Below are 128,169 nucleotides of genomic sequence, written 5' to 3'. Positions count from 1 at the left end.
AACTCACTTACCAAACATCCCTCAGAAATTTTCACACTTAAACACTGATCTGGTGCATCTGGCCCAACTGATGCTGAAATGCCTAGGCTGGGAGTCAGCAAGGCCTGAGTTCAGGTCTTAACTGGCCACTTACCCACTGTGTAACTTGGGGCATTTTACTTAACCTCTCTGAGCCTCAGTTTTCTCGTCTATAAATTAAGATATCTGCACACAGAGGCTTTGTAAGGAATGTATGGGATCATTAGAATTAAGAGCCCAGAGAGACCGAGTTCTCAGTCAGTCTTTCAAGTCTAAATTAAGCCAACCCATTGCTCCGCCTCCTTTCCTTCTTGACACACGGCCTCCTTTCCTTCTCCCTGACAATTAACCAGGAGACCACCACCCTCCCCCTGCAACTGCTCCCAACCTCATGCTACCTCTACCTTCCTCAGACCTCTTCTCCCCCAAGGGTGCTCACACACGCACCCTGCTCCATATGGCCCAGGGAGCAGGGGACTCAGAGGCATTTCTGCAGCCTGGGAGAGGGCTTCCTAGAAATTGCACTGAGCCCCACAAATGCTCAATGACCATGGGAATCACGTAACAAGCAGAAGAGTCAGACCTTTGCCCTGGCCCCTACTCACAGGTGATGGGGTTAATCAGAAATTCTCAGGGCTGCTGATGAGGGTCCAGCTCCCCCATGACCTGGGGACACATTAGTCAGTGATAAGTGGGGCTTTCCAGCCCCTTTTATCGTGTTTACAATACATTGGCTCTCCTTGGACAAACCTTGCTCCCCCACCTTGCTCCTGGCTGTTATGGCTACATGAGACAATTTGCTGATGGACTCTCCGAGGAGGGCAGCTTCCCAGGAGACCCCTCCCCACCTCCCACAGCACCTGGGGCAACATCCCCTCCACCTGGTGGGTCCTGGTAGGGGCTACAGATGCTTGTTTTTCCCAGCTCATTGTAGCCTCTGAGTTAGGAAATGTCATCTTTTCTGTCTGCTTAGCTTTAATCGAAGGGTTTGGGGAGCAAACTCAGAGGCAGATTATGTTTCTCTGGCTTTGGGGGTTGACTAGGGTTTTGTTGCTGTTCAAAGCAGAAGCCATTAGAGGCACCCTACTTATCTGTGGCAAGGCCCTCTTTGGGTCAAAGAGGCAGGATGATACGGAGCTACCTGGAGGGCAGTGTGTGACTGCAGCCAGGACTTAGTTCCCCTTTCCCACAGTCAGCTTAGGAAAGCAAGTTAATTTCTCTGCAACTTAGCATGCTTGTCTAGAAAACTAGGATCGTGAAGCCTGTCCTTTCTCCTACCAGGTGGTTATGAGCACAGAATGAGAAATGGTCGTAAAAGTGCTTAAAGAGAAGGCATTTTATTCAGCACTCTGCTCTGATTTCAAGTGACAACTCTTTCAGCAAGAATGGCTCTGCCGATCAGTCTATAACTGTCTAAAAGTTAACTTTCAAATAATTCTAGGCTTCTGAAATGGTAGGCAGGTAGAATATTTGGGAGAGTGAGTTGACTAAGTAGAGTCTGTTTCAAGTCAACAGATATTTAACAAGCACCTACGTTGTAACAGTCACTGAGCCAGATGCTGGAGAAATGCAAGAATAAAAAGATACAGGTTAGTGGACAGAGAATTGTGACACCTGTAACAAATGCTGAGAGGGAGCACCAGGTGCCAGAAGAGCATGGGGGACGAATGACAACTCAGCCTGGACAACAGGAGCACACCCCAAGGGAGATGAAACCAGAGCTGAAACTTGAATGAGTGGGAGTTAATCAGGCTTGAGGCAGAGGCGAGGGTGTTTGAACAATAGGGAATAGTATGTGCAAAGGCCAGAGGACACTAAGGCCCTTGTGAGAAGAGCTGCAACTGCTCTAGTTTAGGATGGGGGAAATGGCCAGGGATGTGACCAGTAAGGAGGGCTCTGACTGCCAAGTGTGTTTCTTACTGTGTTCTGTAGGCACCAGGGAGCTATCAAAAGGCTTGACGTATATACGACATCAAATCTCTGTGTTAGACAGATCTTTTGGGCAACACTGAAGAGGATAATTGGAAAGGGAAGGGAGTGGCTGAGGAATGATGAGGGCCTTTCAACAAGCTCTCACAGTTTAGTAGAGGAAGTGAGACATTCACAGCTGGCACCAATTATGTGAGGTGGCGCACGAGCTTTGGCACAGGTGGGATAGACAATAGGGCCAAGGGGTGGGGGACAGGAGGAAACAGGAAAAGAAGGTGCACTGGGAGGGGGCAGAGCCCAGGGCAGACAGAGTACAGGGAGCACTGATGGTTTGGTAGAAGGGATAACAGAATTATACTATTCAATTTGATAGAGTTGGCCAGAGAGACAACAGATTAACATAGTTTCAGAGATAAGAATTGTTTCATCAAATTGGACAGACCAAAAAATGCTTCAGAGGCATATGTTTCAAGTTTATCAGACTATGAAAGGAACAAACAGGCTGACTACAGATTGGTTCGTCAAATCCCAGAACTGTAGAACTGTGGGGGCACCTCTTGAAGTTCAAATAAAAGGTGAGAGCATGAAGTCAACTTAGTGATTTCCCTGAAATATTTTTGATTCCATTACCCAAGGCTCAAAGCCCTCTAGACAGTCTCCAAGGCCACAAGACAGAGGCAAGACTCTGCTTCACCATTCCAGCTTCGTCTTTCTCTACAGCAGAAACCCTCTGCTCTATCCTAGAGAAACCACACAGACTGGCTCCTGAGACTATCTACAGCCTTCCAACTTTACCTCTCTGCTTGCCAGAAATGCCTTGTGCCTGCTTCTCCATATGTCTTAATCCTTCTTGTGTTTTAAGGTCCAACTGAAATCCCATCTCTTCTAGAAAGTTTCCCTTTATCATCCAATTCAAAGGGATTTCTTCCTTTTCTGCATTCTGACAGAACTTAATTATCTTTATTACATATTACATATTTATACATTGTCTTGCACTGTTACCTTTTCATAACCCCTGAACTCTATCTCCCCAACTAGATGATAAACATTTTAAGGTCAGGCAGAGGCTCAGCTGGGCAATTTTTCTCTTCCATATGGAGTCTGTAGAGATCACTTGGTGAGATTTCACAGGTGGATAGACTAGTACAGAAAATACAAGATATCTTCACTTACATTTCCAGTGCCTTGGCTGGAAGACGGCTCATCTGGGAATGTTGACTGGAGCACCTACAGACATGTCCTGTCCAGCATGATGACTTTTGGGTGGTCAAACTTCCTCCAAGGTGAACTCAGGCTACAAGAGGGCGTGCTTCAAGAGGCTGAGTAAAAGCTGCAAAGCTTCTTATGACCTGGCCTTGGAAATCTCATAATTTTACTTTTGCCACATTCTATTGGTCAAGCAAGTCACTAAGACCAGCTCAGATTCAAAGAGAATGGAATTAGACTCTGCCTCTAATGGGAGCAGTAGCAAAGAATAAGACCATCTTTATTTTGCCATACAATATTGTTCTAAGACCTCGGCAAGCAGAGTCTCTGGCCTGGGTCCTGAGCTTCAGGGGCCTCACACTTTGGAGTGCTATTTTTCAACTTTTGCCTAGAGTATGCAGGGAAATTTGAATAATTCACTATTCAGAATTTTGTAGTGCAAATGTATAATAATGTAACTTTCCAACCATGTCTTCTCTTAACTCCTTTAGGCCTGAACACTGAATTTCAGTGTTGATTACACCCTTTCAGTGGTTGGGATTGTTCCAGTCTGTTTCTCCTCTTCAGGGTACTTTCCACCCCATTCATGGGGTTGACTAGATGCCCTGAAAAGCGTCAGGGCTCATGCCTATGGGTTGTCCTGGGCAAGCAAGCAAGCAAATTGCTTCTATTGGCTAGCACAGTATTTCTTTTGTGGCATTGCACAAGTTCAGGCCACCAGAATGGTACTGACTTGCTGATTTGGGGGTGATTTCCCTTCACACTGGATAAAGGATGAGTTCAGGACTCTGAGCTACTGATAGTGTACTACTGACATTTGGAGTTAGGCTACCTCTGTGGGGCCACATCAGGGCTCTTGTCAGCCTGTGTTCTGACTAGAGAGCTGCCTCCACTCTACAGCACACCAGAATAGTAGGGTTGGCAGCATCTTTTGCCCTGTATGGGGCTCCCCACTTCCACCTGGTAAAGATAGTCATTCTGTCCCTCCACAGGCTTTGCACCACGTGTCAGGCAGTCCTCCAGAGGTGGCCAGGCCTCTCTTCTCCACTAGAGATCATTGCTCTGTAATGCAAACTGACTTTTAAAATCAACGTCCTTTCTTTTTTCTGATCAATGTAGTGACCTTATGAGCCACTAGGTCAGTCTTAAACTGGTCCAGGTAAGGGCCAGATATTTCTTGCATGAATGTGACTTCTTTTGCTCCACCTAGCCTATCCACTCCTTCCCTTCCACCAGCTAGTTTCAGGGGTGGAAAGCAGAGGTGTAGTCAATGCTGAAAGAGATCAATTCTAGGAACGTAGTGTTAAGGTCTAAAATATTCAAGAAGACATGGTTGGAAGATATATTATTGTACATTTGCACTACAGAATTCTGAACAGTAAATTATTATTTATATTTCCCTGCACACTCTAGGCAAAACTTGCCATTACCTCTACCCCACACTCACCACATAGTATTCTAATTATCTGTGTAGATCTTTCCCTCACAGTATATTAAATAACTTTCTATGGCAACCTGGTGTCTTACTCATCTTTGTACTCCAGCCCTTGCATTATACTTCATACATAGTATGATTTCAGTGAGTATATGTAAGACGATTCGTGAAAAGAGACCACTGGACTAAGTCCAATGAACTCTGGTAAGCCTAGAAAACAGTTCTAGAAGCAGAAAGGAGAAGTTGGAAGGCAGGTCACCCATAGAAAATGTCAGCAATGTAAATCAATTGTTTGATCGAGTGGTTTAGACATAAGAAAAAATGAGATAGAAGTTAGCAAGATGGGATAGAAGATAGCAGCATGATGGAGAGAGAGAATTTTCTTCTTTTCAGAGGAAGGCTTAAACACACATAAAGGCCTAAGCACTGAGAGGCAGGGAGGAGGTCCTCTGGATTTTAATTTATCTGCTTTACTCGTCTCACAGAAATGCTGTGAGGGTTAAAGAATAAGATATAGGCGTAAACATTCTTTGAGAAAAATTTAAATTTCTATCCAACTTTGGATAGCTTCCAACTACCTATAGAATAAAAATCTATAGACAAAATCTAAGCATAATATTTAAGATCTCCCAAGATCTGGCTCCAATGTTCCTTCTAATTCTATTATTGCCCCAAGCACTCTAAACCCAGCCATAGAAGATCCATGTTCTTTCCTCTATTTTCCTTTGCTCAGGCTATCCTCTCAGCCTTAAATCTCCTCCCCTTCATCTCCACCAGGCCAAAACAATAAACATTTACAGAGTGGTAGTGTGTGCAAGACACTGTTAAAACTCTATTGATTCTTGAAGGCCCTATTATTGTTTTTTAGTCTATGACACTTCTTGCTCTTCTCTAGGGAAATGGTCCTTGGTATCAATCATAGCACTTAATATACCTGATAATATAGCTGGAGAGCATGATTAGCCCTCACAACATACTATAAGAGATGAGAGATTTGAGGGCTATGTCTTTCTTGTATTCCTACCCCTAATATCTGTGCCTTATAATAGGTGTTCATTAATAAATAAATATTAGAATACATGGAAAAATAATGTCAGGGAAAGAATGTATATGGGTGGACAGTCTCTTGGGGCACTGGGTGGGATCCAGGATATAGGAAAATAGTAGCATCAACTTGTCAAAGGAAGAGGAACGTCTCCTCCCTTGGGAGGAACTGCAGATAAGCCTGGGAGAATGGAAATGGGTTAAGCCTATGTGGAGAAGCCAAAGTGTCCAAATTCTTCAAGTCCTAACTCAAATGCCACCTCCTACATTGTCCTCCCTGAATCTCCTACCAAAGCTGACCCCAGCTTGGCTCAGTATCTTTGAACTTACTACCTGTAGACATTAATTTGTATACGTATTTTATTTGCTTTCCTGGACCTCTTTAAAGGCAAGAGGAACCTGATCCCCAGTCCCTACCCCTCCACCTCCCGCCCCCCTAGCATATTTGACACATAGTAATCACTCATTCAACATGGATTTACTGGAGGGATAAACGGGGTGGGTGGGGCAAATGAGCAAATTTTTGATGGAAGCTTGTGCCAGAGACTCCAGTGAAGGGCGAAATCTCCAGACCCACAATTAAACAGTTTAATGCGAAGCCAAGAAGGAACCCTCCTAGCTTTCTTCTAGCATGCACAAGCAAGTATCCACCCATTAGCTTCCAACCCTGCTCTGAGGACCTCACGTCAGTACTCTGCAACTGCCCTTGCGAGTGCCTGATTCAATGCTGAAGACAGACTCTCGCCAAAACCTGTACCTCCTTGTCCTCCATCTGAGGTCGAACCTCTGACTACACTTAACCTTTTTTTCCCGGCCTCTTTTCTTGATTCCCTTCCTTCTCTCGTAACCACCACCAGTCAGGCGTGCGTAGGGGTGGCCCTAGCCAGTAAGGGAGGGCGGGTCCTAAGACCGGAAGCCGGAAGCCGGAAGTCTGAAGGGGATTGTGAGTACGTGGTCTGTGGAAGCCGGACCGGACCTGCGGGGTCGGCGACATGGAGCCGCTGTACCAGCAGACGCACAAGTGAGGGCCGCGTCGGGGAACGGGCGGGGCGAAGCCGGGCCGGGTGAGGCCGGCCTGCCGAGCTGAGGCCTTGGGCACCTGTCTGTGGAGGCCGAGTCTTTCCGCAGGCATTGTCGGGGGCAGCTCGGAAGTGCTCCATCCCCGGCGGGAAGCCCAGGTCAGCGGCGGACAGAGGGTCAGGCCTGGGGCCCAAAACGTTGGGCCATTTGGCTCTTGTGATACTCGAGGCCGTGACTACCTACTGGGTAGACTAGGTGAAGAGAAGTTGCACTTACGGGTTATAATACTTTGCCCCGCACCTGCCAACTCAGTGCTCGGGGTTGGTAGAGTTCGTGGGGAGAAAGAGTCCCAGCACATAGAATTTACTGTTTATTTGAAGAGTCAAGTGACTCATGAAAAAAAGCTAACGTGTGGCAGGATGGGATAGAGGGTAAAATGAGCGATACAAACAGAATCAGCTTAAGCAACTTAGAAGGATCCATCCATCACTGGGCTAATATCATTAGAAAAAGTTTCATTATAGCTCGCAGCTCCTAAATGATATCAATGCCTTCTCTTGACTGACCCTAATCTTGTTGCTGCTACATTATGATTTTTTTCTTTTATGCCGATTTGGTTTATGCTAAAGACCATATTTTTGTGGCACAAAGAAATTGCTGTACAAATAGCATTCAGTATTATTATTTGTTAATCATATCTAGTTATAGGTTACTTTTAAGGAAATTGAGTTTTGATTTAGCTTCTCATAACTTAAATTCTTTGGTAGTGTCCTTTATTCATATTGTCATGCATTTTTGGAACTTGCTTAGGTACATAGTTGAGTTGGGTAAGAGGGACCATGCCTATCCTATTATTTTGGAAAAAACTTTTATGATTTTTTTCATTTATTATGGTAAAATATGTGTAACAAAATTAACCATTTTAACCATTTCTAAGTGTACAGTTCAGTGACATTAAGTACATTCACAGTGTTGTGTAACCATCACCACAGTCGATTTCCAGAACTTTTTCATCAGCCCAAAGAAACTCATGTATCCATTAAGGAGTACCGCTGCATTGCTCCCTCTTTAAGCCCATGGTAACCTCTTTTCTATTCTCTCTGAATTTGCTTATTCCAGTTATCTCATGTAAATGGAATCATACAATATATGTCCTTTTGTGTCTGGCTTATTTCACTTAGCAAGTTTTCAGTGTTCATCTACATTGTAGCATGTATCAGAATACCATCCCTTTTTATGGTTAAATAATCCTGTATGTACACACACATGCACACACACCCCCTGCCCCCACATTTTGTTATCCGTTCATCTGCTGATATACACTTGGGTTGTTTCCACCTTATGACTGTTACAAATAATACTACTATGAACACTGGTGTAAATCTGTTTGATTCTCTGTTTTCAGTCTTTTAGAGTGTATATCTATACCTATCCTATTTTAACAACTTTCAAATTTATGCTGTAGTTTCATCCTGATGAAAATAGAATAAAATAGAGACCCACCTTCCTAATGAATTCACAGCAAAAGAAATACGTCAGAACATTAGGGATAAGAGGATAATGATTCTCTTACTCTTTCATTTTCTAGTTTATGGGTTTCTTTTTACTTTAGTGATGAAGTGTTTGGTTTGGGTGGGTGAAAATATCGAACTTTATAATGATGTTAAAATGACAGGATTTACTCTTACACTGGAGAGCCCTATTCTCATATAAAAATTAAAGAAAGAGACTTAAAAAACAAGACCAATGAGTCAGTTAAAAATGGAATGTAACAGAAAAATTACATCTACCTAAGATCTACCTAAGAATGGGTAGATCTTTTACCATTGTAAGGCACAGGGGGCTGAGTGCCTAAAAGTTAATCTGTACAGTCTCATCTGGTTAGTTGATTAAGTTAAAGGACGTTGTTAAGGAGGCTGTGACCAGTTTATTTTCAAGAATAGTTTTATTTAGAGAGTCTCAGACTATACTTCGTGTCAGTGCAGCAGGTAGCTGATCACAGAGAAATCTAGATAGCTCAATTCTGCATAAACTTAGGGAGAAGAGAAATACTAAATGGTTTCCCAAACAAGATTTGTGGAATATAGATGAAGTACTTAACTCTGCAGGCCTTCAACAAACAACCTGCCCTTGGACTCTATAGCAGAGCTCACCAACTTTTCCTGTTAAGGGCCAGATAGTAAATATTTTAGGCTTTGCGAGCCGTACAATCTCTGTGGGAGCTACTCCTCTCTCCCGATACAGCACAAAAATAGCAACAAACAACATGTAAACAAATGGATGTGAAATTTTATTTACAAAAACAACTGGGCCAAATTCGATCTGTCACTATTAGGCCCTCTACTATGCAGTCACTCATTCAGCGAATGTTTTTTTGAGCTGGTAATTGTCTTTAAAAGGAAACACATGGAGTCCTGTGAGCATCAAATTAACTTCTGCAATTGCTGAAATTAATGATTGTAGCTGAATTGACAAAGCAGTAAGTGAACATATTAATTTTACTGGAACTTTGAACCCAACTTGTTATCTCTTGCCGTGTCTCTGAAAATACATTGCAATTAAATAAACGTTTAAGGTAATGTATCTTAAAAACTCCTGAACTGCTTGAACAATGAATGGAGAAAAAAATGAAAAACAGAATAAACATTAGAATGAACTTTATAGAGAAGCCAATAGCCAGGCTTCTATTTTCGAGATCTCAGTGGAGGTGCCGCATTTGCCCCCTTTGTAGTCATAGAAGTTCTGATTCCGTAGGTATGGAACACAGTTTATTTTTTAATAAACTCCGCAGGTGACTTTGATGAGCATCTGGGTTTAAGAACTATTACCTATGTCAAGACCAGTTTTTGCATTCCTTTTTTTTTTTGTTTTTGGTTTTACCTTCTGATGAAAGGCTAACTCCTGTATAAGAGAGGCAAAGTGAGTGAGGTGAAAATGACACAGCATTTTCATATTGCATTTGGATCTCCTGCCCTTTAAATAATTGTGATTATTAATATCCCTGTTTTATAATTGAGGAAGTCGAGGCGCCGAGGAGTTAAATGACTTGTTCGGTATTCCTCAGCTAATATATAGTCGAACTATAGCTTCAACCCAGATCTTTTAATTCCGAAACCTTGTTTCCTGCTTATGGTTTAAATTTCTTCCTAGATCTTCTACAGACCCTTTTTAAAAAATCAGCAACAGTGACCCTTGCTTACTTGCAGCTAGGTCTGTGCTTGGTAATGATGTCACCCAAGCCCACTATGGGCCCTGTGCTAGACAGGACTAGAACTTCTGATTTCTAGTGTCCACACTCCCAGATTATACTTGGCATATCATCTGTTGCTTACTGGCTTCGAGTATGTTGTTTGAATTCCCAGTTCAGTTTAAAACAGATTGTCCAGTTGGCACGTGGTAGTTTCCACCATGCCATGCATACTTGCTTTGTTGGTTTGCATATATTTCCTCTCAGGCATAAAACATGGAGATTGGAATCACTTTTCTAGTTCATTCGAAGCAAATAGAGATTGGATGGGAAAAGTCAGTAATGTTTTTCAGCAACTTCTTAAAGTTTATCCTTCTTAGCTTAGAAAATAGTAAAAGCCAGCTGAGTGTTTATGGAGTTTTGTGGATGTTGGCCTCATCTCTCCCATTGTTCTCATAGAATTTAAGAATTGGAAGGGACTGGCAAGATGTCCCATTCCAAGTCACTTTGGTCAAGAAGACTCTGTAAAACCCAAAGCAATCCATGTACACTGCTTTTAAACATGCAGGAATCCCACACCTTTTCTTGAAGAGAGAGATCGTAATTGGTTTTGGTTGTTTTGTTTCCTTGTATTAAGCTGAAATCTGTCATCTTGAAATTTGTACCTTTTGGTCCTGGGTCTCCCTTAAGGAGCAGCAACAGAAAGCAAGCCCATTCCACGTCCTGTAGGTCAAGTCTAGACAATCTGAAGAGCACCAGCTGTGCCATTTTACATTTGTTTTTTCACTTCTTTTCCAAGAGGTTTATGACTAATTCTTTTGACCATTCCTCTTCATGACTTCTAAACTTCCCCAGTCATCCTGTTCATCTCGCATTGGGGGAAACCTTTAACAGATGGCTCCTAGAATTGAGTGGTATTCCATAGTGTGCATTTGGATATTTTTTTTAATGTAAAGTCAAAAAACTTTTTATTCTTGACAAATTTCACCTTACTGTTTTAGCCTAAATGGGAAATGTGACTGTTTTGTTGTACACTATCCTAATCCCTCATTTAGCACAGAACCATGTGTAAATTTCATAAACATAAGTTGACTTTTTAAAAATACTGAACAAAACGGAGCCGAAGGCGGTGCTGTATTGGAACACTGAAGATCAATCTGTAGTATCATTGAGCCATATTTATCGTAAGGTATCATGTGAAACTATCAAATGCTTGTTGAAATCAACATAAACTTACTGTGGTCTCCTCAGTGTATTGCTTCTTTCCCACTATGGACACACCTGTGGTTTTATTTTCCTCTTGCCCATGGACCGTTGTGATTGCAAATGAATTGTGTTGAATGAATGAATAAATGACTGAATGAGTAAATAAATGAATGACGATACTTGTTAAATCATTGATTCTTAACATCTGAAAAAACTATTATATTTAGTTATTTTATCTATAAAATATTTCAAACATACAAAAATAGGGAATAACATAACATGAGTCTAAGGACTCATGTTTAATACACATGCTTCAGATCATCGATTTAAAGATGGTAGTAGAATCGAAAGCTCCCACACCCTAAGGACATATTCCTAGAAGTGGAATTCTGGGTCATAGGATATACACATATTCGACTCTATCAGTTACTGTCAGAAAGCTATTAAAAGTGTTTCTAACAGTTTATAATTCTGCCACATATGAGAGTTCTAGTTCCCCACGTCCTTAAAGTTGAAAATGTTTGTCTGATGGGAGAAATGTGGCATCTTATTGGTTTTAATTTGCATTTTCCTGATTACTAATAAAGTTGAGTATCTCTTTATATATTTATTGAATATTTAGGTTTCCTTTTCTGTCAGTTGCCCTTTGCCCATTAAAAAAAATTGCTTTGTTTGACTTTTCCTATTGATTTATAGCAGTTTGTTATATATTCTGGACATTAGTCCTTTGTTATCTGCTGCAGATATCTTCCAGTCTCCATCTGTCTTTTTTTTTTTATGGTTACTTTGGTGTAAAAAAGTTTTTTGTTTTAATTTAGTCAAATGTTTAAGTCTCGTGTGGTATGTGGTGATTTGGGAGGGTAGCTTTGTTTTTTTGTCTCATTTAAGAAATCCTTCTTTAACCTGAAGTCATAATATGTACTCCTGTATTTTTCAAAAAGTTTTAATGCCTTGCTTTTTACTTTTAGATTTTAAACCATCTTGAGTTTATTTTTGTATATTACGTGAGGTATCTTTTTTCCATATGGATGACAAATTGGGCCATCAGCATTTAGTGTAGTCCATTGTTTTCCCACCAATTTATGTTGCTAAGTCCCCAATATGTCGGGCTGTTTCTGGCCTTTATTCTTTCCTCTTGAGTCAGGATTAGGATTTAGAGCTTGTCTATTGTTGTCTCTCCCTGCATGCTATCATATTGTTTTAATTCTTCTTTATAATAGTCTTAATGGCAGATAGGACAAGTCATCCCTTTTATACCTATTCAGAGTGTCTTGGCTGTTATTTGCCCCCACCCCCCTTTTTAATTATGTTCCTATTCCTGCCAATAATGCCACCAGTTTTCAGATTTGCTCTGTTAAGCTACCATTGAAAATTTACCTCACTGCCTATATCCAGGCCTTTAGTAAAGTCCTAATTCTCTTTTCTATCAGCGTTACCATCCATTCGTCTATAGCTGATCCAGATGTTGGCTCCTCAAGCTGCATTCCTACATCTGCCTCCATGTCTCCATGTCTAGAATTTTTGAACTTTTTGTACCGAAGTAGCAGTCTGGCCTCTCAGACTTTAACAATGATTTTTAGTTGCCTCTCAGGGCTACAGGTGTGACCCAGGAGCACTCTGGGAGTCATTTGAGGGGTGGCCTTGCTTCTGGTGCCATGGGTCATGTTTAGAGGCTACAGGGAAACCCTACAAAAGACTAGAGGCAAGTTGAAACCAAATTTGGGCTCCTGGCTTGCGTCGGTACCTTAGGGCCACAGTGTGGTGCTTATGGCAGAAAGTGATTGCAGACCTTTCACTCAAGAGGTGGAGATGATATAAGAACTCAGCCGGCCCCTTCCATGTGGCTCTAACATAGAGAGGCTGTAAGCACCAGGAGGCAGTTGTTGGGGGTAGCATAAGCAGAATTCCAAGGACTAATCCCAGGGGCCACAAGGAATGGTTCTGAGGGTGACCTTGGCCAAGCCCTGAGGCGCCTCCAGGGAATGCTCTAGGGGCCCGATGCCTGGGACCATGCCAGAGGTCCAGGGTACAATGTTACATTTCCATTGAGATGGCAGTTGCCTCATTTCCAAGGAAAGATGTTTACCTGGCAGGAGATTCCTATCTTTGAGGGCCTTCCTCCAGTGGTTTCCTCCAACTAATCGCCCATCCCCTTCTCCCCTTTGACCCTGACTCTCTTTCAGACAGGCCAGCCTGCTTATAATCCTCATGACATGCCTTACATACCTTTTTGCATATCATTTTCTTATCTTCCTTTGCCAAATCATGTCTCCCTTCAAAATGATGCTCAGAACTCCCTTCACCCACAAAACTTCCTCCGGCTTACTGTTCTCAACCCCAGCCCTTTTGTTCACTTGTCTTTCCTTGGCACCACTGTGCTTAGCTCCTCAGCTTTCTGTTTGTTTGCACTTGCTTATATATGTTACTGTTCTCTTAAATCTTCATGGGACTTTTCTTGTCTTTCTGGCCTGTCACTCCTAATTACATTGTTTCTTAAGGACAAGGATTATATCTCTCTTGCCCTTTGACTCCCTGGTACAGACCAGTGTTCAGCATGTTGGGTCAAACAACAGAGAGTGGGATTGGCTGGGTCCAGATCAAGGTTTATCGCTTGCTATGTATCCTTGAACAAGTCACATAACCTTGCTGGACTTCAGTTATAAAATGAGAATGGTAATAGTACTTTCTTCATAGGGTTATTGACTTTGCAGAATGTTTCAGATGTAGTAAGCACTCATTATGTTGCCTGTCAGTATTATTATTATTATTAATGTTAAAATATTATAAACCATGCCAAAACATGTGGCCTAAAGTGCCACATAACACATTTTACAGTTAAGTGATGCTGTCAGTTTAAATCAGTTACATGTTGGCATCAGAAAATTTGTCTTTCCTGACCGAAGCACTGTTGATTACTCCTGTCGCACTAATTTCCTCCCTCTTCCTTTGATAGGCAGGTCCACGAGATCCAGTCTCACATGGGACGCCTGGAGACGGCAGACAAGCAGTCTGTGCACTGTGAGTAATTAACTATGGGGACCAGAGTCCTTTCTCTGATGACATGGTGCTAATGGGCTGGATTTCCTGGCTGCATTTCTGCCTCGGGGGCTTAATGATTCAGTGTGGAATGAGTCGTGTTGTTAAGGTGCAGAAAACCCTATGGCACAGTCACTGATTTCCCTGATTGTGCCTTTTGGAATCCCACCAGTCTCATCCCCCATTACCCCTCCACTCAACCTGACATGGCCCTGTGGGAGTGGAAGTTCTCCCCTCCATCTGTCTTAATCTAATTACTTCGTCCTTAGAGGAATTTGCTCCATAAAAAGTCAGAGATGTTTAACTGGAATTGGTCATTGCTTCTGAGCTGAGAACTGTGGCTTTTTAGGAGGATTATTCAGAAACGAATAGCAATATTAATTAGCTTAGTTCCCACACCACAATTTCTTTTGAGAAGAGTGCTGCGTTGTGTTTTTTTAGTTTCTTCTCTATTATAAGAAAAGGTCCTTTTTCTGAGTCGGTTGTGCACATACAACTGGTTACCCACACACTGCAGGAACTGTCTTCACCTCATTGCTTGGCTCTCACCAAGCCATTTTTTCTGTCTCCTTTCAAAGGCACCTCTTCTCTCGCTTCTGTGCCCCACCTTGCTCTAATCTGTATTTGTTGGCTAATCTAAGAAGGTGACATGGCTGGCTTTTCTTTATGGGGCAAGAAGCAATCTGGATGCCTTCTTTTGTGCACAGTTTAGTTTCTGTCCGTGGACTTTGTTTGCCTTCCCAACACTCGTTGTTACATGATTAGAAATGGAAAAGAGGTCATTTTGACTGTTTATGACAAAAGATAAGGAAAATGACTGTATTTATCATATCTTTACCTCTGCGGATTCTTTCCTGGGCCTTTCCTACTGATATTTGGTCTATTTTTGGCACTGTAACATCAGCCCACCCATTTTATGGAAAGCCTTAAGGGAGCTCTTCTCTGTGTTTCAATTACTAATCTTCCCCTTTGTGCTTTTTTTAAAACCACATTACTGTAGGGAATTGAATAGGCAGTCTTTTTATATTTATAATCCATACCTGAGAAGAATCTCAAAGGAAAAGAGACCTCATTCTGTATCAGAAAATACTTCATTTTGCTTAAAAATTTTATTTGGACACAAATGTTCATTTTATTTTCTAAAGGCAGGAGATCGAATTCTACAGATTTACACTCAGATTTTTAAAAAATTGGCATAGTTGTGGCATTAATAGTTATATATGTATACACATATATACATATTTGAAACAAAATTTACAGTCAATTAGTATAACTTGATTTTCCCCCCATTATTCATTAGTGTATGTATTTTTTTTCATTTTGAAATACATATTTTTGAGTCTATTGGATATGGAAAAAAGGTGTTTGATTTATCATTCTAATTTAAGTTCACTATCTCTTTTCCAGCAATTATTCTTTTTTCTTTTTTGTGCAGTAGTAGAAAATGAAATCCAAGCAAGCATAGACCAGATATTCAGCCATCTAGAACGTCTGGAGATTTTGTCCAGCAAGGAGCCCCCTAACAAAAGACAGAATGCTAAACTGTGAGTGCTCTGACACCCCAGGCCCCAAGACAGGCCTTTCTCCCAGGGAAACTATAAAATAGTCTAAAAATCTATTTATACACTGAAAAACTGAGACTGTGCAAACATAAAGTCCCCATAAAGGGCACACTTTTATTTGAGTAAAACTCTCTCAAAGTAAAGTCTGTGAGGTTAGTGGCTCCGAAGTCTTCTGTCTCCTTACCTCATTGGTGTCATTTTGAAATTCTGCCTCCAGTACTGCTTTTCTGACCAGATCCATGGCCACTTTAAGCCTAAAGCTGCCAGGGGGTTACTCTGCCCCTTGATTCCCACTACATTCTTGGGTTGAAATGAATCTTACTCTTAATCACTTCAATCAGCCTGTTTGTAACGAAATACTGATCTAATGTTTGATACTCCCCCATGAAATTAAAATGAAACCACTCTCACCATCTTCACCCCAGCCCCTGCTCCCAAAAGTTTTATGAAACTTTGTTGATGCTTTATTCCAAAGATGCCCTTGGGCTTCTTCCAGGAGAGCTATAGAATCCATAGAAGGTCAGGAAGAGGTCATCAGACCTGCTTCCTGTCACCTGTTCCCTGTCATGCATCCAAAATCAGAGACCAGCAGGTATTTAAGTAAAGCTGCTGGAATCTCGTGTGCTGCAGCCCTACTTTAACCACAGGCTACTTATTTATTTTCAACATCATTGATCAAAATCAGATTATTGGGGGAGAGGGGGAATAGCATGGAGTGGTATAGGGAGAAGTAAGGAAATGTCTTCTTTCCTGGCCACCTCAAATTGTGCTGTCCTGGGTTTCTGGAATGTAATCTCTCTCTCTCTATCAATTCCAGTCGTGTTGACCAGTTAAAGTATGATGTCCAGCACCTGCAGAGTGCTCTCAGAAACTTTCAGCATCGGAGATACACAAGGGAACATCAGGAGAGACAGCGAGAGGAGCTTCTGTCTCGTCCCTTCACCACTAATGTAAGCCAGGCGCCTGTGGGGGGGTCTGCAGGTACTTGACAGCTCGTTAGAACTGGCTCAGGTCTCTGAGCTTCATCCTTTCAGTGGGTGTCTGAAGCAGACTGAGGAGGAGACTAACTGACGTGGACTTTGTGCATTGCCACAGAGACTGTAGCTAGATGGGAACTCTCTTTTTCTGACACAGAAACCTGAAGAGGAAGCAGTTAACTTGAGGGAAGGGGCAGAGGTGAAAATTACCTGGTTCGACTGGTCAGATGCAGAGAGGTCGCAGTTGACATGTTGGAAAAGTTTTTTCCGATCAGATAGAGACAGATGATTAGAACTTAGACCATTTGTAGTGAGGGCAGCATTTCAAAGCTGCCTTGAGGCGATTGCCATTATGCTGTGTATGTGTGTGGTTCCAGTGTCAGATGCATTAAAATGTTTTTGTCCCTGGTCTGAGCAGTAATTTGAGGGAATTTGTTAACAAGTATTTTGTTTTCGATGGATTGCTTGATTTGAGCCTGTTTGAAAGTGGCCTGTAGGTTTGCATGTTTGGTTTTGTAGAACACCCTTGTCCCTGCCCTTCGGTCTCAATAGGATAATTTTCTACGTACCAGCCTTTTAGGTGTCCTGCATAATATATTCCAGCAAGTAAGGTGGGCTTGGGGTTTTGTTTGCTTTCGTTTTTGTGTTTTGGTTTGTTTTTCTCTTTTATAGAGACATTATTTTCTAAAGACTTAGCTTTCTAAGTCTGCCATCAGAATTCAAATCAGTTTCCACTTTGCAGATATTTAACTCTTTTCTGTGTCCACACTTGCAGCAAATTTCCCCAAGTGTTTCAAAACACGTCCCCATTGTTTCTCTAGAGTAAGCAGTCAGGTAACAATGATTAACAACAATTCAAAAGTGCGATGAAGACGTAGTGGTAGTATAGCGGTAAGCATAGCCAACTTTCAGAAGTATAATGAACTATACGACACACTAAAAGATGTTGTGTGGGCTTTTGATTTTTATGGCATTGGTTATTCAGGCCTTTTTTAGGCTAGAGATGATAGCTCAGAATTATTTTGTGTCTTAAACAGCCTGGTGTGATACTTTGCATACAGTGGGCCCTTAATAAAAATTGACTTGCCGAATGAACTTCATCATTATTCTGTGATCTGGAGCTATCATACATTTTTCTGAGAAATAATGGCCCATCATCTGTATCCTTTCAGGTGGAAAGGTAAGAAAGATTTGTATATAAAAGGCATTCAATAAGTGCTTGCCAGATAAACAAAGAGAAATCTGACTGGCTCATTTAAACGCCAAAGTCTTTTGACTCAGTGAGCATTAGCTGTATGCAGAACAGTATTTAAGGTGCTGAGAATAAAGCATGTGAAAAATTCGGAAGGTTATGATTTTTTCCTGTGAGAAACTCCTGTATTATCAAGGGGGATTGAAGATGTATGCATGAAAAATGAGTTTCAACTTGAGCAGCAAAGTAAAGGAGGTTTAACCTCTTTGTGATGATGAAAAGCGGTAAAAATGGCCTTGGTCGGCAGAAGAATTTGTGATCATCAGGAGGCGGGAAAGAGAACAGTATCACGGCTGGTCATGACTTGTTTCTGTGTACAGTCCACTTTCAGTGTAAAGTTAGAGCGTAGGATTGATTGGTCTTGGTGTTTCTCCTGACATGATGGGTAAGAGAGCAGGCTCTGTGCTCAGTACTGGGGTTCATGCCCTACCGGACTTCTTACCAACTCTGTGAGATCTTGAACTACTTATTCCACCTGTTTGGGCTTCGGTTTCTTCATCTCTAAAATGGGGATAATATAGTCATTGCCTCGTAAGATTAGAGTGAGGATTAAATGAGTTTAGGGTAATCAGCATGCAAAGTGGAAAGTACTCGATCAGTATTAGTTTTTGTCTCCAGTCTTTTGTGTACATTTTTCTTGCCTGCTTAGGAGAATAGTCCATCTGAACACCATGAGGCCTTCAACAGAAAGCACAGTTTCTTCCTATCCTTAGTCTCAGTCTAATTGGAGGGATAAGTTATAGTTTAAAAAGCTAAAGAACAAAAGCAAACGTTTAATATTTTATTAAGGGAAAACGAAGTAAAGGAACATTTGGAACAAGCTAGGTTAGTGAGTATCAGAGAAAGCCTTTTGGAGAAGCCTGGTGAGGTTTTAAAGGAATAGAATTTTTCCTAAGTGTGGGCAATGATACAGAGGCAGGAATTAAAACGTGTAGCGGAACTTGTCTGGAGAGTAATAGTCTGAGGAAAGTGAACAGAGGCCACCCCAGATCTTTGCTTTTCTTCTCTATTAGGTTCCTCCAATTCTTGCACCATTCCCTCTGGCTGTTCTTCTGGCTTGGCCTTGGTCAAAAGGCAGAGCAGTCAGACGCGGTGGGACCTCAGGAGCTGACCAGTGAGCAAAGTTAATCAAGTGCCTGCGTTTCTTTCACAGGACGCTGACACCGCCATATCAATGGATGAATCACTGCAGTTTAACTCTTCCCTCCAGAACATTCACCACGGCATGGATGACCTCATTGGAGGCGGGCACAGTATTCTGCAGGGACTGAGGGCCCAGAGACTGACCTTGAAGGTGGGGGCCCTTCTGGGGGACAGGGAGAAGGCCTCTCGTTTTGGCCTCATCCAACAGTTTGGTACCTGTGTTTACATTTTGATTACATATCCCCAAATAGTGACATTGTGTTGGTGAGACAGAGCCCTTGAGTTTGGGATCCTTCCTGTTGGTGTTGAGTTACTATGAGTCCAAAAGTAACGAGATTTCCTTTGCCACGAGGTATTTCTTGCACCTGCAGTGAATCATAATGTGACATCTTTTGGTATCCAGGTCTTCTTTCCATTCACTGAAGCTTTTCTGAAATTGACTGCTGCTCTGAGAGGAACCAATAATAGATGAAGAAACTCTCATAGAATCCACTGTCATAAGAAGGAAGACGTGGCTGTACTTTGGCACCTCACTCTCAGGTGTTCCCGAAGGGCCCCTGCTGTAAACTGCCTTATAACCTTTCTGTACAGCAGTAACCGAATCCCCAGGGCTGGGCTCCTAGGGCTGCACGGGTTGAGGAGCAGCTGATAGCTTCTAGAGCACATGCTGTTGATCCCCAGAGACTCTTCATTCTTTGAGTCTAGGTATTGCTAGAAGCCCCGCCCCATTGGCTGAGACTCCAACCCCCTGGGAGTGGCTTACAGAAACATTACACAGACTCTGATGTCAGTTGTGATGTTTCAGCCTCAGCCCTTTTCCTGTATCAACCCTGATGGATAATGGGGTGTGGGCTGTGCCTATTATCAGGGTGTGGTTCCCTGTGAACGAAGCACTCCCAGCCACTGAGCTGTGAGAAACAGTCACTCGGAAGCATGAGCTTTATCTTAGTTTTTGTTGGACCACATTGGGCCTGTCAGCTCCGAGAGAGTTCAGTATATTTCTGCCACCTTTACCAGGGAGAAGGTCAGGAGAGCCACGAGTGACACTTACTTCCTCCGAACAGCTACAGTGCTTCAGATGGCCTGAAGTGTGGTCTCCGACTGCTTCACAGGCACCCCCCTTTCAGAACGGCCACCTGCAGTAATCTAAACCGATACATGCTGATTAATCCGCCCTTTCTGTAGAATACTGTTGGCCTCCTTCCCATATCTCAGAAAAACAGAAAAACCGTTTTAGGCCAGGACTCGCCATGTCACACTAATGTCGACCCATGGGGGTTAGAGCTTATTGTTAAAGCAAATGTGAGCTTCCTACTGAAGTCTCGTATCGCTGAGGAGTACAAGTAGCTTCTGCCCCTACACGGTCACCAGAAGTGAAATGCCGGTGAGCCTGGTGAGGCTCTTGGGGGCTGGGCTGTGAGGCTTCTGGTCCCATTTCCTCGTACTCCCCCAACCACTTGTCTGCCGTCACTTAATTCCCTCCACTTGACTCCCATCCCACCTCTGCCAGGAGAGTTTCTACTTTAGCCATTTGAAAGGAATGTGGGAGAGAGCATGAAGGAGCTGGGTCCCGATTTGAGGAAATTCGTGGTTGAAAATGAGAACAGTTTTTGAAATTTATGGCAATTTTAAGGTGATTTTAGAGGCTTGATGCTTGAACTTCAAACGGTGAGGAAATAATCTGTGCTTTTCAAGCTAAGCAGAATCTTTAGCGAGAGTCTAATATTTACCATTACTGTTGTGGAGAAAACACATGTCTGGTCTCTGGCAATGATCAAGTTTGACTTGAGAAATCTCTCTCCGGGAGGCTTTTTAGTCACTGGGCAGAACGTAGGTTCGAATCCCTGTCCATGGTGCCTCATGTCATTCTCGCTTCTCTTGCATCTTCTCAGTTGCTTGTTGATATGTTATTCATTTTAAAAATGGATGTGAGGCATTAAGTTAGGTGCCATCCAAATGCAGTTGGTGATGTGTTTAGATGTAACTTGGAGTCTACCCAGCATTTATTTATATTTGTCATTTCATAAGAAATTAAATGTGCTTAATAATGAATAGTAGGCAGAGAAGAAGGGCAGGCTGGGTGGTTTGGGCTGTTGGTTTAGGAATAAAAAGACCTTTTGTTTTCAGTGGTGGGTGGTGACACATAGGGGTTTTAGGTCGTTGTGTTGGTGTCTGTGTCAGTTGTGTTTCTGTCGTTCCATCTTGGGCCACTTCAAACCCGCTCCTGATCATGGACACTGACCTACACATTGTACTCAGCAGACTCCCTGAGACTTCTCTCTAATCGAAGAGCTAGGGAGCAGAGACAAAGATTTTTGATGTTAACCTTTTTTTAGTATAAAATATTCTAATGTAAAAATTTTTTTTGAGGTATCATGCACTTACAGGGAGGTATGCAGATCTTATAGGTCATGGAACCTTGACAGATGTATACACGTTTGTAACTTACATTGCTATCACGACAGACCATTTTCATCACCCTGAACGATCCCTCATGCGTTTTCCCACCCAGTCAGCCTGCCTCTCCCCCCAGGCAACCAGTGTACTGATTTATGTCACCGTAAGTTAGTTTTGTCTGTTATTGAATTTTATATAAATGTATTCATACTATTTTATGTGTGGCTTTCTCCCCTTGGAAATGTTTTGCAGGCTCATTCCTACTGTTATGTGTTGGTAATTCTTTTTATCGCCAAGCAGCACTCCCTTTGTCAGATATATCATGAAGTATTCATCCTCTGGTGATATACACCTGGATTGTTTCTAGTTTTTGGATATTCTGTGTTTTCTACTAGAAGCTTCATCGTAGTTTCAGCTTTTATGTCTTATCCATCTCAACTTTATTTTTGTGTATAATATAAATCAAGGATCCTTTTTTTACACACGTATGTATATATATCTGCACAAGACGTGTGTGTGTGATAACATGTAGGTGATATTTATTATATAGCGAATTATTCTAGCACATTTGTGGAAAAGACTTTTCTTTCCCCCTTGTGATGCTCTAGTACCTTGATCAAAAGTTATCTACCCATATGAGAGTGATGTATTTCTGGTTGACACTGCTTTTTATATGCTTTAAGCATGACCAAGAAACTTGTCTGTTGGTAAAGCCCCATCTCATAATGACATTCACCGTGGCAGAATGAGTCGATCTATGTTTTCCTTTCTCCTCTTGTCTGCCCCAGGGGACTCAGAAGAAGATCCTTGACATCGCCAACATGCTGGGCTTGTCCAACACGGTGATGCGGCTCATCGAGAAGCGGGCTTTCCAGGACAAGTACTTAATGATTGGTGGGATGCTCCTCACCTGTGTGGTCATGTTCCTCGTGGTACAGTACCTGACGTGAGCCAGCCAAGCCCAGCAGCTGATCAGCGATGTTCCCACAGCATGAGAGTGTGTGTGAGTGTGTGTGCGTGCAAGATGGGGCCCAGAGGCCACCTTTTGAAATGTGTGTCCTTAACTGTGAAGACCACTGGGAAGTAATTGTGATTCATAACCTAGTGGGAGTTTCATACCTGCTCTGTTTCTTATGACATCTCAGATGTGAAACTAGTGCTACCAAGATTCACGGTGCTTAGGAAATGAAAGAAGTACCTGTTCTCTCTCTCACTCTCACTGGAGGAGGATGTGATAGAACAGTAAGGGATTATGAAGGAAGGGAAACAATGGCTTTGGTGGTCTTGTCCATATAACTGATGCATGCCCCAACAAGGCGTTCACGGTGAGCCTTGCAGACAGGACTGTCTACACATTGTCCTCATTCGGCCTTTCTGGCTCCTAACAGGGAGGCTGGAACAGAAGCAGTGGAGGGGTGGGGAAGAGGTCTTCTTTTCTCGTGCCCCTTATAGTAGATCAAGTCACATGCTTTTGCTACTAGCCACCTCCCCCACTCCCAAAATGACATACAGATGACTGACTGCTAATTCTTGTCACCCTTCCCTGGAAGCAGCTACCTAGAGGAAAAAGAGACATTGACGCTGTTGCTGACACGATTTTCCATATTATACTGGTCTGGCATTTCTCCTTTCTAAAGTGAGACCACCGTTATTCTCTGGGCATGTTCAGTCTGAAGACTGAAGACCCTCGTCACTGATTCTTTTGGGTAGTTAATGGAATGGTTCACTTTTAAGGTTTCTAGATTGTAGCCTGGCACCCATGCCCAGACTTTGGTGGGCCTTTGCCCCTTAGACAGTTGCTGTGAGCATAGGTTAGTGGTTTGTCAAGTATAGTCTCATGTCTAGTTTTAGCATCTCTCTCTAGCTGTCTTCCTTTCCTTAAAATATTTTGACAACTGTCAGCCAAGTCCTGGCAGATGCTACCCTGAAACCATCCCTGGTGTCCTTGTGAGACTCTCTTTTCAGGGACCAGGACCTTTTCCTTCTCCGACGAACCCTGCATTAAGGCCGTACCACTACCTGGTGTATTGTGGAATTTATTGTAAAGCCAGCCTGCCTATTGTGATTAATTGCCAAAAGTACCAGAAAGACCTGGTTAGCATGATTTTTCATCTATCATAGGCCCAGCCAGTCCTAGGCTCAGTAGCCTTATGTCAAGACATAAAATAGCACTCAAAATTTCCCAGAAAAAAAATGGAAACCGGGTCAGTATTAACCCCACCTTTTGGCCCACCTACTTCCCGTCTTTGTTTCTTGTTACTTGGACTATCTTCTGTCTTCTTGCCCTTTGCTCTGTGTTTTCTATTCCACCTTCCTTATTAACCTCCCACCTGTTTCATTCGCAGTATTGGTCTTTTCAGCCACATCTGTGGCTTTGATCCCCTTTTGGCGAACATTTCTCAATCACAGATTTTTAACATGAGTTTCCTGGGTACTGATTTCACACTTTTGGTTGGCTCTCCATGGCTCCTACCCTTCTGGGCTTAATTAACAGGGCCCTGGGTGTCCAAGGAAGAGGGAATCTATGACCCTTTCATAAAAAGATTGAGGGCCCTGCCAGAATGAAAGGGTGGAGAGAAGGGTTGAGGCATCTTCAGACCTACATCTAACTTTGGAGGAGGCACAGTTTGAAATTTCCCTCACACCCAGCACCCCTGCCCTCCTAGGGACACAGCATATAAAATGTTTTTTGTTGTTTTTTTTTTTAACTGCAGTCTATAAAATGGTTTTTTTAACTACATAGACCTGGCTATTCTATTTCCTGAACACCTGAATATCCTGCTGGACAGTGTACTTTGGAGGAAGGTGTATAAGGAGCAGCTAAGCAATTTGGACTTGAACTCCAGAAGGCCAAAACTCCTCCCACCCCCTGCCCTCCGTGGGTTGATGTGACATCTATTTGTAGTGTACACTAGTGTGTTTCCACACTTGCCTTTATAGTGATTGTTGGCCTTAATGAACCAGAAGGCCTTCCTTCATACTGCACCTTTAGAGCCATTCTCCCTACTTTGTAAATTGTGGGTAGTTTGTGGGTGTTTATCATTCTGGGCTAGGGAACAGTTTGTAGGTGTTTATCATCCTGGGCTAGGGACCAATGTGTCTGTGAGAAACATTCACTGGCCTGACAGTGTGCTTCTGTCTCCCTAGTCCCCAGCGTCTAGGGAAGGGTCCCAGGCCAGGGAATGAGCACCCCCTAGTGGAGCCAGGGTGGATTCTTAGGTTGAGCTGATGCAAGAATCTCCAGTAGACAGCCACTGCAAACTTGTACAGCCCTTTGGTACAGGTTTACCTATTGTGGTTTAAGACAGGTTTTCAAGGAACTTGGGAATATCCTCATTCTGTGGAATTTACTCCAGGGGTAACCACCTTAAGAAAAGCCAAACTCAAAGACCAAGTAAGTAGGAGAGTCTTGATTTTATAGAAGACTTCATTGCAGGATTTTTTCTAAGTCCTTTGCCCTGATGAATTTCAACGGGTTTGATTCGCATATTTAGACTTACCACCCATTGTTTTTGAAACATCAGTTGAATAAAGTTGAGATTTATTTTATTTAGAAAATCATATTTTGTAAAGGAATTTGGCATTCATTGTTGTAACTAATGACCCCCTTTTCTTATGTTCCAGGCCAGACATTCTCAAACACTGCTCTGTGGCCCGGGGCTGGGCAGGCTGCCTCAGAAGCAGCTGGGAAACATTTTTTAAATTATAGATTCCTGGGGCCTATCCAGGCTTTCTGAATTAGAATATTCGTAAGTCTCTAAAGTAATTTTGATACGTGTATTTTAAAACCACTGTCTTTTAGACAGAAGGCTTTTGTCTTAAAGATGACAGCATTTGAAAATATATGCTGAGCTAGCTCAGCATATATGTGTAAAGGACAAAACTTATTAAGTCCACAATAAAGTCTTATTTACTTATATCCTATCTTATTTCAGAAAAGATTTGAAGAGACTTATAGGAACTAACTGAAATATAAAGAAGTGAAGACCAAGAACAGATCAAGAGTAAAATTTCAATACCAAGAAAAACGCAAATTCAGTCATGAAGCCCTACTGAAGTACACTGGGGAATCCCTAATTTGACTTTGAGCCCCAGCAGCCAAGGGAAAAAGAGAAGCGTGACCTGTTACTGTCTGAATGGGGGGTAGGGATGTCATATTTGCTCAGAGGAAAACCCAGACTTAATTCCGCTAGCTTGCCTCTGGCCCTTAACTGGAAGTCAGGCATGGTTATTTTCCTGGGTCACCCCTTTAATCTTCACAAACCCTCTGAGTTAGGTCCTATATTGTCCCCATTGTGCAGATGAGGAGGCTGGGCTTCAGTGACTCCCAAGGCCCTACGGGGAGTCCTGGAAGGGGCTGGCCCGTCTGTGTGGCTCATAACCCAAGCTCATAACCTGTGCTCCAACCTGCCTCCCATGCTCAGTGTGAGATGCAGGAGACCAAGGGAGCCTGCTGGGATCGGGTATAGGGCCATAAAGTATTTGTTGCACCTTAAGTGGCAAGTTCTCTGTCCTAAAATATTTTCCTAATTGTAAAGGGAGAGAGCTTGCGGGGCGGGGAGCTTCTGGGAATAGGAACTGTACTCAGGTCTTGCCACCAGGGGGCAAGATAACCCGATCTGCAGTTGATCTGCCCAGAACTCTGCTGTGTCTTAGGCCTGGTGGTGGAAGAGGAGGAAACAACCGCACATTTGGTTTGGTTCTTTTTAGGTCCAAAATTCTCTGCTCAGTAGCAGCTCTGAGTTGTGTTTGGAGCTCTCAGGGTATGGCCAAGATAGCCTCTCAAATTCCAGTTCGTTCTAACTTGCAGGACTCCCTTTCAGTACTTCCCTCAGCATAGGGGCGGATAGGCATGTTGCAGGTAAGCATGGAAAACATTTCTTAAAGTGTTCATTCCTTCTCCCCATTTTGTGTCCTTTCATTTTATATGGCACATGGGAGAGGAGGGAAATGACTGCCTCAGAAGCATCTGGATGGGGAGGTCTGGCAGGTCCTTAGCCCTGTGAGGTACAGTTGGTAACACTCCCCCCCCCCCCGCACACACACACGATAGGACCTCTGTGAGCAGGCCCTCACTTCATCCCTATGCCTCTCTAGCACTGGGTTCTCAACCTTGGCTCCACCTGGGCCCGGCAGGGAAGCCCTGCATCTCCCCGGTCCTTCAGTCCCCAGCTACCAGAGCTCTTGGCACTTGCCTGACACCATGTTAGCTGTTTCAGGACAGACGAGTTGGAAGCAGCCTCTGCCCTCTGCACCTGGCAGTGATCAGAAAGGCAGCAGCAAGAGCCCTGGGTCCGGGAAGCAGACACTTGGCTTCAAACCCCAGCCCAGCCTCATCTTTGCCCCCTTAAAATGGGGTTAACACCTGTCCCACATCCTTCCCCAGGGTGAGCAGGGGGTCCAAGACTGAGTATAGCAGACTCCAGAGGTCTAAAGCAAGGCGTCTCGGCCTTGGCCACATTGCAGTCACCTGAGGAACTTAAACAGTCCCCTGTTTGGGGTGGTTTTTTTTTTAAATTCCCAAGACATTGTCCTGTGCTGCCCAGGTTGTGAACCGCTGCCCTGTGTCCTCCAGGCGTGCTGGGTTATTATTCCTGTTTAACTGGAAAGGCAAGAACTATTCATGTGTGACAACCAGAGGACAAAGTAACAAGCAGAATCTCCAAGATGGGGGCATCTTTTAGAGTGGTTGTGGCGGTGATGGTGCAGGATGATCGAAGGAAAGGAAGAGTTGGGGAAGAAGTTGAGGGGGGAATGGGGAGCAGGGGGAGGTTAGTAAGGTCTAATCAGACTTTAACTGCCAAGGGCAATGAAGGAGAGCTGCTGGGAGGGCCGTTGCCCCGTCACCTGCTTGGCTCACAGCTTCCTTGCACCAGCTCAGCCCATCCAAGAAATGGTTGCTGTTCAGAGACCCAAGAAGCCTGAAATGGAGCTGAATCCTTGGTGGGCGATAACTCAACAGAGGTGAACAGGATGGCGGTTTCACTCCTTCCCCTTTCCAGCCCAGGCAGTGGGCTCCACATCCTTTCACCCAAGACAGCTTGGGCAGAGCCCACCTCTTGGCCCCACTCATTTCCTGGCGGCTGTCAGCATGCTCTGCGGAGTTTCTCATGGCCAGGGCCTGTGCAGGGACAGAGTCAAGGAGTCAGAAATATGGGACTTCTGTAGGAGGGGGAAATAATCACATTTGTCCCACAGACCTCTTCACTTTCTGAATGTGAAAAGAGAAAACCCTGAGTGCTCCTGGATGCTGTCCAAGTTCTTGTTGCTGTATGCATGGGGCAGCCGTAAATTCGGTGTCCATGGTGATTTCCAGGAAACCATTTTCTCCCCTCCTTTTCCCTTGTGGCAGAGGGCAGCCTCTCTTACCACAGGTCAGGGTCCCTGGGAGACCCTCGGAAGACAGCCCCTAGAACAGAATTCTAGGACGGCTGCCTCCTTGGATGAGAAAACACCTTGGAATAAATTTTCTGAAGTCACCCATTTTGAGAGAACAGCACTTGATTAAAGATACAGAAACGTGGATATTCACTTAAGGAAAAAAATGGCTCAATGCCAGTAGTGTATTTTTTTAACATAAGTCAATTTAATAATTAGACAAGATGTCGTGGGACAATGATAGGTGCCAGGCCAGTGGCTAGATACCAGAGACCGCGTGGCAGCAGCAGAGAGCTTATCCAGTCGGGACAGGAGCGGTGATGGAGTGCTTCCTGGAAGAGGAAGGACCCAAGTCAGGTAGCGGATGGATTAGTGGGCCTGGAGGGTGGTACCGACATGTTCCCGAGGAAATTGGGGAGGGGCAGTGGTTTGAAGGGGAGGAGTGTAAGGTCAGTTCTAGGCAGGGTTTGGGAGTGGCCTGTGGAGAGAGTGGGAAGCTGGAGCGGGGTGATGGAGGAAGCCAGAAGGCCCTGGCGTGAGTGCAGGTGTTGGGATTGGGATCCCTGCTCGTGCCCCAGACTCTGGAGTTGTGATGTCCTGCTCAGGAAGGGGAAGTGGGGGCGTTCCTCAGCCAGAGTCTGGTTTGCAACCTCCCCCTTGGTATACGTTTGCAGGAGAGAGGGTGTGCAGGGGCTCTGGGTAGCCAGTCTCAGGAGCACCCAGCAGCCTAGACTCTGGTGAAACCACCAGATAGGCATGGCTGCAGGGGCTGGCATGGCCACGTGCTCTGAGATCCCCCACTGCTTATTTCTTGCTGTTGACATGCTGATGAGACCTAGTGGAAAAGCTCAGCTCTCCTGAGAGCACCCAACCCCCAAGGACCTTGGACATGATCTCCTGAGATGCAACAAAGCATGATGGGGGCGATGGGGTGATATTTGGGATGGGGATGGCTGACGTGGCTTAGAATTCTAACTACCATTCTTAGCAGGGTAACCGTGTACTCAGTCGCTTGTCTGCATATAGGAATAGTAATAGCTACCTCATGATGGTGGCACATACGCATGTACCTGAGATCTCACCAGTCAACAGAAGTGACTAAGGAGGCAAAAGAGTTTAAGTGATAGAAATCAAGCAGGCCTGTTGTGCAGCTCAGCTCTGCCCCTTATTAGTTGCGTGACCTTGAGCAAGTCACATCACCTCTCCAAGCCTCTGCTCTGTTACCTTCTAGAGGTAAATAATGCCCATCTCACAGGTGGCTGGGAGCCAGTGAATGCTGCAATGTATATAAAGTGCTTACCGCACAGCCTGGGACATAAAAAGATGGCAGCTGAAGTTTTGTCGTCGTTAATTAGCATTGCATCAGACCTGGGCCTCATCCTTCTTACTCAGCCGATGTGGTTGTTAGTCAAGGGCTTGATATCCCAAAAGAAAGTACTCCCAGTCTTCACTAGTTAAACTTTATTTACAGACAGGTATAATGTCATATAAATAATATTGAGTTTGGCATCCAAAGACCTGAATTCACATCCCCACCTTATTCCTTACTAGCCCTCGCTCCCTGTGTCTTCCTCACAGCCTTAGTGTCCTCGTATGAGAAATGGGGATTGTAATAATGACCTACTTTATAGAACTGTAGTGAGGACAAAACGATCAAGCATGTGGATCAGTGAGGGTGCTCTGGGCTGCAAGTACCACCAACCCCATCTCCAAGTAGCTGAGACAGTAGGAACTCGAGGAGCTGGGGCAGGCTGCAGGCTTGGGACTGCCTAGGTTCCGAGAGCAGTGGAGCTCTGGGGAAGGGATGCAGGAGAGGTGAGAGTGACGGTTAAAAGGTCAGACTGGAATCATCACCCACTAACATTCATTCATTCATTCATTCATTCAATAAATAGTAATTGAACACCCACTGTGTGCCAGTCATGGGGCTGGGCCTTGGAGTATAAACCTGATTCGGCAAGGCCCCCTCATGGTTTCTGATGATCTGGAATTAGGACAGGGCATGGCTGGCATGGTTCATCTCTGCTCCATGATGTCTGGGGCCTCAGCTGGAAGATTCCAGCGCTGGAAAGGAGAATCATCTGAAGGTTCACTCACATGTCTGGTGCCTGATGTTGGCTGAGCTCCTGGGCTGGGGCTGTCCACTGGAACACCTGCACAAGGCTCCATGTAGCCAGGGCTTCCTCACAGCATGGTGGCTGTGTTCCCAGAGTACACAGCCCAAGGGAGAAAGCCAGATGGGGTTGTATTCTTTTTATGACCAAGCCTCAGAAATCATATGGCCTCAGTTTTGCCATACTCCTTGGGCTGTGGCAGTCACGAGCCGCCCACCGAGCCCGGCAGGAGTGTGGGTCACGGTGTTAAGAGCATGTGGGGTGGGATAGATCCATGAGCATGGCCATCTTTTGAAAGCACAGTCGGCCACACTGCTCTTGACTGAAGCGCACATCTAGCTCACGATGAAATGCACAAACTCCATCACCATAGATATCAGGTAGCATCTACTCACCTGAGACATTGGGGGAGGCTTTTGAGCTGAATCTCAGCTGAGTCAGAGTTGACCAGGTGCTGCTTTGGAGGAAAGTCTCAGCAGAGGAAATAGTGTGAGCAAAGGGGTGTGTGCTGGGAGAGGCCAAGGGATTCCTGTGCCTGGAGCTCAGGCTTTGGGGCAGATGTGGCGTGTCTGAGAGCAGGCTCATTACTCTCTTCCCCTCCTCTATTCCCCGCCCTCTGTACACAGTAGGCACTTAATACTGATTGAAGTTGGTGTGAACAGTGTGTGTCAAAGAGAGGAAATTATATCCCAGAGTGATGCAGTGGGGCTTCCTGGAGGTGGCGTGGGTTGAAGACAGGCAAGAAGTCGCTTTCTTACTGTAGAAACTTGAGGTCCTTTTTCTTAGTTGCTAGCTTTCCAGTATTTTTCAGTGTCTCTGAAAAAGTCCACAAGAGCTGGTAGCAGTACCTGAATCACTTCTCTTTCCTATTCCTCAAGCAGGATTCTTGGGTCCTCTTCCTTTCCTTCTGGACCCCAACCCACACTCTGCTTCCCCACATAAGTATGGGAGGAGGGAGCTGGCTGAGGAGACAGCGATGGGGAGTTGAAAGGGCCAGGTGGGAGGGGATGGAGAGGAGAGGGAAAAAAGAGAGAAGGAAGGGAGAAAAAAAATGAATTCGTGTGTGCTCAGTGCCAGAGCCAAAATCCTACACTGCAAATTGCTTTTTCCTTCATACTTTTCCCAGGGAAAGGCCCAATTAAAATAGCATCTATTGAAAATAGAAGAGTAATTCCAACAGGCAGCTTTAATATTGAGTGTCTCCTGGAGCATGCCAGGGCAGCCCTGAGCTTCAGGAACATCCCTCTGTGTGCTCAGACACCCCTGAGCTCAGGGGCAGGATGGTGGCCACCCTGGCATCTTGCCTTAAATCCTGCACAGCACCCTAAGAGCCTGGACTGGTCTCTAAGGGGTCACTCTGTGCCATGGCGGGAGAGTAAGTGGGCTGAGATGTGGGGCTGATGAGATCAAAACTGTCAGATTCCAAATCCCAGAACACAGGAAAAGCGGAGCTGGAAAGGGTCTTAGGGACAACCAAGCCTGACCTGGGGGAAAGTGACTTGTCAAGGGTCACTCAGCCAATTGGTAATAACATCTGGAATCGGAGTGGAGGTCACCTACTCCCAATCCAGTGCGCCCGCCATTTCACCACGCTGCCTGTGGGCATTTTCACTGCCAGCTTGTCTAGCCCCAGTCCGTGGCCCTTGCCCCAGCTACAGTCCCATGCCCTGGCACGGTACCATATTCCTGCCAGACACAGCTAATTCAGGGTGGCAGGAGCCATAACAAAGGCTTTTCTGGTTGGGGGCATCTCTTCAGTCCCCTCAGATGTCGACATGAACTGGCATGCACATTGCCAAATGGCGATGTCCCTAAGAGGATGCAGACAGAGCCCATGAGCACAGCTGGAATGGTGGGTTCCAGAGGTGCCCGCCAGCCGTCCACTGTGAAGCCTGGTGGTGGGTGGCATTCTCCCCGCAGGTTAGTAATTGGACCATGTCTTATCCAACCAAAGTCAGTTTCCATGGCAACAGCAAGTTCCTTACCCATCATTTTTATCCTTAAAGATTCCCACCCCAGCTGTCTGAGCCTGGGCTCCTTGCCCAGCTGCCACACCAGCCCACGGATTCGGATCCCAGGTTTAATAGTAAATTGTTGAGCTGCCAGCTAAAGCCTCCCGGAAGGTGCCTGGTAACTGGCATAGCCCTTGAAAATGACCATATGATCACATCTTAATTGGGTTAGGAACTTGCTCCCAGTGGCTCCCTTTGACTCCCATGTTGGAGCCACCTCCCATTTCTCCTGCGGAAGCTTCGCATTGGAGATCTTCCCATCTCCCCTGCCCAACTTCTCAGGCCAAGGTAATGCTCATCACACCTGCTCCAGAGCCAGCTGCTAACCCAGGGGGGAAGAGAAGCCTCTAGTTTTCTGGGGCCCAGCCTCCATGGCAGCAGGGCAGGAGAACACTCAGAGCTGGCTGTCCCCCCACCTTCCCTCACTCTGCTAGGCAGCTCTGTTCCTGGCCTCTGCGAGGTGCTTTTCCTTCTGGGCTTTTGCTCCACGCTCCTCCTCTCCAGCCATCACCTCTTTCACAGCCCAGCACCAAGTTCACTCCCACCAGGAAGTCTTCCCTTTAAGCCATTTTTTTTCCTGCATCCACTCAGCATGGCTATATTTGGTTCCTGCAGCATAACTTTGTATATATTGCATCAGGGAGAGGGGGAGATTCCTGAAGCTATTTTTTTTCTGAAGCTATTTTTTGTATATTTTCTTTCTATACTGAAAAATTATTGTAATGGGTGTATGTGGTTTATCTGTCCAGCATCCCTTCTCTGAACTGCAAGCCCTTATCCACTTCTGGTAACGCAATCTGTCCTTCCTGGGGAAAACCTGTTTCATGGGATTCGATTCAGTCAGGGCTGCCTCCTCCAGCAGGGGGAAGCACCTGAAGCAGGCCTGGCCAATCGGAGGCCATTCAGTGGGCCATAGTGGTTGGTTCCACTTTGACCACCTGACCATGCGGAGCCATTCAGAACCCCCTGTTATTCCTATAGGTAGATATTGCTGTTTCCCTAACCAATGTGTATTCTTTCCTTGATTCTCACTAAGAAAACCCTAATTTTGCTGGTCTAGCAGGAAGCCCAGTTGAAAATACTTGCCTCTTCAGACTTTTTTTTTCACCTAGGGGTGGTCATGTCACCTGGTTCTGGTCTGTAAGATGTGGGAAGAATTTTCCGGGAGGAGCTTCTGGGAAAGGGTTTCAAAAGGAACAGACAGCTTGCATGGCCCCCTTAGCACAAATCCTAACTAATCACTGTCTTTGTAAGATGAAGACATCTGAACCTGGAGGCTTTTCTTCCGACTGTGGGGAGAGGTTGCTCAAGAGCAGAGCCCTCGAAAGGGAGAGGGGAAGGGCAGGAGAAAGGGGGAGAGAGAGAGGTATGACGGCGTCAGTTACACCCCTGGATGGAACCATGCCTGTACCTCAGAACTTCCCAATTTGGGGAGCCAATAAATCCCTTTCCTCCTTAAGCAGGTTTACACTGGGTTTCGTCTCTTTCAGTGAAAGAGCCCCAAAGGAAATCCTCCACAAGAGGGGAGAAGAGTGAGTGGTTAGCAGGAGGGTCCTTCTTAAACTTCAGGGAAGAACTGATTAACAGTCCATAAGAATCAGAATCTGTTATTCAACAACTCTTGCAATATTCTAACGCAGATCCTGTTTCCTCCTGTGTAGCAATATAAACAGAGATTTTCTCCCTCCCCACACAAGGCCGGAATTCTGCTTTACAAGCTTTCGTATTTCCCTTGTTTCTTGACTGTTGTGTAATAATGAATCCTTTATTGGGAAGCTTGTCAAATCCAAGTAGACACCGAGGGGGTGGCTATGTGTTTACTGTCTCGTGGCTCCTGTTGGATGGCAGCCCCGGAGTAGCCTGTGTAGCTGACAGTGTTGGCAGGACAAGACACCACCATCCTCCTCAATTCAACATGCTACTCTCTTTGCATTGTCCCACCCCCATCCTAAAACAAATGCCTTTTAAACAACAGCTGCACAATGAATAGTTGTTGAGGAAGGATGCCAATGTAAGGTCTTGAAGAAGGTGATGGATTCCCAAAAGAGTCAGAGAAAGCCATTCAGGAAGAACAGATAGCCTGAGTAATGGCAGTGTGAGTGAGGTGACAGCTGACTTGGAACTACAGACGGCAGAGAGCGCAGGTGAGGAGGGGCGAGGCAGAGAGGACATGAAGGCTGGTTGGTTTGATGGGAGAGGAGGGCACTGATGGAAGCCCTTGAAAGCAAGTCGAGTCTGTATTTGGTAGAAAAAGCAGTGGAGATGAGGCCAGGTTTTGGATAGGAGAGAGACGTGATAAAAATAGTGCTAATGATCCCGTCATCGGCATGTGGGAGGATGGGCACTCGGGAAATGGAGGCGAGGCGCTAAGCCAGGATTCTGCAGTGGGGATCAGCATGCACAGCGATGGTTATGGAAGTGGGGTGGAGTTGGGGATCTAAGGGAACAGCTCCTCAACTTTCAGGCTTTGTCTCTGGGAGGTTAGTGCTAGGAGCTGTGGCTCAGTTCCCCCATCAAAGGGCTGATGTCCAGGAGTCTGGGCTGCTGCTTTGGGGATCGGTTGCTGTCAAATGTCATTGGATCCGGGCCACCCCATTCAGCCCATGGGAAGCATATCAGCTTGTCCTCAGATGTCCAGAACTTTCTTTCCATTGGCAGTGACTGGCCAGGGAGCCTCAGAGGAGACAGGAAGGGGGAACAGGCTGCCAAGAAGCTTTGGCCCAGGTAAACCAACTTGGAGGACAAGAGAGAGAGGTGAAGAGCCTTCAACCTCACCATTTTACAGGCATCCATATCACACACCAAATAAGGAGAAAGATGGGATGCATTTGCACAATAACTCAAGATGGTCTCCATGGCAACGATTACCTAAAACTCCAGACAGTCGCAACAGCAGGAGCTAGCAAAGAAGACTGGGGGTGGAAGACATGTGTGAGGACTCAGAGGATGGCTTCCTTTTATTCTTAAACTGAAGAAAGTGCTGACAACGGGAACCAAGGCATTTCAGAGCCTGATTAAGCTTAGGGCCATTGGAAGCAGAGCTGGAAGGAGCCTCAAAGATGAGCTACTCCGATGCCTGGCTGCAGAACACTCCAGGAAGATGTGGCTGGCTCAGGGGTGAGCGCTGAGCCACCAAGGCGTCACCCCTTCCACCACCCACCTCTGGTGGACAAGAGTTCTCCCTGCCTCCAGAGGTTTGTGGAGGGGTCTGAGGGATGGATCCAGCTTCCTGAGAAGTCAGAGGCTCTGGAGAGTTTGAGTCTGCCTGAAGACTGAGTCCAATCCATAAAAATCTCACATATGACATGGATTGGGAAAATCAAACTGTAGCCCACTCTGCCCCCAGACTTGCCATATGATCCCTCAGTTTCCCCAGCAGTGAAATGTGCAAACTACTTTGAACCGTTGCAAGGCTGAATGAGTAGCATGAGATAGGAAATGCTTTTACCAATGTAAAATCCAGTATGAAGACAAGCAGTGCAACCTGACAAAATTAGCTGTGCCAAAGACTCTCCTCCAGTTTCCTTGGACGAGTGAATCAGTCTCAGGAATGCAAGGGGAGGCTAGAATGTGAGGTACCAGGGAGTAGTGGAAAGGTGCGGGTAGAGGGTGGCTTAGCAACAGAAGCATCACCTGCTTCCTACCAGCAGATAGATGGACAGACTGACTGATAGAGTGAGGCAGCAAAGTGTGTGACCTACAATTTTTAATTTTTTAGAGAAGAGGTTTGGCTCAAAAGGAAAAGTATTCTGCTTTCTCTTTGGAAAAACCTAAATCCACCCTCACCCCAACGCCCTTCTAAGTTTTTTTCTCTTTGGTAGTGATCAAGAGCCATTGACTTTTTCAGATCTTGTAGCTCAGGCTGCGTTAAAAACTCTGGAGAAAGGAGATATTTTTCATCTTTCTTTTGGGAACTAAGAAAAGAGGCAATTTGACTCTGTCGCCAAAGCAAGGAAAGAAGCTCTGCTGGTTCTCACCAGCATTTGGAAGTAAATCTTTCCTACCCGCCGCCCCCATGTATAGCAATCCCCTTACACTGAATTATGATGAAAAGGGATTAAGTGAGGGCATTTCTTGAGCACTTTTCCCACTTTTCCTATTCCAGCCATTCTCCTTTCCCATCCCACTCTCCACCCCAAACTTTTCCCTTCCCTTTTTGACTCCCTAACCATGGAAAGTCCTCCCATCCCTGGAGGTCCTCAGGAGCCATTCTTCCCACCCCTGGAGCTGACTTCCCTCCTTCTTCTGGATTGAGCAGTAAAGAGATGCTAGAGAGAGGCCATCTAAGGAAGGTTTGCTGGGCCCTCAGGCAGGACCTCACTGGGTAAACTTTGGAGTGACCACCGTGATCCAAGCTTCAGTTGGGTCCAGAATCCCAGCTGATCCAAGACACTCCAAAGTGGCCAGTCTCTCAGGACTGACCAAACTCAACAACAGACAACTAGAATGTGGGAGGGATGGAGGCTGCCTTTTCAGTCACTGGACTACTAATGCTCGCTATTCTGGAGACTCCTTTCTTGGAGTCTGGAGACGAGGGAAGGCAAAATAGAGGTCAGAAGGCCACTGGAGAACAGAGAACCAGAGCAAGGAGGCAGTAGTCCTGAGGGATGCAATACGCAGACCAGAGTGAGTCACCTCCTCAGTGACCAGAAGGCTCCCCCTTTCACTCATTACTTCACTAACTCAACAGGCATTTGTGGTGCACCTACTGTGCAGGCACTAGCTCAGTACTGGGGACACAGTCACAGGGGAAAAAGGCAATGGATAGGGGAGGTGTGGAACACTGTGAGAGACACTGTTGAGAGAATGAAAAAACGAGCTACAGATTGGGAGAAAGTATTCTCAAGTGACATATCTGCCAAAGGACTTACACCCAAAATACGTAAGGAACTCTCAAAGCTCAACAATAAGAAAACAAACAACTCAACTTAGAAAATGAGCAAAAGACACATCACCAAAAAGGTACACAGATGGCAAATAAGCATGTGAAAATAGCCTCAGCATCATCATTCATTCGAAAATACAAATTTAACCCACAATGAGATACCACAACACACACACTAGAAAGGCACATATACACACAAAATACTAAAATACTGACAATAACAATTGCTGGTGAGGATGTGGAGCATAGAACACTGACCAATACATTGCTGATGGGAATGTAAAATGTAACAGCCACTGTGGAAAATAGTTTGGCAGTTTCTTTTTTTAAATTTTATCATTAATTTCAAGTACACAATACATTGATTAAACATTTACATAATTTATGAAATGATCCCCCCAATTACTCTATGACTCATCTGGCTCTACACATAGCCATTACATTACTGCTGACTACATTTCCTATGCCATGCGCCCCATCCCTGTGACTATTTCTCAACTACTAATTTGTACTTTTTTAACCCTTCACCCCTTTCTCCCAGCCCCCCAATCTCCCTCCCCTCTGGCAGTCACCAGATTGTCCTCTGTATTTGTGAGTCTGTTTTTGATTAGTTTGTTCTTTTTGTTCCTTAGATTCTGCATGCATATAAGTGAAATCATATGGTATTTATCTTTCTCTGTCCTACTTATTTCACTCAGCATAATAACCTCGAGGTCCATCCATGTCATTGCAAATTGTAAGATTTCATTTTTTATGGCTGAGTAATATTCCATTATATATATATGAACCATAACTTCTTTATCCAACCATCTGTCGTTGGGCATTCAGGTTGCTTTATATCTTGGTTATTGTGAACAGTGCTGCTGTGGACATAGGTTTTCTTTGGATACATACCCAGAAGTGCAATTGCTGGATCAAAAGGTATATCCATTTTTAATTTTATGAGGAACCTCCAAACTGGTTTCCATAGTGGCTGTACCAGACTGCCCTCCCACCAACGGTGCACGAGGGTTCCCTTTTCTCTGCATCCTCACCAGCACTTGTTTTTTGATTTACTGATGATAGCCATTCTGATAGGTGTGAGGTGATATCTCATTGTGTTTTAATTTGCATTTCTCTGATGATTAGTGATCTTGAGTATCTCTTCCTATGTCTATTGGCCACCTGTATTTCCTCTTTGGAGAAATATTTATTCAGGTCTTCCGCCCATTTTTTAATTGGAATGTTTGGTTTTTTGTTGTTGTGTTATATGAGTTCTTTATATATTTTGGATATTAACTCCTTATCAGATGTTCAGAGGCAAATGTCTTCTCCCATGCAGTAGATTATCTTTTCATTTTGTTGAGGTTTTCTTTGCTGTGCAAAAACTTTTTAGTTTGATGTAGTCTCATTTGTTTATTTTTTCTTTTATTTCCCTTTTCCGAGGAGCTGTATGCGAACAGAAAGTACTGGTAGCAATATGAGAGAGTTTACTGCCTCTGTTTTCTTCTAGAAATTTTACGGTTTAGGGTCTTACAGTTAAGTCTTTAATCCGTTTTGAGTCTAGTCTTCTATATGGTGTAAGAAGGTGGTCCAGTTTCATTTTTTTGCATGTATCTGTCCAGTTTTCCCAACACCAATTATTGAAGAGACTGTCTTTACCCCATTGTATATTCTTGCCTCCTTTATCATATGTTAAGTGAGCATAGAGACGTGGATTTATTTCTGGGTACTCTATTCTGTCCCATGGATCCATGTATCTGCTTTTATGCCAGTACCATGCCATTTTGATTACTTTAGTCTTGTAGTATAGTTTGATATCAGGTAGCGTGATACCTCCAACTTTGTTCTTCTTTCTCAAGATTGCTGTGGCTATTCAGAATCTTTTATTATTCTATATACATTTTTGGATTATTTTTTCTAGATCTCTGAAAAATGTCATTGGTATTTTGATAGAGATTGCATTGAATCTATAGATTGCTTTGGGTAATAGGACCACTTTAATGATGTTGATTCTTCCTACCCATGAGTACGGTATATGCTTCCATTTATTTGTTTCTTCTTCAGTTTCAGTTTGACAGTTTCTTGTAGAGTTCTGTCTACATTTTCTTTACGACCCAATAGTCCCATTCCTGAGTATTTATCCAAGAGAAATGAAAATGTGTTCACACATACACATGAAAACTCTACATGAATGTTTATGTTGGCTTTATTCATAACCACCAAACACTGATATAACCCCAATGTCCTTCAACTGGAGATAGATAAAAGTAAAAATTTAATTTTAAAAAACCTGTGATACAATCATGCAACGGGATACTACTCAGCAATAAAGAGGAATGAACTATTTATACATGCAGCAATATGGATGCATTAAACTAAGTTAAGAAGCCAGACTGAAAAGGCAACATATCATATGATTTCATTTATTTGACATTCTGGAAAAGAAAAACCATAGGGACAGAGAACAAACCAGTGGTTGTCAGGGGTTAAGGGAAGGAAGGAGAGTTTGACTAAAGAGTGGCAGTGTGAGGAAGTTTGTTTGTTAGAACTGTTCTGTGTGGTGATTGTGTTGATGATTATATATTCTAAGCATTTGTGAAAATTCATAGCACTGCACACCAAAAAAGTGAATTTTACTATATGTAAATTTAAAAATTAAAATTAAAAAAATATATATTTATAATGACTACTTTGGGGAGAGTCTTTAAAAAAAAAAACAAGGTAGAAATAAACTGCTAGACCAAAAATAAAAATAACTTGGTAGGTAGAAGAGATAATCAGGGTTTTGAAGTTCTTGTTTTCAGACTGTTTCATCAAGAATGCTGTTAAAAATTGAAGAGTAACCAACTGCAGAACAGAAAAATAAAATGCCTATCCTCTAAAGCAGCAGAAGGCCTGAAAGAAGGAAAAAAGGAGCAAATAAAAAGAGTGGTAAAAACAACACTAAATAAGTCCAAATATATTACTGATCACAATAAATGAACACAGGCAAAATGTGCCAGTAAAAGATTACATTTAAAAAATCCAGCCATATTTTATGTACCTCAACTTTAATGACACTAAAAACTTGCAAGGAAAAGGTTGAAGAAAAGGTAAAGAAAATATTAACCAAAATAAAGCTGGTATAGAAATATTAATACCCAAGAAAATGTGCAGGCTTTATTTAATACCTACTGTATGCAAAGCCCTGTCTTAGGCCTGATAGGTGATGTGGAAGAAAACAGAAACATGACACCCATCCTAAGGGACTACAGTTAGAGTGGTGACCACATGACTCTAAATTACTCTAGAGAGTCAACAAATACTTGTTCAATAACTGTGCAAACCTAACGAAAGATGACATTTCTAGAAGTGGATCAAGAGAGTGGAACATACTTGGAATTCCAATAATAAAAACAATGTATTGACCAATGTAGTAATTGGTTTCCAAAGATAGTCCCCAGTGAACCATGCCTCCCAGTATTCATACCCTTTTAGTTTCTTCTCCCGCGATGAATCTGGACTGGACCTATAACTCATTTTAATAAATAGGGCATGGCAAAAGAGAAAAATATGCCAATTCTGAGCTTAAGCTTTATAAAGGCCTGGAAACGCCTGCTTTTGCACTTTTGGGAGGAAACCTGCCATGTAATAAGTACAGTTATCCTGCTATAGAGAGCATGTGGTGAAGCCACATGGAGGAGTTGCCGTGAGACTGTCAGGAGAAGAGAGAGGTCCAGCCATCCCAGCCGAGTCCAGCCTTCCAGCCCTCTCTGCCAAGTGCCAGGCTTGGACACTCTAGTCAGTCAATCCCTAGATGGCTGCAGTTCCTGCCAACATCACATACAGCAGAAGAACTGCCCAGTTGATCGATAGCTGCCCAATTGACCCACAGAATCATGAGAGACAATAAAATGGTTATTTAAATTATAAAGTGTTGTGGGTAGTTTGTTATACAGCTGTAGATAACCAAAACTTTAAATGTGTTCCAGACACTGTGCTTGCTAATCATTTTCATAAATGATGATGTTTAATCCTTTCAACAATACTTAGAGGTATGTGTCATTAACCTCCATTTTACAAATGAAGAAACCAAGACTTGGAAAGAATGTCTTACAGCTAATAAGGAGCAGAAGTAGGGCTTAAATCAAGAACCCTTCATCATAGACTCCACACTCCCAGCCATCATATTATGTGGCCAAGTGGTGGAGCTGAAGAGAGAAAACATGAGATATTGCAGAGCAAATCACGATATCTGTGTCCCTTCTGGTGTGAGCTCCTTTTGAGCTTTCCCTTCTTTGTCTTTTTCATCCTGTGCTACTGAGAAGTGAAGCGGATTCTGGGAAGGTGATCCGATAAGTAGGCAGATGATATAAGTTGAGGATTTTATTATAGTATGACACAATTCAAAACAAGCACTAATCATCCTCAGTGTTCAGTTGTCATTTGAGAAAATGTAAATGCTACATCTGCTCACTGCCTGTTTTTTTTCCAGACGAAAGAACACATGTTTCTCACAAGGAAGTGTGCTTTGTTCTCCACCATTTGTCACCACTAGTGAAGCCTGAGCTTTGGGACAAGTCGGGAATGGCTGAATCTTTATGGGCTCTCCTCTCCCTCATAACTCAGTCAAGCTCCCAAGACCCTTCTTGGACCATCAGGTGTTAGGAATCATCTTAGTCCCTACCTCAGTTTTGTAGATGAGAAAGCAAACATCCACAGAGGAGATGTGTCTTCATCAAAAACCCAGTGAGAGCAAGTGTCAGAGGCAGACCAGGGCCACATCTCCAGATTTCTCTTCCAGTGCTCTCTGAATTCCAAGGCTCTCTGAAGTCTCCTCTCTAGCTGCAAAAAGGTCCCTAGACTCGATGGAGGTGACAAGTCGAGCAATCTCCAGGAGTGCTGAGAACAGCCAGGATCTATTGAGAACAGGGCATGGCCCAAGAGTGCCAAAGCTGGTGTTCAGCACCACGGACAGCTCAGCTGGCCCATTACTGGGGAGGCTGGTTGCCCAGCAAGACAAAGAAAAAGTCATAGGAGAGGAAAGTACTGGAATGATCTTAGAGACCATCTAGTCCAGCCCCTCACTTTGCACAGGAGGGGACCCAGGAAGAGATAAATGACTTGTTCAATGTCACATGGCAAGTCAGTAAAGATTGGGGATAGGGGGTGGTAGCCCATTTCCTCTACATTTTCAGGGCCTTCAGATAGATACCTGGTTCTCATGACTTCTCGGTGGCGCAGCCAGAGCCTGAATAAAGGTCTCCAAAATATACATTTCTTGCCTTTTGGGATGGCAAGAAAAGAAAAGAAAAAGAAGTAAAAAGAAGCTGAAAGAGCATCCAGCCCTGATGGAAAGGTCTGTGACTTGGCCTCTAACTGCAAGTCCTTGACAGGAGCTTCCTACTTTCCCAAGATAAGGGAAAATAGGAAGCTCCTGTGGCCTTTTAGGAACAGTTTAGTTACTACGGCAACCTCATTTCAGGCAATTCATTGGAGTTTTCCACCCTTCCGGTAAGTACAAATGTGACTCCTCATATGTACATTGTAGAAAAATTAATATGAAATCACATTTTTAGAAGTAGAGTATCTCATTAGCCAAGCCCACAATCAGGAACACAACAAGGCAGGTTCCAGGTGAACAGGGGCTGTGGCACTGGCATTAAGGACCCAAAGCATCTTTGGGAGCAGCTCTGCCATCTCACTGCCATTACAAACCTCTCCTAATCTTCACAGCTCAATGTGCCTTTAGCTCACAATGGTCATAAATAATTTCTCCTGTATTCTCCCTAGCACCCTGCCACCATCTTGACCCAACCTTCGCCTCTTTCTACTTTTAGTGTTTATAATAACTTACTTGTCAACTTAGAGTCTGTCTAATGATGGTGGTGGGTCATTTCTTTCATCATCTTCATCTTCATCATCAATAATCGTATTATTTCATGATTGAGGAGTCTCCATTACATTCCGCAGCAAAGAAAAGTGAGAAGTGCTCACAAAAATATTCCTCGACCATCCCAAACAATGAAATAAAACTCAAGGCATGGTTTTATTTGAAAATTTCAATTAAAAGTATGAAATGTACCAGCTATTCACTTTCCAAATACCTTCTGAACTCAGATAGACTTTAATTTGAACTCCGGTTCCATCGGTTATTAGCTGTGGTTTTAGATGAGTGACCTAAGCAATTTGAGTCATGTTTTCCTAAGCTGAGGTGACAGTATCTGCCTTGCAGGAGTTATTAGATATGGGTTATGAAAAAAATCAGAAAAGATAACGAGATAAAATATGAAAAATGTTTCACACCATTCCTGACATGTGGAAGATCTTCTCTAAAAAGCAAGTATGCTAATTAGTACCTAAAAGGAAAATTATTCTCATGGAATTTTATTTGCATTTGACTGGAGAGGATGCTCACCCTCCTTCTGTTTTGTTTATTAGATTACATGTCTTTGATCCCTATGATTCATGACATCCCTTGAAAGCAGGGGCTTTGTCTTCAATTCCACAAAGGTTTGTGGTGTTCTTAAGCTGAAGAAAGCATCATGCTGGATGCTGTCAAAAATACACACACAGAGAAGACACTTCTGGTCCCCAAGGGTAATATATTGAAGGAGACAGACATGGACACCAGTAATCATGACACAATGCAGAGCAAGACACATGCTGTGCATGGAAGCAGTGTAGCCTGGTGTTAAGAGTATGAGCCCAGAAACCAGTCTGACTGGGTCCGGATGCCAACTCCACTTATTGACTATTCAACCTCAGACACATCTCTCAATCTTACTGGGCCTCAGTTTCCTCAAATGTAAAATAAGGATGGTAGTAGAAGCCACCTCTTAACAGTTAATACATGAAAAGAGCCTACCACATAGAAAGGTTCAATAAACATTAACTGTTGTTATATAGATGTAAAAAGATTGTGTTGAGATATGTGATAGAGGTCATTATAATTCAGTTTGTGCCCATGGGAGCAAAGGCATGGAGTGTGAACTCTACAGCATTTTCAGGGTAAGATTTAGGGGCTGGATCACAGGGGCATAGAGATAAATGCTGGAAAGTGGGGTGGCATAGTTTCAAACATCCCCTAGAAGGTCTTGAACACCAGCTCAAACATTTGGACCATTCTGCAGGCAATACCCCTCATTACAGGTTACCGAGGAGGGGAGTGACATGATGCCATCTGTGTTTTAGACAGATCACTTTGGTGGCAGTAAAGGGGGATCAGGGAAGGGGAAGTGGGTTGGCCCAGAGACCATTAGGGGGCTCTAGCACAGCCCAAGCAATAATCACAAGAGCTTAAACCAGAACAGTAGACAGAAAGGGAGAGTCAGACATGATTTCTGCTAGGTGACTGGGAAGATGGATATTGCTGTGGCCTTACAGAACCAGAGCCACAGGAAGAGGCCTGTCTTGGGTGTGACGGGCATTCTTTAGCTCGGGGTAAGTGGCATGGCCCAGTGGTGGACTCTTCTGTGTTTCTCTCTGCTGTTCCTCTCCAGTCCTCACAAAGTCTCACAGAGCACCCTGCATATGTCAGGTGCTGGGCGAATACCTATGAATAAGGAATTGGGGGAAGGAGACCTCCAAAGACGTCCCCCCATCTTCCTCCACTCCAGATCCAAGCTTTTCCTCATCATTCTTGAACAAAACAGAACTATGGGATGATGCATGCTGCCACCGTGGACACATCTAAACATCCCATCCTGTTGGGAAATCATTAGGAAAAAATAACCCAACCCTGTCTCTCAGTACCGCCTCCCTCCCCTCCAGCATCCCAACAGACATGGGACTCATTCTAAAGCCCTGCCCGGACAGCACACATACCTGGTGTGATTTTGATTGATAAGAGGATTATGAGCTGCACTCAAGAGATGCTACTCAGAAATCCCACTCAGGTCCTTTGTATAAAATGTGTGTGTGTGTGTGTGTGTGTATGCATTCAAACAAGTGGGAAAGTAAGTGGATATTGTGGTGTAAGCCCTCCTTACTCTCCCCCATTCCAGGGCACATCTTGCTAATGTGGACATCTGACCCCAGAAATTCCTTCTCTGACTCAGAGGAAGGTAAGTGAAGGTTTCAACCCAGTCCTTGAGACCCATGGAACCAGCTCTCCCCACCCCAGGACAAGTGGCCCTGAGGTGCAACGGAAGCACATGGGGCTTCAGGGGCCGCAGGCCTGGCGAGCCTCTAGCTCTGCCATCCGCTTGTTCACCCCAGATTTGCAATAGATACAAGTGAAATGAATGAACTTGGCAAGTCCATTAAACTGAACATTAGTTTCCTCTGCTATAAACATGCAAATGAGAGAATCTCTGCTCTTCCCCACATAGCTGTTGTGGAGAGCAAACGAGATCATGTAGAGTGAAAACAAGTCACACAAGCAGGGTCGATTCCTACTCTGCCTCATCCTAACTGTGCAACCTCTTTGCCCCTCAGTTTCCTCATCCACAAAATGGGAGTAGTAATGAAACCTTCCTCCCAGGGGTGGGAGCTCAGCACTTGGCACATTAGTGATGCAATACATTATTTTTGTTCTGCTTATAAAAGTGCTTTGAAAACTACAAAATGCTTTGCAAATATGAATTACTATTTTTCCGTCCAGGAATCCCATTTCAAAGAAAAATGTGTTTTCCTGAGAAAGTATTCATACAACAAACAACAATAACAATAATCATAATAATTATCTTTATCGAGTGTCTATTATATGCCAGGCACTGTGTTGACAACTATACACATATCATCTCGTGAGAGCTATGGGTTTCATTGCTTTCATTTTATAGAAGAGGAAACAGAGGCACAGAGAGGTTAAATTACTTCCCCCAGAGTCATAGAACTAGGAAGCAGAGCAGCTAGGATTTTAAAGACCAAGGTCCAAGACTTCTCTTCTGAATGCAATACCTTCAGAGATTTGGCCTTTGCATCCTGAGCAGGCCTTGTTGGAAGAGCTCTCCCAGCCCAAGTTGGGGGGCGGAGTGCTTTGTAGAACCAAGCCCCCACTCCTTCCTCCACACTAGGCCTCAGGTTCAAGATTCTGATCCAGTCTGGCCTCCCCTGGAGCACTATGTCTCATCAGCTCTTATGTAACTCCTGTAACTCGGTGTTCCCACCCCCACCGTACAGTTTATATAAGACAGCTCAGTAAACATACTGTGGGCCATCAGGGCTTGGGGAGAACTGAGATGGGCTACATCTCACCCTCCACCTCTTCCGGGGACCCCATTCACACTTCCTGTCTCCCTCCTTGAGACTTGAGCCCATCTTTGTGTGCGCCTGCATGGACAGACACTCATGCCCGAGTGCCCCTGAGTGTGCCAGGGTGTGTGTACATGTATACGTGGTTGTACTAGCCATGGGATGGAGGGCACAAACATGCATGTTAGTATACAGACTTGTCTTCATTGTCCTTTTTCTTTTTTACACTGAGAAAATTTGGCAAAGCTTCCCACTAAGGCTTTCTTTTTTCAGCAAATTCAGGAAACTTAACTCTTGAATCTCCTCCTCTCAGTCCAGTCACAATTAGCAGCTGATCCATTTTATTAGAAGTTCTCATAGTGTTTCCTACAACCTGGTCAGCCAGAAAAATGTCTAACTCCCTGCTCCTCCTGATATTTTCCAGGGATTTGGGGTTTTACCTGAACACCTACAACCGTCTGAGCTGCATTCTCCAGGCCACTGGATCAGCCCAGGCTCCAGATACCCGTGCTACACGAAGCCAGATACCCAGGTTGCCCAAATCATTAAAGGCTTCTCTCTCCATATCAGGCTGAGCCACACGCAAGTCACATCAAACCATCAATAATAGAGCCTTCTTCACATTGAGAGTTTTGCCCCATAGACACTTTATAAGTAGTCTCTGGCCCTTGGCCTTTACTGGCCTGATCTGTCTAACTGATGGAACTCTCCCCGGTCTGAGACTGAGGTGGGATTCTAACTACACAGGTGGGCTCAAGAGCTAGGAAGATTCTAGATCCTTCATAGTCAGTGACCATTTACGCTTTTGTTGAGATACTCTTCTCTTTCCTCATATGTAACTATTGCTGAAGACATGAGATGCTGTTCCCTTTGCTTCTCTTCCCATAACCAAGTGAGGCTCAGCCATCTTCCTTCTCGTTAACCTTCACTCTCAAGAGAGGAGAGGGAAAAATCCATTAGAGCTCTCCCCTCAAAATCTTCCAGGCACCCAGATGCCAGAGTGGGACTGGCACTAGGGCCAAGAGGATATTTGTAGGCAGACTACAAAGCCCAGCTTTCTCTCTCCCACGTCCCAGTTTCAGCTCTCCCCCTGGCCAGACACTTGCAGACAGCAGAGCCAGCCACTCCCCCTTGGCCAGTAAGCACCAAGGTTCTTACTACTCATCACTGCTTTAAGGAAATTTGGCACGTCCAAGAGATGCCAGGATTTGAGCAGCAGGAGACATCTTACAATGGGAGGTTCCAAATCCTGAACACAGGCAGCATTGGAGGTTATTTTCTCCATTTTAAAGGTACTGGATCCTGGCACCACAAAGTCCTCTCCCAAGCTTACCTAGTCCCTCCCTTCAGCCAAGGGCACTTTAGAATCTACTCACCTTCCTTCTACAAGGGTGGGGTCAAAACAAGCCCTGAGATGGGGCTTTGGGCTGTATAATTTAATTTTTAACTAGATCTAGTTCTCCCCAATTTAAATTTTATCTGTTCACCCCCCTGACGTATTAATTTTGCTGTTTTCCCTTTTTGGACTTAATGTTTTTTGTGGTGTTGTTGTTGTTTGGGTTTTGTTTTTTGTTTTTATCTCACTGAATAGGTTAAAATTTCCGGGATTTAATTAATCTCACCAGCTGGCCGGCCACCCTGCAGGACTCGTGGCTCCGCGACAGGCTGCCAGTGGAGGAAACGGTTCCTTTTCTCCTCTTCCGAGTGGGGCTTCAGGAGCCCCGAACCTGCCCCGACGGCCACCAGTCCCGCGGCCAGGCGTCCGGTGACAGGCTTAAAGTGCTTGCCGCTAGGGTACACACCGCCCACCCTCCCCGCTCCCCTGCCAACACACACTCCAGTACACACCCCACAGAGGCTTGGATGGGAAGGGGCCAGAAGCCCGACGGCTGCAGTTTTATTACAAGATTCCTTTACAAATGCAAAATCAGGCCAAAAAGCCCGGCTACTCTGACTCGTCAACAATGTCCCCCCACTGCTCGTAACGCCCCCTCCTACATCACACAAATCTCCCACGCGAGTGACCACAGCGCCCAGTTGCATCTCACAGCCTCTCCCATATTGCCCCACGCTTATTTTTTTTAAAAACGATTAAGAACTCATCCTCCTCCCGCCCGCCCCTCCCCCAAAGCTGAAGCGCACACAGGACGCAACCGGGTGTGGCAGTCCCTTGCCGCACCGCCGCCTGGAGTCCCACAGTGTCCCGGACCCGGCGCCCGCGGCGCGCCGCTGCTTCTCGCGCAGAGCCCGGGGAAGGGCCGAGGGTCCTGGCCTCCCTTCTGTGTCCTTCCAGAGACGCCGGCGAGGGCGGCCGAGGCGGCGGCGCTCAGTAGAGCCCCAGGATGGCGGCGCCCACGTCCTTGGAGGGCCGGCGCTCTTGCACCAGAAAGTTGATCATGCTCTCCGACTTGATGAGCAGGTTGCAGCCCAGGAAGAAAACGCCGAAGACCACGGTGAGCGACAGCACGCAGAGCACAGCGATCTGCGCCACGCGCGACACCCACAGACTACGCTCGTCGGGCTCCAGCCCCGCCGGAGCCCCGTCACTGGCGGCCAGCGGCGCGCCCCCGGGGCAGCAGCCCAGCCACGTGGCCAGCCCGTGGCTGCGGTTCCCTAGGGCGGCCGCGCCGCTGCCGCCCAAACCGCCCGCCGCCTCCAGGCCGCTGTGGTTCAGGAAGGTCACGTTCATAGCCGCTCGCCGCCGGGGGTCTCGGCGCGCAGCCCGGGGCGCACAGCGAGGCTCGCCGGCGTCCGCGCCCTGGGAGACGCTCGGGTCCACCTGTGCGCCGGGATAGGAGGAAGACGGAGGCTGCCCGAGCGCTGGCACCTTCTCGCGTCGCCTGTCCCTGGGCACTGGGCGGGAAGCGGCAGCCAGGAGGAGCGAGCAACAGGCGGCGCGGAAGACGGAGCGGGAGAGCGAAGCGCGTGTCGCCGTCGCCTGCTGCAGGGCTCCCGGGCCCCGTCGCCCCTCCCCTAGCAACGGCCCCGCCCCTTCTCTCTGGTTTTCCCCTCCCCCTGCCCCCGGATCTGCCGCGGCTCTGGGGAGCGAGCGCAGCACCCGCAAAGTCCCAAGGCTGGAAGGGATCTGGAGACCCCCGCAGCTCTGCCCTCGGGCGGCGAAGGTCGTGCCCCTCGGGGCAGCCGCGGACTGTTCTGAGCTGGAAAAATCTCCCCAAGGCTTCCATTCCGAGATTTCCTGAAGCCTACCCACATCTCTTCTCTCTCTAAGTCCTAGCAAGTCATCCTAGACATCAGAGGAGTAGCTGTTATCCCTTTCCCCTTTCTCTTCTTTGGGGCCGTGGCCCTGGGTCGCCCGAACCTGTCCGGTGCCGCCTTTCCCTGGTCCTCCGCGTTTCACCCGAACTAAAGGCAGTCGAGCCGAGGAGAGCTGTCTGCTTCCTTCCCACCCCACCCTCATCCTGCCCCATTTGATTTTTTTTTTAATTTAAAAATAAATTATTGGGGTTTTTCTTTCTCCCTTCATTTTTTTGTAAACTAGCTAGAAACTATGGGTTAGCAAAATGAAAAGTTTAAAACCTCATTATCCTGCTCTCCAGTGGGTGCCGATGTTACCACCTTAGTACAAAGTCTGGGCCTTTTTCTGTGTCTCTCTATACACATATACTCAAAATAGAGATGCCATATTCATACATGGCGTTTTGTAACCTTTCGTCATTTAACAGTACATCTTTTCATTGTAATATTCATCTACAATAGTGCTTCTGAACTGCAGGAGGATTTGTTAAAACCCAGATTGCTGGGCCCAGCCCAGAGCTTCTGAATCAGTAAGTCTGGTGTGGGTCTCCAGAATGTGCATTTCTAGCAAATTGCCAGGGGATGCTCATGCTGCTCTTGCTGACCACACTTTGAGAACTACTGTAACATCGTTTTTAGTGAAGGAATGGTGTTCCAAGTTGTAGACATCTACATGTTCAACCGAGGTCTCTATTTCAGGATATTAGAGTTGTTCACGCCCCCGCCCCCACTTTTGCATCAGAAATATTACTACGAAGAGCTTTGTAACAAAGTCTTTGTGCAGAAACTGTAATGTTTTACTTATATTACATTTTGGAAAAATGGACCCGTAGAATCAAAAAATTATATCCTACCAAATTGTTCTCCAGAAATGGACCAGTTTACACTCCAGTCCTGTGGGAAAGAGGACATTGCCTCCAATCCTGGTTATTGTCATTATTTTAAAAATCTATGCCGGAGTTTATGGGATAGGGGATGGTTTCTCACCTTTGTGTCAATTTGCATTCTTTGATTTTTGTGGAAGGAAAGCATTTAGGGAGCTTTGCAATAATCCAGACAAAAGATGCTGGCTGTAGACTTGGATTCCAGTGGTAGCGGTGGAGAGAGAGAGAAGTGGATGGAAAGGGTTTGGCAAATTAGAGTGAGGGGATTCAGGATGCCCCCAGCATTCGATCATCTCAAAGCCACCACCCCGCGCACCCACCATTAGCAGAACACCAATTCATGCGTGTGCATGTGTGTCCTGGGAAGCTATCAGATTTCTCATTTTAAAGATGACGAAACTGATGCACATGCATAGACACACACACACACACACACACACACACACACGCGCGATTGGCTTATCCTCCTCAGTCCTAGGAAAGCAGCCTGGCACAAGAGCACTCAGAGTTTTCTGAGCAGCAGTCTCCTCTGACCACCTCTTAGAACCAGGACAGACAGGATGACGACAGGTACCTGGCCCAGACATTTGTCCTCTGCTTTTGACCAGTTGGATTCCTTTAGAGAAATGCTCCTTTGTTATGTCCTTTGTCCATCCTTCTCCTGAGACCATCCTCTGACTTTGTTATGTCCTTTGTCCATTCTTCTCCTGAGACCATCCTCTGACTTGGAGTCCATGCCCTTGACTCTGTCCAGCTGAGGTCAGGTTGTCTACTGCACAGAAAAAGGTAGCGTGAGTAAAAGTAGGGTACAGGGACCTGCCTACCCCTGCAAGAGGCTATGAAGAGGCTGATGGTCTTTCCTTTATTAAGCATCTATTATATACTCAATGAATCAAATATACTACTTTGCGGAATTCTTACACCAGCCCTTGAGTTCCACTGGATTGTCTCCTTGACATGAGGAAACAGAAGTTAGAGTGGTTGATTGACTTACTCAAGACCACACAGCTAGTTAAACATCAGAACCAAAATCTGAGTCCTGATCTGTCCTGTTCCAAAGCTACACTCTCAATTATTCCTGTCCCCGCTCTCTTCCATCATCTGGATACCTAGGGAGAGAGGAAGATACTGTCTATTCCCTGGGAGCAGGAAGGTAGAGAGAGAATTTGGGCTTGTGGAAATAAAAACTATCCAAATGAAAACATGCAAAGCTATTTATTCAGAACTCGCTACAGCAAGGGAGTCGGCCACCATCACTTGAGTTTGGTAGATGCTCAAAAGCAGGCAGAGAAGTGGGAAAGCTTTATGGCAGAAAAAAAGGGAAAGATTCAGATGTGCTCTGATTAGAGGCTGTTGGCAGGGGGACAGTGGAAGTGGGCTAACTTGAAGCAGGGCATCTGATGTGATTGGTTAGGGGAGCATTTTTGACTTTCTCTCTATATTAGAAGTATGAGAAAAATTAGGGAAGCTGTCAGTTGTTGATCAAAGCCTGGCCATTTTGGCTGATTGCTATAGCAGCTGTGATTGGTTTCTTGGCTGTTTCTGCAGGTAGCGGATCACAGTTCTATTTTTATATATGGTCTGGACATTATCTGTTTGTATTCAGTCTTTCATACTCCCCCTCCCGACTCCCAGAGTGAAAGAGTGGGGTGCCTGCCTGGCCTGGAACCAGCCAGGTGTTCTCTATCCAGTGCTCCCTCCTTCTGCTTCTCCCTCCTACCTTTGCTGGCAAGTCTGGTTGCTATTTGATGTGCACTAACTCTTAATTCTTATCGTAACTCTGGAAGGTACGTGTATTAGTCATTCATTGCTGCACCCAGCTAAGCTGCTTCCTGATTCCTGGCCCTTAGAAGCTGTATGAAATAATAATATTTGCTAAATTTACTAAAGAGTTCTATCGTTAAACACTGTGTACTGCATCCTCCCCTGGGAAAGTCACATGAGGTTGTCCAAGATGTTGGCCAGGACCACAGTCATCTGAAGCTTGACTGGGGGTTAACAGATGTGCTTCCAATATGAACCCCCGATATGACTGTTGTCTCAAGGCCTCAGTTCCTGGCCATTTAGACCTTCTCACTGGCTTGCCTCCGAGTTACTCTTGAAAAATGTGTTGGAAACTGAGCGACTGTTGCATGGGAGGGACACAGAAGAGTGAGGTTGCAGAGTGAAACGTGTTAGCTGTCATTTCGTCTTCGCAGCAAGTCTTATAGAGAGAAATCATTAGCCACATTTGACAAATGAGAAAAGGGAGGCTCAGAAAAGAGAAAAATCTTGCCTGAGGTCACAGAGCTGGTAATTGGCCCAGCCAGGATTTAAGCCCTTAGCTGCCTTCTACCCCAGCCCCAGCTCTTTCCAGCACTTGGTGTTTGTGTGCAGGAGGTGCTTCATTATTAGGGAAAGACCCACCCTCCCCAACCGGGAGAGGCCTGAAGAGCCTAAGAAGGTGCCTGTCAACTGGGTTGCCTCCCCGCTCTAGAGATAAGGAAGCCAGTGCCTCTGGGCCCAGCTGCCACCCACACAGGACTATTTTTACCCTCCACCTCAGTCACAAGTCTGCTGTTCCCAGCTCTGGAAAGGCCATCTGGGCAGTCTGGCTGCCCCAGGAAGAGCCTTCACCCAGAGGCCACCGTTTATGCCCTATTGTCCCTACAGTTTGTTTCTAGATGAACCTTTAGCTCTCTGGCTTGCCTTGGTCAGTAAGACACCTCCCTCCCCTATATTCAGAGATTAATAAAATCTTCCTGGTTACTACCACTTGCTGGATGGTCCTATCTGAACTAATATGTTTAAATCTGTAGATATTTTAAATTGTTCACATTTCAAACAAGGTTAATAAAGTACTCTATGCATTAGCCATTTTAATGATGAGATAAGAATAATTTCACTTGTTAATTCGACCGTACACACACTCACACACACACGCACATGAGAAAAATGTAAATAGGTGACTAAAATATGACAGCATACTTTGGGGAGGCCCAAGAGCCCTTGAACATAATTTATTTTCTGAAGTGGTCTCAAACAACTCCCTTAGTCTCCTGTTTAGGCTATTCATTTGGCAAACTCTTCCTGGAACAGGCAAAGGTTACCTTCTGCCAGGTTCCTGTCCAAATGATCTCACATTTCACATTGGCAGAGGTGAAGTTAATAACTTTTTCCTGCATCGGGTACAGAACTTAAATAAACACGGATTGTCCTGTTTGGCCCTCTAGGAGACACAGGTGGAGAGCAGAGGAGGTCCCCAGGAAGTTCAGGCCAGGGGGACTTTACCCAAAGCAGCAGGTGAAATGCCTTGAACATGTATCACAGGTATCATGGAACTTTATACCCTACCTCCCGCCAACTGTCTGATTTGTGTTTTGGAGAATCCTGGATTTTAAAGAGCTGGGATCTATTTCTGCCTCTGCCCCTAATTGGCCGTTGACCTTGGACAAGTCAGCCATCCTCGCCGGGCCTTAGCTGGCTCATATGTAAAGCAGGCAGCTAGATCAGATAATTTTCAATAAAACTTTATTTACAAAAACAGATAGTGGGCTAAGTGGGCCGTAGTTTGCCTTCCTCTGCTGTATGTTTTCTGTGGGGTACAGAGGGCACGGGGCTCAAGATCTGTGCCTGGTCTGCACCTGAAGCACTGCCTGGACCTCCCTTACTCCCTCCATAAAATGCGAAGCATGAGTAATATCTACATTCCCCAAACTTTGCTTTTGTGATCAATAGTTTGGTGAGACCTGCAACAGAAGTGACGCTGACTGTTTTAAACAGATACCTTTACTACAGGACTCCCTAGGGCATTTAGTATGTTGGCGTGCATTGTGAATTTCCCTGGGGCGTGGGCGGGGGGATGCAGGATGCAGCGTTTAACAATGAAACTCTTTTTTCCCTAACATCAATATTTTTTTGCCACCATGTACCACTCAGCACAATTTGGGAAATGCCCCGTAACCTTCCTTCACCCTCAGTTTCCTTCCCTGCAGAACAGGGATGGTGATGGTGTCTGCCTCCTGGAATTATTGAGAAGGTTAAATGAGGTAATGCCTAGAAATGTGCCTGGCACTGTGCCTGGCACAAAGTAAGTGTTCACTAAATGCTGGTAGCTGTTATTTATAACAAGGTTCTTCCTTTTCGGCTCCGACATTCTGTGCTTCCAACTGCAGCATGTAATTAAACTCTGAAGCATCTGGCTTCCTGAGTTGAAAGAACAAGCCTGAAGGAAGGAAAAGGAAGAGGAAGATCCTTCTGGGTTAGCCATTTGTGCATCAGCCTTGCTGCCAGTCATCACAACAGAAGAATGTAGCAAGATGCCAACCCCTAATCACAAGGCTTGGGGTAGTCGGTGGTTCCCTATTTAGCTCAGACACTATGGGGAATATTTGAGACTGCAGAGAGGTGAGGGTTAGGATCAGGGCTGCTTCCGGGTCAAGCAGAAGAACCCAACGGCATCCTGCGTGGGTCAGCGTCCCTCTCCCCTTGTCCTGGGCACAGTGATCCCAGCCACTTTCAGGTGTGTGTGATGTGCTGGAGAAACAGCGGCGGGGAGAAACTGAGGAGAATTCAGGCAAGAAGGGCAGGAAGAGCGATCTGGAGAGGAAAACGCATCTGCTATAGCTCAGAGGCCTGGAGGAGCACGTGGCTGTCGTCACAGAGACCCAGGGGTGGGAGGCAGTGAGGAGGAGTGTCAGCGGAGAAGGCTAAAGAGTAGGTAGGCACCAGGACACAACGGACTTTCAATGGGGACATATTTACATTCCCCTGGATTAAAAAAAAAAAATCTCTTTGGTATTTCCTAAATTTCGACAATGATCATGTATAGCTTTTATAGGAAGTAAAATAATATTTTTTTGGGGGGAAAAAAAAAGGAAAACGATCACTCTTGCGACCATGGGGAAGCCAGGCCGGAAGCTACTGCGACTGACCAGGCAAAAGGTAATGATGAGACTTTATGTCTCATTAAGGCTAAAATATATATTATCTGGCCTTTTACAGAAAAAAAAAAAAAATGTGCTAACTCCTGGTTTATCCTGGTGAAAAAGTGGGGCCAAGAAAAGGAGATTTGATCGAATGACAGTGTGTCCCTTCAGCAAATAGAAAGCAAGGCCACTGCTGAAAAATGAAGCTGCAGCCCGGGGCTCGCACACTTGGCTGCACGTTGGAACCACCTGGGGAGCCTAAAAGTCCCACAGCACAAGCCCAACCCAGACCAATTAAACTCAAGTAAGGGCGGAACCCTCACGTCTATATTTAGGCTCCCCACCCCACCCCCACCCGGGGCGAGGGGGCCGGGGTTCCAATGCAGAGCCACTGTTGTAGAATAATCAGTGGCATAGAATTATGGCCACTATATAAGGTTAAGTGAAGCAAAGCACATTATCTAACAGAGTGTTCTATATGAATAACTCCTTGTTGGTAAATTTCTACATGCATGCACACACATGCACAGATATGAACAACAGATGCCAAACATTAACAGTGCTCATCTCTGTAGGATGGGGCCATGAGAGATTTCTTTTTCTTTTTAATTATCAGTAGTTTCTCTATGTTCTATAGTGAACATTATAATCTCGTACTAAGTACAAAAAAAGGTAAGTAATCATCTTTAAAAGTAATACTTTCATTTGGGGGAAAAGTACAGAAATGATTGAGCATCTAGTCACACGAGGGGTCACCTGGTCTTTCATGTACATAGCACACCCTGAGGGCTGCTGGCCCTGTAGCCCAACACGGAGGCAGGACCCAGCCTCATGGGGACACCAGGGCTCTGTGGGTTAGGCAGGGCCTGCTGCCTCTAAGCCTCAGAGTGTTAAATGGGGTGAGTGTAGCCCACCTCACAGGATCAAAAACATGAATGAATGCTCAGCGTCTGGCACAAAGTAGGTGCTCAACAAAGATCAAGTCTTTCTCCATCAGTAGCTCTCAGAGTCAGCCTACAGCCAGGCAGCTTCTTGCTGTTCTTGCTTAAGGAGAGAGATTGGCGTGGCCAAAGCTGGGCCTGCCCAAGTTCACCCGCAGCTGCTGCCTGGTGCTGTTGCAGCTGTGCGAGCTGGCAGCCGCTGCTCATCAGCTTCAGCTTAGAATCTCTGCTGTCCCTGGAATTTTCTCATGTTCCCTAGAAAGACTGACTTCTCATCAGCACAACCCGTTGACCCTCTTATAAACAGCCTTGTGTCCGTTGTCCCCAGACTGGGTCCCAGCTGCATAAAGAAAGGCTTGCAGTCTTCCTGGGGCTCCTCACCTTTAATAAAAATAACAATAGTAGCTGCCACATATCCACCCTACCTGTGCCTGGGCTCACACACTCTGTCTTGCAGCCTCAACTCTGCAGGGAATGTAACAGTATTTCCATTTCAGAGATGAAGCTCAGAGAGGTGAAGGAACTCAATCGAGGTCATAGGGCTGGTAAGTGGCCGGCCTTTCTGGCTCTCAAGTTGCTCCTCTATACCATATTGCCTCTTAGCTGGCTCAGTTCCCTCTTCTATCTCAAAAGGCAGAGATTCTTCAGCTGATTTAACATGCAATCAAGTTTGATAACCATTGTTATAAGAGCAGTGATTCTCCACCTTCATTATGGAATCCCCTGGAAAGACTTTTTAGATGCCGAGGATGAGGGCGATGTTGGAGGCCAGAGAGAGGGAGAAGAGTAGAGTTGGGAGGATAGGGAGGGGTAGTAACTAGAAGGGGACACTTGGAGTCTTCTGGGGTTGTGGTAATGTTCTATTTCTTGATCTGGGTGCTAGCCACTTGGGTGTGTTCACTCTTTGTGAAAATCATTGAGCTTTACATTAACGATTTCTGTACTTTTCTACGTGCATGTTATTCTGTAGTTAAAAAACAACTATTTTAAATAGCTTTTTAAAGTAAAGAAAAAAAGGCAGTTGTCATCAGCCACTTCACTGTCCCCCTGGGAAAAGGCAGCCTGACCCTGGACTCATCATCTTGAGGATGCTTTTCACAGCATCAAGCAGTTGTTGGCCTTTGGGTCTGTGCCTGTCCTTAACAGCAAGCACATCTGCTTTCTCACGCCAACGTGTCTTCCTGCGCAGATGCGGTGTTTAGTTACAAAATGCCCACTGTGGCTGCAGCAGCAGGTACTCACCAACAGGCCCCATGGAGAGGCTCTACAGCTCTTCTGACCCCTTCCTGCCCAAGCCCCAGGACCTAGGGCAACAGGGATGTAAATGGCTACAGCTCAGTACCTGGGCCTAAACTGTGAGTCCCCTCATGACCTCTGCCTGATTCACTGCATTTGCTGTTTAGCCTCGTGCCTCACACACTGGGAGGGCTCAATGTGCATTGTCGATCATTTATATTGAGAGGCCTCCATTGTAGTATCCCACAGGTGCTCCACCATCACCTCCCCACCTGCAATTAAATCTTCTCTCCCTCATAAAAATGATTTTTCCAGTGCTTCATTCGTTAGCCTGGTTGTCTAAGTCTGTGATGTTGCAATGTCTGATAATGGAATCTTGCCTTGTTTTATAATAGTGGGATTTCAGGAAAGGTGGAAGGTCAATACAGAGTACTCCCAGCCTGGGACGTCTTCCAAAGGCCATCTCCAACTACTCCACATCAGCCCTGCAGATGACAGCCTGGAGCGATGGCTGCTGCCCCACTGGAGACAGCACACTTTTAATTAAAAGATATGGTAGCACAGGAAGGTCTCCTGGTGTTGAAGGCCAACGAAGTGGAATTGGGAACTAAAGAACCCACACCCCAAATCCCAGCTCTAATACTGTGTAAAATGGAGATATTGACTTACACTCTCCCTCCTCGTTCCCCCCAAACCTTGAGCATAGCGGAAGGAATTCTGTGTGGGTGCCCTACAACTCCCACTTCCTGAGCATGGGCCGCTGCTGGCCTCTAGTGGCCACTGGATAAATTACACAGCGAGATGGCCTGAAGACGGGGTTGTGGAAGAATCTTTCCTCCACTTCTGAATCTACCTGATGTTGGAAGACCCATAACTCCCTTTTATTAAACTGATATCAATTTTATAATTTCATAAACTTGATATTTTAATGTCATTTTTATGGCTTTAGAAAACCGTTAGTCCAGATTTTAATTTGCCTTTGACCCAGTGAGGGGGAAAGTGTGCGTGTGTGTATGTGTGTATGTGTGTGTTTCTTTCATAGTTATAAGAAATTAGGTTTTTATTAATTGTAGCCAGATTATGGAATTTATGTAATTTTTCCTTTGGGGGATATTGAGGTATTATTTGTAGCCTCATTCATAATCAATTTGTAAAGTATCTGAGGAGGTATATATGCCGTGGGGGTAAAGTACAAGCCTGATACTAAAGCCAAAAATTCAGTCTTATTTACATATTGTTTGAATATGTCTAAGGTGACTGTCATTTCATGCATTTTTTCTGGGATGTAGAATACTCACAGATCTGCACTCTTACCTTTATCAGTGCTGGTGTCTTTATCCCAGTGTAAGTCTCTAATCTTCATTGTCCATATTCATCCTCTTGTCTCATTGTTTTCCATATGTCTTTCTGCTCTGCATTTGGGGGGAAATTTTCAAAGGTGCAACTACAGCTTTAATTGACTTTTCTGCAATGGGATTCTGCTCTTCTGCCTTCAATGAAGATTTCATTTCCGTCACTGGATTTTAGTTCTTTGTATTCTGTATTTCAGCAGGCTCTATCATTTTGCGGGGATTCTCATGTTTTATTGAAAACTCAAAGCAGACATTTTCTCAAATTTTCCTCTGTTTTCTATAGCAATTTATTTCCAGATGCATTCTTTTCCAGGATTCCCTTTAGAACTGGGAAGAAGAGCGCCTACTTGGTCCCTGTACTTTAGGATTCCCCACATACAAGATAATTAGATTTATTAAGGACCACAGATGGCTCTGTCACTCAGGATCTGGTACTCAGCACTGGCACAGCATGACTTAACCCTAAAACATGTTTGGGCTTCACGGAGATGCTTCATTACATCTTACTCTATGTCCATGGGGCAGAAAGGCAACTGCTTCTGAAGGTATAATGAAAGCTTCAGGGGACCCCAGCCAGGTCCTGTTTTGGCGTGCAGAGAGGCTTTGAGCAAAAAAGTACTTAAGTAAGAGAAAAGACAAATTAATGAATTTGCCAGAGCTTTCCTCTCAGATAGCAGGACAGCAACAGATTTGAACACAATGAAATATCTTCTAGTAGCGCTGAGTGTAAATTTCTTCGGATTATCATATTCCTATTAGTGGTCCAGAGGTACACATGAATTAGTACAGTATTTGCCTCCATTTTAAATGGAAGCTCAGAACATTTTTGAAACATTACTAAATCACATTACACATTACTCTTAAATTTGTCTGTATGTCTAGACTTTAGACATAACATGATACTGATTCTTTACATTGGCAACTAGATGGACATTGAATGCTAGAATTATGAATTTTAACATTTTTATTTAAAAAGTTACTTACATTTTTAATTAAAATTTGTATTAAATTTATAATTTAAATAAAACATTTTAAAATTAAAAGTTACTTAAAATTGAATTAAGCTTTCAAAAATGAAATAAAATGTTAGGATTTATGTAATTTTGATATAAAAATGTGATATGCATTGATCCTAATTTGTATTTTGCCTTTTGATTTATTAAACATTTTTAAGTGCTAACTTTTGGAAGAACATATCAAAAAAATTAATTTAAAAAATTTACATACATTTCTATTTTTATGAAAATATATTTAAATTTTTGTATTGAATATGATTATGTTTTTAATCCTTAAATATATTTTTAAATCTCGATAATAACAAAATTAGTGATTTTTTGCTCAAAAGAGGATAAGAAAAATAAATTTCATGGAATAGTTATAAACATTTATGAGTTATATATATATTTATTACTCATTTCAACATGGTCAGCCCATCAACAGAGCACCCAGACACATGCAATAGAAATTAAATTTGATTGTCTTTGATGTTTTGCTAACTTTCAGTCTTCTACAAACCATAACTTCATACACATTTAAAAATTCTATTCTTTTAAAGAAATATTTGTCAGGATATGAGGAAAGAATATATTTTTTAACAGCTTTTTAGTTTGAATTATAACCTGTAAACGTTTAGACAGATGATCTGTGGCCTCAGTTTGCTTTCTTGCCCCAGGCTGTGACCTTCGGAATTTATGTATGGGCCCCAGATGGGTTTTCCAGTTCCTCGAGTGGGTAGGAAGCCACCCAGGGCTCGTGTCTGTCACATTTGGGGAGGTGGAAGTAGAGGGTCCTTCCAGTCCCCCTTTGAGCACGGACATCATCCCTTTAAGATTTATGCTACGGGAAGACCCTCCCATAGGCAAATTTCCAGCGGTCCTGGGCTAAGGAAGACTCTCCTCTCACCCAGGATTCTAGTTCTGTACAGACAAGTTTATTTGGGTCGTCTGACGCATCTGCAGATTTTTGGCTACAAATTTTCTCTCATAAAGTGGTGCCCTCCTTCTCTACCTCCACCCGAGCTGCGAGCTCAGGCTGGCTTCACATCCCAGGATGCAGTGTGCTGCTGGCCCACTGGAGGCAGTCCACAGGCCGAGGGTACTGAAGGTACCAGGCAGCACTGCCTACTTAGAAAGCGCTTCCTACTTTCTTTCTGTCAGACCCTGCCTTCCTGTTTCAGAGGGTAGAGTGGCCATCAGTATCAAAACTTTCTCTTGCCTCCTTTTTGCTACAATTGGTGGAAATGTCTCCCAGACTTCCTTGGTGACTAATGATACCAAGATATGTGGTCATCATGGAGAGATGACAAGTTGTCAGGTCATCATTCCATAGATGGCTAACCCTACCCTGACTCTACTCAGCACGTCTCTTTTGGTTGCAAGTGACAGAAACCCAACTCAAACTTGCTTACACGAGAAGGGGCATTTATTGAGTTGCAGGATTGCAGTCAGGGCAAGAGCGTGTTTAGATCTCAGAGAAGGTGGACTCTAGGATTGGAAGCCTGCCTGGACTCTGCTTCCTCCTCAAGAAGGCTTATCCTCTCAGATGGGCTATAGCCACATGATTCCAAACTGTTGGCTTCCGGCCTCTCACCAGCAGGCTTCCTGTGAGAAGCTGAACTGTTCCCCTTAGCTCCAATTCAAAATATACTGTCACCTGGAGGCAGAGCCCTGTGAATCGCAGCCTCCCACTAAAACCCCGTGGATGGAGCTCCCCCAAAGGTAGTACTGTTCCCAGAAGCAGGGGGAGGTGGTAAGACAGAACACCCATTGCTCTCTACCCTTTCCCACCCGGTGGTCTTCATCACAGCTGTCACCCATCCTCCTAGACCCATCTGCCATTTCTGCCTGAAGCTGCAATAGCCTCCAGACAGAGTCAATTTGCATGGTTAAGACTGGTATTTTCAAGAGAGTGATGACATCACAGAACTGGGTTCTAGAAGGCCAGGGGGAGGCGGGCAGCACCCCCACCTTGTTTAGAACATGGAGAGCTGTGAGCCAGGTAGGGCTGAGTATAGTTTGTGAGGAAGAGGAGGCTCCTACCCAAACGGCTTTGTTCTACAAATTCTCACATAAATCTCTGGGCCCGCTGGGACCTGGGGTCAGAGAGGGATAGGAGAAAGGTAAGCTTCAGAAGGGAAGGTAGGAATGCACCTGCCAGAACCACTGTCTCCCCCAAGGGGACCCCAAGAGGAGACTTCATGGGCAGAGATGAAGCTCCCTGCTTCCTGAGGCTCAGTGACACCTGTCTCTGAAGGAACCTACTGAGCCAGGGCAGGGGAGGGTTGCCCAAGACATAATTATACTAAAAAAGTATTTGCTGTTTGTCTGAAATTCTATTATAACTGGGCATCCTGTAATTTTATTCGCTAAATCTGGCAACTCTAAGGTGAGAGAGAGAAGCAAAATGGTTGCAAGCTCAGGCTAGTGTGGAGCGTCTTAGATCTATGAGGAAAGAAGTCTATCAGGGTAGCCATCTTGTCCAAGCAGAAGCTGCTTCATGCCTGACTTATGAAGCCAGTGGATGGAGGAACCAAGACCTTTGGGAACACGTGTGTCCACGCGTGCGCGCGCGTGTGCACACACACGCGCACACACACACACACACACACATACACACACCCTTAGTGACAGAAGTAGCCCCATTCTTTGTTTTCATGGCATTGACTGTTTTGAAGGATATAGGCCAGTCGTTTTATAGACGTTTCCTCTGTTCTGCTTTGTCTGATGTTTCCTCAGGATTAAATACAGGTTATGCATCCCTGGCCAGAGTCCTACATAATAAATGAGAAAGAAAGAGACTGGAAACAGCCCGGTGGGGAGCAGTGAGTGAGCAAGGACATTGGCTCTCCCCAGATTCCTCAGAGACTTAGAGAAGACCAGCAGGAAATCCGCGAGACCCTAAAAACTGCAGGCCCTCAGCTGGGCCTTCTCCCCTCCAACGATGATGACAAGGGCACTTCTCATCTCCTTGGTCAGTTGCCTTGTTACCATTAGTAAGGCCAGGCTCATCAACCGCTGTGACTTGGCCAGGGTGCTACACCAGGAGGACTTGGATGGTTTCGAGGGCTACTCCCTGACCGACTGTGAGTGCCATTTCTTTACACCTCCCACCCCTTCCTTTCCTCCTCTCCTGGTCATGCCCGACGTGGCCATCTTCCTTTCTCTCTTTCATCTTTGAAAGCTAAGTTCGAAAAGCAGCCCTCTGCAAGAAACCTTTCCCAACATTCCATATTTATTCAGCTATTATTAACTGAGCACTTATTATGTCCTAGGAACTATTTTAGGTGCTGAGGAGATGAACAAAGCTTCTTCCCTTATAGTGTTCACATTCTGGGGAAGAGATAAGCAGTAAACAAATACAAAAATATACGAAGCACTTCCTGGTGGTGATAAATGCTATGCAGAAGAATAAAGCAGGGGAAGGGGCAGGTGGCACTGTCCTAGAAGAAGAAATCAAGGAAAGTCTCTTGGAGAAGGTGACATTGAGCAGTGCCGAATGAAGTAAAGGACCTGGCCATCCAAAGGTCTAGGGGAAAAGCATTCCAGGCAGAGGAAATAGCCAATGCAAAGGCTTTGTCCTACTCTATGGGAGGGATATCTCTCTTTTGCCCAGAATTTGTGCATACTTGTCTTACAACACTGTCTCTTTTTACTTTGTTTTGTGGACATTTTTAGGTACCTATCTTCATTCTTGTGCTACAGGCAGGCCCTTTGAAGGCAGCATCTGCATTTGACCCAGCTAAATGTCCCTCACTGGGCTTTACACAGTTCCTGGCACACAGTAGGTGATTATTAAGTGCCAGAAGCATGGAGGGACAGAGGGACAGATGAACAGTTACACTGATGGGTTGGTGGATGGACTGAAGAATGAGAGGAGAAGCTAAGGGGTATTCCTAGCCCACTAGCCCCGTCTAGCCTCTTAGGCCTTGTTCTTTTCTTTTGATTCTTCATCTTCCTTTCTCCTCCATCTCCCTTCTTTCTCAGCCTGGCCCCCTCTAAACACCCTCTTCTCCCTGTTCTAAGGGCTATGCCTGGCTTTTGTGGAAAGCAAATTCAACATATCAAAGATAAATGAGAATGCAGATGGCAGCTTTGACTATGGCATCTTCCAGATCAACAGCCACTACTGGTGCAACGACTACCGGAGTCACTCGGAAAACATTTGCCACACAGAGTGTCAAGGTCTGTCCCGGGCCTCAGGGTGGGAGAGGTGAGAGGGATGACCAGGCTCTACTCACAAAATTGCCTGTCCCACTCACAGCCTGGGAATGCCCCCAGAGGGATGGCTCAAGGAATCAGAAAATTACTTGAGTGAGCAGAGGGTTTGACTAGCGGCCCTACTGCCTGTCCAGTTAGGAGGTTCTGCTGTGTCCTCGAGCGGGATCCAGAAAGGCTCTCCACAGACAGTGGCAGTAGAGCAGTCGCAGCAGCCAACATTTATTCAGAGCATAATCTATACTCAATAATATATACATAATATTACATGAATAGCTCATTTTATCCAATTTTCCATGCAGTAGAAACTGTTATGATCCCCACTTTACAGATGAGCAAACTGAAGCTCATAGAATCAGTGCTGAATGCCAGACTGGTGGTCCTGGAGGCTCAGCTCTAACCACTAAGTAGTATTGTCTTTGGATAATGTTCTGACCAAAGGCCAAGTTGCAAACTCCCCACCTCAGGCTCCTCAGGTCCGTGACTCTCTCCTTCACCTCTTCTTTCATGCTCTGATCAATGTCCCCGGCTCTTCACCAGGAGAACCTCCCCCATTATGCAGGACTTCACCTTGGTCTCTGTGCTGCCCATTTTGGCATTTCATTTCCTTACAAACCACCAAACTTTGGGTAAACTACCATCTACTCTGGCTAGGAACTATGGTAGTAAACAGGCCCAAATCTCAGTCCTCCTGACCTTCCTGCCCCCACCCTAGGCCACCCCCGACCTCTAGCAGCCATTGTCGGGATGTCTAAGTGGGCCTCTGGAAGGGGAGCCTTGCCTAATCTGGAAGTACTCAGCCCCCAGGTGGCACACGCCTGGGCAGGGAGAGCTAGTGTCTGCCTCAGTTTGGGGACTGTCCTCGGTGTTCTCACAGGTATTCTCTCTCTCCTTTTCAGAACTGCTGCGCCCCAATCTTCTCTCAATCATCCACTGTGCAAAAAAGATTGTGTCTGGAGCAGGGGGGATGAAGAACTGGTAAGGAAGACACTGTAGGACTAAGTTAGCAGTCAGAGCCCCAAGAAGGATGTGGTGACAGAGAAAGAGACAGTAGGCAAGGACTAGACCCATTCTGCAACTTAGAAAAGTGTGGGATAGTGACGGAGCTTGGAACTCTGACTTAGAAGACCTAGGATCTCATTCTTTCTCTGATATTGTATGAAACAAAACACTTTTGGTTGCAGTAATAAAGCAACCTGAGCTAGCTGAGGGAAAGTTATTCCAAGAGGACACAGTGTCTGGCTGAGCCAACACAAGGGGTACAGCTGGGGGCCTCGAGAAGAGAATAGAAGCAGGGCTGGAAACTGTCAGCAAGCTTTCTCTGGCAGCTTTCGGCTTCTCATGGTGTGTTTGCTTCACACACTCCCTTTGCAGACCAAGTTTCTCTGCTCCACAGTCCACAAGACAGACTACAGCTGCCCAAGTTTACGCTCGAACATCCTAAGTAATCATAGTGACTGACTAAGCTCAGTCTCAGACTGAGTGCCTGGGATAGAGAATCTGATTGGTTCAGCTTTGACTTTGGGTCCTCGCTTTGTTCAATTAGCCGTAGCCATGGGAGCAATTAAAGCAACACAATCATGGCTGCCACAAAGTTCCTCTCTTTATAACGGGCAGCAACATTTTCTATAAAAAGTGTATTGCTCCTCAGTTGGGCAGGCACCCCTAAAACTGTCAACTTACCAACGGTGGATGTTGGGATGGTTACTTAACTTTTCTGAGTTTCAAACTGGATGTATAAATAATATAAATAGCTGCCTCTGCAGGTGACTGTGGGGATGGAAGGAGTTAAGTGCCTTGCATACTCTAAAAACATCATGCAAAAGAAGGGACACGATGACTGTTAGGACTGAGCCTTTCTGGAGGGAGAGTCAACGGTTGCACATGGGAGATAAATATAGACAGACGAGAGAGCTAGGAATGAAAGGGATTCTGGATATTGCTCTGTGTGGAAGACTAAGAGCTGGGTCACATAAGTGGAGAAGCAGCTACTAAGTGGGAAGCAAAACCATTTTTGTTTTTCTCTCTACAGGGTAGCATGGAGGATACACTGTTCAGGCCGGCCACTCTCCTACTGGATGACAGGATGTCGCCTGGGATGAGACAGGGGGCAGGCCTGCTGTGGAGTCATTCCAAAACTTTCCTCCCTTGGGAATATTTTATTTCTTTTTCCTCTTTCCTCCATTTCATGTTATTTTCTTTCCTTCCCATTTACAAAGAAAACTGACCAGAACCCCAGGAATAAATGGTTTTCTAAGGCTTCCTCCTTGTTTTCATCCCGGCCCAGGCCCCTGGTTCCTGACTTATCATTTGCAAACCAAGAGGAGAACCATAATGAAGATATTTCTATATTTTTAGAATTATTAAAACATTCCTTGTGCAAAGAATGTGTTAATTTACTCATTAATTCTACATATATGTACGTACTCAATATAGTAGGAGCGTGCTAGGTACTAGAAGAATTCATAATCTAGGTGAAGAAGCAGAGACATACATGAATCATGAATACAGTGAATGAATAGATACATATAATGAATACAATGGATAATGAAATGGATAGTAAAATCTATAATTATTGGTTTGAAACAGTATCAGGATCCAAGTAATTCCTCCAAAGCTAACTATCTTAGAAGTAAAAGAAAAAGCTCAAAAGTAGGTAATGGGTGGGGCTAAGGATCAGGTATACTGAAGTGGAGAAAGTAGTGGTTGTGTGGGAGCAATGGGGCTAGGTGTCCATGATTTTAGGGTACTTTGGAAGAACGGGTTAGAATCTAGATTTAAAAACTACTTTGGGTGGGATCTGATTTGCTTGGAAGGTGCTGATGTGGAGCAGAACCTGCTTAGGGCAATGCAAAGGCAGAAAAGGGGCATCGGCGGAACATCCTGTATATAACCACCATCAGTCTTGTCTGACTAAAGTGGGGTGTTATTTTGAGCTACTCATGTCCCTACTTCTGAGCCTTAACTGCTTCAGCTATAAAGTGAGAGACTTGAATATTCAATGATCCCTAGACTTTTAGAATTCACAGACCAATAAAATGTCAAAAAAATTAAGACCACGATAAGATTTCCAACTTTTTTATTTTAATATCCGAGTAAGAATATTAATCAAAATAACTATCCTCTATTAGCATCTCTTCATAAAACAATTTTTAGCATCAGAATTGCAGGGAGGTCATACTTGTGGATAATAAAATAGAATAGATTTTGTTTTATGAAAAAAATTTAAAACCTTGATTATAGTGTCTTTTTCTCATTTTGCCGAGGACAGGTGAAAACTTCATCACAGCCCAGCTTGGTTGTTGTTTAGGAACCCCAGGAAACCTGTTTTGTAAGTTTCCTTCTGGCTCTGACCTTCTAGGATTAAAGTAGGGATTTTTAGGACTGACTTTCCCTCTCAGTGAGGTACTCGCAAAATAGCTCAGTATCAGGAAGCCTAGAACATTTCTTCTCAGGCACCGTGAGCTCCAATGTTAGTGCCCTACTAGGGCCAACTATTTGATTTTTCCAAAATTTTCTCTCCACCTCACGCTGCCTCCCAATTTCCACATCATCTGACCTCATGGGCACACATATTCACAATTTACCAGAATCACGTAGGAAAATTAGGGAATTTTTAAAAAGATTTTCATGCTAGATTGTTAATGGCTTAATGAGTTATACCTTGATTTACATATTTAAAACTCATGAAAACGTTTAAGTCAAAGGATTGCATCTTTAGTGGTCATTTCCCACACAGAGGCATCCATCACACAGTCAGGAAATTTGAATTTTTAAGTTCAGTAGGTAATGCTATCTACAACTCTAATCTTCTCTAGGAGTGAAGATGAAGCCAGCTGCTATAAAAATGTCCCTATCCTTCGATCCTTGGGACTCTACCCTTAAAATACACTTGAACAGAGAAACACAAAACTCTACCACATCGGAGTGGTGGGGCTGTAGGAGAGGAACTAGAGGCGGAGACTGGTCTGAGTGGGCGGGGCGAGGGAGACCGGGTGTCGAGCTGGCCCCGCCCCTAGCAAGAGCCACTTTGAAAAAGGCGCGAGCGCCCCTTGCGCAGGCGCAGTGCCACTTGAACCTTAGCCGCGCACGCGCAGTGACGGTAGGATGGTGGAGTTAGTACCTTTTGCGGTTCCTACTGAGAGTGACAAAACTTTGCTGGTTTGGGAGCTGAGCGCCGGACCCACGGCCGAGGACTTGCACGTGAGCCGGTCCAGGGTGGAGGGAAGCGGGGAGAAAGCCGCCTCTCGGTGACTGCGAGTCCGAGAGTCCGGCCTTAACCCTTTACCCGTCTTGTCTCCGCTGAGAGGGATCTTAGTTTTAGAGGGGACCTCAGCAGTCAACTCGCCCCAACAGAAAACTCTCAATAGCTAGCAGATGTTGCTTCTAATACTTCCGAATGTTAAGCTGTCAGAGGAAAACTTGTTCATGAAATGAGAAGTGTTTTGAGTTGCACCCTCTCCACGGTGGCCTTGGGGAATAGGAGGGAATGAGAAGTTTTGTTTTCTGGGCGTGATATTTCATGCACTTACTTGGCGTGGGACCACCCCACAGCATTCTCTGTTCACAGTGTTCTCCCAGTTTGGCCTTCTGTATTCAGTCCGAGTCTTCCCAAACGCTGCAGTGGCCCGTCCTGGTTTCTATGCCATCATCAAGTTTTATTCAGCCAGGGCTGCCCACAGAGCCCAAACAGCGTGCGACCAGAAGCAGCTTTTTCAGAAATCTCCAGTGAAGGTGGGTCCAAGTATAGAATTCCTAGCTCCATCAGAATGAAGTGCTGAATTCAGTAATAATAGGCTAGCACTTGTACAGCACTCTGGTTTATGGAATGCTTTCAGTTGCATTGCTACACCAGTCTCCAAATTTTTTTTAGATGCAGAAACTCGAACTCAGAATGGTTAAGGGACTAACTTAAGGTTCATGACAGTAAATGAAGAAGCTAGAAGTCAAACCTAAACTTACTAATGTTAAACCCCATGCCATATTATGCTGCCCCTTCATTTAAGAAATCTTCATGAGAAGTCTTGCTTATATTTACTTTTGTGTGGACTTAAAATAGGTGAGCTGGACAGGATCTTTCGTCAGTTGTAACATAGCGCAGATGCTTCCTTCTCCTCCTCCTCCTCATCACTTAAAATGCCTATTCAGAACTCTTTTCACTTCCCTCGAAATGGTTAAAACTTCTTTAATGCATTGTAGAAATCTTATTCCATATTAACGTGCCATCCAATTTTACTTTCCCAGAGCCGCAGAATTGTATTTTATTATGTGCCTCAATTCAACCACCATTCCTTTTTCAAGGACCGTTTTAATTCCTATGAATAAGTAAGTGAGGCTTAGATTTCCCAAACTTTTTACTTTATAATTGTTTGTCTTCTCTGATTGGCTTCTTGATCTGGCTTTTTACTGACTTTGCTGCCTATTCTTACCCATATTCCTTTCCTCATTGATTTAACCTTCATCAAATCTGAGAACTCTCCTCAGTGTGACTCCAGGTGTACTACCTTCACTTCTGTATGCCCTGTTATTGAAATAATTACTTGTCAGGCATTCTTTAATTTGCAGACTGTGACCTGCTTCTAGCCATTTCACATAGGCACTCAGATATTACAGGTGGTACTGAAAAAGTTAGGAAACAATTACTTGGTATCAGTGAGTAATGAGTTTTTTCTCTCTCATTGGACATTAATGCCATTTCATAAGCTTTAGGTTTTGAGATTTTCACAGCATAAAGCCCGCCGTTGATAGAGTGGTGAAGGAAATGTTCTACAAGTCAATATATAGTTGAGGGGAGAAGGCATTCATGTTCAATTTCTTTATTTAATGCAGTGCCTTGAGTTACTACCCCCTACTCCCGAAATTGTTATCTAGTTTAATTATGTGTTTTTTATACTTTGGCAGGTACATATGATTCCTGTCTTTTTTGCCTTTTATAAATACAGAAATAGATTAACATCTTAAAATCAAGGAAAGGCCTAAGGCATCTGAGAGGTTTTTTGTTTTTGTTTTTGTTTTTGTTTTCAGTATCATGAAGGAAAATGATTGCCGACAAGAAGTACGGCAAGGTTACCCAAGGTGGCAACTGTCTACTGTCCATGGGTCAGAGAGCTTCTGAAGCTTCCTAGTTGTCCAGAACAGCTCTACTGTGATTTACCGTACAGACTAGCCTCCCCATAGCACTCAGCACTTAAAAATTTATCTTCATTTCTCCTTCCTAGTAGACAGCTTAATTTGGAAGGAGTAATTTTATTTTCTTATTTGCTCATTTTTTCATTCACTCAATCAACAGACCATTTATTCGTGCAGGGCTTTCTAAGTTTGTTTTATCATCACTTTTACCACCAGAGGTCAGGGAAATCTTCCAGTTAATCAAGGGTTCTGGAAATGATGCAGAAAAGTACTGTGACTTAAAAATAATAAATAATAATTAATTTACAGTTTACTATGAACTTATTGCTTAAAATGTTGTACCCTATTTAATCTTTATAACTACTCTATGAAATTGGTATTGATAAATCTCAGGTGTATTCAAAATAAGTCTTTGCGGCAGGTCGTAATATTTTTAGGTCTATCTCATGTCTTTAGGTTCGTCTTGGCACCAGACATAAGGCAGTTAAACATGAAGCCCTTGCCCTCAACAGCTCCCGATGCCAAGAATTGGCAAATTACTACTTTGGTTTCAATGGGTGGTCAAAAAGGATCATCAAGGTAAACTTCGTAGATTTTCTTTGACTAACCAGACTCCTTTCAACATTGAAATCCTAGACTTTAGAGTGAAGAATAGAACTGTGTTGTGGGGAGGAGATGTGAGAGGCCTGTAAGTGGAATTATCTGAATATTGGCCTGCCACCTAGAATTAATAATTTCATGGACTTGGGTGGTAGCATTCATAATTTTCTCAAATGTTTGCATGGCATATAATAAAAAAGTAATTGTCTCTATAGTAATAATAATAATTCATTTGCAAGTCTTACTTAATTTTGAAGCTATAGGACACCTCAACTGATAGCTGGGATTGCTGGAATTTAGCTTTTATTTCTAATCACAAAACATTTTGAAGTCTTCATTGAGATCCTAGGGAGGACCTTTAATTCAGAATCCTTACAGCTTCAGGATCTTTCTGACCTTGAAGAAGGGGAAAATGAAGATATTGTAGCACCACTTCGGAAGCAAAGCCTGAAGTTCTTCTGTGCTTTAGAGGTGATGTTGCCATCCTATGAGTGCAGGAGTCCTGGAGTCGGCATGGCCGAGGAGCCTTTGGATAAGCTGGAGGAAGGTCTGTTTCCAGTGGGTGGGGGAATCTCTCTTTTTTTTTCCTTTCTTTCTAAAACTCATCTTTTCAGATGTATCATCAAAACCTCCTCTTGCTAAACTAAAGCCCCGGGTAGTTTTTCTGCCTTACAATACAGGTTTTTAGGCAATACCTGACAAAACCTTTAGCTTTAAAATTTTAGATCTGACTTCTTGCTGAGCTGCTTAGGAGAGGGGAAATTATGTTTGTCCCACTTTTGGTTAAGAATCTGCTTTGTGCTAAAAATAGCCCTTCAAATACAGATATCACATAGCCTTCAGTTATTCTAGCAAAATAAACTCTAATGTAATGTTCAGTCCTTTGCTTCCTGTATAAGGGCTTGAGGAGAAAAAGAGTCAAATGTAGATACTTAGAAAGTGCCCTTTCCGATGGGTACTGAGTTTTTCCCTACAATCCATAGCACTCAGGCTTAGAATTTTAAGTCAGGGCAAGGCTGTTAGTGGATGGAGTAAATTAGGCTCGGATGAGTGATGCTCAGGGAGAGGCCAGATCACCTGTACTACCCACCAAGCCTTTCTCACTGTGTGATTCCAGCCCCTGATGCACAGGAGAGTAAAGTCTCTAGAAGTATAACATCACCTTGTTCATTTGAAATCTGAGAGTGATGTGAGATTTGTGCCACGTTCTTGGCTTGCATCTTCCTTCCACTACTTCAGGAACTTCTGGAATAGATGGGAGCAGTAAAAAGTACTTTGCCAGGATGTCCTTAAAATAGAGCCATTCACCCATACCCTTGTATTGTGCCTGCCCTTAATATCTAAGACAATAATCTAGAAATCATGGATGCATTTTTAAACATAGCATAAAAATCAATTTTCATTCGGATAGGCATTTTAAATCTATTTGTTTTGATTGGATTTAGGGCCATTATCATTTCTTATGAAAAGGAAGATGACCCAGAAACTTGCTATTCAGAAGGCTATGTCAGATGCATTCCAGAAACTGTTGATTGTGGTTTTAGGTAAGACTTTCTTGATTGTCCAAGTACTTCAGTTTCAATGAGCAAATAAACTCATTTTGAAAAATTAATTGGATGAAAATAATGGTTATCCAAAACACTCCATATTCTTTTATTCACTGCTTTTGCAGCAGTGGTCTCAAATTTGTTCTTAACGGCATTTGTGAGAAAAATGGCAGAAAATTTTATTGTTTCCAGTTTACAGATGTAGAATGACTTGCCTCCTTTCACGCAGTGTTTGGTCCAGTTCTTTCTCACTTGCTTTCCTCAAGTAACATTTTATTCCATAACATTTCATTATAATGTTGATGAGATGCCATGGGAACTTAACTCTTGTTTATACCAGTTAGCCTATCGTAAAATTGGTTTCTTATATATCGTTTTGCCACTGAAGTGAGGAATTGCTATATAGTGATTGTAAGTTCGGGACACCTGTATTTGAGTTCTAACTCTGTCTCTTAGATTGTTTTATATAATCTAATTTTATACAGTTTTAGGTTTTATAGTCACAGATATATGAAGGTATTTACTACTCTAAGCTGCCATTTTATCTGTAAAATAGGGTTAGTAATTCAGCTTATCTCATAGGGGATATTGTAAGAGTAAATGGGACGATGAATGTAAAAAGCTTAGAATTACTCCTGGAACATGGTAAACAGACAAAATATGTTAACTATTCTTATCATTGTTGTTTTCCTTTTGGAGAGTTTATTAGATTATGTTTTTGGAATCAATTCAGTTTCTTTTTTGTTTCTGGCAGCGACATATTGGATGAATGTGATTCTTATATGATAATCAGCTGTTTTTGTGAGCCTTGAAAGTTGTCATGCTATTGAATAGTGTTAAATATGTTCCCTGTTGAGTTCTACAGTAGTGTGAATGCTACAGGTTGTGCCCAGAGAAAACTTTATGATCAGTAGAGAGTCCCCAAACAGAATGGCTTCTCTGCTTCACAGCCTTGCAGGCTTAGAGACTGAGAAACCTAGCTTAAGTTGTTGACACCTTATTTGCTTGTAAGAGTTGACTCAGGGTCAGTTTCAGCCTTTCAGCATAGGCAGCCCTTCTGGTGAAGGTTGACTTCCCTGGTCATCATATAGAATCTTCATCAGCTGTCAACTCTGAGTAACAACCTTTAAGAACCAAATTAAATATCTGGGTTGTTTACCTCTCCCTAATATGTTAAGGTATCTCTTGTACACCTTAGATCAAAAAGCCTTGTGGCTCTAGTTTGCCTTGAAGGAAGTTGTATTGTCTATAAGGTATCTCTCTCTCTTTTCTCTCTCTCTCTCCCCCGTTCCCCTAACTCTCCTGTCTCTCTGCTCTCTCTTCTCTCTCTCTCTCTCTCTCTCTCTCTCTCTACTCTCTCTCTCTATAAAGCTCTGGCTCTCTCTCTTTCTCTTGTACCTAGTAGAATTTTGGTTCCCAGGGAGTAGACATTTACCTTGCTTCTAATATGACTTACCTACTGTCATCCAATAGTCTCTATCCCAGGTTTGAACTCACTTTCCCCGCTACCGAATGCATTACTGTTCAGTCATATTATAATTGAACATTTTTGTTTCCACAGTTTTTACTTCCTATGTCATTATTCCTTAGTTCCTATGTCTAAGGTCATAAAGTTTTTGAACCAAATGAAGTTGATACTTCAGATTTATTTTTTCATGAGTAGGTGCGATAAAAAAAATAAAAAAACTAAAGTGTGAGATGGAACTTTTAGGAAAATGTTTTTTGATTTTAGAAATCAAAAGCATGTATAATTACTGGATGCTACCATTATATACAGGAAATTTTAGAATAAGAAAATTCTGAATTGATCCATGTTAATTTTATTTCAGAAAGTGGTAAAACAGCTGTTGTGTATAAACCCTGTGAAGAGATCACGGATGCCAAGACTGAAGAAGAACTATGGGATATAATTCAAGTATGTGGAGATAAGGCTCAAGGGTTCCATAGCCAATATAGCCATAATTCAAACAACCAGCAGGGTTTGGAAGACTGGCATATACAGTCAGCTCTGTCATCCATAGGGAATGTGAAACTCTGAAACTCTTTTTGAGTGCAAAGAATTTCTAAGGCTTTTCCTGAGGTCCCGGCCCTTGGCATTAACCCCTTATTTTAAACAGAGCAGGCTTGAGGGCCAGAGTACTCTACAGTTGTGGACATAGGAGAGGAGAGAGGCCTTTTAGAACTCCTCCGAAAAAGGATCCCAGGGCTTTGGGCAAAATATAACTATGACTATAAGTGCGATTATGCTACAGCATTTGAAAACTAGTATGCTTTTTAATTAAGGTGTATTACCCAGCTCTCAGCACCTCATATATATTTTGTATGAAATATTTTGCTGAAGAACCTTTCTATAAATCAATTATATGGATACCCTGAATTGGGGATTAAATTGCCAAAGTAATTTCTATAAGAACATATTAATTTACTACATATAGGATGTTTTTAAAAACGGGGAGAGCAAAAAATCTTTCATGTCGTTGAGAACTTAATTTGGGAATATATTTCTGGTTATTTAACTCACCTCAAAGCTGGGAAAAAAAGTAGAGAAGGAAAAGGTGGTTATGTTCTGAAAAAGTATTTGAAGTTTTTCTCTCTGCAAAATAATTATTTTAATTCAATTAAATCAAACCGGTCAAGGAAACTTCAAACTTCTCCAAGTTTGGATTTTAAGAAGTCTAACTTCCTGTGAAATGTGCAAGGGATTCAATATTGATGCTAAAGATTTCAGAAACCTGATTATATGATTATAACAGATCAATTCCTAAATGAGGCCGATTTTGGAATCAGTTCCATTTAAAAACCATTACTATGTGTTAGACACTGGGAATAAGATGCAGCCCCTTCGTCCTTGGAATTCACATGCTAGACGTCATGCCAGACAATAAACAAGGACTAAAATAAAATAGATTATAAAAAAGGCTGTGAAGGAAGTAAATTGGCTGTCAGTTACAGTGTTTCAAGAAAATTATTTAACATGGTGGCTTTAACATCCTAAGTGTCTTTTCCATGTGTGCACACAGGATAGACCTCTGAAAAGTAGAATTGTTACTTTTCTAGATTAATGGCTATGTTGAGCCAAGGTGAGTTGAGGGACATTTTCCCATGCCATTGTGAAAGGCTATTCACTTGGTTTCAGACCCTGTTTCCCAGAATGAATTGCTCACCCTCCCTTCTATAGAAATTTTGGATTCATCTCTGATTCAGTGGTAGTCCCTATCTAATAGAGATGAATTAATAATCACACATGGATACTGAGATTTTAGAGGAAATGGTAACATTTAAAAACTAACTGTCAAATGGTGTCCCCTCCCACCACCCTAACTGGTGTTCATTTTGTAGGTCGGCTACTTTTCTTGGAAGCAGTATGGCCAAGGAGAGGAAGAATGTCTCTCAGATTTCAGCTTAGAGGAGGAAGAGTTCAGATTGCCAGAACTGGACTAACACTTCTGAATTTCCTGGGATACAGGGCCCTGTGGCTTCCTTGAGAAACTCTGCACCACCCCACAAAACCCTCACCTCATTTAACCCCCCACCCGCCTACCCCTAGGCTGCTGGAGTCCAGGGCCACCCAGATGTGCAGCCTAAATCCTGCCTCACTGTGAGGGGGTGGGGGGCCCCAGTGGGAGGTAGTTGTCGCCTCTGAAAAGGGACGCTAGGACCCTGGTGATCTGGGGGAAAGCCTTGCTCTTGCGCGGGCTTTCTCCGCCCGCCCGAACCTAATAAAGATGGCGTAAATAATAGTGTCGTAAATAAAGGGTGAGACGTGAAGCAGGGGGAGGGGCGCGTGGTTGCTAACGGCGCGCGTCACAGGTTGCCATAACGGTTCGGCTCCCGCTCAGGGCGCGGCGCCGGCGCCCCATTGGCCTGGGTCGCTCGCTGCGCCCGGAGCCTCCGCATGTCATGTCCCGGCTGCGCCTCTGGGACCCACGGCTTCTCTTCACTTGGCAACTGCTGTGGCTGCTGGTCCTGGCAGCTCAGCCTCCGGTGTTGGCCCTGGACCCTGTCCAGCTGACCTCCGACCCCCCGTGGCTGCCCGAGCCCTGGTCTTCGCACTCCTCTGATTTCACAACCGAATCACCCCATGCGCTCATACCCCCGGCAGACCCAGGGGGCTTTAATAACCTGGGATCCCCTGCCGCAGACCAGATGTTGGCCCTGCCCCAGGAGTTGACTGAGACTTTGGTTCCTTTCTCGGAAACGGATTCAGATGGAGACCTGCCCTCAGGGTCAGATCAATTTGCTGTTCCACATCAGGATCCGAATGACAAGCTAACCCAGCATCAGAGGCTCCCACAGGAGGTTCCAAAGCTAAACTGGGATCAGAATCAGGCCCTATCTCTGCCTCCTCAGCTTGAAAGTAAGATTCAGTCTGCAGATCTAGGTCAGGCTGTAGATAACCATTCACTTGAAATCCTTGTTCCGCCTCTAAGTAGTGGGAGTTCAAAACCAGCAAAGCTTATTGTTTCACCCCCAAACCTGAAGCAAGGTCTAGCTCAGCTTTCACGGTATGCCAAAGTGGTTGGAACTCTAAGCCAATTGGTAAAAACACCTCAGCGTCAAGAACAGCAGTTGCAGGAAGATTACTTAGATCCCAGTATGGGTATCTTTCATCCTGAGGAGAGCCTACCTATGGATTTCATGCCAGATAAACCTTCCAAGTCACCTGAAGAGGTTGAAATTTCTTCCCTGCGAGAAGCCCAAGCTCATCATCTAGAGCCTCCTGAGGAGTTTGAACCTTCACTCCAGCAAGAGGCCCTCACTCAGCATCCACAGTCCCTTGAGGAGGTTGAATCTTTTTCACCACAGGCAGAGGCCCAGGCTCAGCGTCCAGAGCATATTGAAAATATGGAACTACCTCCACTTCAGCAGGAGGCTCCATCTCAACCTCCAGAGTCTTCTCGGGAATTGGAACTGCCTTCAGAGCGGGAAAAATCCCCACCTGGGCCTTTGGATACCTTTGAAGAGGTTGAACATTCTTCAGTCCAGCAGGAACCCCCAGCTCGGCGTGCAGAGGCCCCTGAGGAAGTGGAAACTTCTCCAGCCTCAGAGGAGGGAAATGTTGCATCTCCAAGTCGGGTTGAAGCGCAGCAGTTACGTTTGCATGGTGTCACTGTTAATCTGCAGCTTACTGTAACTCCAACACGCGCTGAGGAGGTTGAACCTGCTCCAGTCCAGAAGGAACCCCTGGCTCAGCCCCCAGAGAGCCCTGAGGAGGCTGAGCCTTCTCCAGTCCAGAAAGAGCCCCCGGCTCAGCCCCCAGAGCGCCCTGAAGAGGCTGAACCTTCTCCAGGCCAGGAGGAGGCAATGGCTCAGCCTCCAGAGCACCCTGAGGAGGCTGAACTTTCTCCAGTCCAGGAGGAGCCCCTGGCTCAGCCTCTAGAGCACCCTGGGGAGGCTGAACCTTCTCCAGTCCAGGAGGAGCCCCTGGCTCAGCCTCTAGAGCACCCTGAGGAGGCTGAACCTTCTCCAGTCCAGGAGGAGGCAATGGCTCAGCCTCTAGAGCACCCTGAGGAGGTCGAACCTTCTCCAGTCCAGGAGGAGGCTGAGCCATTGCCAGAGCCCCCTGAGGAGGTTGAATCCTTCCCGCTCCAGCAAGAGGCCTCAGATCAGTATGCACAACCCCATGAAGAGGTCACACCTTCAGTCTTTACCATTCCAATGAGTGATGGAATAAGAGGAATTGGAGATCAGTTTCAAGCTTATAAATCAAGCTTGCCCAAAGTTACACTTAAACCCAAGGTTATAGAACTTACTGTAACTTTAGAGCCTACTAAGGATATTGAATCTTCAACCCAGCAGGAGGTCCCGCCTCAGCTTCCAGAGCCTTTTGGTGCTATACCTTCTCAAACCCAAGGAGAATCCTCAGCTCAGCCTCCAGAGCCCCCTAAGGAGGCAGAATCTTCTCTAACCCAGCAGGACACCCCAGCTCAGTCTCCAGAGGAGGCAGAACCTTCTGCAATTCTGCAGGAGCAACCAGCTCCGCCTCCAGAGCCTTCTCCTGGGGAGGTGAAACAATCTCCAAACCAGCAGGAACAACCAACTCAACCTCCAGAACATCATGAGGTGAAAGTTTCAACTCCATGTCACCATCATGCTCAGCATTCAAACCTGCCCAATGTTACTATCAAACCTGCAGATATGCAGCTTACCATAACAGCAGAAACCACTACAGCAGTGGGACCTTCTGTTCAGCATGAGGCTGAAGGTCAGCCTTCAGTGCCCCTTAATGCAACCCAGCAGAGGGCCTCAGGTCAGCTTCCACAGACCTCTGAGGAGGGTGAACCTTCTACAACCCAACAGGAATCTCCAGCTCAGCACCCTCAGGCCCCAGAGGAGGGCGAAACTTCTGCAGCCCCAACTCAGTATCCAGAGCCCTTTGAAGAGACTGAAGATGTTGAACCTTCTCCAACCCAACAGGAGGCCCCAACTCAGTCTCCAGAGCTCTCTAAGGAAGATGTAGTTCACTCTCCAGTGCATCATACAACAGTTTTTTCTTTAGGTCAGACTCAAGCTCAGCTTCCGAAGTTGTCCAATATCACTGTTCAACCTGTGGATGTGGTGGTTACCGTAACTCCACAGGTCACTAATGTGGTTGGAACTTCTCCACCCCGACAAGAATCCTCAACACAGTCTACACTGGCCCCTGAGCAGTTGAAAACTTTGTCCTCCCAGCAAGAGGTTCCAGATCAGCATCCAACCCCTGTTAAAAATGTTAAACCTTGTCCAATCCAGCAAGGAGTCCCAAATCAGCCTGAAAATCTTTCTGAAAAAACTGAGCCTTGTCCAGTCCAGCAGGAGAACTCAACTCAGCCTCCACAATCCTCTACGGATGTTGTGGCTCAACCTTCAGTACATCATGAGGTGACATCTTCACCTCTAGGTTCGAGTAAAACTCAGCATACAGTGTTGCCTAATATCACAGTTAAATCCCTGGATCTGGGGGTTTCCATAACTCCAGAGACCACTAAGGTAGTTGAACATTCTCCAGTACAGCAGGAGACCCCTGCTCAATCTCCAGTTCTCTTTAATCAGGTTGAAGTTTCTCCGACCCAGTCCAAGTCCCTTTTCCAGTCTTCGGAGTTCTCTAAAAAGGTTGGATCTTTTCCAGGTCAACAAGAGGCCATAGCTCGGACTCCAGATCTTCCTAAAGAGATGAAACTTTCTTCATTCCAACAGGAGGCCCTGGCCGAGCCATCAGAGCCCCCTAAGGAGATTGAATCATCTTCAACTGAACAGGTCTCAGCTTATCCTCCAAAGCCCACTGAAGAGATCAAACTTCCAACCCAGGAAGAGGCTCTTCCACAGCCCTCTGAGAAGACAGAATCATCTTCAGTCCTGCAGGAAGCCCCATCTCTGCCTTTAAAATCCCTTAAGGAGATGGAACCTTCTCTAACTCAACAGGTGGTCCAGACTCAGCCATCAGAGCCTCCTGAGAAGATGGAACCATCTCCATCACTGCAGCAGGCCCCACATCAGTCTCCAGAGACCCCTAAGGAGGATGTAGTACAAATTCCAGTCCATAATGAGGTGGAAGTTTCAGCTCCAGGACAGGATCAAGCTCAGCATTCAAACTTTCCCAGTTTCACAGTTCAACCTTTGGACTTGGGACTTAGCATAACTCCGGAACCTGCTGCAGAGATTGAACACTCTACAGCCCTGCAGAAGACTACAGCTCCTCCAAAGCACCCTAAAGTGACACTTCCACATCCAGAGCAGGTTCAAGCTAAGCATTCAAAGCTGACTGAAGTCACAATTCAACCTTTAGACCTGGAGCTTGCCATAACTCCAGGACTGATTACAGAGGTTGAACTTTCTCCAACTGTGCTGAAGACCCCAGCTAAGCCTCCAGAGCCAGCTAAGGAGATCGTAGTTCAGCCTCCAGAGCCAGCTAAGGAGGTCAGTTCAGCCTCCCAGAGCCAGCTAAGGAGAATTAAGTAGTTCGACCTCCAGGAAGGCAGCTACTGGGAAGTGTGGTTAGCCTCCAGAGCCAATGGGGAGTCGTGATTCAGCCTCCAGAGCCAGCTGGGGGAGGTCAGTTCAGCCTCCCAGGCAGCTAGGAGGTGACAGTTCAGCCTCCAGGAAGGAAGGGCAGCTGAGGAGGTGGTAGTTCAGCCTCCCAGAGCCAGCTGGGAGGAGGTGGTAGTTCAGCCTCCAGAGCCCTGGCTAAGGGAGGTGGTAGTTCAGCCTCCAGAGCCAGCTAAGGAGGTAAGTAGTTCAGCCTCCAGAGCCAGCTAAGGAGGTGGAAGTTCCCGGCCTCCAAGAGGCCAGCTAAGGAGGTGAAGTAGTTCACAGCACTCAGAGCCAGCTAAGGGAGGTCAAGCCCAGTTCAGCCTCCAGGAGCCAAGCTAAGGGAGGTGGTAGTTCAGCCTCCAGAGCCACCCTAAGGAGGTCGTAGTTCAGCCTCCAGAGCCGGCTAAGGAGGTCGTAGTTCAGCCTCCAGAGCCGGCTAAGGAGGTCGTAGTTCAGCCTCCAGAGCCACCTAATGAGGTTGTATTTCAACCTCGATTGTATCAGGTGACAGTTCCAGCACCAGGTCAGGATCAAGCTCAGCAACTATCATCACCTAATGTCACAGTTCAACCTTTGGACCTGGAATTTACCGTAACTCCAGAACCTCCTGTGGAGGCTGAATATTCTACAGCCCTGCAGCAGATTACAGCTTTTCCACAGTACCCTGAGGTGATGCTTTCACGGTCAGAGCAGGTTCAGGTTCAGCATCCAACCTTGTCCGAAGTCACAGTTCAACCTTTGGACCTAGAACTTACCATAACTCCAGAATCTAATATTGAGGTTGAATCTTCTCCAACTATGCAGGAGAACCCAACTCAGCCTCCAGAACCACCTAAGGAAGATGTAGTTCAACCTCCACTGCGTCAGGAAGTGACAGTTCCAATACCACCAACTATGCAGGAGAACCCAACTCAGCCCCTCCCAGAACCACTAAGGAAGATGTGGTTCAACCTCCTCGTCAGGAAGTGATGACAGTTCCATACCACCAACTATGCAGGAGGAACCCAACTCAGCCTCCCAGGGAGCCACTAAGGAAGATGTGGTTCAACCTCCCTGCGTCGGAAGTGACAGTTCCAATACCACCAACTATGCAGGAGAACCCAACTCAGCCTCCAGAACCACCTAAGGAAGATGTAGTTCAACCTCCACTGCGTCAGGAAGTGACAGTTCCAATACCACGTCAGTATCTACCATCACCAGATGTCACAGTTGAACCTTTGGAACTGGGCCTTACCTTAACTCCAGAACCTATTACAGAAATTGAACGTTCTACAGTTCCTCCAGAGTACCCTGAGGTGACACTTCCACATCCAGAGCAGGTTCAGAGTCAGCATCCAAACCTAACAGAAGCCACAGTTCAACCTTTGGACATGGGACTTATCATAACTCCAGAATCCAGTATTGAGGCTGAACCTTCTCCAATCATTCAAGAAACCCCAATTCAGCCTCCAGAGCCACCTAATGAGGTTATAGTTCAACCTCAATTGTATCAGGAGTTGACAGTTCCACCTCCAGGTCAGGATCAAGTTCAGCATCCACTGTCACCGAATGTCACAGTCGAACCTTTGGACCTGGGCGTTACCTTCACTCCAGAACCTACTACAGAGGTCAAACATTCTACAGCCTTGCAGCAGACTGCAGCTCCTCCAGAGTACCCTGAGGTGACACTTCCACATCTAGAGCAGGTTCAGAGTCAGCATCCAAGCCTGGCTGAATTCACAGCTCAACCTTTGGACACGGAATTTACCATAACTCCAGAATCCAGTATCGAGGTTGAACCTTCTCCAATCATTCAAGAAACCCCAGTTCAACCTCCAGAGCCACCTAATGAGGTTGTAGTTCAACCTCGATTGTATCAGGAGGTGACAGTTCCAGCTCCAGGTCAGAGTCAAGCTCAGCCTCCAACATCACCCAGAGTCACAGTTTATCCCCTAGACCTGGGGGTTTCCATAACTTCAGAACCTACAGAGGCTAAACATTCTACAACTGTACAGCAGACTACAGCTCCCTCTCCAGAACAGCCTGATGTGACACTTCTACATCCAGAGAATGTTCAGAGTCAGCATCCAAACCTGACTGAATTTACAGTTCAACCTATGGACCTGGATATTACTGTAACTTCAGGATCTAATGTGGAGGCTGAAACTTCTCCAACCATGCTAAAGACCCCAGTTCAGCCTCCAGGGACAACTAGTGGGGGTGCAGTTCAATATCCATTTCCTCAAGAAGTGACTGTTCCAACTTCAAGTAAGGATCAAGGTCAATATCTAAAGTCACCCACTGTTACAGTTCATCACGTGAACCTGGAGCTTACCATAACTCCAGAACCTACCACAGAGGCTAAACATTCTACAGCCCTGACGAATACTACAGCTCCTCCAGAGTACCCTGAGGTGACAGTTCCATATACAAAGCAGGTTCAGAGTCAGCATCCAAACGTGACTGAAGTCGAACTTGCAACTGTGAACCCAAAAGTTACCATAACTCAGCAACCAGAGTCATCTGAGACAGTTCCTCCAACGACTGAACAGAATGCCACCATAAACATCGACGTATGTAAGCTCTGTGCATGCAAAGATGAGACGCTGTCGTGTATTGGTCTAAGCCCAAAGCAGAGGCTCCGCAGAGTGCCTGTGCCAGAGTCCAACATCTACAACGGCACCTTCACCATCTTGTAAGAATTGCTTTCCTTATTTGTTCTCTGCATCCTGCCTGACACGGCAGCCTTTTCTCTCAAGGTCTTCCTGGGCCTTCCTCATCTTCCTAACCCATGTTGACTGACTTTCTATTTTTACCTTTTGTTTGTCAACTATCCCTTACCTTCATTCTTACTATTGTTTCCCCCTTCTCCAGCCTTTTACTAGTAATTGACCTTATTTTTCCTTATCCATTTTTTAGCCCCATCATTTCATTCCTTAATCTCTACTCTCCTTCCACTTTTGCTTCATCCTCTTACAGCAACATATTCTCCTTAGCTCACTGGTGGTGATAACAACAAAGTGGTTAAGCGTAGAGATTCTAGAGCCAGACTGACTGGGTTTGAACCCAGGTACGTCATTTAGTAGCTTTGTGACTCAATTTCCTCATCTGTAAAATTGGGATTTACTATAGTTATCATCTCATAGGATTATCGTGAGATTTAGATAAGTTAATACATGTAAAGCACTTATATCAGTGCCTAACGTATATTTGTGTTAGCTATTATTATTATTCGATCCCTCGGTTACGTCCAGAACCCATCTTTGCAACCTGGCTTTATATATAGTACCCATTATGTGCCCAACTATGGGAGCCACAGAAGTATGACATTGTCTCTAGAACATAACAATGATGGGTGGGAAGAAAAGGAATGTGCATAAAAATGGAGCTGATATATAATTAAATACTAAAAGAGATACAGACCATAGGTGCTGTAATTCACCAGAATTTATAGTCACTGGGGTGTGGACGTCAGGGAAAGCCGCAAAGATTAGCTAGCACTTTAGCTGGTACTTAAAGAGTGGCTGTGACTTGTTAAATAGAGAAAATATAGTGAGAACAGTCTAGGCAAAGGCATGGCTGCAGGACAGATCAGGATTTAATAGACCGGTGTGACTGTAAAGAATTGGGTTAAGGAGCAAAGAAAGATATGATTATGAAAAACCTTGGCTATCAGCTATAGGGGTTTGAAAGTTACACTGTCAAATAAGGATTGCTACTGAAAGTTTTCAAGCAGGAGAGACAAATGATTAAAATAAGGGGATCATTGTAGATTCCATATGTAGAGTGATCTAGAGAAGAAAACTTGATTCGGGGAGAACAAATAGAATGCTCTGGCAAAATCTAGAAGGAAAGTGAAAAAGGACTGAATTAGAGTGGTTGTAATAGGAGTAGAAAGAAGATCCTGAGTACACTATGAAGGAAGCACTGACAGGATTTAGTAACTGACAAGAGTTGGGGGATAGGGTATACAGGAAAGAGAAAAATCAAATGCCACCCTGTAAAGTCTCTGTCCTAGGCGATGAGAATGATGGTGGTAAACCGGTGAAAACACAGCAGTTGGGAAGGAGGGCCAGTTTGAGGGAGGTGAGTTTAGTTTTCGGCATCTTTTATTGGTGAGCATAAACCGGCCAGAAGGCTTCTGGCTGAGTGGAAATGCCCACTAGCCAGAGTGGCAAGACAGGTATCTGGTTGACTTTTTCTGACCTTCCTGAAAAACTGAATGAGTAAGTCATTGCTGAGGGAAGAGGACAAAGCTACTGGTAAAGATGCAGTCATCCACAGAGTTAGTGGTTGAAAGCAAATCTCAGGAATTTAACAGCTTCTTTTAAACACGTATTATTCATGGATACATTCTCCGTGTTTTTTTGGGAAAAAGATCACAGAAGTATTATATTAGGATAAAACGTGAAAATCCCACCTAACTCTTCCTATCACTCCTGTTACCATTTTGGTGTGTGTCTTTCCTTCCAATCTCTCTCCTTGGCATTTTTTCCTATAATGAGGTAGCACTTTACTCCTTGCCTAGTAATTTGTGCTTTTCCCTATGCAATATATCTGTGAGATCTTTCCATATTAGTTCCTGTCATTTTGAATTGCCCTTATCCTTCTGACATCTGGAGAGATTTCAATAGAGGGCACTGAGCCAAAACTTTGGTATTTATATTCTTTATATTTATTTGCTAATAATGATAATTTTTTTTTTTTTGCCATTTTCTGCTGAATTGTTTATCATTTTCTCACTGATGTGTCGAAGGAGTCATTTTAGACACATAAGTGACTTTGGAAAAAAATACATTCAAAGTAATTAACTGGCATTACCTATCCCAGATAGGAAGTTCAGGTTCTGAGGAGATGCCTCATTGTTTGTGCCAGTGGCCCCACAATTCTTTCTTTATTAATTGTGCAAATTGGGAAGCTGATAGCTGTGGAAGTTAGAAAGCTGGTATTTTCTGTATTTGAATATTCCCTGCAAGGTTGCCATGATTCTTTTACTTATGATGTTCATTCTTTTCCTACCTATTCAAGGATATGAACTGTGTTTCTTCACAGAAATTTCCAAGGAAACTCTATTTCTTACATTGATGAAAATATATGGAACTCATACCGTTGGGCTGAGAAACTGTGAGTATATTCTCTCCAAATATGAATTCAAAAAACTAACTGCATTGTAAGATCCTTCTTGGTCCAAGATTTTGAAGTCGGTCGCTCTGAGAAAAGGTCTTTCCCCATCCATATCCTAAATCAGCCTCTATGGATTGCAATTCTATGTTTATTTTAAAAATTAAATTTGGAGGACCTTATTTAAAATATGAGTCAATTTAAACTTATTTTCCATTATAACAAATAATACATGATTATATTCTCAATATATAAAAATGAGGTAACAGGTATAGTGAAAACCCTCCTTGTGCCCTAGTCCTGCTCTCCTGGGGTAACTGCTACTCTGAGTCTAGTATATATCCTTCCTAATCTTTTTTGCATGTATTTGCCTGCATACATATTTACAGATAGCAAAATAGGTTTGTTGTGTGATTTTCATTTCTTTTTTACATAAATGATAACATCCTATAACTTGATTCTTTCAACTATTGATATTTCTTAAATTTCTCTCCTTCCCAGTACATAGACAGTTACCCCAATTTAAACTCCTGTAAATATTCCGTAGTATGGATGTATCACAGTTGAATAATTCCCTTATCCATGGATGTTTAGATTATGTCGTTTTCTTGTTACATGGATTGCCGTAACAAACATTCTTAAGCATGCATCTTTGTGAACACAGGCAGGTATTTCTGTAGGACAGGTGTTTAGAAATGGAATTGTTGGGATGAAGACTATGTAGATATAAAATTTTAATTGCCCTCAAAGAAGTTGTGCCAACTCACACTCCAGTCAGTAGGCCGTGACAGCATTCATTTCCCCATGCCCTGCCATCACTGGATATTCTCCATTTTTTGATTGATCTCATGGGTGAATAAAAGAGATGCCATCTAAATTTGAATTTTTCTGATTACTTGTGAATTTAAATATCTTTATATGTTTATTGAACATTTGTATCTCTTCTCTGAATTTGCCCTATCCTTTGCCCATTTTTCTGTTGTTTATCTTTTTCTATTCATTTGTAGAAAAAGTCAGTTTAGGCATATAGTGATTTGGGGAAAAAAATTTAAAGTAATTAACTGGCACTTTTCATGACAGTTTATATGTCATATCATTAGTTCAACTTCAGTAGTCAAGTCATTGATGACATCTGAATTAATAATAAAGACAATAGTCATAGTAATCTAAAAGTAGGGATTATGACCATCTTAAAATAGATCTCCTCTTTAGTCTGATATCTTATTGGTAATGGAAAAAAAATGCTAGAACCAGGCAATTATTTTTTAATTTATGAATTTTTAAAAAACTATATATAATTTATATTTTCCATGATGCTATCTGCTTGGAGACTTTATTTCCTAAACTTGTAAGAAAAATGATGTTATTTGGCACAAAAATAAATAACAATAGTTTCCTCTGGGGCATAGAGGTGGTGGGACAAGGGTAGGAGAAAAAACTTTGGATTGTATTTTACTTACCTTTGGAATTTTGAGCTGTGTAATATATAGTACATATTTTTTAATTGAAATTTAAACAGTAATTTTTTTAAAGCACGTGTTTGAGAGTGTATACACAGTAACGTGAGTCTGGTAAGGTTTGAAGATTTCTAAGTCAGCTTGAGATTTATACCTTGTAAGGCAGAAGTCCCTGACTTGGAGTCAGTGGTCCCTCTGGGCAGGACTTCTTGAACTTTTTTTCCCCATGTGTCTCTTTGGTGATCTGTGAAGCCTGCATTGTTGGGATTGTGTTTTTAAATGTATAATAAGTTAGAATGTATAAGAAATCAAAGGAAACATATTGAAATACAGTTTTCAAAATATTTTTTAAAAGATTATTGATATAGTAATAAATAAATATGTATCTCTTAACATATTAAGTAACAAGATATAATGGTAAGCCTAATAACTATTATAATTTCAAGTAATGATGAGAATAAATATTTTGAGATATCGGCAACAAATATGTGGTATGAAAATATCTGTGATTTCTATTGGTAACCAAATTAACTACTATACTGCTAATCTATTAAGATTTGTTGCCTCCATTTAGAACAGAAGAAAATGCTAATTTTAGTTAGAAGTTTGTGAAAATAGAGATGCAATTTTATTTCCCATCTAAGTTTGGCCTCCTGAATTCAATCCTATTCACAGACCTCTGCCCTAAAGAGATAATCCACGAATGGAAATTTCATGCACACTTTTGCATGTATTGAAGAAAATGTAGTTTTCTAGGGAAAGGGTCCATAGCTTTTATGAAATTCTCAAAGGGCTCTTGTCTCAAAGAATTAAGAGTCACAATGTGGGGAAGAAGAAAGACATTTATTTTCCTGTAAAGCTGTACTTATTCTCAAGTGATAATAAATGAGTGATTTGTTTTAAATAAAAATAGAATATCTGAAAATTGATACCTGTCACTTTCTGAATTCATTGAACAAATAGTTATGGAGCATCTGCTTTGTGCCGGGAACTGTTTTACATGCAGGGTTACAGGCTCAAGAGCAAAACAAACAAAATGCCCCAGTTCTCAAGGGTTTACAAGTATATAATATAAAAATAAATAGCTAACTATAATAAATAGCTAGCTATAATTTCAAGGATTAGTAAGTGCTGTGAAGAGACAGAAAGCAGGGGAAGGAAAGTGAATCAATTCTAGAATGGCCTATTTTTTGCATTATGTATATATAATTAAGTCCTCCCCCTAAAACAAACAAACAAACAGACAAACAAACCCAGAGCCCTCTCAGTTTTTTAGAAGTTACAGAGGTGGGGAGAAGAATAATTTTCAGTAATATAGAATCAGGAATGAATATAATGAAATTTAGAAGATTGCCTTAGTGAAAGAAGGTCTGGTCAGAAGTTAAATGTGGATATTTCTTAAATGTTCATGCCTGGCTTTGATATTTTTATTGTGTGACAAAATTTTAGATCTGATTCCCTATACTTTCAAAATTTTTGCCTCAGTCAAAATGAATATTTGGAGTTCTACAGATCATTGTATTTTATACCAATTAGTTGCTTATTTGAAGCTCCTTTTTTGGGTAATTTTTTGGTTACTGATTCATTTTTAGTCTAAACTTTCCTTCTAGGTTGAATTTGTTATTGTTATTTAAATTTTTTTTTTACTATCCTGTCATCCAAACGACTTCACAAAAAGAAACCCCACTAATTTAAAATACACACATGCTCATTAGTTACTCCCTGTCTTAATCATGATATTCAAACTCTGACCAAACAGCCTGATGTGGGCATCAGCTAATCAGAGAAGGCACTGTCATAAACAGCTGAGCATCATCCCCCATCTCTTCTCTGTCCTTATTGTCTTTGTCAGTTTTATATATTTTTTAAAACTATAATTAGTATATGCAACTTTCATTTTTGTCTTGAATTTTTTCATATGACATTATTTCCTATGTCCTTGCTGCATATCATCTACACATTATGCACATACATTTTTGTTAGGTGATATGGGGAAGCAGAGTTTTTTCCAACTTTTCGTAGTTATGAAAAGGATTACTATAAAAATCATTGGACATATTGATTTGTTTTTTTCTTTTTGGATCATTTCCATGGAAATATGAAACCATTACCTAACAGAAATGAGAAAACAATCAACCATAGCATCACTGTTGACCATTCTGCCTTCACACATATTCTGACCATCACTGCTGATCTTTTAACATGGTGAATTTCAAATAGAGGTCAGGGTCTTTGAAGCATTCTCAAGATTCCAAGAGTCCTTTGTAGGAATTAAAGTTTTTGTGTTTTTATTTTAATGGTCTTTTAAAAATATATGTAACTATATTCTATATAATATGAACCACTTTATAACTGAAAACTCTCCTTGATTTCAGTTTCAGAGTTTCCAGGCAGTAATATTTTGTCAAAAGCTATGAGTAAAGAATTAAGCTATGAGATGGAATTAATATAAATATGTGGCCAACAGACACTGTGAGGGAAAGGAGAATGCTTTAAATGCAGAACTTGATGGAAATAGTTTCACAAGGCAACATAGCATGTTCTCAGATCCCCAAGGCTCCTGAAGGATGTACAACTTAATATTACCTGCAAGGATGGGGATTCTCACAGCAAGAGACACTTACCTTTGACATCTTATAGAGTTTCTTCTGTACTGGCTCTCAATCACTCCCTCACTCCACTCTTGGAGACACTGGCTTTGTGCCTTCCTGCTCATCAGGTATAAGAAATGGGTGCAAACTCCCCCCACCCCCACCCCTGACCCAAGTGTGTTCCTAGTCTTACTGCAAGACTAGGTAAAGCAAAGGCGTTAACATTCTTTGGGCAGACCCAGGTGTCAGGCTAGTCTGTGGATCATTCTTTCCCTTCCTTTTTCATAATGGAGAAGTCTTGGTTGGATCTCTCAGTTTTCTAATAATTTATTCTTCAACTGTCATTTCTGCTGTTCATCTACTGAGTTCTTTTATTATTATTATTAATGATAACACTTATTTGGATAATCTTGAATTGATTCTTTTCAGTGGATGTACCATCTGCTTACATCTGTCTGAGGATATTAATTGTGCTATTCTGAAGTCCTCTTGTGCTTTTTCCATTAACTCTATTCATTGGCTATAAGCTCTTGTGTTTGTTTTTGTTTTCTGTCCTTAATGGAATTGGCTTTCTCACGTTATTTGGTCATTCCCGAGAGCAGTTTATCTTTGTAACTGAGATCCTACTCCTTCTGTTTTTCAGCTCTAGGGGAGAAGTGAAATGATCTGCTATGGCTTGTTATTCCCAATCGGTTCCCCTGAGAATAAGGAAGAGGTGGAGGTGCCTTCTGGTGGCTAGTCAGGGAGTGCATACCCTGCCCACTTTCTAATACCAGTTGCTCCTATCTGAAGGAAGACACCCTTTGCTGCCTGGTCTCAAGAAGGAAAGATGTGGGGTTGAAGTGCTGCTGGCTGTTCCCACTGCAGTGTGCCTGCTGCTCACCCTATAGGTGGCTCCAGGGCATTTCTAGTAGGGGGAGCATTTGTGGAGCTGTTCCCATGTTTGTTGCTAAGGATGTGATTTTTAAATTATATCTTTTCTATTATTCTTAGGGCTTTTGGTAGAGGTTGGAAAGGTAGAGACCTGGCATGTTTCAATCTGCCAACTTGAAATAGCATAACCTCTTAGGAAAACAATTTTGTACCCCTATTATATCCTAGAGAAACTCAGGCAAATGTATATCAGGATACAAGAATGTTCAAAGCAGCCTTGTTTGTAACAACTAAAAACTAGAAAAAACATTAGTATCCACCAATGGTAGAATGAGTAAAATGTGATATAGTCATATGGTAGAATATTATTCATTAGGAACAATGCGAGCCACATAAGTAATCTTAAATTTTCTGGTAGCCACTTAAAAGTAAAAAGAAACAGTGAAATAAATGTTAATATATTTTATTTAACCCTTATATCCAAAATGTTATTGTTTCAACATATAGTCATTATATACATTATTAAGATATTCTACATTTTTTAATATTGTCTCCAAAATATCTAAAGTATTGTCATTTCTACACGTAATCAGTACAAGATCTGTTAACAAGAGCATTTACATTCTTTTTTTCCCTACTAAGTCTTTGAAATCTCAATTTGGTTGCTAAATTTTTATCAGAAATCCTTGATCTGTATTTAGATTTTATAAAATTTACAGTTGAAAAAGTATTATCACACATCCAAGTTATTGCTAACATATTTAAACATTTTCTAATAATTACATTGAGTACCAGTTTTTAAATTTAAATTTGATGATAATTAAGATTAATTAAGTTAAAAATTTAACTTATTCGCTCCTCAGTTGCACTAGTCTCTTTCAAGTACTCAGTAGCCACATGTAGCTGGACATGCAACACTAGGCATTGAAATGAACCAAACTCAGCTCCATGCAACAATCTAATGAATTTATAAAATAATGTTTAATGAAAGAAGCAACATAGAAAATAACACATATACAATATGATTCCATTTATATAAATTTCAAGAAAAGGCAGAAATAAACTATTGTTTATGGCTATCCTATAACAGGTAAAACTACATTTAAAAGCAAGGGAATTATTATTAAAATCAGAATAGTGATTACCTCTCGGGAGTCAGAGAAAAGCTTATGATTGGAAAGGGACTCAGAGCCCTGGCGGCTTCTGGGACAATGGCAATGTTCTGACATGAATGGTGTCATATGAGTGTCTGCCTAACAATTATTAAACTAAACATTTATGTCGTGTGTGTTTTATGTACATTTTAGTTTTCAAAAACAATTTTTAATGGGGGAAAAAAATTGAATGACTTTACTTGCAGCCCTGATAGAGTTATGTATGGGTCTTCCTAATAAGTTTTGGGAACAGAGAAGAGGAGATGGCAATTCTGCCAGTGTTAGTACCAATCGGAGACTTTGTGATCTAGAGAGGAGGCATTAAATATACGATTTGGTGGGAAGTATGGATAAGAAGGGTATGTGTGTGTGATGAAGAGAAATAGACACAAGGACATGAGAGGAAAGGTTTGAATAAAAACAGCATAGATCACCTTCCCTAAATTAAATAAAAATTAGGATATTTCAGTGGCACCATAGCCCAGGTTTCCCCCACATATAGTTGTGTGGAGTAAATAGTTGTAGTTATTTTGCATTTTGATCCAGAAATAACCTTTTCATTTTTCAGAATTCTCAGTGAAAATCATTTGAGTGAATTACATAAGGATTCATTTGAAGGCCTACTATCCCTCCAGTATTTGTAAGTTAGTTAATTATATTTATTTATGAGTTTTTAGTAATATTATCTATAAAATAAAGAATTCAAATTAGATAACCTCTATAGTTTCTTCCAGCAATAAAATTCTACAATTCTGTAAGTCTATATAGGGCTTCAGCCTATCTCCAGCATTAAATATTTCCTATGCATTTTCAATTTTTTAATTGTATAGACAAGATATAGATAGGAAAAACCCTTCGATCATGGAAGAGAAGTGGTAATGGGGTCTGAATAATTATAGACACTGATATGAACCTTGTTTATAAGTGTTCATATAACATCTGCTTAGATTTAGTTTATGGCCCATGGATCAAATCCAGTCTGGGGTCTGTTTTTATACAGCCACTAAGTTAGGAATGACTTTTACATTATTAAATGTCTGTAAAAGAAAAAAGAAAAGAAACAAACAAAGAACAATATGCGACAATGACTGTATGAGGCCTGCAAAGCCTAAAATATTTACTGTCCAGCCTTTATAGAAAAGGTTTTAAAAAGTAGATTTAGCAAAATGAGAGGAATTCAAGTTAACCTCAAATTGTCACCTACAGGGCAAGAAAATATAGAACACTTACATTAATAAGAATGCTATTAACCCAGAATTTTTTGATAATATGATTTGAATTCGATTAACATTTAAATATTAAATGTTTAAGCAGATGAATTATGTGAACAATGTTATTAAAAACATATTAAGTTACCAAGAGAACAGACTGCTGTTAAGGATTTCAATGCAGAAATTCTTATACCGATATTAAAAACAGTTGTTTAAAATAATGGTTAAGCGGTATAGTTAGAAGTGTTTACACTAAATAAGCATATCGTAAATGTCCCAACTTCACAAATTACAAAACAAAAATCTCTCCGGCCTCATTGTCAAGTTGGAAATGCTTGCATAGCAGTCCTATTTATTTAGCAATAATTATATACAGAAAAAATTTGATCTTATAATCTAGAATTTGATGAGACCATAAAAGGTCATCTGATCAGTTCTACTCTCAGGAAAGATTACCTTCAAAATCTATCAGAATTATATAGTTGTATATTTTATTTATGAAAATCATGAAGGTGAAACTCTTGAGAGAGGTAAGAGGAGATTTAGGGGCTCTGGAAGATTTAAATAACAATTCCTAAGGTTTAGAGTTTAGGCAAAAGCTACATATTCAATAATATCATTCTAACCTCTACTAGTTATTCCTACTAATTAGATATCTAATAACTAATTGAGGTAATATTTTTCTTTCACTTTTCTAGAGATTTATCCTGCAATAAAATACAATCTATTGAAAGACGTACATTTGAACCACTACCTTTTTTGCAGTTTATGTAAGTTATAAATATACCTTCATTATGTTTGGAGTTTTTATAAAAGTTAATTATAAACCTCTTTGTTATTCATTTTGAAATATTTAAATTTTATTAGTAGAAAGCTACTAAAATTATATAGCAAATCCTTTATGTCTCTAGCAAAGATTAGAGTGAGATTTATCTCACAGATCAGAATGAATCATTCTGCAGCAGTTAGTGGTTCTCAATCAGGGTGGTTTTGCACCCAGGTGACATTTGGCAAAATCTGAAAACCTTTTTGGTCGTCAGAACTATAGATATTCTACTGGCGCCTAGAGGGCAGAGGCTGGAGTTGCTGCTCAACATCCTACAATGCACAGGACAATCCCCCATAACAAAGAATTATCCAGCCTATAATGTCAATAGTGCTCAAGTTGTGTAAACCTGTTCTAGAGAAATAAAGATCACTTAATACAAGTATTTACTGAGCACTTAACTGTTTTTTTAAATTTGTTTATTTTAATTAGTTTCAAGTACACAGTACATTGGTTAGACATATAGTTGATAAAATGATCCCCCCAATTGCTCCCTCCCTTCCCTGACCCTCCACCTAGCCAACATATTAATGCTGACTGCATTCCCTATGCTGTGCTCCCCATCCCCGTGACCATCCATCAGCTACTAATTTGTACTTCTTTTAACCCTTCGCCCCATTCTCGTATCTCCCAAACCCCCCTCACCTCTGTCTAACAGCAAATTGTCCACTATATTTGTGAGTCTGTTTTTGATTAGTTTGTTCTTTTTATTCCTTAGATTCTACATATAAGTGAAATCATATAGTGTTTATCTTTCTCTGTCTGACTTAAATACTTTCTAGGTCCATCAAAGCAGTTTCTTTTTCCATCTCTTCCTTTTCATATGTAAGAGTCTTGGTTTCTTATCCTTTTAGCCACTCTATCTTTTGGTTGGAGCGCTTAATTCTTTTCCATTTAAAGTACTTATTGATAGGAATGTAGTTGTTACCATTCTTTATTCCTGTTTTTGGTACATGTTTTTTCTTCTTAAAGAAGTCCCTCCAACATTTTCTGTAATACTGGCTTGTTGGTGATAAATTCCTTTAGCTTATTTTTGTCTGGGAAGCTCTTTATCTGTCCTTCAACTCTAAATGATAGCTTTGCTGAATAAATTATTCTTGGTTGTAGATCCTGAGTCTTCATCCTGTTGAATATTTTTTGCCAAGCCCTTCCCTTCTGTCTTGCATAATTTCTTTTGAGAAATCAGCTGCTGGTCTTATGGATGTTTCCTTATAAGTAATTATTTGTTTTTCTCTTGCTTCTTTTAACATTCTTTCTTTGTATTTAATCTTTGGGATTTTAATTATGATGTATCTTGGTGTGGGCCTCTTTGGATCCCTGATTTCTGGAATTCTCTGAGCTTCCTGGGGTTTTATGTCCATTTCCTTCACTAGGTTAGAGAAGTTTTCCATAATTATTTCTTCAAATAACAGTTCAACATCTTGATTTTCTTCAGTTACACTGATCACACAGATATTTGGACCCTTGATAGTGTCCCATATCCTCCTTAAATTATTTTTATAGTCTTGGCATCTTTTTTCTTGCCATTCTGATTGAGTGTCTTTGGCTTTCCTGTCATTTAGATAATGTATTTGATCCTTTTCTTTATTCACTTTGTTTATTCCTGCGTTTATTCCATTTAATATACTTCTCATCTCAGATAATGTAGTCTCCATTTCAGACTGGTTCCCTTTTATAATTTCCATTTCCATTTTTATGTTTTTTATTTCTTTGTTGGAGTTCTCTACACTTCCCAAAAGATCATTGAGCATCTTTATAACCAGTGTTTTGAACTCTGTATCTGTTAGATTACTTGACTCCATTATTTCTGGATCTCTGTTCTGTTCTCTCATATGGTTTCTGCTTCTTTTTCTTCGCATTTTGGCTGCCTTTTCATATCTGTTTCTATGTACTAAGCAAAGCTCCTAAGTCTCCTGGTCTTATTAGTGTGGCTTTGTGTAGTAGGTATCCAGTGGCACAGTCCTGAGAGGGGTTCAGCTGCAGGCCAAATTTAGCCCAAGCCTCTGCCCCTCCGGGGCCACCCATTAAGATTCAGCAAGCAATCCACAGATGCTGTGCTTATAGTTGTCTCAAAAGGCCACACCAGAAACCGAGGCCAGCTGGCCCCAGTGTGAGTCTAGGCGCTGCTCAGCAAGGCGCCCTTGACTCGCTGGGGATATACCCAGATGTGGCTTGGGTAGAGCCACGAGTTGGGGTAGGCGGGGTTTCATGGAATCCTCTGGGCAGATCGACATCTGTCATCTAGTTTGATGACATCTCGGCTATGACATTGCAGTGTACCCGCACTGGGACTGGAGAGGGCTCAACAGGGAACAATGGATATCGCTGGCACTTCTGTACGGAGCGAGTCTCGCTTCCAGCCCTCACTCCGACAAGGTCTCCCTGTAAGTCCCTGATGCCCCCTGCGCGCAGCCGAATCAGCACTGGTGCTCAGAGTGAGCAGGTCTGTCACCGTGAAAATATGCTTGTGGATGAAAATCCGCTAGCGGACGCGGCCTCTTTAAAAGGCTTCAGCCACTGCCGCAGCCTCCGTCTCACTCAGCCGCTGGAGACTGGGCACCCTCGTGTCCTTGCCCCGTCCTACCTTCCGCCATTGCAGGGTGATTTCTTGAATTTCTCCCTAGTTGTATGGCTTGTTCATCTAGATCCCAGGCAGTTTTTCCTTGCTGCCGCTCCCTGTTTCTGTCACAACTTCGATTTGGTCGCCAGAGGGATGAACAGAGCCTCTATCGTCTATGCCATTTTTTCGAGCACTTAACTGTTTTGTATCTAATATACCACATGTATAAAAGTGAAAGTATAAATCATAAGCAAATATCTTCCACAGTGATATTTCTTAATGTATAGAGGGGGTATTGAAGTTGTTTCATCATATATAAATTAGAATCACTACCAAAGGATAAATATTCTAAAAATATCCTTTTATCTTCTTCTTTTGCTGTGTCTTTTTTTGTAGAAATCTTGGGTGTAATTTACTCACAGAACTGAGCTTTGGAACATTTCAGGCCTGGCATGGAATGCAGTTTTTACACAAGTTGTAAGTGAAATAGAAGATGAATACATGTAAATATATGTGTGTGTCTGTGTGTGAGAACATCATACAGTGATTGGTTAGCTGGGTATAAGCCTAGTATGAACTCTGAAAAATATGTTCTAAGATCCATTCATTTTTTTTCAAATGAGGAAACTAAGGTACAAATTGGCTAAGAGACTTGTCTAACCCATATGGCCTACTCTGCTTCCCCCAGTACTGATCTTTGGCATGGGCAATAAAAGGCACCAAGCAAATAACAGTCAAAGTAGCATTGTCGTGGGAATCCCAATGGTGCTGCTCCAATATGTGAATGGTCCTTGAAATTCCACTTTTGAATTTAACTTCGATTCCTGCTTGTGAGCAGTGTTCCTAACTGCTTAAATGTGAGCCGCAGAGAACTGAAAGAACTCAGTTTAGCACAGAGTTCTCCAGGGAGCAAAAGGTGTGGGTGGTTCCTCAACTTTGAGTCTCTTTTAAGTGGTAAAGCAGAAAGAATTCCTAAAAACCTGCCACAGGGCACTTCTCTCCCCAGTCACCCAGAACATTATTTTTCAAAAAATATATGCCTCTGAAGTGAATTATCTGTGGGCAATGAGAACCTTTGAGTTATGGAAAAAGATGTTTACATTAAACTACAGTATGAAAAAATATTCATAAAGAAATACATTCCTGTTGCCTAATTCCAACTTCTTTCCTGACTCCTACTCAATAAGAAGTGTGGGTTTTATTCTCTTTCTGCTCAAAAATTCTGTGATTTCTCTGTGACTCAAGCAAATAATAGTTGAGTATGTTCAATGGTCTAAAACGAAGTTTAGACTCAAGGTGAAGATCATCCTCTAAACCTGTCTTTGGAAGACTGCCTTACCTGTCTTGTGGTTCAGAAATCCAATTTCACACAGTTCATTTCAGATGAAAGTGTTTAGGGTGTTTAGATTAACACTTCCTGCAGATGCCCATCTGTAGTGGCCTCCCCTCTTCCCTCATTAATTTGCTGATGCCTAACTTGGGGAAAGAATACTGAGGGTTAGTTTTCCTTTGGCCAGCACACTAGAGAGCAGGCTCAGTAGATCCCTCCACCAAGAGGTTTTATTTAGTAGTGTTAAAACAATGTCTTAAACTCACAACCTTTATTAAGCATTTTATAACACTGAAAGTCTCTTATAAGAATCCAAGTTTCACTATAGTTATGAAGGCAACATGGTGGGGGGGGTGGGAATTGTGGAATCACAGTTGAAAAATTAATGAATTCATTCACAAACGTTCATTGAGTGCCATGCCCACTGTGTGCCAGCACTATACTAAGTGCTGGGGGTACAAAGAAGAATAGGACAAGGGCTTTGTCCGCAAGAAACTTTCGTACTGGAAGAATGAAGATGGATGTTGGTGGGAAAACATACAAGAGCAGAGTAACAAGATACAGCAGGGTATCATGATGGCGGGTAACAGTGGGGAATTGGTGGTAGATTAGAAAAGATTCATAATAGAGGAGGTACCAACTTGTTTATCTTGAGTTCTGGGCTCATTTTAAATGACAGGAAAAGGTAATGAAAGAATCAGAGCTAGATGGTATTAGAAATAAATTAATATTCACATCATGTGATTTGAATAGAGCCATGCTCCTAAAACTAATTCACAGTTACTTACAAAAGATTGTCACAATACAGTAAGTATGTGTTGGTAGCTGAGCTCTTTCTTTGTTTTGAGCCAAATATTTTTAACAGACAAAGCTAATTTGCTTCAGGAAACATTTGCCATAGTGAAATATAAACTTTATTGCATCTCTTTCCAAAGGCGAGTTGCCAAGGGGAGATGCCACCCTAGGAGTTAAGTCATTTTATCATCTATATAATATGTTACTGGGGTGTTTATAAGTTAAAATGATGTTTTCCCCTGCATTAAGTTTGCAAGAAGTTTGAGGTGGATTTTTTAAGAACTGAATGAAGCTTAAGCTTCAGGGCTCTTCACTTACATAGGGCTGTTTCAAGACCTTGGAAGGGAACCTAGCATTTTTTATATTCATAATTTTGCATGTTTTTATTAGGGTTTCCAAAAATAGATGAGGTTCAGGCTCCAGAAAACCTTGATTCACCCCTGAGTTTCAGCTAATTATAATTCAGTAAGTTTCTTGAATGATGTCTCTATATTATTGACCAATACCGAGTGAACAAGTTGGCATTGTGGTAAAGAGTCTGTTTTGAGTCTGAAATCCACCTCAAAGACGTGCCAAGAGCTTATTAATAAAGTACCACTTTTTGAATGGTAGTAATAATCATATACCTTTCAGATGAAATTAGGAATGAAATATATTATGGAAAACCAGCAATGGTTGATAATCCTAAATGTTAAGTATACTTTTTTTTCCTGACTTTAAGGTGCTTCTCCTTCATTCACCTACACAGGTCCAGACTGATGGCTTATTTTTAAAAATTCTCCTAGTCACTTCATTGACTCTAACAATACAAGCTCCATGATTTTAGAAACTGAAGGACTCTACAATGTAGAAAGGCTATACCTTATCCAGACAGAGCATATTCACATGCTGGCTTGTCTGTTGGTACATCCATACTGTGCCAAGAACACTAAGAGAAAAATAAGAGGGAAATCCAAGCCTCATCTCTAGTGAATTATTTACCCCACTGTTGAGAATATCACTGAGGTTGGTGTGGCCACACTGCGAAGGCATCTCTGCTTCGGTCACAGAGACACCCTAATGCTCCCTTAGTCAACTAGCATTGATTTCTTTTAAATATCTGTGAACATAACTAAAGTTACACACTTCAGGATATTGTCATCACTTTTTGGTATGTACTGGAATCCTGGCAGCTTCTTCTCAGATTCAGAAAGGCATAAACATGAAAGATAAAAATAACAACTGGGATCTGTCCTTTGGGGTGATTTTATTTGAAATATTTCATAAGTTTTGAGATTGCCACACCCGGCAACTACTGTACTTTTCTTCTCCCAACTACATCTTAGTACTTTCCATCTGTATAATAAGATACCTTCCTTCTCTTGGAAGCATAGTATTTCTTTAATACCTACATTTATTAGGTACTTATCACGTTCCAGGCAGTATACTTAGTTCTTTTACTTATTATACAAGTAAGATAGCATGCCGAAATCTCTTAGAATAGTGCTTGGCTCATTTTAAATGCTCAATACATATTACCTCACATCTCATTTTCATTTTCCCAACAACTCTTGTGATGTAGATATTATTATCCCCATTTGGGGGGATGAGGAAATTGAAACTCAGAGACATTGGACAACTTGCCTAGGTTTACACTGTTAATAAGTGGCAGAACCACTTATGAGCTTTGCAAGTAATTTCCTATGCAACTCTGCATTCTCTTGTAATAGCTGAATAATGACAATTCAGCTTTTGTGCTTTGTATTTTGAAGTTTGTTTCTACCTTGAGTAGGACGTTTAGAGCAGAGAACTCCTTTTCCCTATGAGAAATCCATGCTTCCGAAGCTCCTGGCCATGCCGCTTCTGGGCATCCCCAGGGTTTCTGTTCACTGCCCAGTGCAGATAGGACATCATTACTGCTGAGCACCTACTCTGTGCCCAACCTTATGCTAGCTGCTTTGCACATGCTCCTTCATTTAATCCTGAAACTGCCTTATGAGGTTCATGGTACTAAGGCTCGGAGATGTTCATTACTCAAGTCACTTCACCAGGAAGTGACAGCCAATTCAAACTCAGGTCTGCCTGATTCTAGGGCTCTTGCTTCTTCCCTGTTCTTCATACCAGGGACTCTTCTTTAAGGCTTTTCTCAGAACTTTGATTAAAATATAGGCTCACCATTTCAGATTCTTTAGACTTTGCCCTCTGCAAAGGATTTATGTGATACAGCTAGAGCTCTTGTATTGAGGAGCTTCACATGGGGAGTCACGTTCTCATGGCTCATGGACCTATGTAGGTGAATAAAGGAAAGGGGTTACTCCATCCCCAAGTACTTCAAATGTATTGGAACAGGGTCTAGGTCACTCTGCTTATTTCTTTGACTACCTTCCTCTAAGGAACTAGTTTTGTCAGCCTGCCTTGGGATTCTAGCATAGATAGTTTTGCAGTTTGTCCTATTTTAAATTTATTTTTACTGTCTGTTTTGGACATTTTTTCCAGCTAAAGCTGTTAGGATTTCAGTACATTTAGGACAGTGACGACATGCTTCAGTCCTCAATTCTTCTCTGTCTCCTCAGTTAATAGAAAGGAAACGTAGCCCATCTGTCTGGACCTGTATAGAAGAATTTGGAGAAAAAAAAATAACAGGTAAGAAATGTTCCCTTATTTTCTGAGCTACCTATAATCTGTTTCATTGTTCTACAGCAAAAGGCTTATGGACAAATAGTTGAGTTTTCCTCTTCAAACACGGTATATTTTAAAAAGTCAGAGCCATATTTCTTAAACATTGACTCTGTTTTATTACGGCTAATAAAAACTGCTGCCACATTTTATTTCCATTCAGATAAACCCATGAGTATAAAAAAGGCAATGAACTATGTATGAGTCAGCACATCTTTTATCTATAAAATGAGGGAATTGAACTGAAATGTAAATTATCTCTAGTGCAATGTCCACTGTGAATCTAAAACCATTTGTATTGTGGTTTGTGGAAAAAACAATTGCTATAGAGTCCCCCCAAATTTGAGCTGTTGAATCAGTTCTCATTCATTCTCTCCTTTGCCCAGGTACAACCTTAGTGAAGAAGACTGTACTAAAGACAGGAAGAGGAAATAGGATAATTTAGAGGGGCCCCATATTTCGATTGCACTAGAGATAAACGCAAGGATATGAATCTCAGTTGAAGAAGGGCTGCCCGGTTAAGAGGAAATGCTGAGCTGATGCGGACAAGGCCATGGGCGAGCTATTACCAAAGAGTGTAGGATTGGAGAACTGAGATAATTTTGGAGGAAGGATGACGAACTTTGCTAAATTGTTTCAGCTACATATTGCTTTATAGTCATTCTTAATGACTTGCGGGGAAAGTGGATGGGGGAACATGCAAAGGTGGAGGAGAGCCCACGGGTGATCTTACAGGTTTTAATGCCAAAAAATTTTATTTCGAAGCAAATAATATTCAAAGCCTCAAAGTTTGAGGAACTGTGCTTAATCAGACATGCGACACTCACACTCTTTTTCTTCATCACATTATCCTACTGAAAATTAACTAGTGTTACAAATCAAACAGGTTCATGGTACTAAAATAATCTAGATAAATGGGCTAGAATAGGAAGAATAGGAGAGTTCCGAGTTAAGAACAAACTGCGTGGCTCCCAGCCTCGCCACTGACTTCCTCCAGCCTTGGTCATGGGGGAGTCTGAGTCTTCACTCCTCTTTTCTCCATCCACCAAAATGTTTGATCTTCTGGCAGCTGGTACTCTACATATGACAACATGGTTCTTTTTTTAAAAAAATTGTGATACAATCCACGCACATAACATAAAATGCATTATAAAGTATACGATTCCTTGGTTTTTAGTGTATTCAGTAACCACCACTTTCTAATTCCAGGCTGTTTCCATCACCCCCCGAAAGAAATACGGTCCCTGGTAGCTGTCAGTCTCCATCTCCCCCTCCTCTCCGGCCCTGGAAACTACTAATGTACTTTCTGTCTCTATGAATTTACTTATTCATATAAATGGAACATGCAATATGTGGCCTTCGTGTGTCTGGCTTCTTTCACATAGTATGTTATTTTCAAGGTTCATCCATGTCGTAGCATGTATCAATACTTCATTCCCTTTTAAGGCTGAATAATATGCCATTGTATAGATATACAATGTTTTGTTTATCCATTCATCAGTTAATGGACATTAGGATGGTTTCCACTTTTTGGCTATTTTGAATAATGCTACTATAAACATTCACGTACAAGTGTTTGTATAAACATATGTTTTTAATTCTCTTGGGTGCATACCTAGGAGTGGAAGGGCTTGGTCATATAGTAACTCTGTTTAACTTTTTTGAGGAACTGCCAAATTGTTTTTCCACAGTGGCTATACCATTTTGCACTCCCTTCAACAATGTATGAGGATTCCAATTTCTCCATATCCTTGCCAACATTTGTTATTGTCTGTCTGTTTGATTACAGCCATCTTAGTGAGTGTAAAGTGTTGTGGCGTTGATTTGTATATCCCTAATGACTTAAGACATTGAGCATCTTTTCATGTACTTATTGGTCATTTGTATATCTTCTTTGGAAAAATGTCTCTACAAATCCTTTGCCCATTTTAAAATTTGGTTACTTATTGTTTTATTGAGTTGTAAGAGTTCTGGATATAGGCTTTTATCGAATATATGATATGCAAATATTTTCTCCCATTCTATGAGTTGTCTTTTCACTTTCTTGATAATGTCCTTTGAAGCATGAAAGTTTTTATTTTTGTAATGGGGATGAATTTTCAGATGTCCTTACTTCCCCACTGTAAAGTCCAATTTATCTACTTTTCTTTTGGTGGTTTGTGCTTTTAGTATCATAAATAAGTAACCGTCACCTAATACAAGGTCATAAAAGTTTACCCCTTGTTTTCTTCTAAGGGTTTTATAGTTTTAGCTTTTACCTTACATTTAGATATTTAATTAATTTTGAGTTAATTTTTATATGTGGCATGAAGTGGAGGAGGCCAACTTCGTTATTTTGCATGTGGACATACAGTTGTCTCAGCAGCATTGAAAATACTACTCATTCCACGTGAAATTGTTTTGGCACCCTTGTTGAAAATCAATAGACAGTATATGTGAGGGTTTATTTCTGGACTGTCAATACTGTTCCATTGATTTATGTGTCTGTCCCTCTGCCAGCACCATACTCCGATTGTTATAGCTTTAATTTGGATTTTGAAACTAGGACATGTGAGTCCCCCAATGTTGTTCATCTTTATCAAGATTGTTTTGGCTATTCTGGGTCTCTTGAATTGCCATATGATTTTAGAATTAGCTTATCAGTTTCTGGAAAGAAGTCAGTTGGAATTTTGATAGGGATTGCATTGAAATCATAGATCAATTTGGGGAGTGGGACCATTTTAACAGTATTGTCTTCTGATCCATGAACACAACATGTCTTTCCATTTATTTAGAACTTCTATAATTTCTTTCAACAACGTTTTATAGTTTTCAGTGTAAGAGTTATGTACTTTGGTTAAATTTTCTCCTAAGTATTTTTCTTTTTTTATTTTTTCTTTTTATTTTTTTGATGCTGTTATACATGGAATCGTTTTCTTAATTTCATTTTTTTGCATTGCTAGTGTGTAGAAATACAGCTAATTTTTACATACTACTCTTATGTCCTGCAACCTTGCCAAACTCATTTATTAGTGCTAATTGATTTTTTTTTTTTCTAGATTCCCAGGAGTATATCTCATGGTCTTCCAGTTTCCCAGACTTATGTTGGAGCATTTCAAAGCCTATGGACATCTCAGCTTTTCCTTTTAAGTTTTTTGATTAGGCTGTGTTTTGCTCCAACTGTTAACCCATTGCCTCAGCGCCTGCCCTGCTTAAAACATTTACCTGTATTTGTTTTCAAAAAATGCCCCCTAAGGAGAGGCTTTTAGCACTAGGCAGCTCTCAGATCAAAGGCAAGCCTTTCAAGTAAGATATTCAAGGAACCACTGGACAAGTAAAATGACAATTCTTTGGGAATGAGCTTTTGAAGGAACTCTAGCTCCATTCTGCTTCTGCCAGTACAAGGGATGTGGGCTATTTTTCAAGATTTCTACTGGGGTGGGAAGCCAAAGGTCTAGGATAAGTTAAAGCAACACGGATCACCGTTCTTACAGAAATTAATCGTTTTTCTTGAATAAGTGTTCCCTGGATTGCTGCAAGCCTATTGGTTAAATTCCAGAGTTTAAAAAAGTTGATTCTGACAATTTTTGCCAGTTGTATTTATTTTGTTTTTTGGGGGATGAATTTTCAGATGTTCTTACTTCCTCATTTTTACTGATTTGCCTACAACCTGGTTTTAAATCTCTAAAGTCTCAATGACTGGAGGCTAATTAAATATTTAATCATGAGAGATGATTAAGGGAAAGGAATGAAAAGAAAATGTAATTCTCATAGAGGCTCTCCCAGATGAAATTTGAAAAGGTATTCCTATATTTGGTGGTCTTAAAATTAAGATTAAAGTAATAGTCATTTTAAACCCCTTTTCTTCGATTCAATACAAGCTTTGGAGTCAGAACTGAGTTTAAATTCCAACTCTGCTTCTTACTAGCTTGAGAACCTAGGACAAGTTATGTAACCTCTCTGTGCCTCAGTTTCCTCATTTGTAAAATGGGGTAATAATAATATCTAACACATAAGATTATTATAAGGATTAAATGTGAAATGCTGGTCACAGATGCCTGGCAGCCCAACAGATATTAACTACGATAGTTATCTTTATAATATTTTGCAAAAGTACACTAATGATTCTTGAGTGAAGGCAGATTTTCTTTTCTTTCTTTCTGTTTCTTTTTGGTTTTATTTTGTTTTGCTTGTTTAAAGAATTGAGAAAAAAAATCAATTCCAGCATTTGGAATAAAAATTTGTGTCAGAAAAACAAATTGGTTCATTTGATTGCTATGTAAACAAATGTTATTTATCTATTAAATAAACATTTATTAAATACCTGGTAAATGTATGTCCGGCACTATGTCAGGCACAGGGACAGCAATGACAATGAAGTGTTATCCCTGCCCTTGAGGAGCTGACAGTTTAAGAAACTGAGAAGTAAACAGGTGATTACATACAACGTCACGAAGGCTGTGAAACAGGAATACACATGGGAGTATGTCATGAGAGTATGGCTTTCACCAGTTCCTCTTAGATTTATCGCTTCTGTGGCTCCAAAGGCAAGGAATTGGTCCTATTTTTCTCTTTAATAGGGTGGTTCAAAACTATGAAATTTTTAAATTTTCTAGAGGTGAAAGAAAAGCACCTTAAATTATGGAGGACACTCGAAATATTATTTCCTATAAAGCAGAAGCTTCCTATCAGCTTAGTCATTTTTAGGATTTTCAATCTGAAAAGTTCTTCAGCATATTTTTTTCTTTGCTATCCACTTTTTTTCTATTTTTTTTCTCTTTTTCTTTTCTACTTTATCGTCTAGAGACCTGGGTAGCTCCCAAAGGAAGAGTGCTTTATGGATTCTAAGGGTGATTTATAGGTAAAGACAGAAAATGATTTTTTTTTTACCCTCAAGTTTCGTACCAAAAGAGATGATTATAAACTTTCATAACAGTTATTTAAAATACAGATAACTTTAATTCTATTGCATTTTTCAGAATTCTCAATCGTAATCCTCTGATAACCGTTGAAGATTCATATCTTTTTAAATTGCCAGCATTGAAATATTTGTAAGTATTGCAACAATCTCATGGCTCATGAGATGAATTATGCTCTTTTTCATTTTTGTTAAAGATTAAGTATTTTGCATTTTGGCTAAAAATTCATAATTTAAATTTTAACTGAATTATCGAATAAGAGTTATTGGCACACAAAAAAAAAATGATTAAGAAAGGATGTACATGGGCGAGACAGCCAGCAGAGGAAGGAGGCAGTGTTGAAGAACACATACCGATATGGAACATGTAGATGCATGTAGAAATACCAGTTATTCCAGAAAACAAAGAGGAATAATTGTATGTTATATATTTTTTAAAAAGAGTAATCGAGAAGTGGATGCAGCTGAGAATGAAAAGTAGGTTAATGGTTAAAAAAAAAAACAAACCTGTACTCTTTAGCACCAAGGTCATTAATTTGATGATGCAAATAAACTTTTTCAATAAGAGGTCTCTGAAATTATTATCTATGGCAAGTAATCTCTTGAGCTGGCTTGACAGAGAAGCCAGAATGGAACTAATCACATATTGTTAAGTGTATTTTCAAGTATAGAATTTTTGTCTTTGGGTTTATGTCATGCACGTTTGGGCTTTCTTCTTCAGAGACATGGGAACAACACAAGTGTCACTTTCAACAGTTGAAAGTATCCTCATGTTGACCCTTGAATTGGAAAAACTGTAAGTTGATTTTTTATACATTTATTTTCACTTAGTTGTTTTTTTAGGTTTACTTTATTATTAAGTCAGATTTATTGAGGTATAATTTTCATTTAATAAAATTCACCCTTTTTACGTGTAAAGTTAAGTGAATTTTGAAAAATGTATAGTTATGTAGCTACCACCACATTCAAGATGTAGAATACTTCTGTCACCCCGCAAAAGCCCCTCACATTCCTTTGCAGTCAGTCCCTCCTCCCACCTCCAGCCCTTGGTGACCATCAATATGATTTTTGTCTCTGTAGTTTTGCCTTTTCTATAATATCTTATAAATTAAATGATAGAGAGCGTAGCCTTTTGTGTTTGGCTTCTTTCACTTAGGATGATCCTTTGGGGATTCATCCATGTCGTCGCACCTATCAGTAGTTTATTCTTTTCTATTGCTGAGTAACATTCTGGCTGTGTGACTATACCAGTTTGTTTATGTAGTCATCCATTAAGGGATATTTCAGTTTTTTCTAGTTTTTTGGATATTGTGAATAAAGCTGCTAAAATCACTCACATGTGTGAATATATGTTTTCATTTCTTTGGGGTAAAATACCTAAGGGTGGGATTGCTTCATCATATGCTCACTGCATATGACTTTTTAAGTAACTACTAAACTGTTTTCTAAAGTGGTTTTACCGTCATGCATTCCTACCAACAGTATATGAGAGTTGTAATTGCTCTATATTTTCACCTAATTCCTATAGTTCAGTTTTTAAAAAAAATTGAGTCTTTGTAGTAGGTGTGTGTTTGTATTTCATTGCGGTTTTAATTTGCATTTCTCTAATAGCTGATGATGTTGAGTGTCTATCTGAAAATCTTTTTCAATGAAGTGTCTATTCAAATCCATTTTTAGCATTTTATTTTATTATTAGTTTCAAGTATACAGTACATTGGTTAGACATTTATATAGTTTATGAAACAATTCCCCCCTATTACCCTGTCGCCCCTCTGGCTCTACACAAAGCCATTACCTTACTGCTGACTGCGTTCTCTAAGCCATGCTCGCCATTCCCGTGACCATCTCTCAACTACTAATTTGTACTTCTTTAACCCTCTACCCTCAAATTCATTTTTCAATTGGGCATTTATCTTATTACTTAGTTTTAAGAGTGCTTTATATAAGTCCTTTCAGGTCTATGTTTAGTAAATACCTTCTCTCAGGTTGTATTTAGCAGTTTTTTGTTTCTTATGTGGTTTGTGCTTTTTTTGTCTGTCTTACCTAAGAAATCTTTTATGAGATTTTCTCCTAGGTTTTCTTCCAGAAGTTGTCTAGTTACATTTAGGTCTATAATTCATTTTGGGTTAATTTTTTTATGTGGTATAAAGTAAGGGTCAGGTTTCTTTTTTTTTTTTTTTTTTTTTTGCAGTTAAAAAATATTTTTCTAGAGCCCTATTGTGACAATTTGTTACAGAACTTACTGCATCTTAAATTGTGCCAACTCCCCTCCAATATGGTAGGCTAATGGAAACTTGCTATTATGCTAAGGCTAGGTGAGGGTGTCACGTTACATTAGTATGAGAAAGGGCTCTGCTCCAATTGCTTTTGTCAGGTCAGCCTACTAATGACTGTCTTCACTACATTGTCAAATCTGTTGGTCACTACCCTAGTCTCATCTTCCTCAGCCTCCCACAGCATCTGCCACAGTCAGTCCCTCCCTTGTCAGCTAGACAGTTTCCTCTCTGGATGGATATTCAAAATCATTTCTCTCTATAACTATAATACTATTATTACTGCACTGAAGAAATTAAATTCCTACACAGTAGTATTATATAATAAAGATTTGATATTCAAATTTTCCCAGTTGTCTCAATTATATCATTTGTAACAGCTTTTTGAGGTATAATTGACATATAATAATTTGTGTTGAGATACATATACATATATACGTATATATGTGTGTGTGTGTGTGTGTGTGTGTGTGTGTGTACCATGAAACCATCACCAAAATCAAAATATCTATCACCTCAAAAAGTTTCTTTGTGTCTCTTTGTAATTCTTCCTTCCTATTTCTCCCTGTGCTCCCCCATCCCCATGCAACCATTGATCTGCTTTCTATTGCTATAGATTAGTTTGCATTTTCTAGAATTTTATATAAATGGAATCATACAGTATCTATTCTTTTCTAAATGGCTTCTTTCACCCAGTATGATTATTTCGAGATTCATCTATGTTGTTGTGTATATCAATAATTCATTTATTTTTATTGCTGAATAGTATTCCATTATATGGAAATACCACAATTTATTCACCATTGATAGATATTTGAATTTTTCCAATTTTTAGCTATTACAAAGAAAGCTGCTAGGAATATTTGCGGATAGTCTTTTTATGGATATATACTTTTATTTCTCTTGGGTAAATACCTGGAAGGGGAATGGCTTGATTATATGGTAGGTAAATATTTAAGTTTTTAAAAAACTATTTTCCAAAGTGGTTGTACCATTTTACATCCCCACTAGCAGTGTATGAGAGTTTCGTTTTCTTCACACGTTTCCCAGCACTTGCTATGGTCAGTCTTTAATTTTACATAGTTTAATAGGTGTATAGTTGTATCTCAGTGTAGTTTTAATTGGCATTTCTGAATGATTAATGATATCAAACATCTTATGCTTATTTGCCATCGTACATCTTTGAATCTTTTATCTACATTTTTATTAAGTTTTGGTTCTTTATATACAAATGGAATTTATTCGGGGAACAAGTCTTATATTCAATATTTAATTTGCTAAGTATTTGCTCCCATGTGTGGCTTATCTTTTCATTCTCTCAAGAGTGTCTTTTGTGGGGTAAAATTCTTAATTTCGATAAAGTCCAATTTATCCTTGTTTTTTTTTATAGATTATGCTTTTGATATTGTATCTAAGAAATCTTGCCTAATTCAAGGTCCTAAAGGTTTTCTCCTATGTTTTCTTCTAGAAGTTTTATAGTTTCAGGTTTTACATTTAGATTTTTTAACCAATTCGAGTTTATTTCTATATATGGTTTGCACTAAAGTTCACTTTTTTTTTTTCCTAAGAAAAGTTTTATTAGAAGGGAAAGTATACTTCCAGATGTGGAAGCGGGCCTGAGCAAGAGAAGCGTGGCTCTAAAGGCCTAAAGTTCACTTTTTAACATGTCGCTATCCAATTGTTCCAACACTATTTGTTGAAAAACTACCCTTTCTCCCTGAACTGCCTTTGAATCTGAAAATCAGTTTTCCATATCTCTCTATTCGTGGACTTTCTGCTCTGCTCCTTTGGTTTATTTGTCTGTCTTTATACCAATATCACAATGTCTTGAAAGTGTAGCTTCGAAAGTTTTGAAATCAAGTTGGTGTTAGTCCTCCAACTTTGTGCTTATTTTTTGAAAGTTGTTTTGGTTATTATAGGAGCTTCACATTTCCATATGAATTTTAGAATTAAGTGGTCAATTTCTACAGAAAAGCCTGCTGGGATTTTGATCTATAAATCAGTTTGGGGGGAATTGACATCTTAATAATACTGAATCTTCTGATCCATGAACGCATTATATCTCACTCTTTATTTAGGTCTTTCTTAATTTCTCCCAGCAATAGTTTGCAATGTCCAATGTGCACGTCTTATATATCTTTTGTCAGATTTATTCCTAAGCGTTTTACACTTTTGATGCTATTATAAAGAGTATTTTTAAAATTTCAATTTCTGATTATTCATTGCTAGATATTAGAGATTATTTTTTTGTGTATTGACTTGTATCCTGCAAACTTCATAAACTCATTTATTTTAGTAGCCTTTTTGTACATTCCATCCAGTTTCCTACACAGATAATAGTTATCTGCAAATAAAGATAGTTTTACTTCTTCCTTTTCATTCTGAATACCTTTTATTTCTTTTTCTTGCCCTATTGCACTAACCAGAACATTCAGTACAATGTTGAATAGAAGTAATGAGAGCAGAAATCCTTGCCTTTTTCCTGATCTTGGGGAAAAAGCACTTTGTTGTTCATGATTAAATATGATGTTGGTTTTCTTATAGAAGTCATTTATGAAATTGAGGAAGTCTTCCATTCTTAGTTTGCTGAGGGTTTTTTTTTTTTTAAATCAGGAATAGGTGTTAGATTTTGTCAGATTCTGCATCTATTGCGATGACATATGACTTTTCCTTTTTAGTTTATTAACTTGGGTAAATTATATTAATTTTCTAAAGTTAAACCAACCTCGTGTTCTTGAGATAAACCCTGCTTTGCCATGATATATCATCTTTTTATATATTGTTGGATTTTATATGCTAAAATTTTATTTAGAATTTTTCCATCTGTGTTCATGAGAGATTTTGGTCTGTAGTTTTCTTTTCTTGTAATATCTTTGACTAGTTTTGATAAGGGGAAAGTTGACTTTACACATGAGTCGTGAAATAGTCCCTTGTCTTCAATTTTCTGGCACAGTTTGTGTAGAAATGCCATTATTTCTTCCTTAAATGTTTGGTAGAATTCACCAGTGAAGACCTGTGGGCTTGAAGCTTTCTTTACAGGAAGTTTTTAAACTACACATTCAATTTCTTTAATAGTGCTATTTAAGTTACATACTTATTCTTGAATAACCATTAGTAGTTTCTGTCTTTCAAGAAATTTGTCCATTTCATCTTGAATTTATTGGCATAAAAGATTATAATATTTTCTTATTATCTCTTTAATATCTGTAGACTATAGTAATATCACCCCGCTTGTTACTAATTTTGATAATCTGTGTCTTCTCTTGTCTTTTCTTGATCAATCTGGCTAATTTGTCAATTTTGTTAATCTTCTCTAAGAACCATTTTATTTCACTCATGTCTCTGTTTTCCCTTTTATTAATTTCTGCTTTAATCTTTATTACATCCTTTCTTCTCCTTTATTTGTGATTAATTTGCTCTTCTTTTTCAAGTTTCTTAAGGTAGAACTGAAGAAGCACTGAGTGCTGCATTCGCAACATCCCAAATGTTGACATCTTGTGATTTCAATTTCAATCAGTTCCAAATAGTTGCTAATTTCCCTTTTGATTTCTTCTATGACCCATAGGGTTACTTTTAATTTACAAACATTTGGAGATTTTTTTTCAGATTTGTTAATTTCTAATTTAATTCCACTGTGGTTAGAGAACATGTATTGAATGACTAATATCCTTTTTAATTTATTGAGTGATTTATGGTCAATAAATTCTAGTAACAGGACAGAATATGATCTATTTTGGTAAATGTTATGTGCCCACTTGAAAAAAAAATGTGCATTTTTCTGATTTTGCATGGAGTGTTCCATAAATGTCAATTAGGTCAAGTAGGTTGATAATGTTCACGTCTTCGGTATCCTTACTGATTTTCTACTTGTTCTTTCAGTCATTAAGAGAGAGATATCAAAATATCCAACTACAATTGTGGATTTGTTTGTTTCTCCTTGTCATTCTCATTTTTTCTTCATATATTTTGAAGCTCTATTATCAGGTATATAAGTGTTTAGATTATGTCTTCTTCATTAATTGACTTTTTTACCTTGATGAAATAACCTCCTTTATCCCTGGAAATATTCTTTGCTTTGACATTGGCTTTGTCTTATAGAAATAGAGCCACCCCAGCTTTCTTTTGATTAGTGTTAACATAGCATGTTTTTATCCTTTTAACCTGTTTGTATCTTTCTATTGAAGATGGTTCTTGTAGACAGCATATAGTTAGCTTTTGCTTTTTTATCCAGTGTGACAACTCTTTTAATTAGGGTGATTAGACCAGCTACATTTAATGTAATTATCGATGTGATTACATTTGAATCTTCTGTCTTGCTATTTGTTTTCTATTTGTCCCACCTGGTTTGTTGTTGTTGTTGTCGTTGTTTCTTTTTTCCTCTTTTCCTTTCTGCTCTCTTGGATTGAGTACATTTTAGTAGTTTATTTTCTTTGTTAGCTAATTCGTTATAACTCAGGTTCTGTTATTTTAGCAGTTGCTTTATGGTTTATAGTATACATCTTTAGTTTATTATGGTCTATCTTCAAATGATATTATACACTTTCATGAATATTATTAGAACCTTGCAATAATATACTTCCATTTCTCCCCTCCTGGCCTTTGTGCTATTGTTTTCATACATTTTACTTTTGTTTGTGTTATAAACAGCATACTATATATTTTTTCATTTAAACAATTATCTTTAAAGATATTTAAATAATAAGCAAAATCTTATATATTTACCTAGGGAATTACTAATCTCAGTATTCTTTAATCCTTTGTAATAATCTATATTTCCATCTGGTAACATTTTCCTTCTGCTGAAAAATACTTTCTTTAGCATTTCTTATAATGCACATCTACTAGTGGTCAATTCTTTCAGCTTTTGTATGTCTGAGAGTCTTTATTTTGCTTCTGTTTTTGAAAGATCTGGGTATTGAATTCTAGCTTGATTGTTGTTGGGTCCCCTTCCCGCCTTTACTACTTTAAAGATGTTCCTCTACTGAGTTCTGGTTTACATAGTTTCCAACAAGAAATCTACTGTAGTTGTTATCTTTGTTCCTCTGTATATAGTGTGTTTTTCCCCACTCTGGCTGCTTTTAAGATTTTCCCTTTATTGCTAGTTTTGAGTAATTTGATTATGATGTGCCTTGGTTAGTTTTGTCCATATTTCTTGTGCTTGGAGTTCATTGACCTTCTTGGATTTGTGAGTTTATAGTATTTACCAATTGGGAAATTTGAGGGTTATTATTTCTTCAATTTTTTATGTTTCCTCTCCTTCATGGACTCTTAGTATACATATATTAAGCACTTGAAGTTATACAACTCACTGATGCTCTGTTATTGTTTCTTTTGTTTCTCTTCATGTTTTATTTTGGATAGTTTCTATTGCTCTGCCTTAAATTCAGTGACCTTTTCTTCCACAGTGTCTAATCTGCCATTAATCCCATTCAGTGTCTTTTCATTTAGACGCTGTAGTTTTTAATCTCGGGTTTGTAGGAACAGGTACTATTCCTAACCATGTGTCATATACAACTGTTCTTGTCTCTAATCCTTTAATGTGGTTGTTTTCCTGGTCAGTACTTTGTTGAATACTTAAGCGATCCCTCTGCATAATAGCCCCAGGGTTCTTGTCTGTGCACCTCTTTTCTTTCTAGTACTCTTCTTTTTAAACTCTAGTTACCTTGTTTCCCCATACTCCTTAGGGAGTCCACCGGTCTCTGCCTAGGTTTTTTCTTCCCTGCATCATGACCTATAAACTCAGAGCAGTAAGCTAGAGCAATCACAGGGCTCACTTCATTTATTTACATCTCTTGGGGATTACTGTCCTTCATTGCCTGAGGTCCAGTTTCTTGAAAACTGTTGTTTCATATATTTTGTCAGGTTTTTTCATTGTTTCAGGTAGGAAGTTAAATTGGTCCCAGTTGCTCCATCTTGGCCAGAAGCCAATAATAGTCTTTAAATCTGTTTTGTTTTGATTCAGGATCCAATAAAAAATCAGATATCACATGTCATGTCTTTGTTTCCTTTTGTCTAAAACATTTTTCTACTTCTTTTTTTGGTCATCTTGACATTGACACTTTTGAAGAATCTAAGACAGTTGTCTTTAACTTGTCTCACAATCTGGATTTGTCTGTATCCTCATGATTATGTTCAAGGTAAATATTTTTGGGAAGAATACTGCGTAGGTGGTGCATCCTTCCCACCTCATCACTTCAAGTGGCCCATAATGCTAAGTTTGATCACTTGATTAAGGTGGTATTTTCCAGATCTCTCCATTGTAAAGTTATTTTTTCTTTATTTTATCATCTGTGGGATGATACTTTGAGATCAGTGAAGATTCTACTCTCAGCTTTTTACCCAACTGTGCATCAGTAAATCCTTGTCTAAATTAATTATTACATCAATGGTTGCAAAGTGGCACTTTTTTCTAATTCTGTCATTCCTTCTACATTTATTAGCTGGCATTATTTTATAAATAATAGCCCCCCCCCTTTTCTTTTTGAGTATCATTATGAACTTCTGGGCTCTTCTTTAAATTAATTATGTTATACCTTATCATCATCATTCTTTTGACTGTTCAGATTGCCCACATTTAGCCAATGCAATCTGTTATGTTTAACTACACAACAATTTGTATGCCCTGAGTAATTTCTAATATATATTTCTAATATATTTACCACTTATAATTAGGAATTAAGAAAAGGACTCCATAAGTGAGAGACTTATTCAGCCTCTTCTTAGAAGTCTTCTCTCTTCTCATTTATTCTCAACCCAAAGAGAGACATTTAGGTTGGGAGGAGAACTTCTGAATTAAATTTCAGATTCGTGTCATCCAATTCTAATCTTCATCATCTTTGTTCTAGGAATACCATACCTACTGCCATCCTTCTGTCGAGCATCCTTGTCCTCTTCTCTATTTATTTACAACATTCAAGAGCAGCAAATGGCCAACTGGTCCCTACTCAACTGAGCAGGCCACATGCCCCAAGAATTCTCTTTTACATAGCCCTGTGGTAGCCTTCGCCTACCTCTTTTACCTACTCAAGTAACTCCTTTGCCACTAATTTCTCTGTGTTTCCATTTATAGGATCTTACCTACTCGTATTGCCTGCTGCCTCTGCAAATTTAAAAACAGTATTGAGGTTGTCTGCAAGACAGTCAAACTACATTGTGATACTGAATGTCTGACAAACACCTCATATTGTGGTGAGTCTGAATTGCCTGATGATAAATTTTTAAATTTTTATTTGTTTTAATTTTTTATTTTTAATCAATGATGATAAATTTTTAAACTAATAATGTAATCGCGTTAATTTTATTCATTCAGAGTTTGACTCCCTAAATTTCTAAGAACTCCCTTGCTAAAAATCAGATTAAAGAACAAGAGGAAGGAATGGAAAAGGGAAAATAATTAACATTCATGGCTATATATTTTGCATTGTGCTCTCTGCTTGGTGCTTTACGTCTAAATGAGAACTTATTCATATAGTGCATCACAGTTTATAAACTGATTTTCTATGCATTAGGTCTCAAGTGCCCTTTCACTTATAAGACAGATATAGATACATTTTTATTTGATTTGTTTTTGTAATTTTATAAAAAGAGTACAAGTGATGCTGTTTTATAAAAGTTTTATTTGGAACCTGAGAATTTCTGGTTCCATCACCAGAAGCTGCTACCCAGGTTTTCGAATGGATGAGAGGGCTCTCGTATTCTCAGACTAACTCTGAAGCTCAAGATTTTCTACCCACAAAACCCTTGGGTGCTTTTAAGTAGTTTTCTATATATTAATGTCATTGGCACTGACTTGATAACTTCCAAAATGTGCTTTCATGCCCAGATAGCTTGAATACTGGTCTCTGTCAATGATCTGGGGTGCATCATAAATAATAACACTTTGCTACTTATATAAAGACAGTGTTGCTCCTTTTTCAAAACAAATTTTTTTTTTTTTACCAATTATATTACTACCTTCTCCCCCAGAGGTAGGCAGAACAGGCATTTTAATCTCCTTTTATAGGTGAGTGAAAACAAGATCAGAAGTGTTAAGTCCTGTAGCCTAGTGCCTAGATCTCCTGCTTCCAGTGTGGGGCTCTCCGCAAGCCTATGCTCCTGCTTTCTCAGGATTCTTACCTCCTCCTCTGACCTTCAGCACCAACAGCAATACTTTTCATTCTTCTGGGAAAGAAACCCAGCTATACAGTGGTACACTCAACCTTTATGCAGTCAGAAGCTGTAGATGGTTTTCCAAGAAAAGCTGAAACGATAAGAAATGAAATGAAAGAAAAGTAGGCATCTGACAGAAGTTGCTTTTTCCCTTATGCATTTTAGGACCTCAAGTATTATTCTATAGATTTACTGAACATGCCACATTGGCATACAACCTGGTAAATCTCTTAACCCACATCCCAGATGCCTGCCCATATTTAGGCAAAGAGCAAGGGTAGACCTAGTGTTTTCTTCTGTATAGAGTCTTCTGTTATGGGGGCTGGGATATGCAGGAGCAGGAACCAAGCAAAGGAATCAGCAGGTAAGTGGAGAAGGGCATGTCCAGATGAGGAGCTGTTAGCAGTGGGTATTGCTGTGGTCATCTATGACGGGGCCAAGAACACGAGCATGCCGAAGAGGTGGAAAGAGGAAGCCTCATTTTCTCTCTGCATCTGAGGAGCAGGACAGAGTAGCCTATATAAGTGTGAAGGGTCACAGTAGATCTGCAGAAAGTCTAACTGAGCGGGGTCTTCCAGCCTTGGCTTTTCTTGAGTATCAGGCAGTTGGCCTTTGGGATCCAATGGAATAATCCTAAATGTAATTACTGTATTTCACACTATGGAATATTCTCAGTAGATAGGCACTTTTTCAAAATATATCTTTCTCTCCTTTTGTTGTGCTGCTAATCATAGATAGGTTTAAGTTTGGGTTTATTTTTCTCCTCTCTCAATGGCACTCAAAAGTTTGCTGATTCCTAATTTATTTGACTGGGATATATGACTGCAGACTAACAAAAAGCTGTCCTATCAGTCTTTCATTTTCAAAAGTGGTCTTTTCTTTTTTGACAGATGAAGAAATAGCCATAGGGAATGCAGAAGGGTCATTCATGAAGGTATTACAAGCGCGGAAGAAGAACACCAGCACTGAGCTGATCATTGAACCAGAGAAGGCATCCTCAGACAGAAATGGCATCAGTTTGTCAGGCTCCATGAACGAGCAGCTAGACTTTAATGATGAAAGTGATGTTATTAGTGCACTAAATTACATACTGCCTTATTTCTCAGAGGGAAATCTAGAAGACGTAGAATCAATATTATTACCATTCATTAAACTCCTTTTTTCAAATGTACAAGATGGAGATATGCCCCTGAGTCATTTGAAAAACAACACGAACGACCCTTCGCTTAAACCTGAATCCGACAATTCAACTTACAAAAATAAATTAAAAAAACTCTATTTTCTGGAAAATTTATTAGATGCAGAAATTCAAGAGAAAATTGATGAGGTTAAAAAGAAAGAAAAAACTGCCATGCTTATAAATTCCAACCTGTTAGGCCCCAAATTTAAACGCCAAATATTTCGAAAGAAAAAATTGAAAACTAACCAGCCACAAGAAAACAGCTTAGCAAAGATTCAGAGTGTCAGGAAAAGGCTGCTGAGAGTGAACAGGGTCCTCAAGGACCCAAGGGGCATACAGAAAAGGCACTTCAAAGAAGTGGGAGATCAGAGCTTCAGGAGGAAACAGAATGCCCAGCCAATTGTGGAGAACACAGTCAAAGAAAGAAGACTCAGGAGGCCATCCCCAAGGGAGCTGGAATATCTTCACATGGTGCACAGGCCCAGGAAATTGGTGGAAAACTCCTTCAACACAGAGCCTTCATTCATAAACAAACATAAGGCAGCAGTTTCGTCTTTCCTGAAACAATTCTCAATGGGCAGGCCTTCAGACTCCACCTATCCAGGATCCCTCCCTCAGGCTAAAAACAAATCAAAAGACTTTAGCTACCCTATTTTTATTTTAGAAAATGCAAATGCTAGAGTTAGAAATATGAAGGCTTCCGAACTAGTCTCACATGCCAGAAAGAAACACCTCTTTCATAAAAGTCGCTCTCATGTGATCCAGAAAACATCCAAGCCCAAAATGAGTCGAAAGTTCAGAAAGGAAGGTTCACTCAATCGATTGATGCTTGCCAAGAGACCCCCGTTCTCTGTAGTGAAGAGCCTCATAAATTCCCCTGCACGAGAGTCTTTTTCATCATCAGAAGAACTGACGTCTCAGGAAAATCCGGATTTTTTTTCTCTTTCAGAAACTGCTACAGAAAATGCGACTGCAGCAAACAGAACTGCACAAACTGTTTTTGAAGAAAATGTTCCTATGGGAAATATTACTGTGCCAGAAGAAATTATCCCTAAAACCTCTGACCATGAGACTGTTTCCTCGGCAGATTCTGCTGTTACTGCCGACAACTTAATGCCAACTGTTAAACAAACCAATGAAACTCAGTGGGAATACCACAATGTGGGCACCGATTTACCCTCCACAGCCCAAGGCTTCACTTTTCCATTTTTCTCATCCCCAGGTGATCAATTTGAAACTCAGCTAAACCAGCAGCTACGGTCCCTCATCCCCAACAATGATGTGAGAAAGCTCATTTCTCATGTTATCCGCACTTTGAAAATGGACTGCTCTGAGGTCACCGTGCAACTGGCCTGTGCCAAGCTCATATCCAGAACAGGCCTCCTGATGAAGCTTCTCAGTGAACAGCAAGAAGTAAAGGTGGCCAAGGCAGAGTGGGATACGGATCAGTGGAAAAATGAGAACTATATCAATGAGAGCACAGAAGCCCAGACTGAACAGAAAGGAGGGCAGGAGTTACGCGAGGTGAGGACAGCTCCTGGAACCTGGAACCTGGACTTTAAGTCAGTTTAGGATAAGGACCAGGGGTGCCTTGTCTGTGTCTTGTCTTGCCATGTAACTTTGGCTAAGACAGCAATCTCCTACTTTGCTCATTTAGAGAATGGTGCCACTATTCCTAGGGTAGACAAAGAGGACCTGACACACAAGATAAATAAATGGTAGAAGAAACTGCTAATGATAAGATTGTATAACACACTAGATTTGGTTTGTTCTTTAAGAACCTATAAGCTGCTCACCTAAAAGAGTAGGGTTTTAGGACAGTAGTTTAAGAATGGTTAGCTATTCTTTAGAATAAGATTAAGAATAGTTTTCATCCTTTCCATTTTTTTGTTTTTTAAAAAAATTATTCTTTATTTTATTTTATTTTTTTAGCTCACAAAAGAAGTTCCAGGATATGGCTACAACAACAAACTCATCCTGGCAATATCTGTGACTGTAGTGGTGATGATTTTGATTATAATTTTCTGTCTCATTGAGGTAAGACAACAGTTAATTCAGATTTCCAAAATATATTCTGTCTTTATAATAGATTCAGAAGCTACAAACTGAAAATTAAAGCCATTTTCCCACCTACTACTACTTGATATTCCTCTTCAGTCATGAGGACTGAGATATGCTTTGTTCTTTTATTGCAAATTATATTCCAGGAATTTTTAAAGGAAGCCCTCTCCCTGAGAGCTCTGTGGAATTGAAACTGAAATAACAAGCCATTGGACTATTTTGAGAAGTTAAATGTAATGGGCCAAAGTTGACACGATAGCAAAATTTCTTCAACTCAGAATGACGTTGATTTGATATACACACAAGTCACTCTCTATCACTGATTTCTTTCCTTGTTGGCTTAAATGAGGAGAGAGAGAGTTAATCTCCATCTTCATGGAGCTATATCACCCTGGGAGGAAGGACATGGCGAAAAGATAAAAAGTCATCTTGTCGATTCATTAGATTTACTTAGCTTTCTTCTCCAGTGTGTGAGGCATTATGCAAATAGGTGTAGTTAAAGCACTGCAGCCTAAATCCTGCATCAGGCTACTCTAAAGCATGTCATATTTATAGTCACCTGTTCCTGCAGCTTTCCTGTGTACCTTTTGTTCAATTACATAATGGTTTATTTTCCCAACGGCCAGGTGCTAACATTAAAAGACTGATTTAATAAGCTGACAATCTTGACTCTACCTACCACTCCAACGTAATTCACCTTATTTACCTTTTGCACTGTCATGGCGGCCCTCCTTCCACTCCAGCCGAGGCAGCCTCTCACCACAACCTAGCCGCACCATGCCCATTTCCACTTGTTTGTTTGTTTGTTTGTTTGTTTTTAAGTGCCTATGGCACCTGGTATTCCTAGGTGGTCTCCCATCCAAGTACTAACCAGGCCCAACCCTGCTTAGCTTCCAAGAACAGATGAAATCGGGTGCGTTCAGGGTCGCATGGCCACAGACACCCATTTCTACTTTTGTCTGTGCCTTTGCCCATCTAAAATTCTTTTATTTTGCTCTGCCTGTGGAAGTCCTATGAATCTCTCAAAAATAAAATCAAGTCATCTTTCCTCATAAAGCCTTCCCTGAATACCCCAGCCCTCCTGGTCCTCACACCTCTGTGAGATTTGTCAATAGGGGCAATAGTAACAACTTAAAGTCCTCCCCCTGAGAACTTAAAAATATAGTAAACAGTTTTTTTAAAAGGCTCCCCAAGACAGAAATACCAAGGTCGACACACCATGAAGCACAACACAGATGGCTTCCTGTTCTATCAAAATTGAATAAAATCTGATGGAATGTACTAAATGCCAAAGAGAAATGTGTCTATCTGCAGGAGGGTTGGTCAGTAGTAAAAGCATAGAAAAAGTGAAGAAGACACCAACATGGGTAATGCCCACCCTGGCATTGCCCAAGAGTAGAGATGGCACCTCAGGCAGGTGTAGCGAGTCAGGCCCACTAGGCAGGCTGTGCCTGTTGGGGAGATGCGTGGATCCAGCTATCTCAGTCCTTTCCACGAAACATTGGGTTCGATTGGTTCCTTCTGTTCTAATTCTCTTCTCACCAAGTAGCCTTCTAATTATGCTTTAGTGTGCCACAGTGGCCTAGTTCTACAGAACGTAATTCCCTGATCATGTAGACAGATGCTGTCTGTGGAACAGATGTAATTCTCAGTGTCAGGTCACAGTCTGCGTTCTGATTTTTGGTTAATCCTATGGTATTGGTAAGGTGAGACTGCCCCAATGGGAAGGAGTTGGGGATTAGCATGGCGTCAGCTTGCCAAGGTCTCTGGGAAGACAGTCAGTGTCCATTGCTCAGACAATACCCTCTCCATCTCCAGGTGGCATGTGGCCTTTTGCTTTTTTGGAATTCCTATAAAGGCCTATACTGCTTTTCATTTCTATGTAGTTTAACCTTGCATTTGTGTTTATTTATGTGGTTTAATTATTTCTTCTACCCACTTAGATGATAAGCTTTTTGAGGACAGGGGCCATGTACTGTTTTTACTCTAGTAGACAGTAATGGTGTTCAAAGGAAGGGAGATGAGGCATTATGTCAATTCCACAATGAGGAGTAATACTACCTAATATATATTTGAAGTAACAGGCAGAGTTCAGCAATTGACAGACCCATGTGTTCCTAAGACTTTTAGAACCTTTCAATACTTTAATCAGTAGAAGAAAATAAATAAATGGTAATAAATTAGCCTCCTAACTATGTGAGAGGAAAATAACGGATCTCTGTTTCTCCCTTTAAACAAATGTATTTACATAAATGTAAAAAAAAAAAAATCCCATAAAAGTATTAGAAGAAAATAGAAGCAATCTTTTTATAGTCTTGTGGTAGATAAGAGTTTTCTGAGCCTGATATCACAGGCAGAACCCTTTGATAGATTTGATCACCTTGTCTGTGACACCAAAAGCAAACTTAGCACTGGTTTATGCCAAGCAAGGGGTGAAGAGTTTTCTATATATTATCTGATTCAATCCCTACAATCTTGTGAGGATGATATCCCCACCTTCTTTCATAGATGAAGGAGATCAGCTTAAAGCCCCAGTAGCAGAACTCGGTTTCACCTGACTGCAAAGCCTGTGCTCCTTACTTCACTGTTCTGTCTCCTTAAAGATAAAAACACGGGAGGATATTCAAAACAATGAAATTCAGTGAAATCCATTGAAAAGATTATTATATTTAATATGAAAGAGAATTTTGTAAATCAATAGGAAGAAGACACAATCAAGGGGAGAAGGGGGCCAGGGCTGTGAAGAGTAGGAAGCATGTTGACAGTCTGTCAGTATATCTGCCTGTCCCTTCCTCATGGCTTATGGGGTGTGGGTTTTGTTAGCGAGGCTTTTGTCACCTCATGGTATGAAAATAGCTTCTGTTATTTTCTTTTGGTACTTTCATAATATTTGTTGTTATTTATCATTTTTAATCGATCTAGAATTTATTTTATTTGTTTTTGGTGTGGTTGAGGAAAGGGACTCTAACTTTTTTCCCCTTCATGAGATCCAATTGTTTTAAAATCTGTCAGTGAATGGCTCATTCTTTCTTCACCAATCTAAAATACGATCTTTACCTGGACTCTATTCTATCGACCCAGTTATCTTATCCTGTACCAGTATCAGTATCATACTACATCATTCCAGTTGCTTTATAACATATTTTGATAGCTGGTAAGGTAAGCCCCTGCTCTTTCATCTTCTTTTTCATAGATTTCATAGCTATTCTTGCATACTTTTTCTACCAAATGTCAGCTGGCCAGTTTTTGTTAAAAAACTGTCTTGGGATTTGAATATGATCGATTGCATTGATTTGTAGGTTAATCTGAAGAGAATTGAAATCTTTATAACATTCTAGGAACACAGTATCTCATGTCATGTATTCATTTCTTAATGTCTTTCAGTAGAGTTTTAATGTTTTCATCACATAGATCATACACATTTCGTTTGCGGTATATAGGAAAGCTGTTGAGGTTTGCATGTTGAGCTCTTGATTTTGTATCTAGCCATCTTACTGAATTCTCATGTTACTTTCAATAAAATTTTAGTGATTCTTTTGGGCTTTTTCGGTTGTCCGTCATTTCATATGCAAATATGTTTTGTCTCTTCCTTTCCAATACTTCATTTTTTAAATTAAATTGATTAGGATCTCCTCAGCAACGATGAAGAGTAGCAGTAGTGAAGGACATCCTACTCTTGTTCTCGACTTTAAAACAACACTGCTGTTTAGGTTTCTGGTAGATACTTTTATTTTCTTTTACGAAGAGTTTTTATGAGGAATTATCTATCCGTTGAATGTTATCCAATACAGTCAATGAAATGCATTGCCAGCTGCATGCAAGGTCCTAAGTGAAGTACTATGGAAGAGTCAAAGGACTAGTGAACAGGATAGAATGCCTGTCCTCAGAAAGAAAGTTATCATCTCACTGGGTAGATAAGACTTAAAATTACAAGGAATGAATAAAGATTTAGAGAATAGTAGTCATTGTGATGGATAATCATGATCATGTTTCCTTCCAAACAGATTTATTCTCATAGAACAGCATCAGAGGAAGATAAAGAAGGAAGCTCAAGGTAAATAATAGTCTGGCAATTTTTAGTGTATGTGCTGCTGAAGCAAGGGGCAAGGGCATGACGAGTAAGATTTAAAATTTAAAAATTTTTAAAGTAGAATTTTAGAACCAGAGGAGAATTTAAAACTCATCTATTTCAATCTCCTCATTTTACGATTAGAAAACCACCAAAGTCAGGAACAATACTTATTTACCCTAATGCTTTACCTGGATTCGGCAAATCAGCTCCTTAGCCAAAGCTGAGACAGAATGTGACTGGCACAGACGCATCTGCTATCACTAGTCCTTTAAGGAAAGAGAGTGGAGAGGGAGAGGTTTTGGCTGTACCTGTTCCTGCTGGCGGTAGGCATCAAGCCAGTCCAGAGGCCTCCTCGAAGGCTCCAGGGAAGGGGTAGGGAAGGCCATGTGATTTGGGGTAAGAGGGCTGGTCTCCTTCAAAGCTGGTGGAAGGCACAATATTTGAGTCCTTTCTGAAAAGTAGCAGGAAAACGTCCCTTCTCATCCTACTGGTTTTCAAGCCCCCACTCTCTGTTCCCTTTATCCAGTTTTAACTGGGAGAAACCTTAGACAGTAGTTTGTTTCTTCCTTTTAGAATAGGGAAATGGAGAAGGGCAAAAGGAAAATATCTTGCCCCATGTCACACCGCTAGTGAGTGTTGGAAGGAAGATGGTTCCTTTCCCATTGGGGACTTCTCCATTGATTATACTGTGCTTGGGCTATGAGCTACATTTTATGTCACAACTCTGTACACACATACCATATAGACATAAAACAAACTTATTATGCACTCTGATTTTTTTTCTATTTTGTTTGTATCCGAAAAGAATATTTTGTGTTGTAGTGCTGGTCATGACCATTAAACTGATTTCACAACTCACTCATCAGTGACAGCCTGCAGAATGAAAGTCAGTGAGCTAGATAACTATGCTAGTTGGACTCAAGCATTTAGTTGGTGTGATCTAACTTAAAGGATAAAGCAGCTAGGAAAATAAAAGCGCCCTCTCCGCCACCCCTTGCAAGTGATGCATGTGAGACTAAATCCGAAGGGGACCGATGTAAAATGCTCTGAAGAGAGTGAAGCGCTTCTGCCCAGGGCAGTGGTGCATTTTTTTCATTGCATGAGAGCACCTGGCCAAGAACCAAGCAGGTGAGTGGGACGGCAGGTCCTGTCTGTACTCCACACCAAGCCACATACAGAGGTCTCCCCAGGGACACTGTGGGGCCATGTTGGACAGACACAGAGAACTTCTTGGCAGCCCAGCATGCATGGGACTATTTTCTAGGTCCCAGGTCTGTGGTGATTTTACTCATTGTGGTTATGGGACAAAGTACCCATTTAGCGCTAATGAGACCAGAACTATACGTCGTGAGAGACATGGAAAATAACGCAAATCACTAATCGTTGGTATGTGTTTTTCTCCAAGGGGCTTTTTTCGATTTCTGCTGCGTAGGAGATGCTCAGTGGAACGGGAGAATCAGGTAAATCTGAGCAGGATAAAGAGCTATGGCGGGAGAAAGCACGGCAATTGCAGAATTAATGTTTCCCTGCCTGTTTTCTAGGAGGGCTTTTTCTGGAGAAGACGGCCGCTTTGGCTTAGGGACATGTACAGACCTCTTAATGCCACACGCAAGAAAAACATGGCCCAGAAGCTGCATGACAAAGATTCTTCTGATGAGGATGAAATTTTCAATAAGGATAAAGGGTAAATGATTGGGGACGATTTAGGTTTCTTATCTAAAATAAGGAAATAATGAATAGTTTAATTGTTCCTTACAAGAGTAAAAGCCTTGGCATTATTCTTCTTACCCCAGGGAGCTCGGTGAATCCTCAACAGAGAAGGTTCTGTTTAGAGAATCGGCTACTGAAGAGCCAGTTGAGGAAAGTCAGGCAGGACATGACACCGTCAAAGACTGAACCCCATCCTGCCTCAGGCCACCTGCAAATTTTATTTTGTAATATTGGCTTCTCGGCATTGCTTGTCAAATACTTATTTTTCTCATATTAAAATGTATAACTTAATAACCAACTCTAGCCATGTGGTGAGGAATTAAAATGTAAATAGTTAAGTATTTATATACAAGTAATGAGGACCATAGGCAAGAAAAGCAGAGCTGAAGTTAGAATCCCTGTGGTAGCCAGTACTTCCTCAAGAGCCAGTGTGGGCAAAGAAAGATGAAAAGGGGCTTCTCTCTCTCATTTCCCCAGTGCAGCCAGTCCCTGGGAACTGGGAAACACATCATCCTCAAGGGGTGTTGGTTATTAAGTCAAATAATCATTTGTTCTGGTGCTCTCTCCCCCGGTTCACCAAGTACCCATAATCGACAACATGCTTGACCTGCCCATAAAAGATCATCCACTTACAGCCCCTCTCATCAGGTCTGTGGGGTGGCCAGAACATTTGGATCACTGAGCCTGCCTTCACGGCAGGGCCTGTCTTTCCCCATAAGTTCTTTAATGCACAGATGTGTGCCCCATCTTGATGTAGGGGGTTCTTTACCCTGCAAGCTAGTGGAAAATCCATATTGTTTTTTTGTTTTTTAATTTTAAAAATTCCAACCTTGGAATAACTAGCAGGGAGGTGCTGGAGGGATAAGGTAAAGGAGAATGTGAGAGCAGTAACTGCCCAAGACTGCCCCTCTCAGGCTTTTATTTCAGAAAACATATTGGCGGGGCCACTTCTCCATTCACATGGACCGCCCTAGCCTCTCTGGACCCCACTGAGGGTCAGGTGTGTGCTGCTCAGCTCTCTCCAGCCCAGCCCAGCCCAGCATTACACCTACCCACTTCCTTCCTCGCCCAGCACAGATCCACGATTCCATGATTTCAAGTGATAATGCAAGTGCAGTCTGCAGAAAATGCAAAGGTTCCTCCACTAATGCAAAGAAAGTCATTAATAAATCACATTTAGTAAGTCAGTGAGAGTTAAATACCTGAGTAGTTAAAGAAATTCTGAACAAACAAGATTTGATGATCTACCTAAATGACCACAAATAAATGCTGGTGGTTTAGTAATAATGAGACGAAGAACGGTGCCAGCCATGTGCAGGACAGTAACACAGAGTACCCCAGAGGAGCAGTGTGACTGGGAAATGGCTCAGCATGTTTTGCTGGTTAGGTAGGGTTCCAGGCAAAGTTAAGGGGCTGCTGGTTCCTCCTCCGGTTTATCAGTATGTCGATGCTGTTCTCCTGGTGCCTGCCCAAGTTACCTCTCTACATTTCTTATGAAAATAAAAACAGGTGTTTTTCTCTGCGGTGACTTAAGTGAGCCCACAAATATTTACTGTGTTTAAAGCATAACCTGGGAATGGAGATCAGTGGAGTGTTGGGAATCCAGAAGGTGAGGAGAAACAAATGAGATCGTCTTGGAGACTCATTTCCTTTTTCCTTTCCATAGCCCAGCAGAGAGCTAGCTCAGCAGGTACTAGCGAGCAATGGAAGAAATAGACTCCCTCTTTCCAATAAGACCATTTCTTTGACCAAGCAGTTTCCTTGTTAGTGATATGATGCTCCCTGCCTACCTGCTTCTATAAATGCGGTGCATTCCAGGCAAGCTCCCTCTCCACAGGAGCTCTAGCCATGGGACATATGGTCCAGCTAAGTCTGGCCTGACCCCCTTCTCTGAAAGCTTGGGGACTGAGTAAACTGTTATTGTTCTGCTTATAAGTTTCTCCAAAACAACAAAACATCTTACTGTATATCTGCACATTTGGTTCTACTGTCCTTTTTACATGACAGGGGGTCAAGGTATTTTTTTTTTTTTGAGATTTTTTGAGATTGCTCAGGCTGACTTCCTCCAGACTGAGCAATCTCAGAGAGATGGAGACAGAGACAGACAGAAGTTATTCTTTTTGTGCCCTAGCCTCAGATGATACAAGCATCATTTCTACTATGTAACATGAATAGTTAGAAGTCAGTCACTAAATCCAGCTTGCATTCAAGGGGAGAGGCCTTAGACTCCACTTTTTGAATTAAAAAGAGTCAAAGAATTTGTGGACATATTTTAAAACCACCACAGACAACATGCAGCCTGCTACAGAGGAGAAAAGAATGACGCCCACCTCCTTTTCACCTTCCAGATTTCACACAAGCACCTTTTATTGGCAAAACTCTGTTTTCAAGGGAACCTGTGAAATGTGGTTCAGGCTTCCAGAACCTGCAGAGAAGCGGGTAGAAACAGGTGTCAAGAGCCAACTAACACTATCCAGCACACTTCCACACAGAAGTATGGTCAGGAGGCTCCGCGTGTACTTGAAGGTGTCCTGGTGTCCTATTCCTTTTTTTTTTTTTTTTTTTTGTGGGTTTACAGGTGTCTGAGGGAGGGGTGTCTACATGAGTAACATGGCGGAGTGCTAGCTAAGTCAGAGACCTGGAACAGTGTCCTTCTAGCTGGGCAGCAAATGAGGTACTAGATGCTAATGACACGCAGCCATTCCCAGAGGTGACTGGAGAAATACCTGGAATTGATCCTTAGTTTGGTCTCTGGAATGTTCTCACTGAAATGAAAACTGGGTGGACTACAGGCAGTGCAGTATGGGAGAAAACATGGCCCCCGTTCAAAAGGGCTGTCATAGGGAAATGTAATTTATGAAAATATGGCTTATGAACCTCTATACTCAAACCTCCCTGGGATGCTTATTGAAAAGGCTGATCCTGAAAAGAGAGAGAGAAAGAGGAGAAAAGGAAAGAAAGAAAGGAAGAAAGGAAGGACAGATAGACGGAAGGAAAGAAAAATAAAAGAGAAAGGAAAGAAGAAAAAAAGAAAAAGAAAACAAAAGAAAAGAAAAAAGAATGAAAGGAAGGAAGAAAAATGGAAAGAAAGAAAGCAGAGAAAGAAAGGGAGGAAAGAAAGAAGGATGGATGGAAGGAAGGATGGAAGGAAGAAAAGGAAAGAAGGAAAGAAGGAAAAAGGAAAAAGGAAAAGGAAAGAAAGAAAGAAAGAAAGAAAGAAAGAAAGAAAGAAAGAAAGAAAGAAA

The 128,169-nt window shown here is 42.0% G+C and overlaps 5 protein-coding genes and 1 pseudogene across 9 annotated transcripts; 4 read left to right on the top strand and 2 right to left on the bottom strand.

Moving 5' to 3' along the window:
- The first annotated feature begins 6,521 nt into the window (after positions 1–6,521).
- GOSR2 (golgi SNAP receptor complex member 2) lies at positions 6,522–25,329 on the top strand. 3 transcript variants are annotated; one of them, XM_039846800.1, is made up of 6 exons: positions 6,594–6,653; positions 13,999–14,063; positions 15,517–15,625; positions 16,461–16,593; positions 19,026–19,166; positions 22,201–25,329. In XM_039846800.1, exons 1-6 carry the CDS (start codon positions 6,625–6,627, stop codon positions 22,360–22,362), a joined length of 639 nt encoding a protein of 212 aa, XP_039702734.1. In that variant the 5' UTR covers positions 6,594–6,624; the 3' UTR covers positions 22,363–25,329. The 3 variants fall into 3 exon arrangements, with proteins under 3 accessions (XP_039702737.1, XP_039702734.1, XP_039702735.1); XM_039846801.1 differs by lacking the exon at positions 6,594–6,653 and adding an exon at positions 6,668–6,810 and having other exon boundaries at positions 22,201–22,433; XM_039846803.1 differs by lacking the exon at positions 19,026–19,166 and having other exon boundaries at positions 6,522–6,653.
- A 22,783-nt stretch (positions 25,330–48,112) lies between these two features.
- Positions 48,113–48,895, bottom strand: RPRML (reprimo like). The gene has a single exon (XM_039846854.1). It carries the CDS (start codon positions 48,644–48,646, stop codon positions 48,284–48,286), a length of 363 nt encoding a protein of 120 aa, XP_039702788.1. The 5' UTR covers positions 48,647–48,895; the 3' UTR covers positions 48,113–48,283.
- A 13,579-nt stretch (positions 48,896–62,474) lies between these two features.
- On the top strand, positions 62,475–65,847 carry LYZL6 (lysozyme like 6). The gene is made up of 4 exons (XM_039846853.1): positions 62,475–62,613; positions 63,554–63,712; positions 64,645–64,723; positions 65,778–65,847. Exons 1-4 carry the CDS (start codon positions 62,475–62,477, stop codon positions 65,845–65,847), a joined length of 447 nt encoding a protein of 148 aa, XP_039702787.1.
- Positions 65,848–67,809: 1,962 nt separating this feature from the next.
- RDM1 (RAD52 motif containing 1) lies at positions 67,810–75,759 on the top strand. Of its 3 annotated transcripts, XM_039846797.1 has the most exons (7): positions 67,810–67,948; positions 68,300–68,479; positions 70,331–70,453; positions 70,853–71,021; positions 71,920–72,018; positions 73,851–73,936; positions 75,361–75,759. In XM_039846797.1, the coding sequence occupies exons 1-7, from the start codon at positions 67,853–67,855 to the stop codon at positions 75,460–75,462; spliced, it is 855 nt and encodes a 284-aa protein (XP_039702731.1). In that variant the 5' UTR covers positions 67,810–67,852; the 3' UTR covers positions 75,463–75,759. The 3 variants fall into 3 exon arrangements, with proteins under 3 accessions (XP_039702731.1, XP_039702732.1, XP_039702733.1); XM_039846798.1 differs by lacking the exon at positions 71,920–72,018; XM_039846799.1 differs by lacking the exons at positions 70,853–71,021; positions 71,920–72,018; positions 73,851–73,936; positions 75,361–75,759 and adding an exon at positions 70,806–70,838.
- Positions 75,760–75,893: 134 nt separating this feature from the next.
- Positions 75,894–123,200, top strand: LOC120589275 (leucine-rich repeat-containing protein 37A3-like). The gene is made up of 13 exons (XM_039846846.1): positions 75,894–79,917; positions 80,410–80,975; positions 81,029–82,705; positions 85,063–85,134; positions 91,775–91,846; positions 93,116–93,187; positions 96,200–96,280; positions 105,542–105,613; positions 106,202–106,276; positions 114,823–114,941; positions 116,792–118,605; positions 119,014–119,118; positions 123,147–123,200. Exons 1-13 carry the CDS (start codon positions 75,922–75,924, stop codon positions 123,198–123,200), a joined length of 8,775 nt encoding a protein of 2,924 aa, XP_039702780.1. The 5' UTR covers positions 75,894–75,921.
- Positions 119,965–120,083, bottom strand: LOC120589308 (uncharacterized; annotated as a pseudogene).
- Positions 123,201–128,169: the final 4,969 nt, after the last annotated feature.

This window comes from Pteropus medius, unplaced genomic scaffold (genome assembly GCF_902729225.1).
Source record: "Pteropus medius unplaced genomic scaffold, Ma_sr-lr_union100, whole genome shotgun sequence".
Taxonomy (NCBI): Eukaryota; Metazoa; Chordata; class Mammalia; order Chiroptera; family Pteropodidae; genus Pteropus; species Pteropus medius.
This window is presented reverse-complemented; position numbering and strand designations above follow the sequence as displayed.

Coding starts and splice junctions, on each gene's coding strand:
- RPRML (XM_039846854.1), bottom strand. CDS start 48,646: ATGAACGTGACCTTCCTGAACCACAGCGGCCTGGAGGCGGCGGGCGGT.
- RDM1 (XM_039846797.1), top strand. CDS start 67,853: ATGGTGGAGTTAGTACCTTTTGCGGTTCCTACTGAGAGTGACAAAACT. Junction 68,480..70,330: donor TTCAGAAATCTCCAGTGAAG/GTGGGTCCAAGT, acceptor TCATGTCTTTAG/GTTCGTCTTGGCACCAGACA. Junction 70,454..70,852: donor GGTCAAAAAGGATCATCAAG/GTAAACTTCGTA, acceptor GAATCCTTACAG/CTTCAGGATCTTTCTGACCT.
- LOC120589275 (XM_039846846.1), top strand. CDS start 75,922: ATGTCCCGGCTGCGCCTCTGGGACCCACGGCTTCTCTTCACTTGGCAA. Junction 93,188..96,199: donor CTACCTTTTTTGCAGTTTAT/GTAAGTTATAAA, acceptor CTTTTTTTGTAG/AAATCTTGGGTGTAATTTAC. Junction 105,614..106,201: donor TTGCCAGCATTGAAATATTT/GTAAGTATTGCA, acceptor TTTCTTCTTCAG/AGACATGGGAACAACACAAG.
- LYZL6 (XM_039846853.1), top strand. CDS start 62,475: ATGACAAGGGCACTTCTCATCTCCTTGGTCAGTTGCCTTGTTACCATT. Junction 63,713..64,644: donor TTGCCACACAGAGTGTCAAG/GTCTGTCCCGGG, acceptor TCTCCTTTTCAG/AACTGCTGCGCCCCAATCTT. Junction 64,724..65,777: donor GCAGGGGGGATGAAGAACTG/GTAAGGAAGACA, acceptor TTCTCTCTACAG/GGTAGCATGGAGGATACACT.
- GOSR2 (XM_039846800.1), top strand. CDS start 6,625: ATGGAGCCGCTGTACCAGCAGACGCACAA. Junction 15,626..16,460: donor AAAAGACAGAATGCTAAACT/GTGAGTGCTCTG, acceptor TATCAATTCCAG/TCGTGTTGACCAGTTAAAGT. Junction 19,167..22,200: donor CCCAGAGACTGACCTTGAAG/GTGGGGGCCCTT, acceptor TGTCTGCCCCAG/GGGACTCAGAAGAAGATCCT.